This window comes from Corvus cornix, chromosome 6 (genome assembly GCF_000738735.6).
Source record: "Corvus cornix cornix isolate S_Up_H32 chromosome 6, ASM73873v5, whole genome shotgun sequence".
NCBI lineage: Eukaryota > Metazoa > Chordata > Aves > Passeriformes > Corvidae > Corvus > Corvus cornix.
Genome location: NC_046336.1, coordinates 15563843 through 15700650, shown reverse-complemented (window position 1 = coordinate 15700650; position 136808 = coordinate 15563843). Strand labels below are relative to the sequence as shown.

The 136808-nt window shown below is 37.8% G+C and overlaps 2 protein-coding genes across 9 annotated transcripts; one reads left to right on the top strand and one right to left on the bottom strand.

Annotated features, from left to right (window-relative positions):
- Window positions 1–18364: 18364 nt before the first annotated feature.
- On the bottom strand, window positions 18365–43634 carry MARCHF5 (membrane associated ring-CH-type finger 5). Its single transcript, XM_039554400.1, has 6 exons — window positions 43260–43634; window positions 27949–28151; window positions 23938–24068; window positions 20522–20705; window positions 19929–20095; window positions 18365–18755 (listed from the first exon to the last, which is right to left on the bottom strand). Exons 1-6 carry the CDS (start codon window positions 43301–43303, stop codon window positions 18639–18641), a joined length of 846 nt encoding a protein of 281 aa, XP_039410334.1. The 5' UTR covers window positions 43304–43634; the 3' UTR covers window positions 18365–18638.
- CPEB3 (cytoplasmic polyadenylation element binding protein 3) lies at window positions 43634–124012 on the top strand. 8 transcript variants are annotated; one of them, XM_039554398.1, is made up of 11 exons: window positions 43634–43802; window positions 51738–52657; window positions 72175–72265; window positions 81031–81087; window positions 90515–90538; window positions 95168–95335; window positions 97116–97205; window positions 111109–111227; window positions 112503–112617; window positions 115261–115442; window positions 118326–124012. In XM_039554398.1, the coding sequence occupies exons 1-11, from the start codon at window positions 43748–43750 to the stop codon at window positions 118551–118553; spliced, it is 2049 nt and encodes a 682-aa protein (XP_039410332.1). In that variant the 5' UTR covers window positions 43634–43747; the 3' UTR covers window positions 118554–124012. The 8 variants fall into 8 exon arrangements, with proteins under 8 accessions (XP_039410332.1, XP_039410330.1, XP_039410333.1 ...); XM_039554396.1 differs by having other exon boundaries at window positions 72175–72334; window positions 118326–124011; XM_010410416.3 differs by lacking the exon at window positions 43634–43802 and adding an exon at window positions 51091–51211 and having other exon boundaries at window positions 72175–72334.
- The last annotated feature ends 12796 nt before the right edge of the window (window positions 124013–136808 follow it).

Genomic DNA, 136808 nt, shown 5'->3' with positions numbered 1-136808 from the left:
ACTCCTAGGGGAGAAAGAAAATGCCAACAGCCCACCTGGAAAATTGTTTGTCCCCAGCATGAGTGCTTTCTCCACTCCCAGTCATTAGGGGTTGGTGTAAATCTTGACTCACTGACTTTACTGTCTTACAAAAAAATCACGTAATCCAAATCTACTTTGACTAATAGTATTAGCTGTAAAAAAAATGCTTGAGCTTTTTCAGATTATTTAAGAGTTTGGATGTGAGCAGCCCTTATTGATAATGTGTTCCACAGTGTAATCATAGCATCTGGAGAAAGCATTACACACCCTTTTAATTTCATTTATTATTATCTAGCTCTTGTTTTAAAACAGGATCGGCAGAATTTTACTCCAGCTTTTCTCTCCTATTTAACTGGTTAGTATGCTTTTACTGTAGGTCTGTTGTAAAATGAAAAATCATTATCTACACTTTCATACATTTTTCCCATGTTTTTCCAGTGTGTGACCATGGAGCTGACATGGTCATCCACAGTGACACCTGGGGCCTTTGCTTGAGCTGTGATATTCAAATCCAGCTCTGAAATATTTTGTTTGCAAGTCAGTTTTTAATACTGTTGCTAATACAAGGCACCTCTGGGTATTTTAAAGGCAAAAGAGATTAGAAAGTCAGGCCCCTTTTGTACCATGTCATTTTAAAAGAAGCCTGGCCTATGTAGATTCTGCTGAGAGGCTTTTATTTGAAAAATTTCTATTTACCATTCAAAGAATATAAGTTACAGTATGTGCTATGGGTGTAATATAATAATAGTGGGTGAAATTTGGAGTTCAAGGGAACAAAGTGTATAAGGCCAAAGGCCCAGCAGAATGTCACAATTAAATCATCTTATTTGAACTCAAACATCTAAACAGAATTTAAGATTGAAAATACTTACAGCTTTCTAAATTAACATTTCTAAGCCCAAGTGCAGCATTAAAGGATGTAGACACCACACTGGTGAGCATTTGCCACTGTTAATTTTTAAGACTCTGTCTTTAGTGGTGCAGTGCAAAATTCCCTATTAAATTCCTTAACTGCGCAATGGATGAGGGAAGATACACAGCTCCAAGTGCAGGGAAATGACCAGGCTTAGCCAATGGGAAGCTCCAGTGAGAGGCATCCAAGTTTAAATCTTACCTCTTTCTGAGGATTTGCCACCACTTACTGGATGTGCTTCCTTCTGTGTCAGATTTCTGTTACAGATTTTCACTGTCTGCTCAGCTTCCTTTTCAAAAAGGGAAGCAAAGAATTGTGGTACTTGTCCAGTGACTACCAAAGGCATGTAGAATTCCACTGGAGCAGCAGCTGGAACTCAGGACCCTTTCCAGCCCTCCTCTCCAGCCATACACAGAACTGGGTGTCCTGTGGTATGTGTGGGCTCAAACACACATCTGCTCTTTTGGGGAACACTTAAAAATCAGCACAAGCTCCACAGAAGGGAATGAGGTGGTCCTCAGCCTACGTTAGTAACCTGGAAAGTGGGAAGAACAGGCTAGGGAAGACTCTAATAGAAAATGGAAATGAGGTTGATGTTTTGGAAACTTAAACTAACCACTGTGTTGTGGCATAGAAAAGCATATTTTTTATATGGAGTCTGTTGTAGAGGACGGACTCATGTGATGGGAGAGAGAGAAGAGCTATTTGTGAATTCCAGGCAGATGTAGGAGACCAATTATAATGCATTTTACATGGTTAAGGCTGAGTCACTTCAGCGCATGTGCAAAAATGGTATTTTGGGGTATGGAATGTAGAAAATCTGAGTGTGCAAAATGTCAGTGAAAACTGAGGCAGCACTTTGAAGATGTAAATTTTAGATGTGATGCCTTTTAGTGAGAGATCTTTAAAATTTCCTCAATAGTATTTAAAAATGGTGCACTTGACAAGGCAATGTTGGAAGTAGGTTAAAAGAAGTGGTTACATTTCACAGTAATAGTGCTCAAAAGTGGCTCACTTGGTCTTTCTTAAACTTTGCAACTGGCTCTGGAATGAAGCAAGGCTAGCAGGACAAGTTTCAACCCAAAGGATTATTTGTGCATCTGTATGAAAGCCAGCGAAGTTCACAAGCTTAGTGCCCATCAGTGCTCTAGAGTCAGTCAGCTGTCAAACAGTTCAACACCTCCTCACTTTGTGCTCTTGTCATTACAGTAACTTTCAGCTTGCTAATACTTGTGCATTCCAAGCCTTCTGCAGGGTCAGAGGAGTAGAAGTGTTTTTTCCAACCCGTTTCTTAAAGCCCATCACTCCAAGTGAAGTTACTTGTTTTGATTGGGAGACACCCATATCATTCACTGGCACATACCGGTTAAGGGGAAAGTTTGAAGAGTCTGAAAAAACCTATGCAAATAATTCTGTTCACAGATTTGATTAATACTTATTTCCAGATAAGATTGTAGGAAGAGAAAGTAGTAGTGACAAAGTGACAATTCTGCAGAATTAAATGTATTTTAGGAACACAGGAATCTGTATGTATAACTGGATCTGTCATCTCCACAAGCTGATTGTTTAGTTCTGCTACTCTGCGTGTCACCTTCAAAGGCAGAGACAGCTGCTGCTCACCTTGCCTTGTGTGATGTCTCCCTGGCCAAGGTGAGGTGACCAGATACTGCCATTGTCACACCAGCCCAAAGTGTCACTGGTGTCCCTTTAGCACTGGCACACACCATGTGCGAGCAGCATGTGTGTGCCCTAGGATATTGTTTCTGTGATTAGAGCTTATCTTCTGATCATAGGAAGCTTTACCCATGAAATTATACAAAGATGGCACCTACAGTATGTCCAAGTCTGGAGAGCCACCCTGGACTGCTGCTGGAGCTCAGAAAAGTGGGAGATTTAAGCGAGTAAAACTATTGCAGAAAAAATTTAAAGGCAGGTGCTACTCAACTGCAGCAGGAGACATCTGCTGATGTATGCACAACATGATTCTATTGCTGTGAATAAGCTAAGAAAAATGTACCTTATGCAGCCTTTTCCTGGCAGTAGGAAGAGTAGAATATTTAAGAGTGGAATAACTTGTAGGCTCTGTGTATCTTGAAGAGTGCATATATAAAGAATGCTTGTAGTTTGGATTGTCCAGTTGAATTTAAATGTCAGTAATGGTTAGTTTAAAGATACTATGAATGTGAAAATGCAAAAGATTGTACTAAGCTCAATGTATACAAAGTGTAAGTGTGAGCTGGGGTGCTGGCCCATACTGTGAGCCACTTCATAATGTTGAAATGGAAGATAATGCATATAAATTGCATGCCATTTTGCACTTCTTGTCTGATAATCATGTCTGTCTGTCACGTCATTGTGTAAAAATTATAAATTCCTGGGAAAAGGGGTCGGTCATGTGTTACTGTTGTGAGCCACCAATGCACAACTGTGGCGCTGTATAGCTAATAATATGTATTAGGCTTTTTAAAATGTTGAATTGAGTAATTTAGCGTGAGGACAAGACCTTAATTTCAGGACAACTTGTAGTGTCTAAACAGTCCTAAGTTTCTTGGGGCCTTGAAAGCAACAGAATAAAATTACCAGAATTTCTCATTGACTTTATTAGCTCTACATTCTCTACTCAAGACACCAAAAAAATGAAGGCAGTTGAGATAATTGATAACTAAATCCTTAAGTTGGCCTGACAGCTGGACTAAATGTGTTGCCTTGTAGTATACTGATAGCCCTAGATTATAAAATATGTATATCTTAACAATGATTTTGGCATAAACTCTTGGCTAGTCATTTAAAATAATCTTAAATACTTTTGGAGTAGCTAATAGTCCTGGAAGTCTTGTAACATTCATGTTTTTGTTTTGATCTGAGATCCACATACAGGGTCTTAGTCTTGGATAGAAATAATCAAGAGTCCCATAGTTGGACTTGAGCTTGTTGGACTGAGCTTTAATTTGTCAACAGTGTCACAGAGATCTGTGACAGAGATGTGTTACAAAGATGCCAGAGGAGCTGCCTCCCTAGTCCCGGGAGCCACCATACCCCATGCAAGCAAAATAATGTCTGTCTACTACTTTGTGAAGTATGCATTTGTAGTGTAATCTGGCACTTTTTCTTAAACTGAAGTAAATAATATACATTCTCAAAATTGTGTGGAAAGATTTAATAGATCTGGTTGTCCAGCAGCTCAGAAGAGGTAATTGTTCAGAAAATAGACTGCAACTCAAAATCAAAGCCAAGTATAGATTTATGTGTATGATAAATAAGACTATAAGGGATAGCACAGTCAGTAAACTTAAACTATTTTACTTAGGCTGGTCTAAGTTCTGGTGCATTGAACATGCTGAGGTGCCCTCAGCAGCCACACCAGAAATGTCCTGGCAACACCATGCACAGTCCTGGTGCTCTGGTATTGCAGGAGAGAGTGCCCAGTTTGGGGAGCTGTAATGAGAATGGAGAGCACTGCAGTACCCACAGACCCACAGCAGCTCAGCAGTATTTGTGATGTTTCTTCCTGGTCCTGAAAGTAAGAATGGCCAAAGCTATCAGGAGAGTGATCCTGCTTTTATTGGCCCCTTGCAATCTTGGATGCTTGGGCAAACTAAGTAAAGTTCTGTTATTGAGCAGCAACTACATGAAATCAAGTCTCCTTACTCAACAGGTCTTTCCTTTGGTTTGATTTAATGTTATATGTTACTACCTTTTCCTTGTCAAAAAGGAAGTTTAATGATATCTCCTCTTTTGCAGTATTTATAGTGCATTAATTAGTGCTATTTCCAACCAGTTACCTGTGCCTGGAGGTAACAGATGTGCATAAGTATTTGAAATTGCCCATCACATTTAGTTCTTCGTCTTTGAAATGAACAACAGAACTGGGTGTTTTATTTATGGTGATGCAAGAGAGTGAAAGACCTGAAGTAGGAATTTTTTGGGTCGCTTGTTGAGTCTTTAGAGCTGGCACTTCCCAAAATATTTTTGAAAGTCAAGTAGTAGTGACTTACTGGACAGTAAATTTTGAACTCTTTAGTGCCATTTTAATAGTAATTAATTAAGGAGCAGGACTGTAGGCTTAAATTTTCAGAGGAATGTTCACGTTCATGATGTAGTCTATATATTCAATAATTACTTCCTGCTGCTTGACCAGGCTAGGGTAAGGGAACACCAGGAAAGGAAGAGTTAATTTTTTGGGGTTGGGGGTTTTTTTGTTTTGGTTTGGTTTTTGTTTTTTTGGGTTTTTTTGTTAGATTGTCTTACCTGTTTCAAATTTTAAAATATGCTATGCAAGAAAATAAATAAAATTTAATATCTTAATTTTTAGAAAGTGTAAAGTTTTTAAACAGGTGTATTTTAATTTTTTAATGAGAAGCTTAATTTTCGTTGCTTGGAAAACAGCATATACTTCAGAGTAAAAACGTCAGCCTAAATTATTTACCATGAAACAAGAAGCTTTTGTGGTACCTTTCTTTCACACTGTAATTAAAATTCTTCTTGGTGCTATACGATACAAAGTTTGCTGTTCTTCCCTGTAACAATGTGAAGAGTTGTGCATCTCACCATTACGCATGAAAATTATTTCCTTCGTTGCGCTGAGGAAAATCGTGTTTGTACGATTCTTCGGATAAAAGTCTAAACCGAACTTTAAATGCTTAATCAGAGAAAATAAATCAGTTTTAAATTGCAGAACTCGTTCCGATGTGTATTTTATAAGGAGCAGGACGGTGTGACGTCCTTATCTTCGCCAGCTCCGGACCTCGCTCGCTGCCCGTGCCTTTCACCCCAGGGCTTTCCAAGGGTTTTCCAGGCCTCCCGGCCCGGGGGGCTGGCCCCGGCTTTGCCTTCCCCTCAGGCCGGGGGGCCCGGCGGGAGCAGCACCGGGGGGCTCCGGGCGGGCAGCGGCGGGGCCGCAGGCTCCATTTCTCAGCCGCCCCTGCTCTCTAGGGGTGCGGGGTGTCCGTGAATTACCGGGGCCCGTGTGAGGCAGCACCGAGCGCAGCCGCGGCTCTGCCCTGCTCCCCACGCATGGCGGGCGCGACGCCGCCGTTCTCTGAGGGCAGAACTGACCCGGGCCGGGACGTGGCGCCGGCAGTGCCATTATCTAAGTGCTCCAGCTTCGCACCCAGCCCCCGAGGAGGCTGTGCTGGGGCACTGCTCGGCACTGCGACAGCTGCCACTGCAGGGACACGCATGAAAACAGCAGCACATTTTGCCTACGGAGCAGGTTTGAGCGAGAGTGGCGCACAGGGGGCTGAGGAAGAGAGTATGGCTCTCGTCTGTGCCGGCATAGTGGGGCCTTGATGGTAAAGTGCTCGTAGCACAGACTGGGAGGTGTAATTGGCAAGTGTTCAAGCCAGAGAAAAGGGAAACCGAAGGGATCGATGCGGGACAGCTTTCGTTCAGTGGTACCTGGTGACCCCACGCGCATTATCTGGCGGGGACAGCCACGGGCCCCGTCACGGCAGGACGAGTGTGGCCGTGCGATAAGCAGCCAGCGCTGCCACTGCCCGCTGCTGGAGAGCAGCAAAGGGCTGAGGCACGCACTCGCTCCAGCCTCGGATGGTGACAGACCACGTGTCTTTTCTTCCCGACCATCCCCTCCCCGTCTCCGATCCACGTCCTGCTCTGGCCAGACTGTCCTTAACTCCTCACCCATTTGTCACCTGCCTGCTTCACCCCATGTGTAATCAACAGCCCCCTACCGCCGACACCCTCCTGCAGCTCCCAGGCTCTCTGTCACAGATAATGCCCACCAGCTCTCACGCACTTTTCTCAATGACTCCTCAGTCCCCAACTTCTTTGTCCTTCCTTCATTACATGTGTTGCTGAAACCACATTTTATCTTTTGCCTTGGAGTAGGACAGGATAAGTAGGGAAGTCACCAAGCGCTCTGGAGGACAGCCTTTTTGCTTTCAGGTCCAGCCATACAGCACTGCAGGTGGCGATAAGGCGCTAAGATCCATCTCTTCTCTTAAAGTGACCCTTAAAAAACCCCAGACCCTTGGGCAATTGTAGTTGTTTCATCCAATCCCACCTAAGCAGCTTCAACATACAAGTCTTTAGGGTGCTTGGAAGATTCCTCATACAATTCACAAAACACCTCAATCAATCAATCTGAAGTCTTCCCTACCACCTAATTTTCAATTTCCTGCTTCAAACTTTAAGACTGTCAGAGACCTGCCACCATTTCCCATTAAGTGTCCAAACTATGACAGAAGAAATCTTCCATAGTTGCTTACTGGGGCCACAGAGCATGGTGTTTGAGGTTCAGTAAGAATCTTAGCAATTGGAAACATGGTCTTATTAAAGGAATTACCAGGCAACCAGGTGGTGGTAGCAGCATTCCTGTGTCAGGTGGAAGTAGAGGAGGAGGAGGAGAACATCTTGCAGAGCTCTGTAACTTAAGGCTGACATACCCTTAAATGGAAAGGATCCTGCACATCTGCCTTCCAAAAGCCTGTACTAACACCCTCCTCTTGGCTCAAGACTTGCTATTGGGGGAGCTGTGAGTATGTGTAGGTACATGCAGGCATGTGAGTGCTGAGGAAAGAGGAGCAGTATGAGCCTTAGGAGAGAGTGCAAGAAGAGAAATTTGCAGCAATATCTCATTAACTGCACACTTTGCACAGTGAATGAAGAACAGAATTACAGAGCCACAGGCCCCTTCCTCTGTGCTTTGCAATGCAGCAGGACCTTCCTTTTTCCCCGGGTCAGACTTTCTGCTGGGCGTGAGCATCCCTGGGCTGCACCTGCTGTGGTGACTCGCTAATACATCTGCTTGGAAGAGATGCCTGGTTTGCACACTGAAAGGATAAACTGCTTATCCTGTTTTCTGTAATTCTGTCACAGAGAGCAAAAGCTCATCTGACTGGTTTAACTTAAGGGTAAATACAAGGCAGTGTGGTTGAAGAAGATAGAAAGTGGAGAAGAGACTCTGAATCAGCTGATTTGTATTTAAGGGCTTTATTCTGCTTGCTCTCTCTTTCTAAAAATATTTTTTCTGGTTTGGAGAAATAATATATAAATGATACCCTGGCAAGAAGTGCATAAAATCTGACAGATGAATAAATTGCACTTTCCAGAGCTGTAAGCTTGAAAAGAACATTGCAGAGATAATGCATGTTCTTGGCTTGAGAGAAATCCTGTCCATTAGAAATACACCTCTCTGAAGATTGATCTGAACTTTTGAGCTTTCAGTTGAATAATTGGTCTTTGAGATTTGAAAAAATTTGAATTATTTAATTTCCCATTCACCAAAACTGAGTAACACTGCAGTTGGTGATTTAAAATGTTGTTGAATCAATTATGACATTTTGTTAAATTCCCTTTTGTCTTTCCTTTGTCCGTTTTTTATTTCAAAGGCCTCAGTAATTCGCAGTGTGTATCATCCCAGTAGAGAGGAGAGATGAGTCAGAGATTTGTCAGCTTGAATGGCCTTAGACCTGCACTTATCCCTGCTGACTACCCAGATGCAAGTCTGAAGTGATGTTACTTGCATCTTAAGGACCAAGACTGAGAAAGCTCAAGCTTCCTTGCTCAGCTTATTCTGACCTTCTGTGCTACAGCCTGTCATGGCAAACAGGTCAGATTCACACATGCAGAGCTGTAATAAATAATCTAAATCTGGCAGCAAAGGAAAAGGTGAAAAGGGGTGAGTCTGAAGGGTGGTTTAATAAGGTGACTGCATCATTCTCATCGCTGTATTGGAAGGATCAGGTGTGTATCTGCATCCTCCTTTCCAGCCACTCACCTCACATTGCTGGGCCCCAGTCAGGAGTTGGTAATGGGCCACTCAAACAGCTCCTGCCAGGAAGGACAGCACAAACCATTATTACACTGGCTCAGTTTAAACCGTGCCCTTGCCTATGCAGATTTATGGGAAATCTAATATGATGTTACACACAGTATGAAAAGAATAGATGAATGTGTTGTTCCAGCATCTTCATTCACTTTCAAATTCAACCTTGTAAATCTAAATTCTCCTTAGATTTTAAAGTAGCAGTTACATAAGTAACAGCATTAGCCGTGAATGTACAGCCCTACTTGCAATCCTGAACACATGACTATGGCACAGATTTCTATGACTTAGCAATAGGAGAGTGAAATCTGTACACAAAGAGCTGCTTTTGAAGCTGGACTAGGCAGCTGCCCGAGTCAGGCCTTTGACAGACAGACTCTGCTGCCAGCCCCTGCCCCTCCCACCCACCACGTGAGCTCCAGTGCAGCAAATTTGGTCAAAGCTGTATCAAATACTAATGCTTCAGACCACAGGCATTGTTCAGACCACACGGACCCTTTCATATGATCTGCCTCATAATCCACGCTGCAAACCAAACATGCTACCCATACTGAAACAAGAAAGGCCTGCAGCTATGACTTAGAGAATACATGGTAGGAAAGGAAACAACGGCTATGCTGGCGAGAGGCCTGTCAAAGCCTTTTAGGATGTGGCACAGTGGTCTGCAACATTTCAAATTTCAACTGAAGACAAATTTCTCTGCTTTTTCTGTATCATATACCTAATTTTTGTGTCATCCCTGCATTTTTATTGTTCTGTGGCATAATTTATAGCAAGCTATTTATGGGACTAAAATAACTGTCAGCTTGGAGAAGGGACACAATTTCTCCTGTATGTCATGGGGGTTAGAAGAATGTTAGAAGGTTCCTGTCCCACAATGGATAGCAGTACATGGATGCCTATACAGGAAAGGTGGGAAGATTTGTTTCTTACTCCAGCTTCTTGCTATCCCCTATTCTTATAATGAATAGTCCAATTTTAATTTCAGGATTCTGTATTATCTTTCTGGTTTAGGTATGCCATGTTGTATACCAACATCATCCATGCACCTAATATTATAGTTGATGCTTATTTTTAGATTATGAGAATTATTGTTGCTGTATGAATTTCCCTGAGATGCCGTTTGTCATTTAAAAGGGCAGGTACATGTTTTGCTACTCCACTCATCTGCACTTTAGTGCACTGGAGCAAAATTTATTTCTGAGAAATGGGCTTTGCATATTTTTATATATCCTTTTAACACTTCATTAATTTGAAGCATCTTTTGATGAGAGAGCATATCAAGAGGCTAAACAGTAATTACCTCCCACAAATCACCTATCCTTGAAAGAATAAGCCCCCAGTGTTTGGTGGCAACCCTTTCATGATGAAACAGAATGCTGGATTTAGGAGGTAGGATCCAAAGATACCTGTTACCAAGATAAGACTTCACCTGATAGGCAAGTTTAAAACAAATTAATTCATATTTTGAGCTTATAGAAAAAGGTGAAGGCTAGAACAAATATCTACTGAAAAATAACCAGTGCCTGCTCATCACCTTATGGCTTGCAGGCAGATTCAAAAAATCTCAGCTCAACAACAGGTGCCCACATAAGGGAAAAAAGAGATCTTCCCTTACGACTCAGTCCTCAGACTAACCACATCCTGCTGCTTTTGAGAGAGGAGTTATCCCTGGAACACTGCATTTGCATTGTGTCTGCTAATGTTGAAGCTTAGCACAGGACAAAAACATCATGAATTTAGCAGAAGTACTAATTCAGATAAGTACAGGCTCAGTTGTTGCTAAATTGGCAATGTAACTAGATAGTCTCTGCTCCCCTGCCATCATCATTGTCGGTGCTGAAGTTTTGTCTCAGTTCAGCGAGTATTCTATTTTCTAAGCTCTCATTTGTCTTCTGTTTGACAGCTTACAGTGATTTTGTTTAGCTGTACTGATGAACTGCTGTCAATGGAAAAAACTCCAACCACCAGAGGCATATAAGGATTAGCCAAAATGTACAATTCCTACACAGTTGGAAAATGGGGAGATTAACTATAAAAGGACTGAACCAGAATATGAGATCAGATCATCTTCTCAGATACTGCATGTGTTCAGGATTGCAAATCCGTATCCAACTATCTTTATCTCTGACCTTTTAAAAATAACTTTTCAGCACAACTGCAGCTACTGGCAGGAGCAGCAGAAGCTGGAAAAAGAAAACAGTGCTGGCAATTTTACCTGCTGGGGACCTAGATCTGCTTTCACCTGGTGCAGAATTTTGAATTCCAGCATCTGCTCTAGGCTTACATTGCTGGGATAAGGAGAGATAATCTTGTTCTAGACATTAAGTGAAATCTGAATCTCTTTTTTCCAAGCAGTTGGTACAGTTCCAGAATCCTGACACAACACTCTGATTTCTATCTTTTGTTACTCTGCAGACTCTGAGGCCAAACCTGGCTTCTGTGAAGTTGTTCTGTGTTCTGTCTGCATTTTGCTGTCAGAGCCTTACAATGCACCACTGGAGGATTTTTTAAAATATTGTACCTTCTGGGAAAAAAGAGGCCATGAAGCTTGTTCCATAGGTCAGATTACTCTTAGCCCCATCCTTATTCCAAGCAAGTAACAGCCAACTCAGCTGTTGGCATTTTGGCCATGGTGTTCCCCTACAGCCATGGCACCCTGTGCCCTTTATGCCTTTGACTCTTGGACAGTCAGGCCACAGGACAGGAGCACTGCTGTGCACTGCAGGTGCTTCCTGGGGAGGCAACTGAGCCCAAAGGCTGGAGCATCAGTGTCGCACCCGAAAGATTCCCAATAACATCCAGCAATCATGTGGAAACTAGCAATGGGCAAGGTGCAGTAGAATTTGAAGCATCTGGTGGCATACGCATCCATGGCTCATACAGTCACAAAATTGCTCTGTCTGCATCTGCTTGTCCAGGAGACACCATCCCTGAGCTGAGTAACTGCACCTTAAACCAGCTGAAATTTAATCTGCAACAACAACATCCAGTTGTGACAGATTTGTCAGAGGTGCTGGAGGAACCCCAGCCTGCCTCTGTGACTGACAGCCTATGTTGACAGGTGGTTGCTTTGTTTCTTTAGATGGAAAAGGGCATTTATAGGACTTCTGGGACTGAGAAACCAGATTATGCAGCTAAAAGTGGCCCTGCAGTCACTGCCTGTAGCACCTTTTTCACTTGAGTCAGCCACAGGCTTTGTCTCAAGTGGTTCTCCACAAACTCCTGCTGTGCAGCAGTGCTGCTTCCTCCAGCCAGCAGGACCTGCACAGGGTGAAGGGAGCAGAGTCTCAAGGGCAGCATGGCCAGAGCACTTGGCTGCCACTCTGGGGTCTCACTTTTGGTTTGGCATCAGCATTGAACAAAAAGGCAGGGTTTGTGTGGGGGTGTGTGTGTGTGAGAGAGAGAATGGGTGTCGTGCTTTATCTCATACTGATTAAATGTTTATTTTTTTAATGCCAATAGATTTAAAAAGACAAAATTAACTATGTGCACCACTCAAGACAGCACCAAATTCACCTGTTAATAGTACTAGAATTTAATTTCATTGATCAGTCTGCCCATCCTTCTGCTTCCTTACCTACTAGACAGGGAATATTAAGTGTTGTTACTGTATTTTGATAGTAATACCGTTCAATTCCTCCATACGTCAATTAGTAAAAAAAGATACTTGACTTTCAAAAAAGGATTCTTATAGAAAAAAATGTATTTTGAAGCCATCTAATTACATGTCAAAAATGCAATCACAAGAAAAGCATTTGCTTTTGGAATACAAGAAATGTTACCATGCAAAAGTACACTTCTGGAGTCTGCCTACCATGAGCCATATAATTGTGATGTATATTTGATTTATTGTAGTTACATTTCAGTATATTTATTTGCTTTTTGACTGGAGCAGAACTGCCACATGCTGATCAGTTCAGCTTGCTTATGCCTTTTGTGTCTCTCCTGGGGTGTGCAATATGACAAGCCTTGTTCTTTTAAAAACAGAATAGCATCAAACCAAAAGTAAAAACCACCATCCAAGCTGTACATCATGGCTAATGTAGAAATACTCCTTTTCTCCTGATCATGTTCATAGGTTTGACAATGTGTTTTAACCTTGGCTCAGTGGATGCCATTCATAAGGTAAAGTATTACTTGGCTTCCCAAATGATGATTATGCAGCTGCCAAAGGGATGAATTCGTATTAAGAACTACTTTTTAAAATGCTTTGTTAATTTGCTTGTGAGAAATATCCAGATGCAACTAATTACCCTATAATGAGGCTCCTAAAGCTGACAGTCTAACAGGCTTTTGAAGGTGTCCACCTTATTATACAGAATGGGTTTATTACTTTTTTTAAGCTCTTCATATGTGGATGCCATAAATGGCATCCTCAATAATGAGACACTCTAAGGGAGGTTTATGGGAGTTAATTAATGGGGTAACAAGGAAGAATTAGGATAACCATGAAAGACGCCTTCTGCCTGTCAGCTGCGGGTTTGCAAATAGTTACTTACTTAGGCAACATCCGAGTGCCAGATGCAATGAATAAGGACTTGGGCCATCAAATTGATATAAGTAGCCAGTAACATTAGTTAATAAATGCATCTCACAGAGTTTTGGGAGGCATCAGCACTCATTCCCCTTTCTAAGAACATTCTGTAATTACATTATCTGCAAGGCAGAGGTTTATCCCCATCTTGGTACTTGGTTGAAAAGACTGAGGCACAGAGAGCTCAGTGCTGCAAGCCACATGATGCTGCCCATTGCAGGGGATGTACTCAAGAGTCATGCTTGGCCAAGAAATGCCCTGTGCTGCTCAGATTTTTGAAGAGACAAGATCATCTCCCTGACTTGTGGGGCAACTTCCACTGTCTGCTGCTGGAATAATCTCTAGAATGTCTCCACAGATGCTACTAGTAAAGCTGGTTTATGTTTTCTTGGTCTCAATCTGTAGATTAGGGCGAAACACTTCTGCAGTTTGTTAATAATTCTACTCTTAAGTGTTACATAAAGGGATTTCAAGACACAGTGTGTGTCATTTAGCTCAGCAAGAAGTGAAATGCTGGAGGAATGCTACAGACTATCTGGGATCACCTACTCTATCCCAAGAGCTTCTGGCTCAAGGCTCAGGAAATACACATAGGTTTTCTGTCATTTGGCATATACTACACAAATGGATGTAATGAGTCTTAGCACTTTTGAGCCCATTTAGAAAGGAAAATAGAAAATCTGTTAATAAGGGATCTAGAGCTGAAAAAAACAAATGGAAGCACCCATACTTTTGAAAATCACTTGTGAATTTACTCTTTAACTAGGCTGCATTTTAATTCATCTTTGAAATGAGATGGGAAAAGAAGCCTAATTACAAGTAAGGTGCTATGTAACATAAATCCACACCGCAATTCTGTGTCTGCAGTAGGAGATGGGGCTTGGTAATGGGGGAAAGTCAGTTCTATTCCACAGTATGGAATTTATGCTAAGTGGAAAGCACTTTATTTTTCACAGTACCTTGAAATTTAAAAACATGCTGGGGTGTTTTAACTGCTGTTAAAAGATGCCATTTGCTTTTTCAAAAGAAACCAACAAGAGAACACACAAAAAAATTTGTTTTGCATTTAAAAGGTACCAAAAAAAATTTTAAAACCTGAAATATTGGTTTAATGAAATTCAAACTGAAGTATTTTTATAGGTTATAGCAACAATTTTCTATGCTCCTCTCAGCAATTCCAAAAGAATTGCTTGTCTTGGTTACAAGAAATCCCACTAGCCTTTCATAGCTTGGTGCTGAGGGAATTGGGTCCAAGTCTCAGATTCTGTATGTCAAAATGGCATTTTCTTCTATCTCTGTTTTTATTCCTACATGCACCCACCCTACCCCGAATGCCTTTCATCATGTAACTTGTGTTCCATAGAGCTACTGCAATGTTTCTGATCCAGAAGCAGTTACTGTAATGTTTTCTAGACTTAACCAACATCTGCCTTGGATTAGTAAAATAAAATACATAAATCCCCTGAACCTGAAGTGCAAATAAACTGGAGAAGCAGGACTTTCCTCCTGCACTGTGCTCTTGTTTGAAACAGAATAAAGCAACAGAAATGCAGCAAACTGTGATTAGTAACAAATTCTGAATTACCCAAGGAAACGATCTAGGTTAACCTAGAACTGTGCAAGAGAGGTAATGTGGTAGAGACTTTCTTCCACCAAATTAGTCAAACAGTTCAGAACCAGCCACTATTTTGCTGCAGAAAAAAGCCCAAAAATCATTCTTGCTTTTCATCAAACTAAAAATGTTTTAAATTCTATTCTTATATATTCTATCTTCTGTGCATGAGAAGTATCTAGAAAATTCAGAAAGGGAGGCCCTGTCAGAGGTAGTTTCTTGTAATGATTCATGTCAGAGAAATGACAACTGCTGACAAAACAGTCCTTAGACATGCAGTAAATACTCAGAGCAGTGTGTTCCTTTATCAGCTCCCATGAGCTGCAGCCAAGTGTTACCGAGTTGTAGTAAGAGCAGAGGAGCAGCTGAAAAACACTGAACACCCCAAACATCAAGCTGTGTATGTTCTACCACAGAGTGGTCTGAATCCAGGAGCTGCACAATTTTATTTTTTATTTAAAAGCACAGGACTTCCTATGGAGGACCACTGCTTAGGCAATTGCTTTTCCATGGCTTAGTCATCCAGCATTACATGAGGTGCCTGCACGATATGTTTTGACAAGTGCTGCTGAGCTGTTTGGTTAAGGCAGTTTCAAGTCATGTCTCCTGTTTGCTTTTAGTGGTTCTGGAATGGAATTTTTCTACTGAACAACTTAGTATAGTACACCAGAAATAACTGCTTTATGCTCACAGTATTCAGAGGAGCAAAAGCAATTAAATATCCAGAGCATGTGAATAACTTAACGGGCAAGAATGAACAAAGTGGCCACAGGTCTTCAAACCTTCTGAAGGCATAGGGGCCATGGTCCAATGGACAGTTCATCCCTGTTTGCAGAGCACATTTTTCACTCACAGCAATACTTCTTCATGGACATGTCCTGGGAGTTGCCCTTTTGGACAGTGAGTTTTATCACTCAAGCTCTTGGGCAAGGCTTGAAATTAATTAACAAAGCCTATCTGGACTTCTGTATCTTAGGAAAGCTAAGGAATGCTGGGCAAATTTTGGCACACATACTTCTTGGTTTTACAGGACAGAACCACACAAGCAAAAAAAAAAAAGTAAAGTAGGGATCTGTCTAAGAGTTTAAGGGAGAAGAAAACAGAGAAGGGGAGAAGCATCTCCTGTGTATTTATATAATCACGGCGCAGGTAATTTGTGCCTTTATGTTGAGGTACTGAAGTCTAAGAGAAACCAAGTTACAGGTAAGTGTATACTGAGAAATGCTAGATAACATTTCATATTCCCTGTCCTGAAAATAATGGGACAAAAATTTGCTATCAGTGAAAAATACAATTCCTTCAGTCAGTCTTATCTTTCTCAATGAAGAGGGATCAATGTATTGTCCAGATCAATGCTGCACATCAGCCAGCCTAAGGATATCTAGTCACTCCCAAGCCCAGTTCTGTTACTGGAAGTTGCCCATATTGCAACAATTCTTTTGATTTAAATGTTTGAGAAACACATTCCCCTACATCCTTTATTGATCACTAGAAAGGAGGGAAAAAAACTCAATGTCAGCTGTAAGTCTTAAAGTAATTCTTTTTTCATCACAAAGATATTTCTTTGGTCTGTCAACTTAAAATTAATTATATAAATCCTTAGGTATGCATTAAAACAAAACACAGTTTCCATTCAGAAGTTTTGCTACAGGCTTTTTGTTTAACTGACAAAATACACTAAGGAGTGTAAAAAATATTTATTCAACCTAATTCAACATAACTATAATTTTCAATACTTAAAAACAAGATTTACAGAGTAATGACCTTTAACCACTCATGTGAAATCATCTTACAGTCCATACAGTATTTTATAATTTTATTTTTACAATAGCTTTAACTTCCAGAGGAGACAATGAACTTTCCCATGAAGCAAGTTTCAAACCCACTAATTTGCATCATTAAATTCTCTCCATGAGACTTTAAAAAACAGTAATAAATTGCTTGGAAATATATACAGTGAAGACCACTGAAAAGCTGTTTTCTTGAAACGAGGCATTCTGTAAGAAATACATATTATATTGTTTCAAGACTATCTTACAGACTGTAGCAACTTTCAGAGGCTGCTACTCAGTTTAAGATGTATATAAAAGTGAGCCCACTAAGACAAATATAATCAGCAGACTTACAAGGTTATAGTAATTCTTCCATTACAGCAAGAGCCTCAAAAGTATTTGATATTGATTGAATGTATAATTCTTAACACCTGTATAGGTTTTTAATATTAACTGGCCTTTATATACACTTTTGTACAGTTTTAAAATATTACATCTTGGTAATTGAGATAAACACACTATAGAAAAGGTACCTTATTTTGAATTTCTCTTAACATACATTATTGCAGTCAAAGAGGAAGTCCTTTCTGCATTTACTTCATGTCTGGTGAAAAGAAATATTTACTTATGAATAATTCCACTAGAAAAAAATTTTAAGCCATTCTCCATGCATTTGACATCCTAATATGAACAAGGAAAAGAAAAAACTGAGAAAAACAAAGAAATTGTTGTTAAGAAAGAACTTCAAATACGAAATCTGGATTAGGTCTGGTATGAATATGCAATGGCCATATTATGTTTGTCAGAATTTAACTTCACAAAACAATCAATTTCTCTTGAAATTAGGTTTATAAATACATCAAATAATGGAAGTGCTAACGTCTCCCTCAGCTGACTACTCTAGACATATTGGAACAGTAAAGCCTACTGTATAAATAAACTTAATTACATATTTAAGATTTATCCTTTAGTCCTTTACAAAATGGAGTCAAGTTACCTTAAGAGCACCTACCCTACTGGCAGGATGCTCAGCTCAGGTAGCCAGAGTGTAGTGTCAGCCCCTTGCAGCCAGCCCTTCCACTAGGGCAGGAGAGCCTAGTCCTAGAGCTGAGTTACACACTCAGGTCTGGATGCTTAGGGGGATGCCCTGCTCTGTCAGTTCAAATGTAGCTTTAGTGTTCAATGCTGTTTTCTCACATTTTTTGTATGGGTATTTACACAATATAAAGGAATATGGAAACTTAACAAGTGCTCTAATACTTAACTACAGAATAAGCAACTGAAATTTGCTTCCCCCTTGTAATTATTTGGAGGAAAAAAAATGCTATCCAGCACCAGTTACAAACCAGTAAAGCCATGAGAAAATGACACTAGGCACTGCAGAAGATACAACAGGACACTGAAAATTACCAGTAATAAAACAGTCACCTGAAAGCCATGCTAATTTTAACACCTAATACTTAGGTGGTTAAAGCTGACATACAAGTCCTGTAGAGAGTGATCTATCTTCTGCTTTCTCTGTCATTTGGGTATTTCACACTCCCTGCAAAACCCAAGGAAAATTACTTCTCCTTGGTAACGACTCACATTCTCTATCTAAACCAATCTCCCTGCATTGTGTGAAATGCTAAACTGAATGACAGTGTGGGTATGAAAACACCTATAGAAAAGGCATTTGGATATAGCCTACATTTAAAATGTTCTGTAGTTGATTATCTTTTTTCCATTCAGTATATTGGCTCAAAGAAAATAATTCAAAAGCTTATTGCCCAACAGAAATACCCAAAAAATAATGAAAGCCAAATCACATTCTTAGGTTCAGTGGTTGCTGAAAGGATTTACCCTGCCACAAGACAGTGCTTTATTGTATTTAAAGAAAAAAAAAAAGAGAGGAGCAGCAACTTATCACAATTTTCCACTACTGTGCAATAACAATGGAACCAATACAACATGGAAACCTGTTAGGTGAGACTCTGTGACATCTGGAGGTTACAGCCTTACGCTCCTTCTTGCTCAGGATAATTTAAAATTTTGCGGTGAGCTTGGCGCAAATATTGCTGCTGCTTGAAGTAAACCTTAAAAGCTCCTTTTATAGCAACAAAAGCAATTCCACCCTGAAATAAAAAGATATTTTGAAAACCTGCACAGTTCAGTGTCATATCATTGCAAATGTTCTTAAAAATTTCCATCAAAGAAGATTTTTTTTCTGAACATGTGGTATTTTCTTCCAAAGATTAACTAATTAGTACAATTCCAAATAAGTATCTCAAAGTTTTCTGTCACAGTGCACCATTACAGAGGTTAATGTTACTTAAAGGGATTACGTACTGAATCTATAAAAGCTTTTATTTCCTTGAAAGTCTCACCAATATCCTAAATATAAAAAAATCAAAATCTTATTTCAAGAACAAAGAAAAGGCAGATGTGTATCTGCTTTCCTCCCTTCTCTGAATATATACTACACACGGCACAAGGAATAACACTGATAACCATTCTATAACTAGATGTGAAAAATGGCACTTGCCAAAAGTGGAGTAAAATAAAAGCTATTTTTGTAAAACAAACTTTTTTCCCCTCTAGAAAGCTTTACAATATGTTTCTCTCAAGTCTTCAAAATGAGACACCAAGAAGCTTTTAGTCTGCATAAACATTTGCAATATCACTGTTTGTTCCATATAGAAAAGAGGGGTGTATAAACATGCAGAAACTGAAAACAGGAGCTGAAGTGACAGTCAGATGACCAGGGATACCATATTATCAAACTCAGTGTGCTTCCCCTTGAGAGGCTGCAACCAGAGAGGTTATTCATAAAGGAAGAGATTGTCATTCCCCCTCCATTTGAATTCTATGGAGAGTTAATTTTCCTCTCCTTATTAAAATAAGAAACGAAGGGTTTCTCTCAAAATCAGTAAACAAAAGCTAATATGGAAAGGTTTATAATATAAACCCCAGTCTTCCCTTACAGAAATTGTTCTTAGAAGATGCTGGCTCCTCATCTTCATTGTCAGCCCTAATTACTGCTAAGGCCTGCCTACTACAGTAGGCAGATGCAAGTTTCAGCCTTGTCATGAACTGAGATTAGTTTCAGTCATAAAGACAGTCTTTCACACACATAATGTTTGTCCACTGCTAAGACAGACAACCTTAAAAAATCCCTTCCTTTAATCAAATGTCACTCTCAAAATTCTGGATCAATTTATGTTCCTTTTTCCTTTGCCTCGCTCCCTCACAACATTTCATATTCCTGTACTATTATAATTTATGAAACAAATAGTACTGAAACTTACCAAGATTGTCCTTTGTAGATTTGAGTTAACACTGCTGAACATAAGCTTGCCAACTATTGTGGCAATAGTAGGGAAAACTAGAGCTCCACACAGAATACGTGTGGCAGAGACGTGATCTGCCAAAGGGTTGGCCTCTGCCGGGATACGAGGAACAGGACATCCAATGCCTAAAGGGATAAGAATGGGGGAAGAAAAGGTTACATAGCCACTGCCTCAAAAAGAACACAAAGTACATTACTGCCCACTCCCCACTCCACTACAAATCTATAGCCCAACCACTTTTTGAGAACTATCCCTCAGTGAATATTCTATTTCCATTAAATGACTGCAGTAATTTCTACTTTCAAGTAAGACCCATGAATTTTAGTAGTTTGTTTTGTTACTAAAGCCTGAACTGAAACCATGTTCCTGCTAGTCCTGCCTCACCTTTCTCAGGACATACCACAGAAACACAATCTAAACAGAATGAACATGAAATAGAGGGACGGTGTTAATCACCTCTACTTAAAAATGGCAAAAACTACTTGCCTATCCCCATCTCCTAGAGGCAGAAATTCAATCTTGGCATTTCCTTTTAAATTTAATCCCATTACCTGGAAATATGCTGTTCAAAATTTGTAGCTTATTAGAGTATTTGCGCCACAGCCTGAGCACATAGTCCTCCCAACGGATCATCTTGCCCAATATTAACATGACTGGGATAGTGGGAAGGCCAATCAAAAGGAATAAAGGATCAGCTCTCTCCATCACATCAAGACCTTCTTTGTGACCCACAACCTGGAAAATATGCATATAGTTGACAAACATAACAAAGGCCACAACAATGTAACGATGTACAAATGAACAAAAATGTAACCTAAAAAGTTGAGTTTGTTTGAAGCTGCCCATACATTTCAAGTTAAAGAAAAAAAGAATAGTGTTTTATTTAATTTACTGTTTTCTCTTTGTATCCTTGGTTGCTTATGGAGCATAAATATGCAGGTGAGCTACTAGCCCTACTTTGCAAATCATTAATCTTGCAGAGAGCTGTAACACAATTCCCTACCATCTCAAGAGAAGTTCCATGTGTTTCTGTGTAAGTAAAAGCCTAAACATCTGAAACACTAATAATATGGCATGCTTTCCAAAATGCTTTTAAGAATTTACAGTTTTACAATGATTAATTCTACACTCAGAAATTGATCAGATACTACAGTTCAAAGGATAAATAGTAAGTAGGTAAGTAGTAGTAGATAGTACGTATCTACGTAAGTAGATAGTAAGTATCTCAGGATGTTTTAATCAAAATTTCATGGGTTTTAGGAATACTGTATATAACAGAGATCACAGTATTTAACTGTTGTTTCTCTGGACAATGCAGGAAGATGTACATTATTTTCAACTGTAGTGGAAATAGCAGCATATCTTCACATGTACCTTATTTTCAAATGTGGTTAGTTCAAGGATTTTAAAGGATCATTATTACTGCTGTGTCTACACTTTCCTACTGGCATATAAAAAAATTAATCAGAATTTTCCATTTATAAAATGCACATATTAAAACTAACAAAACGGTGCCTTATGTCTTCTAAAAAGTACACTGTTTTAATTTTAAATAAATCTAATAGGACTGAGGATAAAAAAAGACATCAGAGTGGTAGATAGCCTCTAGAGCTATCTCAATTTAAGCAGTATAAATGCTAACAAAGTCCTTGAACTGCTTCCAGGAAGAACAGGCTCTTTCATGACTTTTTCCATAAGAATCTGGGAAGACTAAAAACACTAAAATAATAATTACGTTTGTAAAGCACTGGATTTTCTCATGTGTTTTCATTGACTTCTCGTTTTCCCCACAAATGCAATAACTTACCAAGTCTTCAATTCCACAAAAATTAGAATTAGGAGGTAAGAACATGAAACAATAACAAAATTTTAAAAAAAGAAAACAACAAACCCAGTACTTCTGGAATAGGCAGGACACGGAGAAGAAGCTACGGTAATGTACCACAGTACCTTCAAAGTGTACACTTTTGCCTTGCTTTGAAAACTATTCCATGTTATGCCTCTAGAACAGGAAGTTATGTTATATACCACAGCCTCTAAAAATAGGCATAACCAATACTGTTGCTGCCAAAAGATTATTCCTGAAAAAACATTCAACATTTGTCTTCCAGCTTCTTCAGTATCTTTTACCCAAGCTGCGAAGTCTGACACTATCCTTTTTCTCCTTATAGTCATTGCCCGTCAAAAAAAGTCTCAGTATCTTGTCTCTTTCTGCTTTAGATTACTCTATTTCTCTGCTTTCAGTAACCCCATCTGACTTGTTACAGACTTAGCTACCACAATGTCAATCCTGTACTTATTTTTCTGCACCTGAAGTTTAAAATAGCTTTAAAAATAGCTTTTGTGCTTCTCTCTGGCCCTTCAACTAAGAAAAGGAGTCTGAAATGCATCAGGAAACAAGTTGTATTAAACCTAGCAATGCTGTAGTGGCAAAAGGGGTGGAACAGTTTCCCTCTACTACCTGCTAAATCTCCCCCTTTATAAGCAAAAATAAATTACTGTCTTGCCCAGCATGCCATCCATACAATCAAAACATTAAATCATGAAAATAGCTAATTTTTCATACCTGGGATTTGACCAGCTGCCTAAACTAATGTTTAGACAGATCCTCATTTCAAAAGCAAAACAACTTCAGAAAGAAGCATTTATCTTTCCATTTGGCTATGGAGTTCTAGGCCAGCTAAAAAGGTCACAATTTCCTACAGAAAAGGGCTCAGTGTAGCAGTGAGCAAGGAGAAAAGGACTGGTGCACTTCCAAAATCTGGTTGTAGTATTACAGATGGTTGCAATGTTCCTGTTGGAGCCACAAGAACAAAGTATCCAATGAGAAAATATTTAAGTGCACCACTCTGTAATACACAGACTCATCCACTGGAATGGAGGTGGTATTGAAAGCCATTACACATCCCTTATCCAGCTGCTTGACCCTTCGCCACACTGGTACAGAGAGACTGCAACCATTCACTTGGGCTCCATTTCTACTTTCAGAACCAAAACAGCACATGATCTTGAGAGGGAGTGACCTGCAGAACTGCAGGGCAGTACCACACAATGCAAGAACTAGTGCCAAATGACTTACATGGAGAAGGACCAGGTTGTATATTTAAAATCAGAACTGCGTAGAGGAGTATTTATTAACATACAGATTTGTTAATTCTATCTACAGCTGAATTAGCATCAGAAATACTTTTATGCTTTCAGGCGAAACACATGTTATGGACTTGATGTAGAAATCAACAACTAAAATGGTAACGAAGGTGCTTCTGATTGTACAATCTGAAAAATCTGGTCTTGTGGTTGAACTAGAATGGCCATGAAGTCTTTCCATAGTTAATAGTCTACCACCTGTCAACATTACTTTTCTATTTAAATAGCAAGTTCACAAGAACAGAAGCAGGAAAAGTATTTTTCCCCTTTCAACTAATCATACAGGCTGAAGTAATTAAAACACTATTAATTTGCAGTGTTTTGCATTTCTTGTTTATGAATGAATTGCATCATTCAGAGCATGTATTTTCCTTTATACAATTAAAAAAAAAAATCACATTATCCAAAAAATAATCTACTGTGTTCCAATTTTAGCCCTTTGAACATTACTAGCAAAGTTTTTCTCCAGGTAAGAGAGAAGATTAAATCTCATGTCCTTTCTGAATAATTACTCATTACTGCTAGCTAGGTGGTACCTAGCTGGTATCTTTTCTATGAGAACAGAATTGGGTTCACCAGTCTGCCATACAAAGGGCAGCCAGCTTGAGCAGTAGTGCATTTTGTTAATTGCAGACTGAACCACGCCTAGTTCATACGCATACTTGCGTTTATAAACTATGACCAGTTAGAAGTGAAAAACCACCTTGAATTCACTTGTTAACTACACTGAAAGCAGCTAAGCATTTTTTAAGCCAAGGAAAGAGGAGTCGGAATTGACTTTTGCTTTCAAAGACGGCAAGAAGAGAGAATACGTGTGTACCTGCATGACCGTCACAGCTCCGTACGTAACGGCTGTCCAGTATATAGAGCCCACCATTATCCCAGCTGCAGCAAAGGGACATGCCTTTGAGATCAGGCGATCTGCAAGATCCAAAACGTAAACAACTGGACCTGTGATAAAGGAAAAGTAAGGTTTCAAGATAGATATATATAGATACAACATAAAAGCATACTGTAGAAAGGTCAGCATCACCAAGAAGAAAGAACAAACGAGGCAAAATACATGTCTGACATACCACACGTGCTGTTTAAGTGAGAATATATAATTAAAAAGCTATTAAGCTAAACTTCTTTCTACCTACCATTTCATTTACCACATAATCTTTCCAAGAGATTGATATACTGCTTAAAGCACTAATTTACCCACCGATTAGCTTCCTTTGTGTTGAATAAGAATTGTTTTGTAGAAACCACTTCAGGCTTAGTGGCTTTTTTATTTGTTAGATATTTCAGTTTTCTAAAGGAAAAAATACTCATTTGTTGTAATGTACTTCACGTCCTTATCTTTGAGAGCTTCACCTCAAAATTCTGTCACTAAACTATCCTGCTATGCAGTAAAAAGTAGCACAGTTAATACAAGACTCCTTCCACTGGAAGAGGCTGCATTCAGTATGTTTAGAGGATCACCTCTCAAAACACTGGAGGAAAAAATACTCCTATTCAGGTTATTCAGTGCCTTTGAAAACAACACATGAATAGTTTCATTGTTCTATCTATGCACAACGGCACTTTCCAGACCTACACAGGGCAAGACAATAAATACCCTGACTACCTTTGGTGAGGTAAACAAGGGCAATGCCTGCATCTTTTCTTTGAGGGACTGCAAGAGCACGAGTGAAACAAAAGCCAGAACACTGAAATGTATATATGGAACTGAAAAACATCATCACCATAATCCGCATTACTTTTGTATTTGTCAACAAATTCTACATACAGACTGTCCTCCCACAGCTCATATGCATGAACAGCTCCTGTTAGCTCCCTCCTACTTTTTCCTACCAAAATCAGTGACAATTCTCAAAACCAGCCTACAGGCATTCCTCCAGTAACTAATTCTCCATGTCTATCAAAGTTTACCCACAGTGACAAAATTGTGACTCCTGTTTCATGCCTTAGTTACTTCTTCTTTTTCTAGACAACAGCTCTATTGTGAATGATTTCAAAAACCCCAGTTCTACTCAGCTCAAGTCAGCCAGTGAAAAAAAGCAACAGAAACATCCAGTTCAACTCCTGTGTGTTTGACTTTCCAGAACACACTTAAGAAGGTGCTGAGATGTCTATCAATATGCTGGAAGTAGCAACAAGGTCATAACAAGTACTAAATGCACAGTAGTTTACACATCTTGACTGTTTCCCAGAGTCACTGAAAAAGTTGTTTGGCTGTACCATTTTGAAAACTTAGGTTTGAAGACAGGAGACTCAAATGACACTGAAGGTTGCCTTGTAACACTACAAGTACTAACAAATTGCACCTACTGATACTAATGATTAAGAGAAGCCTGGCTAAAGAATCGGGTGTAAAATCTTGAGACAATACTAGAAAAAAATTATTAAAACAATCTTTTAATTAGCCCTTAGGAAGGAAGTGAGAAAGGAGGACAAAACTGGTTTGTTTTTTAAGATGGTATTGAGGAAGAAACAGGAAAAAAATATCACTGATACCCAAATTAAATAAGGAAATATGAAAAAAAATATTTTTCATTTTGAAAAATATATCATGCTTTGAAGAGTTTTTCTCTGCCAAACTGTTTTCTGTTTATTAAACTGAAATAATTATCTAAGAGATACTTTGGTTACTTTCAAAGTGGTAATAATGTTTTTCTATTTAGTGAAAGTTCCCAGAAGAGCAGAATACAGTTCACAGGAACATAATTACCACCAATCACCAAAACTGATAGGCACTATCAAATCTGAAATGGAATTATGATATATAAATGAGATATATCATGAGAGGTTGTTTTTGAACTAGTAAACACATAGAAAGACACCAACTGTTACTTATAAAGATATTCACTGATGTCTCCTCAAGTTGATATCACTTCTAAACTATAATTATAAATTAGAATTTGAGTTGGGGGTGTCCTTTCACAGAATTTTTAGAAAAAGGTTTCCAGCAGTACATTAGGGAAGTCTTAATGTAAATAAGCTTCTGTACTGTGATCCCTCAGGGAAGCTTTACTCGTTACTTCTTCCCTGCTCAAGTAATTTTAGATTCTTGAAGGGTACAACTAGTACTGTCTTCAAAAGACACCTGCTGCAGAAGAAACAGGGCCACTAGCAAGGCCTCTTGGAAAATTCTTACTGTCCTAACTCTGCCTAGTGTGACCTTGATTGACTTGTAGTTGAATTGTGCTGTAACAGCTTTGGGTTACTAGAAAGAGCTACAAAAGGGCAAGACTGTTTAAGGCACTTCAAGGTCATGATTGATGTTCCATGGACCCAGATTCATTTCCCTGCTCTACTACCGATGTCTTGTGTACTCTTACACAAGTCTGAATTTTTATGCCCTTATCTTTAAAAATGGAAAAAGATGGTATTGTGAGGGAAAATATATCAAAATACATGAAGGCAGTCTCACACATCTGCATGTAAGAGCTGAACAACCTCATGCAAGAATTTTAGGCCAGCTTCAGAATCCAGGAAAGTTGTAATCTAAGCTTTCAAACTACAGGAACAAATTAAAATGCTTGCTATGTTAATGTATCCTATTCAAATTACAGTTGCTTCCCCTTTTGCCCATTGTCAAAAAAAAATGCAAATGCAGCTCACATTACAATTTCATCAGTCAAGACACAAATAAGAATTTTAAACAGTGTCAAGTTTTGTGGTGCATTCTAGGCCCAGACAGAAACCCAGCTTTCTTCCCAAAGCCAATGCTAAATGTTATCATTTGATGCCTTCTTTATGATGGAGATTTACCTTATTTGGCAAAGCCAAATTGTGGTTGTTGTATGAATAACTTGCAGTAAGTTTCATACTGGTTTATGTCTTTTTTAATATCAACAATACAGTATTGTTTATATTTTCTTTCCCATTACTCACTGTTCTATCATGGAAATAAATGTCACCACTCAAAATTCCCTTGACACCTTAATTTTGTAAGCCCTTAAACTAATAAGAAAGGGGTCCTGTCCCAAAGAACTGGAAGTAAGTTATTTTCAGCTCTTTCATTACAGAAATTAGATACTTAAAAAATCTTCTTAAAAATCCTCTAAAAGCCTGCACTCGCTACATCACCATTTCTTCAATAAGCAGTTTTACTTTTAAACAAAATTTAAGTTTCCATGGCAACATTTCATTTTCTTGATTTGCTTAATATATCCCATAGAACACATGGGCAAATGAGGGCTGAAATAACAGCAAGCACTGCTAATTTAAATACATGCAACATACCATGCATTATCCTACTTGGATACTCAAGTAAGAAGTAAGAGTACTTGGCTAATCTGGGAGACCATGTCCAATTTTTTTTTCACCTTGACAAACAGAGCAAGAGCAGGACCCAGCAATCATAAATATTCTGCCTCTTGATTACAGGGCAATATTGACTCAGAAACACCTCCTGACCAAAGTGAAAGTATGTTTTTCCAGTAATACCACATGCTGCTTAGGAAATTCTCCTCTGAATTTCCTCTGATAAGTGCCTCTGCAAGCTGAGTCAAAAAAAGGATGTGTTTATGTGCTGTGTGGCAATTGCTGAAAGAAGTCACCTTCTGCTCAACAAGAAAAATAATCCCATTAGCCCGGAAAAAATTACAGGTCAATCACAAGATTTATCTATATACCTAAGTGGAATACATCCAAAAGTTTTAGAAGGTATTTAACTAAGCCACCAAATTGGATGCAAGCAGAATATAAAGTTATTTCTTTCTGTCTGGAAAAGGGAATAGACAAGTTTTCAACAGAAATGGTGCTCCAAGCACAAGAAAGGAAAAAAACAAGAAAGCAAGAACAAATAAAGAAAGAACAATTTAAATGATCCATATCTTACCTAGCTTTGGAAATACTATTAAATATTCTGCATTGCACTGAGGACAAGCAACTCTAGCAGTACTGTTTCCTCTTTGCTTTTCATCCACCCAGCGCTGCAGACAAGTCTGATGCACCCATTTGGTAGAGCCCCTGCACCTACAGGGTCTCACCCACTCTGCTGTCCGATCATCCTCATCGGTAGCAAAACAAACCCAGCAGCTTCTGTAATCACAGGAAGGAAAAAAAAAGATATTTTCTGCTACTTTTACATGCTTAAAATAAACATTCACATGTGCAAGCATGCAGTTTTAGAAAATGTGCACCTAGAGGAGATGATGGTTGTTACTTCCTTCTTAATCACCAGAAGTTAAGTATTTTGTACCACGGTTTTGCCATAAAATCAACATAATAAACATAATTTTACAGATAGCTAAACAACTACTTTATACAGTCTGAATTATTAATTAAACTTTTAGATAATTTATGATTAAAAAGCATTGAGACTGTAGTCCAACCTTTGAATAATACATATGAAAAATCCATGTTTTTTTAATGTTTTATCATCTCCTTCTACAACAGACATTTTGGTAAGTTTTTTTTTAATTTTAAAAATATAAGATCAATACTGTAGTCTGCTACTTGGGAAACTAAATCCAATCCATTTAAATGATAAAACAACACAAATGATACAATATATCACAAAAAACTCTAAACAATTATATCAAATTCATTCCCTCTCTTTGAAAAGGTAAAGACTTTAGTTCAAACAAGTTGACTCTGTATAATAAAAATTAAGTTACAAAGTACTTCAAGAATACTATTGTACCAGTAGAGGAGGGAATTTCTGCCTTAGGGAATTATGTGGACTTGAAAATTCAAATATATTAATTCTGTAAGGAGAAAACACAAGACTGACAGTCTATAGTACCTGATCTGAAGTGAGCACAGAACCTAGGAACTCCCAGATATCTGGTCTGATGATTAGGTCAGACTTTCGGCCAACTTACAAGAGAAAGCAAAATATGGATCTGAACTAGGAAAATATCAGATATGTTCAGCCAATAATTTTTACTGTGAAACTATTTGCTAATTCCCATACTGAAGATATGGAAGCTTACGTAATAAAACAGAATTTATCAAAATAAGGATCTTACTATAAATATTTATATAATGGTTTCATTTTTAAAAAATATTTTATGCAAGCCACTGCAATCATAGTTAAACCCTTATAAAGGAGCACAGCAACAGCATCCCTATAATTTAGCTACCAAGACACAATCTAATTAGACATTGTGACCTAACCGAAGTTTTGCATCACTATTTCAATGAAGAAGTTTTGTTCTCTTAACAACTTGAGTAACATCATTAAGACAAAACACTAGAAGGTTTCTTATATGTAACCAGTAGCAGACGGTAATTGAGAGAAGAAGAAACTGAGAAATGCTCTGGCGCTAGTAAACAAAGCAACTTTATTATCTGAGAATCATGATTGCGGACTCTATGCCAGGATGTTACAGTGGTTCATCACTTGTTTTTGTTTGTTTTTTCCTCTCACTTTGTTTTTGTTTGTTTTTAACTTCTCTTTAAGGAAAAAGAAGGGGGAATCTGCAATGGGAAACAATTTTGTCGGGCTCCAACTTCAAGAAATGAAAAATATTGTTGTCTAACAGCTTTGCTTTTCAGATCTCACTATCTTGGGTAGTATTCTATTTGTAAATTCCAAGTGTTTCTTTACAGAAGATAGCCATGTTTTTTTAATAGAAATAACAGTGCCTATAAAATACTTGCAAGACATTCTTTAAAGCACTGAATCTTTTTAACATCTATAGTAGTAGAAGTATATTGAAAAAGTTGCAAGTGTGTCAGAGCAGAAGGCAACCTGTAGCAATTTATTACTGGCATACTTGTAAAAGGGTAAATTTGAGATTCAGATTCCAGGGAAGACTGGAGAAATAGCCATTTAACAACACTGAACAATTCATAAAATGAACCTGTAATGTCCACACGTCCAGTTTTAAGTACAGAACACATTTTGGTAGGTACAGATGTAAATTTAAACTGTGATGGCCTAAAACTAGAGCTGCCTCAGCATTTGAGAAGACTTTTCAGTTGATGACTGACATATGGAATCAGAACTGTGGTTTCTTCCATTCACCTTAATGGGAAGATAAAATCAGAGTTTGACTTGGCTTCTTTCTGTCCTTCCCCACATTGGTTTGTATCAAAATTGTCATGCTATTCACTCCTGCACCACCACCCTTCTTTTTGCCTTCATACTCCCAATGTGCACCTACTGCAGTCCCAAATGAAAGGACACATTAACCTTCCTAAGCAGGAGGAGGAAAGACAGACAAGCCACAAGTCAGTAAGAATCTTGATGAAAATGATGAGACCACAACGAAGATTTGTAAGGATTACAAAGCACGAGTGACATTTTGGTTCATTGCACTCAATATCAAGGAGTTCTTACAGAATACAAGTTCTTGCACTGTTTATTGATTTTTATTTACATTAAGAATCCCCAAATTTACTTTAAGAACAAATTATACCATACAGTACTACTGATCATTGTTCCTCTTCAGCAGTTTTTGCCTGCATTACAGGTAAATATTCACTCATTCATTCCACATCCTATTTAAGTCTACAACTGCTCTAAATTTGTAATTCAGATTTTTATTTATAAATTAAAGGCTTCACAACAGAGCTAGTTAGGTCTGAGGATATCATCACAAAATGCAAGTCTAGAGTTTATTCAAATAATGACAGATTTAAGCATGAACATAATCTTGCTACAGTGCAATTTTAACTAGTGAATTTGTCCATGACAATGGTTGTAGATTAAATTGTGTTCTCAAGTTCTCTGTCAAGGTTAGTAAAAGTAAGTAAAAAAAAAAAAAAAAAAAGGCATCTTTTCTTTAATTGCTTCATCCAATTTCTTGCCAGCCAGTCATACCTGAAAACCTGAAAGACCTATGAAAGGAATAACAAAATCCTTTACAGACTTAAACCTTTAGCAAGTCATGAATAATGAACAGTAAATTCCCTCTATACTGTCATCAGCTTTATCTCTCTCCATTGACAGCAGCTGTAGCCGAAAGGACTAAATAAAACCATTTCAAAACAGGTATCTAGGCTCTTGCCAGGTTTTCCATTTTCTTGTACTGAATAAAATATGACCTTGATTCTTACCACTGAATCAGGTTGCTACTCAGATAACCTGAAATAGAAAGGGCTGAAAGGGTGGAACAAAGCATTGTTTCTGATAGAAACTCAAACCTTTTTTCTTGATGACTTTCTACATAGCCAAATCAATAACACTAATGTATTTTTCCACACTTCCTTGGCTTAAAAAAAAAAAAAATAATCAAAACAAAACATACAAAACCCAAGACCAATATCACTATTGCAGCTCTGAATATAAGGTTACAAATGCCTTTTATATTCAGCTCCCCAGCAGATGCAGGTTTCCAGTCTCAAAAATTGTATTCTGACTCTGAGAATAATGCGGTTTTTGCATCTGGCTTTTTCTCTAGCAAAGACAAACTCTTTTCAGGGCACTGCTTGTGTTAAGACCAAAACAGATGGGGAGAAAGTTGTATTGAAGATTAGAGATCCTATACTCCAAATGTTACATGACTAATCTAAGAAACCAAGGCCTGCCTAAAACCAGGTTCCTCCAAATCACAAGTTTCTTACTGGTAAGGAACCCACTCTCTGGTACTCAGTTGGAGCTACAGCTCCAACAAATCTGTAAGATCTCCAGTATCAGACATTCCTGGACTGCTCTCCTTTTTATTAAGCTATAACCCTTCGAAAGGTTACTTTTTTCCAAAACCAGTCTTAGACAGGAGGGAAGACAGTATCTTATTCAGGTTGTTTAAATCAAATCTGACTTAATTTGTGAAGGCTGAATTCATAATGAAACAGCTTTGTTTTCAAGCAGGCATGACTGTGTAAAGCAATACAAAAAAGTAATTTAAAAGCAGTATGTTGATTATATATACACAACAGTAAAAGATTTTCAAAAATTTGTAAAGCCCCATAAGCCCAGCAGATATCCTTGTATCCGCAACACTTAATGGAAGATGACCTGCTAGACTGGGACAGCACAGCTGTTTTATGGTCTGGTTTCAAATATTCAGTACTGCAAGTAGGAATGGAAACATCTTGGAATTTTCCCATTTGTGTTCAGTGGCATACAAATATGAATGGCCAGCAAAACCAGAAAACTTCTCAGACAACAAAGTTCTACTAGACTTTTAGACCTAACTCTTACCATGGAAAATGCAAATTTGAACATGCATGACATGCTCTAGAATCATGAGCTAAAAATGCATTTTCCCTCTCATTACAGTTCTTTCGTAAAATAAGAAATTTTCTGCATTTCTCCCACATCATAAAGCACACCTCTTTTCCTTAAAGTGGCAGGATATCTTGCTGTAAGAGTAAAGCATCCTTGTCCTGCTAAGCACCAAGGGTCTCAGCAGCTTATTGCAATTAAATTTCACATCCAAAAAGAAGAAACTGAAAAGGCTGAAACATAACTGATAGCAATGATAGCACAGAGAGCGAAGTCAGTGAGGCGTGAAAATGTACCTTGGAAGAAATGACTGAAAGCATTCCAATAACTAGCCATAAAAAGGCACTGTTCTAAAGGATGAGCCACAAGTCTGCTGTTTGGAAGAGGCAATTTTTCATGAGCTTCTACAACAACATTTTATGTATAGTCTATGTCGACAGATAAAGTACCTTTGATGATGAATAGTGATAAGCTTTACACTAAACTTGCCAACTACACTCTAAGTACTACACGATCATGTTTAAGTTCGAAGACTAGGATGTCAGAAAAATGGAGTTACCTAGTAGCATTTGGCTGCTGTAGAGCTGCCTGGAATTTTAGTACGGGTACAGCAAACTGTTCTCTCAAAAAGCAAGAGAAACACCATATTGCAAATGCTAGCACTAAGCATTTCCTTTTCCTGAGAGTGAAGAACCAGCAGCAGTAAGATCTTGTGCTAGAGGGCCACTGCCTGGTCACAAGAGAATGCAAGCCTAGCCTACAAACCCCTGATAAAGGCTACAAAGAGAGGAATATCGTTAACCCGAGAAATGTTAGCTTATGTCATGCTTCACAGAGGAGATTAAGTGCCAGAAGAGATGAACTCATGTGCAGGATTACAGATGGAACACCACTCTTTCCCCAGTATTTTCCTGGGCATCAAACACAATGGAAAATACTTTTATCTTCAATCCAAGACCCACCTATCAAACTCAAAAAACCCTTACACTATCCTAAGGGGAAAAACACACAAGGGAAATACACTGAGTGAAGAACAGAGATAGCAGTGCAAAAATAGCAGTCTTAGATGCTCCGTCGTGACTTCAGCGGATGCTTTTAAGGTAGCATGGCATAGCAGCCATATGCTAGCCTGTATCACTCAGCTAGAAAACAAGTTGTCACCTTGAAACAAAGTCTAAAATTCTCAAAGGCAGTCCTGAAAGTCAATTGACCTTATACCCAATTCTGCTCTGCCTAGTCATTCAGGATAGGGTGTAATGCTGTGTAAAGGAGACATTGATAAGAATCTAGACATAACAGTAACTACACTTTACTACAAAAGCAGTGCATTCAATAGAAACAGCTTAAGTAGAGAATATCAAGCTAATGTTGGTGTGAACATATGCTCACACAAGTGGTATTCACATATAGGTTCTGACTTCCTCTAACCTCAGGATGACATTGTATAAACTAGATTTTAGAAAGCTTTTAATAAAAGCATATGGATAACTAAAATCCAGTAAACAAAGACATTAAAACCCCATAGAATAATTAACTAGAAAGTACACCAGAAAGATCAACTGATTATCTAAAGTTCAATTCAAGCTTTATTATATTCTCAATTATAGCTTAAACCAAGGGGAAATATTTTACACTTGCGTTCATTGCACTATGTAAAGGCAGAGATTCAAGTAAAGGACAGTTCACTGAATCCTGCTGGCTGCTTTCTAGCTTGTGGATAAAATTAAACCTCTGACTGCCAAGCATCACCTATTGTGCTTACATTGGGCCTTACAAGGTTTTTATGGTCTGTTTCTAGCCATCTTAGAATAAGGAATCCCTCCCCAGATCTACCTATCTTGTCAGGTTTTAGTCTCTAGTTTGCCAAATCTAGACTGTCAGAAAAAAAAATTAGCTTTCATTCTGGATAATTTAAACTTTTGCAACCAGTTATTCAGACACATTCCTTTTGCAAAGTCTTCAAAATTCAGTTATCTTAAAGGCTTTAGTACTACCATACTCTCGGTTTTTCAAAAGGAAAAGCTGAGAAGTCACCAAAGCTCAGTGGCCTTGCTGTCAGCCTTTAAATATACAATTAATTTTTATGTTAGAAGCATTTGTTTTATTTCTCTTTATTTATTATTAAGTGAAGGAGGGAGAACAGGGCCCTTATAGACATGTACAAAGAACAAATCAGGAAAAACTATTACTCATACAATAAGCACTTTATTACTAACATTATACATTTTGCTAACTAAACTCTTACTATTGTGTATTAGTAGCTTGGCCTACAACTAACAATTTAAGCTACTGAGTGCCTGCTGGGGGGGGGGGGAGGGGGGGAGGTAACACTGATTCTTACCATCTTAGGAGGAAAAACAAAAGTGACTAAAACTAAGTGGCAACAGAAAAACCAACCAAACAAAACCTAAACGAAGAACCCCATACACACACACACAAAAATAATTTACTTCCAAAACTGACACATGCTTTGAACAGCATGATTTGAACAGAAAGCTGACACGTAGTCAAGTACATACATACATAGCAAACAGTGAAGAATTCTAATAGCATTACGTTAATGCTTTAAAAATTTAATGGATTTTTTTATAATGCAGATAGCACATGATACTATATATAGGGAAAACATTTTCTCATGCATTGTTTGACAAATCTGTCAATAATCACAGAGGAAGTAACAGAGATGTGAAGCAACTAGGAAATTACATTTTAGAGGCTATTTAAAGTTACTTCCTTGAATGTGACTTTAAACATCTTAATTACTTATTAATTACCTCTAAGATGACCAGACTCCAAATGAAGACAAAAATACGTAGTTTCTACTAACCAACATTAAACAATGCCATTTTGCACTGGGTGAAAGGGGGAGTTGCATAAGAAAAATACCAAAACTAGTTTTTATGGTGCATGTACAGAGTAGATGACAGATGCTACAAATATCAGGAGCGACCTACATACAGAATAGACCAAGTCTGACCTGCCTAAAACTGTAACCAACTTGACATTAAGCTGTTGCTGTGATAAGCAAATGACAGAAATGCAAAGTTATTCAGAGTCTCTATCATGTGAGCTCAATCTCCTGCAGCCATTTTCCAGTGTCACACAGTTAATGCAGAAGTACAAATGAATCTTTAAGCACAGTAGCTTTAGTTACAAAGGCAAATACATTAGCATAGACATCTGTTAGAAACCAAACATGGCTCCTTGCTTTACATTCAATTTTTAGGGAAAGTATTTGTGAAATACAAGTTTGATTTTTTTATGTATTCCTAGAGAGTTTCATGGGTAAACTGACCATACAGGGTAAGCAATCTTCCTGTTGTGTTCTTCCAAAGAAAAGAGAAGAAAAAAAAATGGAAGTGTAGTCCTACAATTGCAAAAAGTGGAAGACTCCAAAGAAAGCAAATTGCTTTGAACTCAAGAGTTTACGACAGACACTGTTACTCAAGTTATTCTCAGTTTATAATTTCTATTTTTTACCAGATAATTTACAATATAACAGAAAAACCAAAAAGCTCTACTTAAGTCAGTCGTCTTATATAATCCTAATAATAAAAATTGGAACCATTTCTGACCTAAAAATTACCAAAAAACTTTAAACGCCAACAAGATAAATTCTTGGTATGTTAATACCTCAAGAACAACAAAAAAACACCTATCAAATGTGGCAGACACTGAAAATTTGGAAATGCCTTTACTCTAAATAAATGTGAACAAAATTGCAAGGTGTCTGATCATAACATTAAGTAACTCTCCTCAACAGGCTGTGGAACTGACTGCATGACTCACCAGCAGAACAGTCACAAGCACCCTGCACATGGTCTTCTGTAATTATATCCCTCACAGAAAGCTAACTTATGTTGGCACATTTTAGTCCAATAAAAAATATCCACTTCTAAACAAAAATATTCACATTCCAGGAGGAGGCACTTGGAATAAACAAATGGGAAGAGATCTGGAAGGTAGATAATGACCACACTGCAGATTTAAAATAGAGGGATAGAGGGTCTTGTCTTTTTTCTAGAAAGATTGTGAAGAAATAATAAATCACATCAAAATGGCTTTAAAAAAGAAATACCACTGAATGCCAGCCCCTCTTGTCCATGACGACTCTATTATTTACCACCTTCCCACTGTGTTAGTAGTTTCTTTTAATTTGTACACATTGAAGAAGAGCTGCATGGCCATAGGGGGAAACAGGCAGAGATACATAAACTGAGAACACTAGATAGTCCATACTTCTCATCAGCAATCACCTGAAGACCTAGAAGCACTAATAACACTTATCCAAAAAGTTTGTTTCTGTGAGTTGTTTCCAAACATAAGCGCATACAAAAATTCCCTGGTTAGTCCTTAAATCAACGGGTATTTACTTGTTATAGGGGAAACTATTATATAGCAGGCCAGTTTAATTTTTATCTTAACTTAGAAACAAATGAACAGCTAGTCCCTGATTTAATACAACTTCAGTGCATTTTTTTTAAAGCAGCATTTGGAAGTGAATATTGTGATTGTAAATTTTCTTATCCTACAGTAGTGTTAGGCAGGACATGTCTAATCCTTCCTCCAGAATCAATGACACAAAAATCCTGAGCATAAGCACTTCCACTGAGTTTTAGAAATTTTTGACAAAAAGCACTCACATTAGCATTAACGTGACAGGAGCAAAAATTCTTAAGAGAAAAAAAAGCAAGATCCCAGTCCCACTAGACAGGAAGTTATCTTAACTTTTAGGTACAAATTCAGAGCCGCTGCTAAAAAAGGCCAAGTGCAGATTTGCTAGAAGGTGTCAGTGGACTGTACCTCCCTATTGGCACCTCCAGCATAGTATGCTTAAGTTATGCAGTGCAAATGATACTGTGCTGTTTTCCCACGTAAACTGGGATTGCATCTAGACCTGGTATCACAAAATTACAGGTTGGAAGGGACCACAGGTGATCTTGTCAGACCTCCTACCCAAGACAGAAGCAATACTGAATTCAGACCAGACAGCAGAGCTGGGTCCCAGAAAAGCCCCATGGGCAGAGGTCTGCATCTGCACTGGGCAACCTGTTCCCAAGCTCAACTGCATCATCCCCATCCTCACATGCTGAACACTTCTCTGTTCAAATTTACAGTTGATTCTCATCATCCTGCCAGGAACCTCCACAGTCAGTCTTCTAAACAGCCTCCTTTGTAGGTAGAGGGTTATCAGATCTCCCAAGCCATCCCTCCTTCAGGCAGGCTTAGTTCCTTCTAGCTTTTTCTAGTAAGCCAAGTGCTCCAGCCCCTTGACCAATTTATGCAACCTCAACAGTTTCATTTAGAAACATCAGCCAGAAGCAGTTTGCTTTAACCACTTCAGATTGAGTCCTCTTATTCTTTTGCACTGACAATGAATTTGCTACTTGTGGTAAACTACAAATGCCAGTAAAAGCATGAGCAAGTCATGCACTCTTTTGATAAAGGTAGATATTACATCCTATAAAAATCTAGTACTTGGCCCATTCTGCTGCTGAGATGAAAAGGTGCATCAGAAAGCACTTATTTTCACACCAGGAATTTTCCAATCTCTGTGCAGTGCAGAAAGACCATAAGCAGGTTAAGATGTCAAAAGCACCAAATTAGCCTAAAACAGCTGTTATATTCCTTACCACTTTAAGTATTACTTTAAAAAAAAGTTCTGAAATTGATACCCGAACCTTTTGATATTTGTCTGTAAATTATTATACATATATTTATTCAACACATTTGCATTAATTGTCAGAAGTTTCAACTTCAGTGAGCACTTTAAGACACCATGGCAAAGGAAACCGTTAGCGCATTAAGCACTATTACAGAGTCTGAACACTTTTATATGGAAGAGATCCATATAATAAACAGGGGTTTGTATAGCCTTTTCAGATATAGTGAATACAACATATGGAAATATTATTTGAATGCCTTCATAATACATGGGATACCATGAGATTTTGAGTATAAAAAATTTTGTTGTCTCTTAGGAGTTTCCCTACACTTAAATAGGAAGAATAATTACCTACTGTATGCAGGTAGAAGTTAATTGTAAAGCAGCAATTAAAACGTGTACATTTGTTCCTAAGCATATCAAAGCAGACATCAAAGATAGAAAAATAATATACGTAAGAAGACAGTGAAAAGACTAAGATAGTTTATAAATAACATGCTGACACCTGTATATTTCACACGGGCAAAAGGCAGTGTACAGGTCTGCATTAAGTCTCCACTAATCATCTTTACTGATAAGACACAGGAAAAAGTCAATCCACATAGAAGCATAAAGTGAAGCAAAATAGTAAAGGATGTACCTGGCATGAAGCAGTAAGGAGAAAGCCAAGCTATTACAAAGTTATTATTGTTTCAAACTTTCTTTCTTGAAACCCACCCTCCAAGATATGCGTGATTTTGCTTTTTCCATCCTGTATCAACATCAACTTCCAAATAGTTGGGGTAAGGACAGGGAAAAACAAACCCCTTGTTTCTGTTCAGGTAGATATTAACCCAGCATGGTGCATTCTTTACTCTTACACAGCCTTTCCTTCTAAGCATGAATAACCTACTCTCAAGGAACAACAGAAAGCCAGGTACTTCTAGATACTGAAAGATTTTGATCAGAAGTTAGGAAGACCTCTCTCAAAAGAGTTTAACTCTGTTGTGAAGAAAGAAAATAATTACTTCAGATAGGACAAGAGAGACATGCTTAATCAGTACAAGTAGAACAAACAGACTGAGTAACTGCAGAGATGGCATTCTGTGAAAAATAAAGATAACACATAAATCCTTTATTGTGTTTTATGTTGCTTATTACTCTGCATATCTTATCTGGTTGAACTCCACTTGTACAAATAGTTACTTGTGTGTCAACTTCTGTCAGTGAGAGAAATCAGAGCACAACATCCAGTACAAGTTTAAGACGTTCAGAATAAACGTCTTCAATCAAGGACCACACTGCACTAATTACAGTGTCTAGGTTGTAGCATTAGGGTCTTAATCCAAAACCATGTATTAGGTTACTAAAGTATCAACAGTTAATTGTGCAAATAAAACTAAATCACTGCCTGCACTTTCAAAGAAGGAAGGAAAAGACTGATCTGAACACAAATACCACCACAAATGGTGACTGGAATGGAAAGAGAAACTGAAGATTATGTACAAAGCCACTGCATATTCTTTCTTCTTGGGAAAAAAGAAAGAAAATTACAATAGAATCAGATGACAGTTCAAAAAACTGCAGTAGAAAACCCAACACTATTTTGCAATTTTTGACCTACAATTGCTAGCTTTTTTTCAACAAATCAATGATCTGGCAAAGAGAAAAATTAGTTGCAACAGTACTCCTCTCTTGATAGCATTAGTAATTTCTTAAGCAAATTTATTTAATTTAATACAATTTATTGTTTAATTGCTTTGAAAGTCTACCTGCAATTTTAGCTCTCTTGTCTCCTTTCAATACGGAATGGCAAGGGTAGAGTTAAAGTCACATCACGTTGCTCTAGTTTTTATCAAGGATATTGACTATAACTGAGCAACTACCATCCAGTCAGAAAATGAAGAATGCTAATTCAAAACTTAAACCATGCTAAAATTACCACTATGTTGATTCTTCAGCATGTACCTGCACAAGCCTTCAGCAGATTATCCATCAAATTTTGACTAACATCTTTGAAGACTGAAGTAACAGAAAGCAATGATGAGCATGTTCTGACCAAGTGGCAAATATATGGAAAGAAGGGAACAGTTGTCTTTAATTTGGATAGCATATGAAATACCACAAATTGCTACCACAGGACATGCTACAAAAAACAAAACCCCAGCATTCTGAACCCTTGATATAACCTTGATATAATTACATGTGGATTGCAAGAGCAATCCACATGTAATTCAACTGAAGTAAAGAGAATAAAGCTTAAAAATATGAGTATGTTTTAGCATTATAGCTCACATTAACAGCACATTAAAAACTCATTGCCACGTAACTTCAAGTTTTAATGAAGATTACTATAATTCTGTAATTTATGCATTAAACTATCACAAACAAATGGATTTAAAATAATTAAATAATAATAAAATCTCACCATTTAGACAGATTACTAATCCCTGCCTCCAACTGTACACATTAGTCCAGAAATACAGCTTTTTAACATAGATTGAAAAGATTTCTGCTTGCAGAAAAGGATGGTATTTTAAGACTTATCTGGAACTTTTATTTGAACATGAACGAGAAGAAAAAAATTACAAGGGGCATGGAAATTCCAATGTTAAGGCTAGAAAAGATCATGTCAATCATATGGATTAGTCTCCTAAATGCTGCAGATGAGACAACTCCACAATGTAGTGTCACTTCACAGTCATGCTTCTTGTACTTATGCTATAGCCAATCCTTCAGGTAAGTATAAAATCCTTAGCTAGAAATTTTGAGTAACTAACTCCTTACATCTTAACAGCTATTTACCTTCTTTGTTATAAATCCATGGGTTGCTTCTAGACTGAAATTATGCAAGGAAAATAAAGGATGGAGCAAAAATACATTAAAGAAAGATGAATCCTCAGCAACAATGTGGAGATGCTATCAAGTCAGTCCTTGCACTGGAGAAATCCAACTTGCTTTATGAAGGAGAAAAACCCGTAATCATACCGGTATAGAATCTAAGAGTCAAGAGAAGAATCCAACTATTCCCTCTCACAAATAGAGAGCTAAAGAATTTGCTCTGAGAGCTCTGACCCTTGTATACAAAGCAGTGCATGCATTCAGATCTACGGCAACACCTAAATTGCTGATACAACAGCACATCACCACTCTCGGTGGTCATCTAGGTACTGGAAACAGAAGAAAACCCTTCTTTTTCTGCTCTTCAACTATTACAATCCAAATGAAAGTCATCTTCACTGGAAAGCTGTTTTCTGCATCCTTCACTAAAAGATCTGTGTTTTATTTAAAAGTATGCACTTTGTGTTAAGCTATAATGTATTAGCAATTACTCTTAAGATTTTACATATCTAATTTTTTTTCTCACTGAGGAAAACAAGTATCTGTCATGAGCAAAAAAGATAACAGGACAGAAGAAGTATTTCCATTCCTCAGAATCCCCACAGATAATTTAACCATGGCGTATGTTGCTCAAGATGAAATACTGAAGGTTTATCTTGATCACCACTACAAACAACGTGACAACAGTTATGTACAACCTTCAGAAACATCAGATGAATAAAAATCTGTTTATTCAAATGTAGCCCTGCTCCATAAACCCAATATAAACCAGAAAGATTATTTACACCAACTGCATTTTGAGGTCCTGGTTAGTCCAAAATCCTTCTATTGATGTTGTGCTACACTCTGAATTAAATTAAAATCCCAAATACTTGGTTCCTTCTTACTACTACATTCACCACTTGTCAAACTCCTGTTTCTAAAGTTTCCTATACTGAGCCAAATGAATTCTTATATGGAAGCTACAGCCTCTCTTCATACCTCCTCTTATGCTACTTAGGTATTTCAAATTCTTTCTCTGCTGTCCCTGTTATTAAGGAAATCAGAGACATTTTCCAATTTTTTTAGATTTGAAGCTACTTCAAGTATACTAGAAAAAGTCTTTGAAAAGAGCCAGAGACACAAATTATAATTTCACAGACTTGAAAGGATACAAGAATATTAAATGTACATCAAAACCCACATCTCTGTTACAGGCAACAACTGAAGAACAGTAGACTGATTTGGCAACCGGGTAACTAATTTCCCTTTTTTTTTTTTTTTTTAATTAACTGTTTAATTTAACAGTTGGTCACAACAAAGATTATAAACGCCACCTTACAGCCATTTCCCAACAGGGTGAACTAGGACTTCAGAGTGTGACACAATAGCCATGGGCAGCAGGGGATCCACTCAGAGTCTTATGGGTCCCTAGAACTCCAAAACACAAAATACTATATATTACTGGACTACAAAATTCAGGATGAAGATGAAATTTTGTTGGTTTATTTTTGTTTTTTTTAGTTTAAGAGGAGTTGATTCTGCAATACTCTTATAACCTAAACCATCCCTTTGTCATCTCCCACTTTTTGAGTTTTTCTAAAACACAAACTTTTCCTCCCCAAATCACTTTTATCTTCTTTCTGTATCAAACTGGAACTTCTTATCCTCACCTTCCAGGCTACACAAGTTCAACCCCTGTCTCATATAGTTTGTATTTCCATCACCTGCCTGATGACAGGCTGTATTTCACTAAATACTCTTTCCTTAGAGGCAACCTGGAAAGGAGAAAACCACCAGGGTTCTTTTTGCTTCCTTATGAAGAAAACTTGACAGGTTCATAAACAGAAGCCTGATTGCCTCTGGGTCCCCACCTTCTGAGATACCAGTCTATTACAACTCCTGCAATAACAGGCTGTAAATGTGGTTTACTGTTTGTAGGGACAGTCTGCAAGGGCTTCCTCGATGAGTCAAAATGACAGTTAAGGAATCTTAAGTGCTCAGTGGAACAGGGTGAAAGTGCTACATATTTAAATAAAAGCATAAAGAGAAAACAAGTATAATAAACAGAATTTACAAGTTAATAATTATATAAGAGGAAAGATACTTAAGTCAAAATACTCCTAAGGTTGTAATTTTCAAGAACGCTCCAGAAAGCAATTCTAGGCTTTCTTCCGATCATAAAACCAGCAACAAAACACACAGGGCCGGCTAAGCTTAGGTCATCTTTTGGTGCCTCACTTTACGTGCACGTCAGTGCGTTCCATACCCAGAGGCTCTCCCAGACCCCGGGACAGGGCCAGGCTCCTGCAGCCCCCCATCTGCCCCAGAGCCCGTCCCAGCTCAGGGACACACACACCTCCTGCTGCCCGAGGGCTACGGGAGCGGTCCCTCCACACCCCTCAGCTGCTCACGGTACCTTGCGCTACTTTACGACAGCGCTCACACAACTTCTCCCAGACCACCAGGGATTTTAGAAGGCAAAAAATGAAACCGGACTCGCGACACCGACCCCAAACCCACCGCGGGAGGCTCACAGGCCCAGCCCGAACGTTCCCTCCCGTACCTGTCCATGGTCTGTGGCAGCGCCAAGCCCGTCTGCTCGGCCATGGCCCCGGGCGGAGGAGCGGGCCCAGCCGAGGGCCCGGAGCCTGACAAAGGCGTCACGCGTGCGGCGGCGGAGAAAGGGGAGCGAACGGGAAGGCGGCAAATCCGCCCTACCGCGGGACGGCCGGGGCGGCCCCTCCTTGGGCAGGCGGGACGCGGCACGGGGCCGGCCGGTGGCCGGGGCAGGACGGAGCTCCCGGACCGCCGCGGGGAGAGGCAGCGAGCGCTGAGCGCAGCCGCGCCGCCCGTCACCGCCGCCCGACCTCGCAGCGCGCCTGCGCCAAGGGCGGAGCGCGAGCCCGTGCCCGGAGCGCTGGGAGCGCCGGGAGCTGTAGTCCTGTCCTAGTCCCGCCGCGATCCCACCGCAGTCCTGCCGCCGCTGGGAGCTGTAGTCCCGCCGCCGGCGCGGGTTTAAAGGTCCGGCGGGGCGCTCCCCCTGCCCTGCCCATGTCTCTCCTCGCCGCCGTCGCGCAGTCGCTGCCCGGCTCCGCGCGCGGGGCAGGTACGGGAGCGCGGCGGGGTGGCCGAGCGGGTCTGCGGGGGGAAGGTCCGCGCCCGGCGCCTGCCGCCCCTCCCCCCCCGCCGGCCGGGACCCCTCACGGGTGGAGGGAGGGAGGGAAGGAAAGAGGGAGGGAGAGAGAGAGAGGGAGCGAGCCTGGGCCGCCTGTTCTGCCCCCTCCCGCTCCCGCAGGGATCCCCTCGGGCAGGAGCATCCCTCATTCCCTGCCCTGCCGAACAGGTGCAGGCGGCCCCCGGCTCTGCTTGGCCGCCGGGCCCCAGGACCTGCCCCCAGGGCGGAGGGGACCCTGCCAGGTGCCAGCCCTGACCGGGCTGCCCAGAAGGGCGGTGGCTAGAACGGCGGAAGGGAAATTAATCCGTTTCAGTGGTGGTGTTGTCAATGACAAGGACAAGCACCCGGCGCCCTTGTAAGTGGCACTTGGTGCTAGATGGAGGCCCGGTGACCGCTGGCTTCTGTGTGCAAGTGGGGTGAGGGATGGCACGGCCGGTGGTAATGGCAACACTCTCTTTTGGGTTTGTTGGTGTGCTTCCAAGTGGGAAAAAGTCCTTCTAAGGTGCTTTTAAAGTTTGTTGTATGTTCAGAAGTCAACTTAGAGCATCATAATCTGAAAAACTGGAAATTTAGACGCTGAAGAGCCTTAATAGAGCAAAGAGGTGGATAGCACCTGGAAAGAAGTTGCCTTTCCAATTATCTCCACCATGGGTGTCTGTCTCCCGCCCTCACGTCATGCTCCCCGAGCAAAGTCAATAGCCTGTTTTTCAGAGGCAGTTCTGACACGACAGATTCTTGGAAAAATTAGTTAGTAAATATCAACTTCTAATTTTCCTTTTCAGGTTATATTTTTAAAGAACAGCTCTTGTAATAAATTTTGCTATATGAAACTAGTCCCTGTACCTCGTGTAAATTACACTGCAGTTGCTGTTCAAGGTTGTAATTTACAGGGCCAAGCCCAGAGTGCAACTGTGCAGCTGCATCAACCTACAGCTGTTCTTGGTTGAGATCAAGTATTTGTATGTATGTGATAATAGACATCAGGTGGAATAGGAAGTCAAGTTTAGGGAATATACTGGATTCTTTGACTGTGCTGTCTTAGCTAGGGACTATACGGTCTGGTTTTGAGAGTCTTTGGGGAGAGAAAAGTGTCAAAGTGTGTATAAAACACCTGGACTTGGACTTGTAAGCAGTATTATGTGCATAATAGTATGGGCATGTATAAAAGTTGGAAGGGTGTTGTTTATTTTCTAATTGCTACAAATATCATAAAGAGGCATGCTGAAGTATTTACAGAGATGCAAATGTTTCTTACAGGAGGAATGTATAGAAACAGGTAGGAAGAAGGTACCGACATCGTGTCTCAGAAAACTTATTTTGTACTTATTCTTGGGACCATAAAATTCAGTGTTGCTGCCGCTGTTGAGGAGTGTTGGTTGTACAGTAGCCTGAGTAAACCACATGGGCATGACCTCCTGGAAGAGATCCTAATACACAGTGTCCCAATTACAGCTGTCCATGGCATGTAAGAACAGTATTAGATATCAAGGGTTTCTGGTTCCTATTTGTGGTCTGGACTAAGCTCATTGTCTATTGGCCAGAACATTGAGCAGCTAGGCTAGCCTAGCTTAGGTTTTTTATATTTATTCTCAAGTGTTACAAATAGAAATAGGGAAGCTGGTTTTATTTCTAGGACTATGTGGTTTGTGCAATTTCTGTATTTTTGCTTTTGAGTTGAAAGGATATGCTAGTTGCCTGCCATTTATGATAAAGGTCATAGTGACTAATAATGGCTGTGAAGAATATTTACATGAAGAAAATATTCTAATTTTTTTTCCAATCATGAAAAATAAAAACGTAATAGGATACATAAAAGCATAATTGGACAAGCTTTAGTGGTTTTAAACTAAGAGGGTAGATTTAGATTGAACGTAAGGAAGAAATCTTTTACGATGAGGGTGGTAAAGCACCCTGATGGTGGCATAGGTTGTCCAGAGAGAAGGTGGATTCCCATCCCTGGAAGCATTTAAGGTCAGGTTAAGCAACCTGATCTGGTTGAAGATGTCCCTACTCATTGCAGGGAGGTTGGACTAGAGGAGCTTTAAAGGTCCCTTACAACCCAAAGCATTATATAATGGCAGACCCCTTAACATCCCATGAATAGCTTAAAGATTCTGAAATGCAAAAACCCATTTGTGGAAACTACTGGACAGCTTGGGGTATATGTTCTTCATCTGCTCTTTCCAGAATCAAAGCGTGATCCTAAAATACATATATAACCAACTGCTTTTAAATTTGAAAAAAACCACTTCCTTATTCCCAGACAGAGCAAGAGTTGTCATTCCATCCTTCTCTATTCTCCTTAACAAGACTGGAAATGCAGCTGCTCTATTCAAATGCTTGTTTTATTCTCCCCTACAGTCTCTTCCTTCACTCTCCCTCATCCCCCTTTTCTCTTCATTTTCTTTCCACTTTTTGTTCTTTATGCTTCCTTCTTTGCATTGGCAATTTCCACTATAAATCTCAGATTGCCTCTTGCATTTTTTTCATTTTTAAACTATTGCTTTCTATGTCATCCCTTAATAGATCCTTCTTTGTTTCTTCCTTCTGTTTCTCTGATGTTCACTGCACTCTGCCTCACTCTGTCATCTCTTACCTGCACCTGGTAGTAAGTAGCTACATGTGAGCTGAGAGAGAACTCTCCTGGGAGCAGGCTCGGTTTGGCCAGTGCAAAGTGAGGGAAAGTGGCTGCCTGCTCTTCCTGGAGGTTTGCCAGAGCTCAGCTCCCGGACACTGACTGGAGGTAGCAGCCATTTTGAATTAAGTAAAACTGCACATTTGAAGGCAAGTACAGAAATTAATGAAAATCACCAAAAGCAATATAAGCTATTTAGGGCTTAAAACTGAGCCCTAAAATTGGCTATCAGATTTACTGCAAAATATCAACTTTTAAAATACTAAATGGTTTGATAAAAAATTTATACAGATTTAAGCTTAATAAAGAAGTTGACAAGCAATTACTGAAAGAATTACATGAGGTAGATTAAATATACATATATGACTATTTCAGTGAGGCCTGAAAAAGAGGAAAAGAAGACAAATAATAAAGGAGCTGTAGAAATAATGAAGGAACTGTACCTTAATACAGTTCCTCTGACCTGACAGTATTAAAACTGTTGAAATTATTCACTGTTTTCAACAAAGCTAACTAACCCAGCAATATAGGAGTACTCTATTTTGGCAAATCTAAATGCTAACGGTTATGATAGTAATATGTAAAATTAAATTATAAAATCAGGCATTTTTCATCTACTTGGTTCCATTTTTTTAAAAGATAAGTAGCCCTCAATTAGGCTAAAATGAAACTAATTAAGCTGAAAAACATGTTTCTACAATAAAACTTGGGGTTTTTTCAGTAGCGTAACACTTCATTTTAACCTTCAAGCTAGTTGGAATAGTCACTTTCTTTCAAAAAGACTAGTATGGTTTGTTAGTCATATGAGGCTTAAAGAGGCGAAAATTGCTTCATAATGAATTTCTTAAAATAAAAATACACTTAATAGAATGTTAATGGAATTAACTTGGCTTATTTGGGCCTTTCTTACATTTGTTTCTTTGGAACTGGCCCAGGTCAAGCAATTCATATATCAGATTGCATTAAGCTCGTGTGTTCTGATTCAGCTGTTGTTACTATCTTTTAATTTCCAGTTACAAGAAAGTTGGTTGCTAGAAACAAAAAATAATTGTTTTCTGCTAGTGGCTAGTTGATCAAAAACTGCCTTTACATCTTGATTTTCTTTGGTTCTGGAGTGCTTTTCCTTATCCTAATGATTGATCTACCAAGTGAAACTGTCCCCTGGGAAGAACTGACAGAAACAGTGTGGTCCCTTGCATGTGAATCCTCAAATCATCTGAAAAGCAATAACCCACAAGTAAATAGGGACATAAAGGAGGAGCATAGAATGCCTAGAGCCAGCCCTGTGATAGATGGGATAGTTCATAAAATTAAGTGTTTTCAATTGCTGTAAGAAGGCAGTTTTGCTGCCTTTAATGATTCAGAGTAGCACAAACAGGTTAGAGCAAGTGTTGAGAAACTCTTAATTACAGCGTTGATTTAGGGCAGGCAGACCATACAGTCCAACATAAACAGAGTGCAGAAAGCAGAGACGTAAGTGTTAGAACAACTCTGTTTCAGCTGCCCTAATTTATCTTTCTCAGCTTTAGTCATCTCTCTTTCGTGCACAAAGCTATGCATATTTCATCCTTGGAAAATCAGCCTGCACTTTTATAAAACACTGTTATTTTCACACTTCTGATTTCAACTATGTATTTCCATATGAGCATTACTATTTGGTCTGAATAATTAGTATTATGAATTACCCAGAATAAATATGCAGAATAATTCATGGACTAGTGCAAAACAGAACACCAAGTGCCAGTGAATGAAATTCTGAAAACTTTACCTGACCTATATTAATGATCACAATATTAATATCTTATGAGAGGAACTTGTGTCAGGCTGTATATTGATGTGGAGGCTGGAGAGATATAGATGGTGGGTAGTGAAAGGGAGGGAGGTGAAGTGTGACACCACGGTGTACAGAATAGATGTTAAATGGGATGTTAAATAGTAACATTCACACCTTTTTTTTCTGATTTTTTTCTGAACAGCTTATTTTTTTGGTAGAACTTTCAGTGTAGTAACAGCATAGTAATGAAAAAGTTGTAACTTGAAAATTGGAAACTGTTCAGATAGTACAACTTTTCACCTGTGTGCTGATTCTGATTTGTTTTTAAATTTTCATACCCGACCTATTTGTGTTTGAGTTTCAGAATATATTTAGAGATTATATTATGACACGTGATTAGTTACTATATTCTTCAGCTAAGCAGAGTGACACAATTTCCTTTGTATTAACTGTAAATTTTATAGCTAGTGTGAGCTTATAATTAATTTCTTATGCTAAGAGTTTGTAAGGGAAGTTTGGAAGTACTGTAACTATTTCTTTGTCTAGCAGTTGTTCTGAATAGGTGGCTCTTTGATCTGGGCTTCTAAATTAAACTGTTTGAAAGCTCGTATTTAGTTAGTCACTTTCAGCTCAGTCTGACAGATATTTTCTCAGAGCTGATGATTCAGATTGCAGCAGTTTTCTCTGGGAAGAGGGAGTGTGCACTTTTTTTTTTTCCCTTTCGAGCTCTCCTCCTTTCAGAAAGCGGCAGTGAAATGCTATCTATAGCTAAGACTTCAAACCCCATGATTCCTTGGGAGAGCATGCGCTGAAAGCTTCCACTTGTCAAAGTGCTCTTGCCAGACTGGTCGACTATTTGTCATATACCAAACCTGAAAGAAGAAAATAAATATACTGTCCTTTTGTTGATCTTTAAATACAGAAAATCCAAAGGTAACTGTTCCTTGAACATTTCTGTGTTGGCTGCGTGGGTTTCTGCATGCAAATGGAGCTGGTATTGCTATGGGGTTATAGATTTCCTGTACTGGATTGTAAATTGGTAAAAATACTTACACCAGCAAATAACCAAAGAGTACTGCATACTAGTCCAACATTAGACATTGGCTGGCCCGTCTTTCAAAGTCATTTATTAACCAGTATTTTTTCATTTGGACTGGCTTCATTCATTAAAGGAAGGTCTTGACCTTGACAGAAGGGTTGAGCTGTGCAGTGATTTTTGCCTTTAAGAAACAATATGGAAGGGAATGTGAATCACAGTCCTTAGGATAAAGTTCAAAACCAGCTAGCCTAAGTCAAGGTACATATTTGAAGCAACTGCTGTGCTAGCCACTATAGATAACTGGGTGACTAACTAATTTAAATATAACTTTATTGACGACAGAATTTTAACATTTCAGCTGCTATGTTTTTCTCTCTAAAAGTATTTTTATACTGATAGCTCAGAACCAGGGGAGAGGGATACACATGATCCTTTTCTCCCTCTGATGTGGAGTCATCAGTAGTTTTATGTAGCCTTAGGAGTAATAGCGATGCGGATAGAAGTGAAGCTAATGGAAAGTTACACTGACAGAGCTTGGTATATTGTGGTTTACTGCAGTATTGCTTTCAAATGCCTTGCAAGATTTTCTGCACTCCCAGCAGCAGCAGCAGCGCTGCCTGGAACAGATGCAATGGTTTACCCCGTCCTTAGGAGCTTAATGTTGTCTCACAGCATGGTCTGCTCAGGAAGCCTTGCTGCTCGCTTTACATGTTGAACTGGAAAATAAGGGGGAGCATAAGCAGTAACTTACTTGACAGCAGAAACCTCTCCTGACATACATTTTAACTAAAATGTGTGTGCATGTCTCAGAAGATATTTAAAAGAACAAAAAACGTAAGATACACCTGGACCCTCTGATGTCGGAAAGGACAGTGTTGACAGTTTCACACTTTGCCACCTTTCCTAAACAGTTAATTGATTGGCTTTACATTGTTACATTACAAAAACAATCCTAAAAAAATGCAGTCTTAGGCATGTAAATGTCATACGATTAACTGAATAGAAATGCAGTTAGGTATTCAGCGATGGCCATCTTTGACATAGTTAATTAATGTAAGTGATTTGGGGCTCATTTAAAATACTTTTGAGATTTAGAATGATCTCTTCAATTGACTAAAAGCCTACAAAATGTGGAGGTTCCTGTTGTGATTTCATACAATTGCTGTTCATTGATGTTTGTATTGTATTACTACTATTGAGTCTCAAAATAATAAAAAAATCATATGATCTGCCCTGTTTCATATGAAGCACCTTTTCTAGCAGATATAAGCCTCAACCATTCCACATACATTTCCTTTCTAAAGTTTAAACTTATGTATTGATTTAGGAAATAATTTGCATCACTAGTCTTTGTCTCGTGCATATAAATATGTTTTTTAACATGCAGCATGTCTATATTGTAAGTATTTCGACTTCCTCTGGTTTTATATTTCATTTGAAAGCATCAGAAAGATCATAGTCTAGTAATACCTCCCCGGTCTGCTGATTTTGACCTTATGTTTTTCTAATGAACAAATTACCGATGATTTCATATGCATGTGTATAAATAGAGCGGGTATGTATATAAATAGAGCGAGTAGATAGCTGTACCTTCAAGTAAAGGACTGCTTTGATGTAAAATAGCATTTTACGCGGAGAGATCGTAAGGTCACCGAAGGCAAATCTAACACCCATCGGTGGCTTTGTACACGAAGTGTCTCCGCCCCCCCGGCCCCCCTTCCCGGCTGTGCCATCGCCTCCGCTGCCCGGAGCCGGCGCGAGCTGGGCGCAGGGACGGGCAGGAAACGATTGTGAGCGAGGAGCCGCTCCCGTGTCGGTGCGAGCGTCCGTGTGCGCTTTCTCCCTGATAAACCTCCATCGCTGGAAGCTTGCTTGTTAATTAAGGAAAATCGGTACCCGGCTCCTTTAAAGGTCCCCTAATAGAAAAGGGGGTGGAGAAGAGCGAAGACTGGTGTCTTTTTAACCTTGCTGAAGGACGCAGCAGTATTTATTGACGTATGCAAATAACCAGGGGGAGGAGGTGGAGGAGGAGGGTGCTTGGAAAAACAGGAACCAGAATCAGTTTCTCATTGCAGGGTGAGAGCTCTGAGTTCCGGTGTAAGAGAAAAGAGACGTGGCGAAATTGCTGTATATCTCTGCCCTATAAGCACATCTCTCATTTAGACTGAAGGGAAACAAGGCATCAAAAAGGGTGAAGCATCTTAAAAAATATTTTAAAGGCAATCTAGCACGATCAAAGGTTACATATTCCTAAATGGGGGAGGGGGAAGATTACGGCTTTGCCTTGCAATATGCTGTAGCATAGTACTAGCAATAGGACGAGATTTTTGGCTGGCAAGTGATTAAAACAGACTGGTTTGTGGTATGAATGACAATGTTAATAATCTGTCTTTGTGGTTTTTTCCCCTACTGTTTCAGCTGCGCAAACCATGCAGGATGATTTACTGATGGACAAAAGCAAAGCCCAGCCCCAGCAGCAGCGGCAGCAGCAGCAGCAGCAGCAAGATCCAAACTCAGCAGAAGCCCCCTCTACACCCATCTCGTCGGAGACACCCAAACCAGAAGACAACAGTTCAGTGACTAGTATCGGCACATCGGCTCCTTCCCAAAATAGCAAGGAGAAGATGCAGATGGAGTCTCCCATTTTGCCTGGCTTGAGCTTTCACCAGCCTCAACAAGAACCTGCAGCCGGCACCTCCTTGTCTCCCTCGTTTGGCAGCACCTGGTCTACAGGGACCACAAACACGGTGGATGATAGCTTTTTCCAAGGGATTACTCCAGTCAATGGGACAATGCTTTTCCAGAATTTTCCACACCATGTCAACCCTGTATTTGGTGGCACTTTCTCACCTCAGATTGGCCTAGCTCAGACTCAACACCACCAACATCAGCAGCAGCAGCAGCAAGCTCAGCAGCAGCAGCAGCAGCAGCAGCGGAGGTCACCTGTAAGTCCTAATCAGGCACCTTTCGCCCAGAGAAATGCTGCTTACAGCCATCAGCCCATCATGACCAGCAAACCGTCTTCCTCCTCTGCCTCCTCTTCTTCCTCCTCCAGCTGGAATAACCATCAAAACGCGGCTTGGAGTACACCTTCCAACCCTTGGGGTGGGCTGCAGGCTGGTAGGGACCCTCGAAGGGCAGTTGGAGTGGGGGTTGGCGTGGGAGTGGGAGTCGGCGTACCCTCCCCCCTCAACCCCATTTCACCCCTTAAAAAACCCTTCTCCAGCAATGTCATTGCCCCTCCGAAGTTCCCACGGGCTGCACCCTTAACCCCCAAATCCTGGATGGAAGACAACGCGTTCAGGACGGACAATGGCAACAATCTGTTGCCTTTTCAGGTAAATGACTACATGCACCTTCTGCGTGGTGACAGCTATCACAAATTTGTATTTTTTGTAGGGCTGTGTTTCATGTTACTGTTCTGAGTGGCATCTCCATAATTCATATTTGCATCAAATAGTCACCTTATATGAAAACAAGTGGGGTTGAACCTAGGGAGTGCATACACAGAGATTTCCAATTCTAGCTTAAGGTTTAAAATCCCATTTTTCTTGTAAGTTACTGTTAAGTGTAGCATATGGGGCTTTTTTGTTGTTGTTTTTTGCTCTTTTTTTAGCATCTGAAAGGTAGTAGCCTTCATGAAAAACAGGTTCGGCAGACTACGTTCCCTTGGTGCTGTGTTAGAATTTTTTTTGTATTCTCCCATATGTGAGAAAGCTGAGATGTTGAAATTGCTGGCTTCAGTTTTCTAACTGGGCTGTTAATTTTAACCAAAGATGCTTCTTGACCTGAAATTCAGTTAATTATTTTATCACCATTGCAATAACTAATTGTCCTTATGTTGTGGTGGGATTTAACGGGGAGTCTGTTCGCATAAGGTATCCGTATGAAAAGCTGTGTACATCTAATACGTACACCCTGCTGTTAAATTCACAGTGGACGTTTTGAATACATCTCGAAGCAGCGTGGGTGTGTATGGAAAGAGTGGCGTATCTGTCCTTTCCAGTAAGGAAATGCCTAATACAATTGACATGATTTAGAAATGGCAGGGAGGTATTGTATAAAATGAACCATTTTATGCTGTTCAGAATATTTGCAGAGAAAAGAGACAATAGGACACGACCTTCAGAGCCATATTGCAATGGAGTCTATTTACTAGCTACATAGCTCTGAAATATTTAAAGCTGCAGTGCCCTTCACTGTTTTTTTTTTTTTAATCTATGACGACAAAGCAGATCAATTGCAGCTGAAACTGGGCCAAATGGAAGATTTGCAATTTTAATGCAGAATGAAACCTGTCATGGTGTGAAATCCATTTTAAGTTGAAAAAAAGCAGTGCTTGCACTTGCAGTTATATCTATACTAGGTGAAGTGAATCTCAGACTTTTTCTAGGTTAGCTGTTTTGGTGTCAGACAAGTCAAAATTTTCTCCTTTGAAATACAGTTAAATCATTCATATATGCTTGCTCTTTAGGTAGCTGTTTCCTCAAGGAAGTATGATCTCTCAAACATTTTTAACTTATCAGTTTGGTAAGAGTAACATTTAGATTGACAGTTTTAGAAACACAGTAAAAAAAAAAAAATCAAATGCACCCCCACCCCCATAATTTTAGGAGACTGTTGAAGTAAAATATATGCACTTTCCAGTCCCATTCAAAGAGGACATCTTATAGTCAGCCCTGAAATTTCATTTTGCTGCTTCATTCTGTTTAAAGGGAGAGTTACAATTTTTTTATTGGTTGCCCTAAATGAAGGTGGAGTGGCTTCTGTTGAGCTGCTGGTTAATGTCTCTGAAGCACTGAAGGCTGGAGGAAGATTACACTTTAGACACAATATGCCTGCTGTAAATACTGTGTTGCACAGAGCACAGCACCACAAAAGCTAATAGCTCCCAGTCATTTTTTGGGAGTGGGAAATGTGTTTCAATTTACAAGTATTCTTAATGGTCTACATGTAAGACATTACAAATTTTGGTATATTTGAATTAGTAGTGAAAACAACAGTAAATGGTCTTATTTCTGTGGTTTGCTTAGTGAGATACATCTTTAGTGAATACAGAACTTTATTATTGTGACTGTAAATTCTTGCAAATTAAACTGGCAGATAATTACTCATCACTAGGAAAAAAAGTAGCTAACTGCTCTTGAAGAAAAGTTCTTTTGATTTTGAAATTAAGCTTTCAAAAAGCTTAAGTATTAGCCAATATGTGAATTTGGAAACTTGTTTTCTTTTCTGTGAATTTAACCTGGTATCTTCACGTTCAACTGAAAGCAAATGCTTAGGCTGTTCTCAGCACCAGCTGGTATAGCAGTCTGATTTCAGAGACACAGAAAACTTTTTTTTTTTTCTATTAGGCTCCTTTTTTTTTGTACAAGCTGCTGAATTTTGCTTATTAAAAATTGTAATCTAGGTTAATGTTGATTGCTGCTATACTTAACAAAATGCCAAAGACATCTTGAAACCATACTATTGGTAGAAGGCAACTGTTTCGTTTCACTGATAAAAATGAAATTCAAATTAGTCTAAGAGTTTAATATTTGCTGCCAAGGTTCTGGTAGTCTTTTTTCTTTTTCCCCCCACCCCGAAATTGGGCAATATGTTAAGTTCTGCTTGTCAGCACTACCAAGTAGTTCTGGCAGGTTTATCCATGTGCATCTGCCACCCTCCATAACTGCGTGGTTTTGAGCTACTTTAGAAATACCTTCCAGTAAACTTTCTAGCAACACACTTAGGCACATTAGCAAGTTCTTCATGTTAACCAATTTTTTTATGTTAAGATTATGAGGCTTTGTAAGAAAAAAGAAAACTATTAACATGTTCACTGTTTGAAATAACATTAGGCAGAGCTATTTTTACAGGTCTTTGCAGTGATCACAAATTTTAATCAGAAAAGATCTATAACCAAGATCTGTATTCTGAGTTATAGTATTTGAAGACAGGTGATACTCAGCTATTGATATTATCTTGTTCTAGGAAAAAATGTTCAGCTTGAAAATGTTTCTCTTAAGAACATGGATATAAAGCAATATGCTAGGTATTTTCATCCCTTAATTTGAGTAATACTTTAGTGCATCTTGTATGTCAAAACCAATTGGCGTCTGTCCCAAGAAACTGTGCTGCAGAACACATCAGAAGGTTTAAAATACCACTTGGTAGGAATTCTGCTGGTGTTTGCCTTGTGATTGGTGTTGAAAAGCAGCAAAAATGCTTTGAAGGAAACCACACTCATATACTTACTGGGGAAAATTGATTGCAATGTAAAAAAATCTATGGAGATACAAAGCTGATAGTTGAAAGGAAAAAGAGAAGTGTTCAGTCTGGAATGGAATGTAATGTAGCAAGTAAGAGTTGAAGACAAGATCATGGGAAAAGATGTGGAACTAGGCCAGATTGGAAATACAAAAACATGGCTAGTTTGTTCTTCTGAATATTCTTTGGCTTCTGAGTGGTTCAGGTGGAGGGTCTCTGACTGTCATGTGGCAAGCAGTCGTGTTGTGCTAGTATGTTAGGTGATCCTCAGCTCTGGCGTTTGAGGCTGACATGAACTGATTGTTCCTGGGACACCGTTCTCGCGGCAGCGGCTCAGTTCCATTTTCCAGCAGAGTCGTGAGGCTTGTAGAGAGCTGTTGTCATCTTTTGCTTCTGAGCTGCTCCCACTATTCTCTTTCCCTTCACTTCTCTCAGGTAAATACTGTATTTCTTTTGGCCATGTGAAGATAGTGGGACACAGCTTGTGGGTTAGGAGGATTGTTCGTGCCTGAAATAGACCCTTGGAGGCAAGGATAAGAAATTCTCTTTGCAGGGAAGATGGAGAAGGAATTAAATGTTTGCAGACCAGTATTCTAATTAAGTATGTCTACCTTGTGGATTTTTAATTATAGCAACACTGTAACAGTTTTCCAGAAACTGTGCTGAGTTTTGATGTTTTCCCAAGTAATGTTCTTTGGAAACAAAAAATGCATTGCAGTTTGTGCTCTGAAGATTCTGGCATGCATCAAATCGTTCTTGGCAGCTTTACTGATAAATATTTTTATAGCAGAAATAAATAAGGTGGTGTTTATTGTGTATAAAGATAGTTTTAACATGCTATCTTTTGCAGGGAGACTGAGAAAGAATTTTTTTGGGGGAAGTGTTTTGGTGTGGCCTTTTTTTCCTCATTGTTTTCAATTGGAATTAGTCTGGACCAGATAAAATTATAAGCTAAATATAGAAATTTTATAAAACTTCAATATTTCATATTTAAACAAAATGCCAATTCTAACATGCAGTGAGTTTGTGTTTAAATATAAGTGTGAATATATGTATAAATACAGAGTTCAAGTATTGGAACACTCACTAGTGTAACAAAGTTTTGTATTTATGAGTAAAGGAGTTTTACTGGCTAATAACACTCTGGTGACCAATTTTAAAAACTTTTTTTAAATCTAGAGGGGTTTTTTAAAGTCAGAAATAGTTGCATGCAGTAAGTCTATTTAAAGATTAATTTTTAAAACACTGTATTTCTTTAGTATAAATCTGGCATTCTGGGCTCTAGCTTCTTGTCAGTTTAATAGGTAGCCCCACTTAGTAATGTTACTGTTACCTTAAAAACTATTTCTTTGCATGTAGTCCAATCTTAATTTTTCGTGTGTGCTGATGCACATGTCCTGACAACCTGCAACTTTGTGGACAGAAAAAAAAAAAAAAGGAAAGTACCTAGGTCTGCTTTTTTCCCCCCCCTCCACCTTTCTTACATGCTTCTGTTGGTACTAGCACTATTTGTAGCTGGATTCTGAATACTAAAATGTGGGAGCACATATTGTGGTATCTCAGTAGTCTTCCAGTGTAACAGATACAAGTAACACATGATGTTCTAGTTTATTAGTTGTGAGGTATTTTACAATTTTTTGTTCGATTTTAAATTTGATTGAATTCTAAATGTCTGCATTTTCAAATTAACTAAAACATAGTAACAGTACAGGAAAAAAAGCACATGGCTGTTTCATATTCAAAGTATGATGATTGAACACTAATTGCTTATGGATTAGAGTTTTGATTTTAAGTAACCAATCATCGTTTAGCTGTCAGAGTTAGTGAAGGCAGAGCGAAGGTCTGAGTTCAGTAGGCAGCTGATACTCTGATCAACTCCGTACATAGACAGGACTTCCTTAAAAACATTAAAGGTATTAATATCAAACGATGAATCAATAATTCCATCTTAAAGATTTGATAGAGGATTTATCTGTCTTTGGAGGAATGGTAGAAGGGAAGGTGAAGGGCATGGCAGTTCATTTTGCTATTTCCCTTCTAGGATCATCTCTCCTAGTTTTCATCATTTTGCCTAGGCTGCTTTTGTGAATGGAATGTAAGAGGAAGAGAGACCTGGAAAAGCAGTGTTTTCAGGTTCCAGTGGTTTTCAAGGGGAAAAAAAGAGTTTACTGAGTGAATGATGAATATTTCCATTTGTTAGCAGTTGGTAAAATAGCTCTCCTTTCATTAAGGTCACTCGTGAGTAATTCCTAGCAGACCTATACTAAGGGGAAGCTAAAATATAGCACTGTTTAGTTCAAAGTTTGAAAGTGATCTTAAGCAGTACACACCTGAATTTTGCTTCTGTTCTATACTTTGCAGGTTTTAGTCTATTGTGATATTTTATACGTTCTGTACCTAAATTTAGGGTACCATTGCCATGTTTTGTTTCATTATTTTTTTAAATTTAGTTTTTCCATGTTTCACAAAAGCATTGCTTTTAAGCAATTGTTAGAATGCTGCACATACTGATACTAAGCAGTTGTCTCAGTAGTTAGAAGAAGGTAAATTTTTTGTATATAGAATTAGATCTTAATTTGTGTAATCTTTTTATTATTACATGCAAATTTTAGAATTTTAAAAATGCAAATTGTGAAAGATCACAGAAACTTTGCTTGTGTTTGTTCAGACTTGGTCAACATTTTCATTTTCATAAGTTTCAGTTATATGATGCTGTCTTTTCCTACAAGCTATGAGTAGCATTTGTAAATCACAATTCATTGATGCCTTCCTTTTCCTCCTTGTTGTGGACAAATGGCTCTGTCCCTTTCCTGTATGTTTCTCAAGCTCATTCCAGAGATAAAATCGTCAATTTTTCTAAGATCTTACAGGAGAGAAGCACTGTGCCAATCAGGATAGATATTGATCTGCTTTGTCACAACAGTGTTAGAAGGGGTGATGTGAACTCCATTCTACAGAGGTAAACAAGAGGCGCAGAGTTTGGGAAATTAATTTTCTTCTCAATGCTATCTGAGAAAACGAAACATTTGTAGTTTTTTTCTGAAATACTTAGAAAACAGGTCTTTGAAAACAGAACATCCACTGCAGTCTCTTAAGTTTGCTGTTTGTGTGAACCTCAAATTAGGCATGAAAAAGTGAAGAAAACAAATTGTTTCCTGTGAAAACTTTTAGTTTGCGTTACATACCAATTACTCAGAATTAAGAAATTTTCATCAGAGAAGAGAAAAGAAGCAAAATATTTAATTTCTTTAATTGATACCCATTTTTTCTTCAACTGTGTATGTTGTTCTCTGTACATCTTCCAGGTTCTGGAGAAGTCTTACTCCTGCTTTTCCTAATTCTTTTTTTCTAGATGGCTTTGCAAAATTTGCAAGAATTTGCAGCAGTTTTCTTTTAAGTTCCTAGAGTCTAAATAAACTAGTTAAGCAAAACTACAGATTCTGTTCCATGTTAGGGTGATAAACTTCACATGATTCATCACCCAAGTGAAGAGGCTTTTGATCAAGTCAACAGTTCTTTGTTCTTGGTTAACAAAGTTAATGAAAGTTGTGTACAGAGCACCAACTGTCAATGGGTTTCAGTGGGCATGGCCCCTTTTCTTTGTTTTATCCACCCTTGAACCGTTCAACTGCTTTCAAACATCCCTTCTATTTCTTCCTGTTCCTGATTTTTGATATTTTTTTTTTTCAATGAGGCTTTTCGTTTGAGTTGGCCTCCCCTATTCCACATTCTGTGTCAAAGCTTCAGGTTACAGAGGAAGGCCCAATAAATCTCTTTAGTCATAAGCTGAATCATGTTCACTTAGTCCTGTGCAAAATTAATAGCATGAGGGGTTTTAAATAGGTTGAAACAAATTCAGGGAGAATGGAATTTCCAGAAATACTGGCTAGAAGTTCTAAATTCTAGAAATTTAGACATTTTAACTAAGTGATAACTTAGTGTGAACATGCAGAACTGGTTTTCTTTCCCCATGCCCAAACCAAGCTTCCAGAATGTGTGACTTGGGGTGGATTTTCACACAAATTGACAAAAAACCACTTCTGACGTAAATGAGGAAAGCATTATGGCTTAATTTAATATGGTTTTGTTTTATGTCATAATCATAAGTGGATGTTCTGGTGAAATTCATCTTTCCTACATAGAAGAATTGTTGTGAAGGTGCTCATCTTAAAAAGATTCATCCCAAAAAGTTATTTTTGGCAATGCTGTAGTTAACTTAAAGCTGATCTTTTAATGAGAAATACCAGACAACAAAGAAATTCACCCACCAAAGCTCTCTGGGTTTTATTCTCTGAGTGGTAAAGGCTCTTTTTTGCAGGTAAGACTCATTTCCTACAGAAAGTCTTTGGAATTGTACCTTCTTACGGAAATTGCTGAAATAAAACAGAACAAACATTTTGTTTTAAAACACTTGAACAGTTAAATATTGCTTCGGATTAAATGAAAATTCCTAATTCCTTGTTGAAAGTTGCTGCTTTGTTCTGCTGAAGTATCTTGCTTTGTGAAAGAGATTGTGTTAAAAGCATTAATGAATTAACATGGAGGTAGCTAGTGTTACACCCATTTACTGTGTGACCTCTAAATTTGTAAAGGGTTACCAAATTACTAATGTATTAACTGATTGTTAGCATGTTAACAGATGGCTTATAACCAAATCTAATATGATCTATTGGTGCCCTTAGTAAGCATTAAGGTGTGTAATAATCAAGTGTGTAAAATGTTTATAGCACACTTTGTGGGTTTGAAATTTTTTTAAACTACTTCTAAAGATACCTTTTAGTTTTAAATCATGATGCCCACAACAGTTTGACCTAATTATTTCACCTCACTAAATAATTATCTTGCTCATGTATTCTCTCCAGGATCGTATTGTTTCTTCCTGTGACAATTGGGGAAAAAAAAAAAGAGAACAGAGAGACCTCTCAGAGTAACTGAAAGGGTTTTTCTTAAAACTCACAAAGCCTGAAGTAGCAGCTGACTGTGCAGCAGGAAGACTAAGACAGAACAAGAGAGTAGAGGAAACAAAAATCAGGAACAAGAAAAAGTAGGACTTTTATAGTACAGAATGAAGGGGAAGCTGTGGCATTTTCAAATGTGGCAATCCAACATGACAATATACTCATTCACTTTCTGTGGATGAGAATTTCTGCAAATAAAATCTTGCAAAGTTTGGACCAGATTCAACTTTTAGTGGAAAGGGTCCTCAGGTGGGTGGCTCCTGCTACTTTTGGCTGCTGCTAAGTGAAGCTATACCTGTGACTTCTGAGTAAGAAAATCAGCCATAATTGCCAGCAGATTTTACGAGTGATGTTTTGATGCAAGTTTCTGCACACAGTCTTACCTCCCTTGTCTAAACAGGAGCACACTCTTCTGACATGGTTTTACAAAGTAGTAGATTACTTATATAAGAGGTTTTTTTCTTGCTAGGCAAGGGAGAAGTACCCGATGTTGTGTATGCCATTCAAAACGAATTGAAAATTGATTGTAGTAAATTTTAGAGGTTTTTTGAAAGGCTTCACTTTGTATAGAAACTGGAAAGTTTTTATGCTATTTCACTTGCACAGTGGCCTTGTTTGAATATAAACTTGAACTGGTGAATGTCTTAAAATATAGCTCAGTCCTTGGCTCCACTAGACATGTAGAGCAAGGAGAATTAATTTAAAAGAACAAATACAGTGAAAATAGCTTTTTTTATGAATACAGGTGTGCACAGATGCATGTGGCAACCATATGAGATGCATGGTTTTTCATACAACCTATAATTTTGTTACCTTTTCACACATAACATTTGTAATTGTCTAGAAATCGACTAAAAAACTGGTATTTCTCCTTTCTGTGTTATTCTTTCTGGTTGATGAGGTTCCAGTTTATAGGGAAGATTGACTCCTTGAGGTCATGACCTTGTATTTAGTGCTATTAAATATCAGTCTGCTTTGCTGCAGTTTTTCAGTTCTTTTTGTGTGATGAGCTTATCTCCTCTGGGTTGATGATATCTTTTAAGTATTATTATTGTTTTTACTTTAATAACCAACATTACTCATTTCAAGTATCTCAAGTGATCTCAACAAAACTGGTCTCAAGATTTGCCTTTAAGAAACTGCATTATTCACTTTCCTTTAGCAGATTCTGTTGAACACTAGCAGTTCTTTCCCATTTTACAATTTTCTTTCTTACCTCAATTACACTGATTAGGTTTTTTCCCCCATTTACGTGGTTACTTTGCCTGTAGCACCATGTGAAACGCTCTGTGGAAGTCCTCATTAGAACAGCATATCCTAATCTTTCAAGACCCAGGAATCATCTTTTCCAGGGTATTGCATCAGTAAAGCATAATGCTACATTATTTCTGCACTGTATTTCAAAAGAGAAGAAATCCTTGAATTTCAGTCATAAAAACTAGAAACAGTGTTTGTTATCTATAGTTTCATATCCTGCTTCAGCTATTGCTGAAGTTATTTCATTTTTATTTTGCTGGTCAGATACATACAGTACTGACATTGTTAGTTGGACTAGCTTTGGTGGTTCCACTGACTGCCTTTCTGACTCTGGCTCCTTTTGATTACAATGTTGCCATGCACCTCATCTGTTAGTGAGTTGGATAGATGATGCTGCTTTCTCTTACTATTTATCTGTCTTCTCTGTTTACCCTTGTTTACCTGATATTTTCTGTGAATGTGAGGACCAATTATGGAGGCTACATTATTTTCTTCTGACTTCTTTGGGTGTTTTATAACTTTTTTATCAGTCTTGCTAGAATTTTTTCTAGACATTTGTTGTCCAAGGTATTCATGCTGACCTTCTTACAGTTTCCCTGAATATACATAAGTGACTGAACATCCTGGTTCTTTCCTTGTAGCAGCATTTTCTTAAGATGCCTGTCAGTTTTTATTACCTTGTGGGGAAAAAAAAAGGAGAATTCTGCAAATCAGGCAGGCTTTTATCTCAAGACATTTTTCCTGTCTGGAGCAATCTTTACTGAATTTGCCACGTGCTAATCAGTTTAGCTCTTATGATGTACAAGGAGAGTGCTTTTCTTGCTCCCATGAATATGGTTTTCAATTTCTGCATAAAGGTTTCCTTTTGGTTAATTGGCTGTTCACACTTGTGTATCTTGTAAGTGATTTCTGAATTATTTTAATTAAATGCAAATGTGCAGCAGTAATTTGAATGCATAACACCTACCTGACAACACAACTGCTTATGGCCTCTTCTTATCTAAGGGGAAGATTTTTTTATTCTGGTTATTTTAAAGAATTTCACATAAGTATTCAGGCACTTTATACACGATACAGTTAGTTATTCTTTTCCTCATATCCTGTATGCCTTTAAGCCCCTTATGTAATAAAAGATGGAAGTATGCCCAGTGTGATTCCATTACTATTTTAATATATTATCACATGAAGTAATATATTTAATAAATTAATTCTGAATTTATTATTAAATTGAGGTTTTTTTCATACATGGGATGATTCAGTATTTGCAACTGGAAAAATTCCTTTGTTTATAAAATGTAATCTGAAATGAAATTGCTTGCATATAATTGATCTGAAGAGTTGCTTCTAATTTAAACATAATTTTGGATTGGGATTTTGGTAATTTTGCAGATGATCAAATACTTAATAGCAAATATTTTTAAATTAGGGTTTCTAACATAATGACACTTTAGGAAAAGGTTTGCCTGATACCTCACTGGCTGTACAGGAGTCTTCAACTCATGTTTAGAAGTAGGCACACAGCTTGAGAAAGCCTGTAGTTCTGTTTCCCTTACAAGAAGGTGCCTGAGACAGCTTGGAATTCTGTGATCGATTATGTCCTTGATAATGTCCCAGGACGGACAACATTTGCTGCCTAACTATTCTCAATCCCGTTGGGAAGAAGGTGACAGAGTGGATTGTTGTGTGCCTCAATTTGTCATGCATATTAATCATGCTGTAATAGCACAAAGTTAGGACTTGGGTAGTTCACATGAATTGGTAATTAATTAGTAATTAAAAGTATATTGCACCTAATAGGTTAAACTTTTTCTTTAAATCCTGCTGGCTGCAAAGTGACATCACACTGCAAAGGTCACCTCCTTGTTTTTCATTGTGAGTGTTTCTGGCCTGGTTCGGGCCTCTGAGTAAATACTGGTGAATGACCCCAGTTCCCCCCAGCCCTTACGAACAATGATCCCCACTATACTGTTTCATGTTCTGAAATGGAACATGACTGTCCTCTCTAAGGGTACTTCTCCAAACCTGTAGGTAAGGATCTTGTCCTGTGTGAACAGATGAAACGTGGTACTTCTCTTTTGTTGAAATAGCTGCTGGAGTTCTGACACGTACAAGATTTTTGTCAGGAGGCACTCTTTCCTGAGCACGAGAGAAACAGAACAGGAGTGTGACTTGAAATGTGCCAGTTAGATATTATTTTAGTCACATTTTTCTTAAAAGCACAATGAGTTGGGGTGAGAGACAATATTTTATTTGTCATCAGGCTTAAACATTTCAGTGACACTTTTTTTCCCCTCTTACCAATATATTCCTTGTCACTGATGATCAGTAACTGTAGACAAAACCACTGTTTCAGAGAAATCCTTGAGTCTCCTTTGCTTGGTGGCCACAGTAAATGAAGCTACTGGGCAATGGTGCTCAGACATCTGTTTGACAGTGATTACTTGTGTTCTTTTCTATCTCCCATTTTGTCTCATTATGCTGTCATACCATGAGACAGTCTGTAAATCTTTGAGGCAGTAGCTTCCTTACACAGTATGTCTCTACTCTCTTTTACATACTGTGGTCCAGCCTGAGAAGTTTGATTATTCAGATCCTTTCACATTGTAGCATCCCCAGTACTCCCTCCTCCCTTGCATCTCTGTAGTGCTTTCATTTTGTGATTTGAGGTTTGCACTTGTGCTGATTTGTCTGGCAAGGAGTTCTTAGGTCAATGTTAGTTTTTCCTTGCTATGGGACACAGGCAATGTTCTACTGAACAGAGCAGTAGAAGCCCAAAGGTAGCTTATCAGTGCTGAACTCTTGCACAGCCAGCCAATGAACCAGTTAAATTATGTCATTTTAATAGCTCAAGGGTATAATGAATGGGCTTGTAAATTCTACTGCTGACATCTTTTTTTTTCCACTTGCTTGTTTTAGTGAATTGATGGTCATCTTGGGTGTAACTACTTTAATCCTATATTTTACAAGTGTTAGAACCATTTGTTACTGGAATCAGTAACTATAATAGAAAGTGGATACATCAGCTTTCTGAGATGCATTCAGCAGCAGGACTGATGAGCAGATTTTTATCTAAAGCATCACATTGAACAAAATATGACTAAACATAAATCCTGTCACTGAGTGCTCAGTCAGTTGTACTGTCTGCAGATCATTCCCTACAGTAGTGTATTGGCTGAAAAAATAATGGATGTTTTGTTGATCCTTCTGATTTTTTTTTTTTTGGTGGGGTTTTTGTTTGGGTTTTTAAAATACATTGTTGAATTGTTTTCATGGCAAAAGATGATGTTTGAAATATTAATTGTATTATATTATCATATTTCTGTTTGCTGAGATGGTAGCAAGGCAAAAGATGGTGTTCCCCATTGGAACATATGACTCTTCATGCTTTACTGTCCTTGAATGGAGAAATAACACTAGTGATCATGAAAATAGTATGCTTGGCATATTATAAAAATCTGTATTGGAAGAATAACTTAATCAGTTATCACCTCTATTTAGGAAAATGCAGGGCAAATTCAATTACTTTCTTCCCCCTACTTGGCAAGCAAATATTGAATATTCTGGAACTTGACAGGATATTTTGTTTAGTCAGAACAATGCCAAGTTGTATAGCAATAAAGACTGAACTTTCTTATATATATTTTGAACATGTATTAAGGGTGTACAAAAAGGGAATCTCAACTGCAAAGTAAAGGGACATTAGACGCAAATAACGTAATTTTTATTAGTTTTTGTAATTCTATATAGTGCTGCTTGTATCTCTTCCTATTTCTGTGCTTTTTAGTTAATCTGAAAATAAAAAGTACAAACATTTCACTAAAAATTTTTAGAAGTCAGAATTTGTAAGGGGTTAAAGTTTGAATACAACTTTACCTTTCTTTGTGGAAAAATTGCTTGAGTAGGTCAAGTTTTCAAGGCTTTTGGATTCAGTCCGAGTTCTTGCATGTTAACTATAAACGTTTATGTAACATAGACAAGGTGACTAAATATTAACTAGAGTTTTGAAATGTTATTTTTCAAATGACATGGAAATGTTTCCATAATCTATATACAGTTAGATATTGTTTTATATTTGTATTAAACTTCCTTATTTTTCTTAGAAGCCTTCTAAATAAGCTTAAAAAAATTCGCCTTTTGCCCAGTGAACTTCCGAACACCTATGAAAATAAAATGTGCTACAGTTGGTAATGTTGAGAAAAGACAAATGTATGAGAAGTTGATGTGTTCTCTGCACATTCCAAAAGCAACAGTAACATAAGAAATCATTCCCCAATTTGTTCCAGTAAAGGGACACAATAAATCCAGCTTAGTTTACTACTACCCAAAATTAACTGGAAAGATAAGAAAGAAAGTGGAATTCAAATAAAATTCCATTAAGACTTGATGTTAGTAGCTATGCTTCATTATGGGCATAGACAAATTTACCCTATTGTTCCATCCTACCTACATTTTATGTCTTCTTATTTGTTTTGGTTTATTCCATATTTTTATTAAATCCAGTATAAGGAAGAACTACTGACATTTCTGGTTGTTCCAGTTCTGTGTGCATCTGGGTTGTCAGTCATGTTGTTGTTGGCAGCATTCCAACACCAATCTGCAAAGGAAGTAACACTTGCTATTTACAAGTTTTTTTCTTTTGTACAGTGATAATTTTACTTTACCATGTGACCATATTCCTCAGATTTCCTGTATTTTGAAAGACTTTTGAAAGTGGGATTGCATCCCAGCTGAAGCTGTGAGAAGTGAAGGGCTGCCCAGCGAGCATTTAGAGCATGCTGTATGTGATTATTCATGTGCACCATCATGGTATGTTGGGCATGTCCCAAGCTAAACTTCAGAATACTTTTTCTTTGCAGTTGTTGGTTTTGCTGTTTTGAATTGAGATACTGAAACAAGACAAACTTGTTTTCCTTGTGTTCTTAGTAATAACCTGTGCTGCAAGTGCTAGAACAGAGTGAGCGAGCCCTGTTTGAAACAGTGCTGGCATTTTACCCTGTATTTATTCAAAGCTCTGCTTCCATTGACTTCAGCTTTAGTTGGCAATGCTTAGCAATTCTGTCCAGCCAAATCCAGGTTTATGTTGGGCACAGAACAAAACACAGCAGTGACCCCTGTGAAGAAGTTTGCATTGATAGGAAAGTTGTTTAAGCCGTAAGAGTTGTAGCTGTTCCCTAGATCTCATTCTTCTGATCAAAACACTATGTGTAATGTCGTAGGCTCTGATGGCTCCTGTGAGACTCACTGGAGTTGTGGTATTCTGTAAACAGTTAATATTTCAGTGAATTGAAGCCATCTTGTTGCTCAGCAGAGTTGGGTTGTGCCACATACTGGTGCAGAAAGCTGGAAAATCTAGGGCAGCATGAAAATGTAGAACACTGAAATAAATTACTGAAACTGAGATAGTGTTAAGAATATAGGAAGCTTGGAAGCTTAGTAGAAAGTCAGTGAACTGAAATCTGTAGACCCAGGGAAATGTATCTTTGGAAGGGTCTAGATACCTGGGGATTTGTTGCTTGCACAGTAGAAAAAATGCAGATGAGAGGGATCTCTCAACTCCGTGTGTATTTTATGCTATAGATGTAGATGACCATGCCAAACAGAACTTAACACATGCAGCTGTGTGTTCCATGGTTAAGGATTCTGAGTATGGATGATAGCTAGGCCTGGGCAACGTGTTAGATTGCTGACATGCGTTCTCAGGGTGAAACCTGCCACTTTTTAACTGTACTTTAATAATTAATGGTCAGGTGTATTTTCTGCCATTATCCTCATCAGAGACAAAAGAAAATTATACATCTTCAGGTTTTGGAGCAAGATGCATGTTCTCCATGTCTCTGCCATGGGATAGGTCAGTAATTTCCTTTTTTAGTTCATTAGTTCCAATTACTTTGGGCTACCTTTTCAAGCTGAGAGAGTTAGTGAGGAAATCAGGCTATATTAAGATCCACTTCTCACCTGTTATGATCCTAGCTATAGATTTGGTCTTGACATTGTCATCCATGATGTAGTCATGTATTTTTTTCTCATTCTTTATCTTTCACTCTCAGCAGTAAAGACATGGTTTGTGTGTCTACTGGGAGGGAACTGAAGTAGTGCTTGTTATGCCCTGCCCTTACCACGCCCATGCTGTGAATCTGAAGGGGGCAGAATAAAGGCTACCACATTACAGGGTACAAAAAATGGGAAGAAGTTCTTTTTATTTCAAGTGTTACAAATGTGTCAGTAGTTCAGGTACTGCTCAGTAATATTTGTTTCATAATTAAGATAACTTTCAAAGTTACTTTCGCCTCCTGGAATTTGCTGACGCACTTATTACAACTCAGCCATGTCCTGGAATAAGCGACACAGGCATCTGTCCTAGAGATAAACAGACCTCTTGAAAGCACTGTTTTGATTCATTCCTAGAGCTTGTTCATTATGTGTGTTGGATGGAGACTGGAGACCTCTGAATAGTTATCATGGTTGTGTAATTAAAGACTAGCATAATACATATGCACAAAAGTGTAAGATTCAGATAAAATGCACATCGTTGTATTTTCTCATTTTATTTTAGTGTATTGACTCTACAGTTATTTTTGGCAGTTACTCTTTGGTTTTGACTTTTTAAAAATTAAAATATTATAGACACTGTATTATGTGACATTTTTAATCAGCCTTACAAGTAAGATCTTTAGAGGTAGAAAGTTGAGACCCAACTCCAACTAAAGGTCCATTTCACTTTGTGATCCTTCAAAAATCTGATCCTGATATGCATTTGTAATTTTTCGCTATGCTTAACATGTCCACTTTGAGGAAGTCTATGGCATGGATGAATGAATAGATAATAGCCATGAAGGGCTGGGATTTAAAGTTTTGGGATGCATCTCTTCTCTAAGAGCTCTTATTACTAAACTGTTTTTCTTTCAAGACTAGAGAATTCTAAGAACTGAAATATGCTGCCATATACACCGGTAGCTAACAAGGAAGGAGCTGCTGTCTGCACACAGCAGAAGTACAATCCAACGTGGGCAGGCTGGACTTAATCTTTTGCTGACTTAATGATTTTTCTGTAGCCAGAGGCAGTGCCTGGTAGCTGGAGATTTCTCTTTTATCCATAATGCAGTTTACCTAAGTAGGTCTTAGGAGCTTTGTCTTCTTTAGGAAGATATCCTTGTGAATTTTCCAGACTTGCTGGATTTTCAAATTTCTTTTCCAAGTTATTTATTATGCTTTTTCACTCTGTATTTTGTATATATTTTGTTTTTAGTTCACGGTCCTAGTCCCAGAACTTTCTTGCAAAGTTCTTGTGCACCGCTAAGGACCTTTATGAGTTTTTTATGTTGTTGGGATTGTTTGGCAATAGACTGGTGGCCTGTGGAAACAATGCAAAAGGCAAATCCAGGAGATGGAACAGTATCAGCTCACAAAACCAGGAGAACCTGTTCATGCTGGGAAATGAGGAAAGATAAGTGTGTGTGTGTGGAGAAGCACCAGTCATCTTGGAAGAAATTGCTGAATTTAGAAAACAGTTTTCAAATCTGCTGAGTACAAATGAATTATTACTGAATTGAAAGCTACTGAGAAAAATTGTAATAGCCCTTTTATTTAGGAGCTAGAATGTTAGCCCTTACTTGTGTTTTATCACCCACACTGCAAAGTCTGTAGTCAGCATGCGTTATACTTATGCACTGCCACAACATACTCGTAAAATCTGTTGCATCTAAAATTTCCTTTACTAGATTTATCTTGCTCAAGTACTATAATGGGAAGTGTTGTAATTGCCTGGTAAAGGGTTTTGATTAAATTGATTTTCCTGTGTCTAATGTAGGTCTGTGTTAATCTTGAAAAGATATTGCAGGTTTGTATGCCCCTTAAAAGGTTATGAAGATGCAGCATTCTAACAAGCCTGCCCTGCATAACCTTGCCGCGACACTTCGATTTCTTTCTCCCTTTTTCCACTTTTATCCGTGTGCACAGCTTCTTGGCAGGTTACAGAACAAAGTAGGACCTCCCAGGGATTTGCTGCTATAGTAGCATAGTTAAAATATAACATACATATGTTAATAAAGGACAATTAAATTCAATTTGTAGGCTGTGTCCTCTTCTGAACTCACGCCTTCCGACCTCTAAGACTGTAATCTCAGGAATGTTTAAAGTTGGAATAAGCTATCATTGTGGCAAAAGCAGCAGTCCTGCCCTTTTACTCTCCTGCCACTGTTGGTTTTGCCAGCTCAGCTCTGCTATGGCTGTATAGTAAACCCAATCAGGGCACACATCTGACTAAAAAATACTTCCTTACTCCTATTTAGGATATAAGCTGTATCTTTGCATTCATATTTTCTCTTCAAAAAGATGTTATAGTTGGGTATTGAAGCATCTGACCTCTTTACTTACATGCAGTACATGTATCTAAAAGAGGCAAATAGAGAAAGACAACAAAAATTCTTGCTTTGAAGGAATGATATAGATTCTATTGAATCAATTTACTAATATATCACTAGAAAGGATTTTTTTTCACATCAAAGTTAATGCTTTTTCTTTTCAATTTAGACTTGCATTTTTTTTTTAAGGAAGTGAATATGAAATAAAACAAACTCTTCTCTCTGACCACATATTACTAAGGAGTGGGTTGTTTTAACCAAAATAAAGTTTTCTTTTTGGAAAAAACCCCCCACCTCAGTGAACCTCAGTGTTTTGGATGTTTTTGTTTGGTTTGAGGTTATTTTTCCCCCTAGGATCTATTTTAGATTTCCTGGACATACATTTTATTTTATATTCCAATGTATTGATCCAGTTGGATAGATCAACAAGTCCTCTTTTAAATACAGTATACAAACGTTGGCATTCTAAGCAGCTGTAGAAGACACAAAAATCATCAACAATGAGAACTGAAAATCAGTGAGCTCACTTGAACTTCAGTACTTAGTATAGCTTCTAACAGAAATCATGTATTATTCTTTGAACATCGTGTTTGACTGCCAAAAAATGCTCAATAGATGAAATAAAGGTGTATAGAAAATAATGGTAGTCCACTTATAAAAAGTACAGTATTAGCACAGTATTAGAAATTGGGTCTTCAGTTTACAGAGTAGGCACTGTGGGAACGTGAAATTTTTGACAGTAAGATTATCTGTATTTCAGAGTTTTCTGTAACAGCAAGCTTTTAATGATGTGTATTTATTTTAATTCCAGAACAGGAATATTAAAAGAAAGCTTAATTTATACCAGTGAACTCAGTTCTCTCCTTTACTTTTATTTAAAGACAACCTAAGAACAAGAGGGTTCAAGAGAAATAATATTTATTAAGACAAAACTTTTATTACCTCTTCTATGGCTACTTCTGCTTTTTCTCTGAGGATTTTAAATTTTAGTTTTTCTATCAAGAATATCCTCTAGTAACTAGCATGTGAAAAACATTGTTCCAGGAATTGTGGGAGCATATTACAATGAAGGTTTCAGTTTGCAGAGTAGACTGTTGCACCACTCTTCATCAACTGTAGCATAATATAGTATACAACCTCCCCCCCTTTTTTTTGTAATGATAGTGATGAGAATAGGAAAACAAATGTTTTTTTAGCGACAGGATGACTACAAGGGGCCATTCCGTTACGCTGTCTTACGGCGTACGGTACTCCAGATACATTGGTAGATTGTCCCCTCCATGTGATCGTTCCTGAGCTTTGAAACTGGTTGTTCTAGTCGGCCTTCTAAAGAGTGATTCTGGTTTTTGTTTTTCTTTTCTTTTTCCCTTCTACTTACCAAAAGCAGAAGCAGAACTACAGTGAATTAAAATGAGAAATTCAAACAATACAAACCAACCCTTTCTCAGGTTTTTGAGTGCCCTACAGTGGAAGTGTTATCCTAGCTTCCTTTATTTTTTTTTGCACCTAGTGTACTTTCCTTAAACCTGTCAGATTAATGTGAGACATTTGAAGAATTAATTGGTACTTTCTGGAGCAAAGGTGCCTGCTGGTGTCTTGAGCATTGCTTGCTTCTGCTCTGGTATTAAGATAGCACAGTGACAGAAGGCAGATGTTGAAGCTGTAAACCAAAAATCTCTGAAACAATTTCACTTCTCCAGTGTAAGCATTAATATTGCTTTATTTCTAAGTTGTTATTTAAATGATAATGTTTAGAATTAGCTATTGCTTGTATGTGTATTTTTAGAAGTATTTAAAAGCCTCTTTGCATAGCTGTACTGGTGAAAACAGCAGTTGCAAAATGAAGGGTATAATTTTAAACAACTGTAGACATATTTATAAATTTTTATTTTTTTCTTATAAAGAGTTCTTGCGAGAAGAAATGTAGAATTGGATGCTGGAATTCATGTAACAAGAAATGAGCCTATGTTAGAAAATTAAGTTTTTCAATAACTCTTGTTGTTTTCTTCTTTTTTTTTTTTTTTCTTCTAGGACCGGAATAGGCCCTATGACACTTTTAACTTGCACTCTTTGGAAAATTCCTTAATGGATATGATAAGGACTGATCATGAGCCTCTGAAAGGTAAACACTACCCTCCCAGTGGCCCACCAATGAGTTTCGCTGATATAATGTGGAGGAATCATTTTACAGGTTAGGAATATTCATATGTCCATGCTTGCTTGGTGTTTAAACAAAAAATCAGCTTTTCAGTATTTCTATAAACTTTTTGTTAATGAATGAGTTTCCAGTTATGTGAAATTTCTGTTCTCCCATTTTAAGATCAACTTCTCTACTAGGAAGATGAGGTGAAATGTGTATACATTTATTGTAAGTGTACAATCATAGTATTATCTAACTGGCATATCTGAAACATGGGATTTTGTATCAGCAAATTGTAGAATGAGATCTCTTGCTGCAGTCACTTCAAAAAATGTTTCATGCAGCTGGAGTCCAATTGTTGTGTTCAACATCTTTTTCAAAGGTTATACTTCACTTATGTGTGGATTATCAGCTACGATACCGTGGTCCCAAACCAACCACTGTATCGAGGTTACTCTCTATATTTATTTCAGGTTTCTTTTAAACAAATTTATCTTAATTTGGATTTCAAATTGTTAGGAGGAGTCAAAAGATGTTAGATGTTGTTAAGTGCTGGGAAAGTTTTGATTATTTATGCTGTTAAACTGTGTTTGTTCTACCAGGTGTTGCATTAGACATGAAACCATTTCTAATACTTCACTGGTAGTGTATAACGAAAGGTGTGGCAGCATTTCATTGAATTCCTGATCAACCTGCACCCTCCTTTGTCTTAAGTTTGAAACTTTGCTTGGAACATCACCCTTCTTGGTATATGTGCCCCCTCATGTCCCAGTAGATACTTGGAACAAAAAATAATTCTCTTAGGATGGAACAAGATTAGAATGTGGTTAGGAGGATTAAGCATACAAGATTCTGATGGGAAGACCAAATTGAAATGCTTCTGGGATATTTTCCTCTTGTTTTGGGGTCTGAGTTTCTCGTGCTCTGTTTGGTTCAGAGGAGGTAGTGGAGGAGCTCTAGGTGAGAAAGGGAGAGTCTATCCTCTTGTCTGTGGTAGCTGAAGCTCCAAACCCTTCTCTCAATCTGAGGTATGGTCAGACTTTGTCCTGTAGGCCATGGAAATTGAATTTATTTCAAGGTCACCAAAGCACTTCTTCTAAAGCATGATCCACTTGGCCTTGAGAGGGCGTGTGATTAAGTGACTTTTTTGGGGAGGCATTTTTTTTTTTTCTTTCAAGCATGGAACAGAGCAAGTCTGACAGATTGTTAGTGCAGCAGAAACTACCTGATCCTCACTCTTGAAATATTGAGTTACTTATATTGAGTGAGTGCTGACCTAGTCTGATTGGCAGGCTGGCTTGGTGCTTTCCAGCAAGGAGAGCCAGGGTCACTCAGTCAGTTCTTTTTACTCAGTGTATTTCTTGCTGTGAAAGAGATTTGAAATCTAGCTCTGAGATTTCTGGACTTAAATTACCAGCATATCCATCTAATTTGCATTTTATCATAAGCCCAGTCTTGGGAGAAGGTGCTCGGTATCAGCTCTTGTTTTGTTTCTAAAACCAATTTCTTTTTCTCAGCCTTTCCTGCCAGATAGGGGAAACCTTCTGTATGTTCCTGTCTTTCTGTCCTCATAGTCTGAGAACTGTGTAGCTTTACAAATCATTTGCCATTTTTGTGCTTTGAGATAGATTTAAGGAATGTAAATTAATTGAAAAGGAATTCTCATTTTCATTTGTCCTAAGACACTTTGACAGACTTCCCTACCTGCTTTCTTTGCCATCATGACCAGCTTCAACATTTTTCTTTTCTTTCAGTCAATACTCATAAATACTTTCCCTCTTTCAAAAGGAGGGGAAAAAAAGAGGAAAAAAATCCAGTTAAGGAACTGTTAAGCTTCGCCTGGTTAATGACAAATTCCAGTGTATGGCCCAGGGTATCTGGCTGCTCCCCATGTCAGTCATAACAAGGCCTCTGTAACAGAAGTGTGCAGTATCTCCTAAGATGTTTTCCTGAATGGTCTTATTTATTTTCTGAGTTGCCAGTAAAATATATTATACACTACAAAAATATGAGGGACAGTTTTGCTTTAATAAGGAAAGGTTGTATTTGCAGTATTTTATAAGCTTTTTAATTTACATTCTGCTTTGACCTGAAGCTGTAGGGCAAAAGTGAATTATCGGAATAGCTATGGGTAGATGCTGCTTATCACTGACCAGAATATTTCTTTCCTACATAAAAGTGTCTCCTGTCTGTGGTGTAATATGTCACTGTTGCAATATGTTTATCCATGTCAAACTATTGCATTACAACACAAACAGATGCATTCTGATCTATAAAAAATATTTTGATCGGTAGTAACTAGCAGCTGCCTTTGTTCTATTTTTAAATAATTAAATAAAATATTTCAGCTGTGTTAGATCATATACTGTGCACATGTGCTACTGACAGGTCATGAAACTAAGTATGAAATTGAGGAGAGAAATCATGTCCTTCAAAGTATTTCTTTTAAATTTACTGTTACACTGGATAACAGTAATATTTGGGTTTTATTCTAAATCAGAACAGAAACAAGCTTTGTGATTTACAAATCCCCACCTAACAAAAATTCTGATTTTTTTCAGAGTATTAGTGTGACACAACTTCAAATATAAGTAATTGGAGACAACACAAGTACAAGGAGATTTCAAGAGTTGGCTCTATTGTACCTACTTTTAACAGAGATCATATTGTAGAAAGATACATAAAGCATGTGTTGATTATGTCATAATATTTCAGTAGAGATCAAGATGTTGAATATATATGTACAACATTCAGAGGCAGAAACAGCATCTGTGAGGAAACTTTTTCTCTTGGTTTTCAGTACTTATTTGTGTAATACAAAACTGAAGTTGCTGGGTTACTTCATAACTATTGTAAAGACTATCAGGTCATATGAAAACTAAGCAAAATTTAAGATTTCTTGTTTGCATTTAAATTAACTACATTTTGACAGCCAGTTGTTTGAAGATTACATGCAACTTAGTGTTGTAATAAATATAGAATGGACCTTTACATTTCCACTTGGATTTGGATTAATTTCAATACGTTCCACCTGATTTTGTTCAGCTCTAAGTGTTCCTAAGCTTTTTGTAAGCAAAGCACTAAGTTTGCCACATGACCTAAGAAAAGTGAAGATGAATGGATCGTATTTGTGTTTGCAGTCAGCAACTGAACACAAAGGTCATGTAAATAGAAGAAATGTTGTCATCTCAGTCCTAGAAATGGTGCTACCCTGTTAGAGCTTTTTGCAACACTTTCATTAGAAAAAAGTGCAGTGTACTAGCATTTCCCAAAATCTCGATGCTCATCAGACCCCTTTCTGTAAATGCTCATGAAAAACAGTGTGCAGACAGATGTGTTTGCACGTGTATTTGTGTTTAAAATTAGGCCCCTCATGCTAATCCTTTTAAAGGACAGTATGTTGCCTTTCCATTTAAAACTCCTCTTATTTAAGAAAATCCTCTTTAGTATTTTTTTTCAGGACAGAATATGGTCATTAAATGGTTCATATTTCTTAAATAAGTGCCTTTTCCAACGATCCTGTAGTGTGATCATACTTCCTAATTTGCTGCTGGCAACCACTATGTCCTTGTCTTTGACCTGCTGAATCTGTTTGGTCAGGAATGGTGGGGATTTTTTGTTTGATTTTAGTTTAAGAAGTGGTTATAGAGATAGCAAATTTTCCTTCTCTTTATTTCCATTTTTTCATTGTGTTGTTGAAGACTGACCTTACAAAGAGCTAAAGGTGTTTTGCTTTTTTTCTTTCTTGCTTTGCTACTGTTTTGAGGGGTTTGTATATTTTAGTATAGATTGCTAATGGAAAAGTCTGCTTTGATATTGTTTTATTTTAGTCCCCCCTCCCCCCACGCCAGTGAAAAATATCAATATTACTCTTTTGAATACAGTTCTAGAACTTCATGTAGAATGATCATATGTGTACAAATACTTGTCTACCACTTACAAGTAATGCCAAATTTAACTTTATGTTCAAGTCTTGCTTTCAAAGTACTATTATTTTGAAAATATAGCTGTTTTCAAGCTAAAAATGTTTGCCCTACTTAAATATATGCAAGACTGTTGTGTTTTATTGGAGCAATGTAATTTACTTATAAAGTCTGCATTTCATTGTAATATATATGCTGTTTTATTTATAGGTTGGTTTCCCTACTGATAGGCTATATATGCTTACTCAGTGATAGGAAGAAGTTTTATTACTGATATTCATAGCTGATAATTATACACTTTTCTTCACATTGCCACAATATGTTTTTGCACAGTTAAAGTATATGTGTGTGATCACAATAATAGTTCTTCATATTTCCCTTCTGGAAAACAATAGTACTTTTGTTCTGCTCAGTATTTTAGTTTTTTTAAAGATCTGTAAGTGTAGGTGTTTAAATTATGGGTGTGAGCAAATGGCAGATATACATTAAAAACAGGGGAGAGAATAAAGTTAATAAACTTCTTCAGAGAGTTACCTTTTATTTTTATAATTTTTTATGCAGACCCTTGCTTACAACATTCTTGGTGTTGAAATTGTCTTGGGCCTATATGTTGAGTTAGTGTAGCATAGTTTCAGATGTCTGTAATTTTGGGGGGAAAAGAGAGAGAATGGTCTAAGGTCTTCTCAGGTAAAAATTATTAAAATTCTTTTATATGCACACGTGCTTCATGCTTTGTGGCCATTTGTGAATCCTGGAGCACACACTCATGGCTGAGCTGGGGGGATGGGAGGGGTGTGTGTGGAGTTGTAGCTTGTGCTGTAAACCAGGCTTCCGAATACATGCGAGTCAGATGAATAATCTTGTTTCACATGTTTGGGGTAATGTTCAGGTCTTGCTTTGATTTTTGCACTCTCCTGTGTCTAAACTTTACCCTACCCCGCTTGCTAGCTATCCATCCAAATAAATATTGCTGTTTTTCAGTGCCTTTTGTTGGCACCATCTTGGAAATCATAGAAAAGATAAGATTGATAAAGGAGGTATTATTACTAAAGAAACAGAGCAGACATAGTCCCGTTGCCCATTTCATTTGACCTTGCCACAGGATTATGTAGTCATAAATTGTAATTGATATCAACAGTGATCTTAAGAATTATGTGAGAGAAAGTTCTCATTTCCAGTAAGTTCTCATTCCCAGTAAGTTCAGGACAGGTCAATAGCAGGCCAGCTATTTTCTAGCAAATCTTATGCCAAATACTAATTGCTGAATTGGTATAAGGGGTCAGTCTTGGTGCAAATCATGAAATATAGTAGTGCAAGAAGTTTTATTCAATACACAAGCAATGAACATTGTTTCTTGGAATGTTGATTGTAACATGAAAATGATGAGAATAGGTAACTCTAATCTTAAAAGTCCTTCACTATGCGAGTATTCATAGCCGGGGGCTGATTAGGGCTACACAAGTTCAAAAAACCATAAAGCACTTAGGAAGAGAAAATTAATAAAAGAAGAAATGCAATAGTGGTAAAACTGTCTCTGATACTCATGTTTGCTATTTCCAGAACAATATTATTTCTCAAAACCGATCATGTAACTCAAAATTATCTACACAATTTAAAAAAATTTATTTGCAAAAGAATCAATAAAGGTTCATATGTGGGAAGGGTATACTTCCTTAAGTTGTTAGAAAGATTTCAGAATTCATTCAAGATCATTACTCTCTTTTACAAAGATCAAGGTAAAGTCAAATTCTATTTAGCATCTCATTTCCAGTATAATACAGAAGAGAAGATGCACAGCCTTGATGTGCTCCAAAAAGGAATTGGGCTCTCTGCCATGGCAAGTATGATATTGCACATGCAGCAGGGCACTCAGGCAGTCCAGCCAGAAAAGTCTCTCCAAATATTGTTAGGAGAGAGAACGTAAGAAATTTAATGATGTGAGATAAGCAACAGTGCAGCCTGGGCTGTACAAGAGTCATTAAGCCTTCATTTATGCTCTGAAGTGTTTGAAGAGCAAGAAGTATACAAACTAGATTTTTTTCTTTCTAAACTAGGAATTGAAAAGATGTAAAAGAGTGATAATTGTTGCAGCCTAACTGCAGTACTCTTGAGTGCATGTTATAAAAGCATATAATTGAAAATATACTCACTAAATAGTTATGAAACCAAGACAGGCAAACTGAAAATGGCAGATGTACACTGAATACAAGTACTGGGGATGATGTTACTGGAAGGGTTGCTATTTATGATTTCAGTGAACTGCTGGAATCCATAACTTCTGTGCTCTTAACTTCTCTATGTTTCTGTTTAATGTGCTTAATATTCTTGAAAAGTAATACTTTTATCTAGAGGTTTTGTTTTAAAACTGTAATTAGAATATGTGCTTATATAGATTTCATAAAGGTTCAGGTAACATACATATGATTTTCATAAAATTGATTGTTTTCCTGTAGTCATTTATGTGTTTCACCTAAATAGGTCTTTGAAAGTACATATTCTTAATTATACTTCACAGTTCTGCATTGCACCTTTAAATTAAAAAATTATAATTTCCTTTCTGTGCTCCCTTGTTGTTCCTTAGATAATTATGCAGTTTTGTAATCTGCAGATGGCCTCTTTTTTCAATTGAATAATTTGCTTCAAGCAACAAAATATTAAAACACTATAGCCAATATGAAAGGCTGTATAATTATTCATAATTAATTAATTGTTTTGTGATTGGTGTCTTGCCAGTCTCTTTTGAATGCTTTTAATAGAGGTGTGTTTTGGAAGGATTCCATTAATGTGTTTCTGTAGAGTTGCACGAGGGACCTCTGAAGATGTACAGAATTATCCTGCACGCTGGCTTAGCTCAGTGTGAGAACATGTCCTTCTGCTTGTGCTGCTCTGTATTTTCTGCTCCTCTTAAAAGATAGCTGACAAGAACAGTTTAAAAATAGCAGGCCAAGGGCAGGTGACAAAATGTCACACAAGCAGCACCTGGTCCGGTGACAGCCTGGAGGGAGGAAAAAACTAAACCCAGATGTCACAGATAGGATTCTATTTCTGAAGCTGGTCAAACAGCAGAATTTCTGGTTCAGCAAAGGAAAAGAGAAGGGCCCATCCAAACATTATACATTAAAATTTACTCTTTTTTTTTCATAGCAGATACTTTTTCTCTTTTTTTCTATTCAAAGTAATAATTTTGAAGTACAAATTAGTACAGACACCTTTTCTTTTTACAAGTAATACCTGTAACTTCACACTCATTAGTACACTGTTAAAGAAAAGGGAATTAATGTCCATCTGGAGAGATGTCTGAAGTATTTTAGCAAAGGTTATACTAACTGAAATAATAGCAGCTTTAATGTTTCTGCAGTGCCAGATTAATGTGAAAATATGTATAGGAGAATTATGTCTGTAATTAGGAAATGTGAAGTGGTTAATGAAGATCAGCTCTTTAAGAAGCTTTACTCAAGGAGTTGGAAAGTAAAAATGGAGATTCTATTTACCTTCTCTCCCCACTTCTTTCTGGAGGTGCTCTTTGCTTCATAGCCTTATTGTGGTGGCATTTTGTTCTAAAAGGAGAAAACTTCAATGTGAAGAAAAGATTTATTTACTTTTCTTAACCTGCTTATGACTTAGTTTCAGAAGTATATTGAAACTTCATGCTGCATCTGTTCAGAAAGAATATTCATTACAGCACAGCAGTTTCAGTGACTGGAAATAGAAGGCTTTGACTATCAATAGGAACTAAAAATGTTGGAGAGGATTGGCTTCAGTTCTGCTTTGCCAGAGTTTGTTTGTTAAAACTTGGGTTTGCAGAAGTACAGGAACATCACAATTTTATTGGTATTTCAGTGCAGTGAGTGGGTCCTGAACTCCCATATTTGAGTGTCCCTGTAGTGAAGAAATGTAAAGTGACCTCTTCCTTACTTCCCAAACTTAACCACAGACCTAGAGACAGGAAGAGCCTATGAAATGGAATTACATTATATACATAAAGTTACTTAGGTTACTTAGTTGAAATAAATTTTTGCATGGCTGTAATTATCCTTTTGTATCTTTTTCAAGGAAAGGACTAATACAAATTAAAGCTTGCAGATTGTCTTGGGTAGTTTAATTTAAAAACTCCTATGACAAGGTTTCTTCAGGATAACATCTAATACTTCATCTCAGTTAAATAGTATCCAGTACTAATCTGAAGTGCTGTTGTTGGCTCATTTCTTGCTTTAACAGTAAAAGTAGGTTTCTGTGGACTAAGTCTCCTTTGGGTCAAGAATATTTAATTTTCAAAGTACATATGAATGTACTGCTTGAGAATGATACTCCTTCTAACCTAGTGTCTTATCTCAAATGGTAGAGGATGGAAGATTCTTAGGGAAGAATGCAAAACCAGGGTAAGAACTCTCTCTCCAGCTATCTGTTAACTTGAGAGCTTCTGGTGCTTCATGTAGTATGAAAAATAGTGATTTATTTTTACCAATTAAATGGAGTTTTGCAATGCTGTACTCGTTATTGAAAACCGACTATAAATGGTGTAACTGCAGCAAGGTTGAACTCGAGGCCTTGTTTTGAAAGGGTAAGCATAATGCTTTCTTAGTGAAAAGTAAAGGAAATGTATTAAAAATAATGTTTATTTTGTGATTTTCAGTGTTTTAAGTACATAATACTGAAGGTACTGTGGTGTTAAATATTTTAAATGTGTATTCTTGGGAAGTTGTCTTCAACAGGTGGAAGATTCAGCTACCCTGACTGTTCATCCCCTTTAGAAATTTTTCATATTAATGAATTTAATTCAGTTTGAAATAAACCCATTGAAAATAACTTTTGCTTACATTGCAGGGCGTATGGGAATAAACTTCCATCATCCAGGAACAGACAATATTATGGCTCTTAATAGTAAGTAGTTAATGTCTAGTGATTTATATTGCCATGTTGAATATTATTTCTTATTGTGTGTGTAGCTGCACAATCAGACATAAATGTGTGTAATGTTTGCACAGAAATTCATGTTCTCTCTCTGAAAATGTTTTCCATAAATCAATCACCTCTGATTCTTTATATTAGCTTTGTAATGGCTTTATGTGTTTCACTGGAAGCTTCACAATGCCTGCTATAGATAGTATTACAGAACAGTCTCTCTTGTTCCCTCTTTTGTGGGTGTGTATGTGTGTTAAAGCTGTAACTTTAATTTCTGATACCTCTCCAGACATATTTCTTCCTGTTGGGATGAGCTGTTACAAGTTTTGCATATAATTACATGGACTGATGGTGTTTGCTTTGTTGGTTTCCATTATGTAGACAGGAATGGAGAGAATGTTTAGACATCTAAATAATGAGGGAAAACTCCGCTGAGAGATTATTGCATTTTTTGTGTCAGGAAATAAAAGTAAAATTAAAATTCCAGTCATGAACATATGGATTCAAAAAAACTTGGCAGAATGGACCTGGAAGACAGTTCCTATATGGGGAGGGTGGGGGACAGGGTGTGAGGCACCACCAGCATAATGCTGAACTGAATTGTGCAAAGCAGAGTATTTGTCGGTCTAATCCTGAGAAATGCTGACTATTTTGAAATGTCCATTTTTGTTTACAATGTTGTATTAGACATGTTAGGGTTATTTACAAACTTCTCTAAAATTTTTTGCCTTTCAAAAAACCCCACTTCAACCCACTACACACTATGTAAGTTAGACTGAGTATAGCTGAAAACTGCAGGGGTTTTTTGTGTAGTACCAAGCAAAGAATAATTTACAGATGTGAAGAACTGAAAATTTGTCATAGGCAAGATGCAAGGTGTTTAACACTTGGCTTTAAAGGCCAGCTTTTGGAACCTTTATGACTTAGCTCGTGCTCTTCTTAGTTTTATACTGTTAGTGGTGAGGTGATACTTTGGGGAGATTTTGTTGTCGTAGTTAGCATGTAAGCCCGATTTTCTTATGGCACATGAAATTTTGGGAAATCAAGTTATTAACTAGGAGAAATGTTTTGTTTTATTAAAGACTTTATTAAAAGAGGAAGCTGTTCATGCCTCTGTGTGTGTGTAAATAAGTTCTACACAGTACAGTTGTCAGGTGTTTGACATGAGTTCTGGTCTCAGAATGTATTTGTTGTTCTAAAGTGGGCATTTCAACAAGCTAACTGCAACAGAAATACATTTGTGAAGATGGGTTATTATGATTGAATTTTGAGTTACCTTTAAAAATTGACAGTTATGATGAAATACATAGTAGTATTTCCTCCAAAGTCTAATAGTGATTTTTGAAAGATGGGGATGAAAAACTGAAATGAAAAGTTACACTATTTTGGGACAACTTGCTTTTATCTTAAATTAATGATGTGCTTTATTCTGGTTTCTTTCTAATGAAAATAATGAAAAAAACTTTTTCCTAATTTCTTTGAAATTTTTACAGCAGACAGATACTCTAATAGTTTATAAAACCAATGATCTTTTGAAGCTAGAGTCCTGGTACATGGTTAAAATATCAACATAGCTAACTGAGGGACTGAAATGAAATATATTTAGGCATTTGCACTACTTAAAATATTATGGGTTTATTGAAGTATTGACTGTTTAAAGACTTAAATAAGCCCAGAATCATAAACATGCAATTTATGAAAAATGAAATTAATCACAAATCAAAAGTCTGAATAAGTTCCCATATATTTTTCCTCTTCTGCAACTCTTCTCCCTTTATTTCTTTACTAGGCAAGGCCATACCATTTCTGGCCATCAATAAGAGCCCTAAGCTAGAATTATTGAAACCTGTTGGGTTTTGCTTTTAGATCTTTCAAGAGCTAAGAATAAAAGCAAATATTCAAGTACAAAAGCTTAAAAATTACTTTCTGTGATTGAAATTCTTTTTTGTATGCAGCTCAACTTGAAAAATTTAGAACTAGGTAATTCCCATGTCATCCATTACCTTTGTTGTGGGGAAATATAGCAAAGAAAATTAGTTCAAGAAGAAGTATTCTTTTCTGTGCTGGAATGGCTATGATTTGGGTTAAAAGATACAAAATAAGTAAAATAAAAATTCCCAAAAGATACTTCATCACAGTATTTTTTGGAATAATTTTGAGAACTTATGTAATATCTTTAAATCATAATACTTGCCATATCTGTGTTTAATTTCTGTGAAACTAAACATAGTCTGCTGAGTCTGCAAATCCAACCTTCACATTCTATTTATAGTCATTGCTTCATAAGCATTTTTCTCTTTTCCTGTGAAGACATAGTAATAATCTTTAAGATTTATTACTCAAAGCTCAATTTCACACTGACAATGTAGGCAATCTTTTGAAGTTGGAAGACAACATATGCTCATGCCAACAGCAATGCAAAACTTCACATGTTGTAGGGAGAGGGGAAGTTTTCTGGGGGATGTTTGTCTCTATCTCCTTCTTATCCTCTGTGGCAGCACTTTCAACTGTACTTCAGCTGTTATTCCTGCTTACTCATTACAGCCTTTTGAAACCGGGGATTTTCCTGCCTGCCTGTCTTGAGCTGCTGTCTCTTTAATGTTGGAGGGCATTGTTTGGTCTGAGGGAAGGTGTTGCTTAGCTGGCAGCATGGGGGGAGCATGCTGTCACCATTTTGTTCATCATTGTGCAAGGCTAAATCATCACCATCTTAAAAAACTGATTTCTGAAATAATTAAATTCATGGGATAAAAGAGATTTCTTTAAAGTGCGTAATTATTGTGAATCTCTGTGTCATTAGTGGCATTATGCTTGTGTTCATACAGTTTGCACATGTGCGTAAACATGTTTATATAATAAGTGCTCTTGAAATTCAGAATTAGGCTTCTGTTGAGGAATGCAGTGCTCAAATATTCAGAGAGATCTGAGCATAATCCTAAAGAACATCTAAACAAAAGGAAGATGCAAATATTAGCTTGGAAGCATTTTTAAAGGGGAGATGGTATAGCTTTTGTCTGTGCTAGATCTAAATGAAATTCCTCTAATTGAAATGGTGTTTTAATCAATTAGTGACATTAAGTAATTTTTTAGTAGTATCATTCATACTGAGCTAAACAGAAGAATTTTTATAAACTTCCATCTACAGCACCTTATTAAAATAATTGATACTGTAATTTGTAGGGGAAATGTGGCATAAATTTAACTCTGAGGTGTCCTCCATCCCTTCTCTTGCTAATATTCAATACCATTTGTAGCCATACATTTCTGCAGGCATTGCTTTGTCTGAATATGTGCTCCTTTCTAATTAGCTGAGTAACTAGGAGTGAATGATCAGCATGAATACAGAGTCACCTACGTGGTAGGTGGTGAGCTGTCTTTAATGCTTCTTGGGAACTCCAGAAAGCCACAATAACTTCAGTGGGAGAGAAGTGTGGCAGGTGAAAAAGGAAGATGGGAAAAAATGAGGGTGTGTGATCTCTATAAGGAAGTACTGAAGTGTTGTGCCAGAATCCCAAACAATCTTCCATAAAATAAATGTGGTCTAAAGGTGGTTAAATGAAAAAAATGAGAAAAAACCCTTTGTGAAATGCTGGAATTTTGTTTTTCCTAAAGCTCTTCTGTACAGTGACTTTGCAGTCCTGTTGGGCTTCAAATGTTCCATCTGCTTCCACTGTTCATTCTTGTCTCATACAAAAATGCATCATCTGTAAGGTCTGGTACTATTTGCTCTCCATGTGACTGTCTTTTCTTCTTTTCATTAGTGTAATTTAGTTATATTTATTCAGAGTAAAATAATTTGAAAAATACATTAAGGAAAGGATTTGGGTCACCTTTTTAGATGTCTGTGTTGAGATTTTGGTTTTGTTCTATTAATCCCATTTATGTGGGGAAGTTGTCATGCCATGACAGGAAGTGTAATGACAACAAAATTATCTCATTTTTTTATTTTCATTCTTCTGTTGTTTTTAAAATTGCTTTGACTCCTTAAGAGCTATTGTACTTGGCGCTCCCTCTATTCTGATGTGTTGTTTCCAAACACATATAGTGTTTAGATATAAAAAAAGTTGCTGAAGTAGCATTTTAGATTTAAAATTTTTGCCAATGCTACTGTTATACCTTGAAATAAACTGCTCCAAATAGAAAGCTTATTGGATTACTTTCGTCTTGCAAGATCTTGGGCTGGCAGTTTAATAGCTAATAAAAGCTTTTTTTTGGTAGTGATAATATTCTGGGCAAATGTGTGACTAAATTCCAAGAGGCATCAATCTCTTCTAATAGATTAGTTCTTGCCTATAGGAATTTGCTGAACACTTCAGCCCAGTTGCCAGGTTGGGCTACTAATGTGTCACCAGCTTAAGAGCATATATAGAATAACAGAAAGGAATAAAAAACACTGAGAGAAATTATAAGGTTTGCAAAACTAGACCTGATTTAGTTGTGAAGAGATCTGAGTTAATATAACTGGAGGGGAAAAAAATGACTGTGAAGTGTGGCATAGCAGAGGCAGCGGGGTTCGGAGGAGTGTGGGAACTGTTGCTTTACACATCACCTTGTTAACGTTTTTCAGAACCAGCTGTGTGAGCAGTTGGTATTGATGCCTTGGAGGCTGTGAGGTGGGTTTGCTGATACCTTAAAGTCCCTTCTGTACCTATTTAAATTTTAAAAAAGGGTGAAGGGGGAAGCAGGGGAGCAATAGTAGGTATGTGCCTTTTCTTCTTTCTTCCTTTCAGTTTTTTATATTGGCATCTGCACTTCCAGAGATCTGATTTGGCTGTTACTGAAGGCAATATCTCTAATCAGTGGCTGCTAAAGGCTTTTTCTAGCAAAGGAAGATTTCCTAAATTGTCTTCCTCTTAATCCAACTTGGTAGCTCTTTAATAACTTCTTGTTTGTTTGTTTTCCCCACCATTTTTCCTGCCTCGCAAGCTCACCAATGTGCTTTCCTTTCATCTTCGTGAACCTCTCTATTGTGGGTTAGTGCCATCTGTTTCCTCTGAATTTTAAGATTTGCCAGGCTACTCCATGAGCATTATATATGATGCTAGAAGAGATGAAGCAGCCTGGCTGTTAAAAATGTGAGTTTTATTGTTAACAGATTTTTTTTTTTAACTAAAACAAAGAGATAAAAATACATAAACCTTCCCTATTGCACAGTTGCTTGGCTGCTTGTATGCCTCAGGAAGGGACACCTAAGCTGGTTTGGGGTATTGAATGCAGTTCATGTGTTTGATCAAGTGTTTGAGGCTTATGTGTGGGACTTAACTGCATACAGCTTTCATGTAGATTGTGTTTTTCTGATTATGGGATTCAGTTTTATATGTATGTGAGCATATGTTAGCAGGGAGATTGCTGTAACACTTGCATTGTTAGTATTGGAGAAGAATCAACCGAAAGGGACTGCTGAGGTTCATGTAACCAAATTATTGTACTGCCCATCTGCACATCCAGCTCATCTATCTGCAGAAATTGAGAACCACTTTCTGAACCACTTGTAGATGAGTGTCCATCATCTTTGCAATTCTTCTATATGATCCCTCTGTTGTGGAAAAACACATTGCATAATTATACTCAATTCTACCACCTTCCCTCAGTTCATGAATGCATTTTCACTGGTATTTTAATTCACTTGTAAACTTCCAGATCCCTAAGAACTTCAGAGACCCTCTGTTCAAAAGCAAAAGCTTGACATATTTTCCTTTCTGATCTCAGAAAATCATTGCATAACTCATAATGTCCTAAAGCAAGTATTGTTCTGAACTGCTGACTGCTTCAAGAATACAAATGAGTGTTCCAAGCTAGAACTAAGATTCTGGTACCCTGTAAATCAAGGAGGTTCCCAGTCTTGTCAAATAAACTTTCCTTTAGCCAGTATAGATCCAAAATTTCTAGTCTGGGAACATTGATTTCTTTTTTTTCATAGAGGTAATGCTACTTTAAGTCAATTTAAGATGTGTCTTTAAGATTTCCTTGAAGTGTGCATCTTTGATATTGTGGACACATAATTGCATGAACAAAATAAATACCAGAAGTGAAGAAAGAATGTTCTTTAAAATCTCAAAATACTTTCTATAAAGTCTTCCATAAAATGTGATAATACAAATAAATGTTGTCACCTATTTCTAAATTTGAAATTACCTTATCAGATTCATTTTTAGTTATGTTATGGAAAGCACGTAGATCTAGTCCTTTTGAGTTAATGTTTTACGGATTCACAAATTTGTTTTTTCCTAGGACTGCTAATTTTTGATACAAATACAAGGTGCAGTTTCAATCCCATATTATAATAAAACAATGAAAAAACCCCAGAAAAGTTCTTTTTCATCAGTTTCATGTAGCCTTGAGATGCAGTTAAAATCTGAGCAGTTCATTTGAGTGGGTTTTGATTTATTTCAACAATGGGTAATCTTAGCTGCAGGCTTTGGGGAATTCCAAAGCATTAACACTAAGTTTACTTGATTGCATTGCAAGATTTGAGGTTTGGAGAGTTTGTTCTGCTTGTTTGTTAAAAGTGTAAAGTTCTGTCCTTCATTATACAGTTTCATGTTCATAAAAATACACTCAGCTTCTGGGATGAGGTGAGTTAATAGTTTCAGGAGAGTTATCAGTGGGCGAAAAAGAATCTGTTGTTCCTTTGCATTTGAGGACAGGCAATTTGGGACACAGCAGTTATGTAACTTTGTACCTGACAGTTACAGAACGTTGCTACGGATGGACAAACACCAATGCAGGGATGATCCTGCTGTGAGCTGCACAATCCATCAGTGCACTTTTTACATGGGAAAATGTGCTCATCATCATGTGTTTTCCTTAATACTGTAATGATCTAGGAGGTACCTAGGAAAGAATCACTTGTGTTGAATTCAGAAACATTTCAGGAGATGGTTTCTGTGCAAAAGGACATTTATATGTGGCACCAAAACCAGTATATGGGGAGCAGATGCATTGGTGTGGGTACAATTTTAGGAGCTCCCAGTCTTTTTTTGTCTTCTGTTGGAATTGCCCAAGAGAGAAAGTAACTTCAGATATGTAGCTCTGGTAATTTCATTGTAATAGTGCAGTAATCTTCTTATTTGCTCCCAAATATCTTCATTCAAGAATAATTTCTAAATTGTTTACTTTCTAAAATATTTACTCAAAGTGGAGGCATTATGAAATTTACCTGATGAACCATTCCTGCTGCTTAATCTGTTGTGCTCTGAATTTTGACTTGTGAACAAGATGGGTATTTTTTAATTAACTTGTTTCAAATGACACATTCAAATTTCACATTTGCATTCTGTGTAAGCAACACAATGAAGTGTGCATTGGCATTCTGAAGTTGTCGTGCTGAATAACTCTCAGCCTTTTGGGAAAAAAGTAACATTTTAATATAAATACCAGTTGAAACTGAGATAATTTTATATATATATAAATATGTGTATTTTTTATATATATATGTATCATATACAAAATATAAATAACAATGGTGAAACTTCACTTTCTTTGAGTATTTAAATGTAATGCAATGTTTTTAAATCAGCAAAAACTGACTTGCCTGTCTTCCTGTTTAAGTGAATTGCCCCTGGAATTTACAAGGCAAATATACCTTCAGTGACTTTCAGTAACTTTTATAGACATAAAGATTGTGTGTGGATGCAAATATAGGATAAAAGTATTATTCTGCAGTGAAGTATTGCATTTAAGTGTTATTATACATGAATAGCAATAGGGTATTCTAGAATTTACAGAAGTCTGTGGTAGATTTCTGCCCTTATGTACTAATCTTGATCAGAGCCTGAAAGTTTACATTAAGCATTTAAAGCTTTGTTTTCTTCAGAAGAAACACATGAGTCTCTTCCATCTCATACTGCAATAATTCTCCTTTATTTAATTTTTAGATTGGTAACATTCTGAAAAACCTCTTTCAGATAAATTGCTTTCAGAATGTGTGCATAACTATACCTTGATACATGCTTTTTTTGGGAATGTGGGCATTCATCAAGACAAGGACTTGCTACAAGAGATCTGACAATGATTGTTTGCCATCATAATAACTAATAAAATATGGCAGTAACTAGAAAGAAGGAGGACTAATTTTATTCTTGCTGCAAAGCCAACTCTAGTGTTAATTCTCACCATTGCCTGCTATGCAAGAAGCAGAGTCTCTCTCAGGGCTTACCAAACACCTCACTGTGGCTGAGTACCTGTTCACACAAACCACTCCTGCTGTCTTCATGCTAAACATGAAGGGCAGTTCATCATAGCCCTTGAAATTTTTTAATCCCCCTAATGACATACTCATGTAGTTGCCTTTTTGTGACCTCATGGATAGTGGAAGAAAAAAGATGTAGGTGTATGGTGTTTCTTCAGGGCTTGAGGAAGAAGCTGCTTGGGTAGAAGAGAGGTGCCTGTGCTGAAGGAGGGTGAGCATTGCTCTGGGTAGCCCTGGGGCCCCTCAGTCAAAAGAAAAGTAGACAGGGAATACTGAGGGGTCTGGTGGGACACCTGGGTGTGTAGGACAGGACCAGAAGGCACTGTGTTAGTTTGGGAGATAAGAGATGGGGTTGGGAAGGAGTAGGAACACTGAGAGTGTTACAATGAAGAGAGAAAGAAACAAAACAAAGCTCTGTTACCCCTTAGGTGAGCTCACTTGTGTTGAAAAACCCTGCTTGATCCCTAGCCTTCCACATTTGATTACCTTGGAAGGACAGATGTCTTTTGTGATAGATCAGAGATCCTGTGTAGAAGACACATGTTTTCCAGGCTATTTTCCATCTTTCTAAAATTTCAGCTCAAAAATACTGGTTTTTGCATTTCCCATTACATCATGAAATACGGTTCTGAAGTTGTCCAACATTGTGGATTTGCCATTGATGCATGTCTCATTGAAATGCTGTGTTAATTCTGGTAGTTATGAAGGCATTTTGTCAATCTAGTTTTATTCATCTAAACATGCTGGCTATTGAGTTCATATTGTTTTAGTAGGATTTTAATACTTACATATGGTTAATTAGTTAAACTGAAACATAATTGGAAAACGTTCTCCACAACTATTTAGTAAAATGCAAAATGAGTTCTTTTAATTAGGATTACTGTTGGTGATGTTTATTACCTCTTAAAACCATAATCCTAAATTATTATTTTATAATACTGTCTGATATGCCTGATTTTTTTAATACCTTTGCTATATAGAAAATTTGCACAGCAGGTATGTTGGGTTTTGTTTTGTTTTTTCCCTGGCTGTATCATCTTCACCTTTTTTTCTCGTCTTGGGTTGTTTGAATTTCATCTTGCACTTTTTAAATGTCTTTTCCTTCTTTATGGTGGGAGGGGGAAAAGAGAAGAGGTAGAAGCTACATTTTCATTGCTTTTGGAGCTAAATCTAATGACAGCTGTACCGACAATTTTCTTCTGTGTTTACATGCAGCCAGGAGCTATGGGCGGAGAAGAGGTAAAAGTATTTACTAAATGTTTTGTTTGCTGAATAGTGGGAGAAATAAATCTAGTTTTCTTGTGATAAGATGATGTTACCAATTTTTACATTATTTAATTGATCAATTGCTTCATATAAATCAATCTCATATTCTTCCCTTGCAAAACAGCTCCCTTTTAACAGCATCTTAAAGCAAAGATGATTCTGAGCTGATAACTTCAAGTGTGTTGCTATTACGAGAGACCTGGAGGATGACTGAATGTAAAGATTCTCGTGACACCTGTTTGTGACTTGATGTGTGTAGAGTTCCAAAAAAAGATTGGTTTTGGGTTTATGTTTGGTGTTTGTTTGTTTTGTAGAAGTGCAATGTTTAACTGTTGCATTGAACATTTGAAAATTACTTTTTTTCTTACCCGTAACAGCTTTTGCTGAATATTACACTTTATTACATTGAATTGCCTCAGGTAGGACATGTGTGCATACCAATACTAGTAACTGTCCTCAACAGTGAATATTGATAATAATTTTGAAAAGATACATTATTTGAGCACATTTTAACTGTATTTCATCATAGACAACCCTTACAACATAAAAGCAAACTGAAAATATTTTATAAATGTACAGTGCTGCATATCAGTTTATTCTGAGAGATGAATGAACAAGGACAATAGCAAGTCCAATAGCTGACTACTGAGCGAGCAACTAATGCAGCTTATATTTATGTACTGTGCTGTAGTTTACACAGACTGGTTGTTACTGAGAAAATAACAGTGAAAATAGCAGCTTTTAACAATTATTTAGGCAGTGTCACCTGCGTGGGGTACTTTAGCATTAAACTTAATTTTATCTTCCTTTCCATGAAGTTCTCTGGCAACTCTGCAGGTGACATTGCTTCCTTTTCCAAATGTAGAATTTGCACCATGTTTGTGAAGAACTTTGGAGACAGATGTATCCATCACACAGGCCAATAGTGTCTTAAGGGCTTGTAATTTGCATATGTGTATGTATTGAGGTGGTAGGCTGTACAGGCTGTATTAACACAGTTTGTAATAAAGAATTTGAGCCTCGTTTTAGTGTTTGATAACTTGAATCTTTTGTTTCAGCTTTAGTTTTCTTCACAAACTGACCTTCCAATTTTTCACCACCTCCAGAGCTCAGGCTACTGTTAACAGACATTGAAAGCATTCTAATACTTACACTTTTTCAGTGCTTTCATGGTACTGAAACAAATTGGGAAGTATGTGGAGTATACAGTAAGGTATACTCTCTGAGCATGTAAACACTGATTAATTTTATTTTAAGATTGTGGCAAGTGTGTCCAGATTAATCAAATGGTACCAAAGTAGGAAAGGAGGTAGGAATCAGTAGGACACTATCAACTACTTGCAACTCATGTTTACTTGTAGAAGCAAAATACAATAATGTGGAAGTAATTGTGATGAATATAGTTTAGGCTGTTTTATACAAACTTTAGTGAAGGCAAAACAGGGCAAACGAGTTCTGAATATGCTGGCTTTTCAGACTTTTTTTCTCACTACCAAAAAGCATGCTTCACTACACAAGACTCGTTTCCTGTATGAAATTCAGGCTTTTCCATACTAACAAGTAGATTTGTGTGTGTCTTATAATTTATGTTAGGGATTTTGACTTGCCTCATTCGTATTAAAGTCTGTGATGTTCATGCTTTATGATTACCTTGACTTTTATAATGTTAGTTTTGAGCTTTCTTAACCTTAAGAACCATGAGCCCTACAACAGTGTGTTTAAAAAAATGTGTTGGTTATCTAATATTCTCATATATCCCTCTCTATTATTGTTTTTACCATTTGCATCGGGATAATATGCAGAGTAACCAGAGACCAGCCTGTGCAAGGACTCATTTCATGTTTGTTACAGTTGGATATTTTAATTAGTGTTTGATTCTGTTACTGTGACTAAGCATCTTCAGTGAGAAGAGGTTTTCTCAGACATTTCTTGAGGCTTGCCGTGAACTCTCAGTTCTCTACTTGATTCTCTGTTTCCTTTGAGAAAAGAGATGAGCATTTCTTTGTATGTATCATGTTTAGAGCTGTTGAGTCATGTTCTTGGTACCTTGGTTTTTAACTTTTACAACCAGTTTTTCAGGTACAGATGTAAGCACCGCTGTGGGAAATCAGCCCAAACTATTTTGCTACACTGACAACTCAGAGATGCCCAGGGAGGGGTACAGGAGTATGTTACAAAAAAAGTGCATTAAGTGATGCCTTTCCATAATGTTCTCCCAGAAATTTGCCCCTGGGGTTTTTTTGAGGTGATGTTTCAATATTTATTGCTTTAGATTGCATTTTTTTCTTGTTTCTACTCATTCCCTTTTCTAAGCCTACATAAATTTTTCAACATCCCAAAAAGTCTTGTAGCAAGGGTTTCCAGAGTTTGCCTTGCTTTTTTCAGCCTTGGCATGTACTGATTATGTTCAATGCAGTTTATTTTTCCCTTAGTGGAGAAGACCATGAACAGTCATTGCCTATTCCCTTGTCTGTATGCTTTCCATTATTTTAAATGGATACTTTATACATTTAGCTCTATACTTAACTATAAAATTATAGAACATTGTTTGCATTTATTTAAGGTGAGTGCAGTGCCTGTAGACCGCCAAGCATCTGGCATGGTGCTTAGAGGTGACCTTGCTTTCTAAGCTGCTCTGAGTTTTTATTATTTCCTTCAGACCTCAGTCTCTTCTGCAGATCTGTATTTTCATTGGACACCTTGTTATTAATTTGATATGTCATCTTCCACTAATGGCTCATGTTTGTTGTTTGTTTACTTTTTTACAAGAAAGTAGGTTGATGGGCAGGAATTGGAAGATGATTTAGCTCTTCAGTAATGTCAATCTCTTACAGATATTTTCAGATTTCCTGCTTTTCAATGTGTTCTGATTTGGTATTTTTACACAGTTGTACTATTCTTAATTATTTTTTCTCTCATGCAAATGTTCTCTATTATGTTGAAATGCATATGTTTATACATATTTGTCCATTAATGGAATATTCATCAAAAGTCTTTCCTGTTTTATGCTCTAAACCCACCATTTCTGACAAGCCTTTGAAAGGCAGCATCTCTACATCCTTCTCTGATTGTGGCGTTTACCCTGTCTTTTATGTTGATGTGTAAAAGCACAGAAGGATTTTTGCTTCAGTGGATTTTTGTGTCTGTGATCTCTGTCAGTGTTTAACATGCAATATATTCTTTTTAATCAACACTTTTCTAGTACCTGATGTTCGTAAAAAAATCAGGCTGGTGGTGTGTGTCAGTGAGAGCATCTTTCCTGATTTTGTTAACTTGTTTTCCATATACAGGATTACTGCTTCTTTTTGTAATTTGTCCTTTACTACCGGAGACAATTACTGATATTTTCAGTGTGTATGTTTTTCTGACTGCTGTCCCTCTGTCTTGATTTTTCTCCTCACTTCTGGTTTTTTGTCCTTCACTTCCCTGTGCTGTTAATGCCAGTATGGTATTAATCCTTAGGTCTTGCTAAGTCAGTTTCATGTGATTTATTACCTTTGAATTTAATTCTGTGCACTTAGAAAAGTATAAATACATTTATATTTGTAATCAACCCCCATATAAACTGTTTGTATCAATTAATTAATTTCCATCCCTGGGATCAATCCTCCATGATATGAGTGGACAAGTAGCCTTTTCAGAGTTGAGGTGTGGTTCCCATTTATACCTCTCTTTATATTGCAGGACTTATTTTTCAGCTCAGGTATAGGGAAGTGTTAAACTCTAAAGTTGGCATGTTCTACAGTGTTGCTTATTTGCAGTCTTTGAATATTTTTATCTTCTTTGTTAATAAATCTCTTCTTAAGATAATGTGTGTATACTTTGGTAGTAGTAGCGACAAGTTAATTGTATCAGATGGTTACAAATAAATTCTTTACTTTTCATTAGAAAACTCAGTAGTAGCCATTTATGTTGATTTTGCTCATTCATTACTGAGAGGATGTTTTAACTCTGAGGAACAAACAGTCTGACAGGCTGTTCTAGCTAACAATGTTTTCCTTCAAGTGCAAGTTCTTTTATTTAACAAGATTTTTTTTCTTGTTTGCTAAGTTTCTTCACTACCTGTTTAATATCCACAAGCCAACGCTTTTTCATGTTTATTTTGCTGCTTGCCCCGCTGCTCAGCGTGGGCCTGTGTTCTGTGGAGGTGGAAGTGCTGCAGCCCTTGTTGTCAGGATCCTGTAGAGCACTCAAAGGACTGTCCTGCTCTGCAGTGCAGTGGCTTGAGGGATCTTAAAATCATTCCTTCAAGATCTGTTATGGAAGGTGTAAATCTCTAATACTTGGTTTGAAATGTAAATCTTGAAAAGGTTTTTCTATAGCTATGACATGTAATTTCATCAGATAATTTGTTTTTCATCGTTATCCATTTGCAAGGGTTTGTTTTAAAGCTAAATTAGTTTTATTGTCTTGTAAGGGTAATACACTCTTGGAAAAATAGAAATGATACTAATGAACATGAATTGGACAACTAGACCACCTAGCTGGGTCCTTTAATGCAAATTCTGTTGAAGTAAAAGAGTAAAAGGAAAAGTTTTTTACTGAAATATTTCATTCTCCAGGAAATAACATTAACTCTAGATCCTACAAAATCTGTTCCAGGTCGGTCTTCACTCTTTCCTTTTGAAGATGGCTTCCTAGATGACAGCCATGGTGATCAGTCACTATCCTCGGGTCTCAGCTCTCCAACACGCTGTCAGAATGGGGAAAGAGTGGAACGTTATTCTAGAAAGGTGTTTGTTGGAGGTCTTCCTCCTGACATTGATGAAGGTACTGTGAATCACTTGTATTCCTGAGATGTGGGAATTGGCTTTCATATAATTATAAAAAAGGTCAGTTTCATAGAAGCAAATGTATTTTCCCAGGTGTGTCTCTTGTAGTGCTTGTGGCATTATTTAGAACAAACACAAACTACCACCCCCCTGCAACACCTGAGAATTTACTTGACATTCTTTTGTACTGTAGATCAGAAGAGATGGAGACAGAAGTGGCTGCATAGCAGGTCTTCTGATCTGCATGTCTTCCCACGACTGTAAAGTGGGAAAGCTGAAAAAGGGAACTTAGTGGGTACTGTCCCTCCTCCATAGTCTTTTCCTATTCTTGGATGTGGTTGACTTTAAAGACTTTCTTAATGCAGTTGTTACCAAAATATGGTGGGCTTGAATAATCAGCTCTTTTATCCAGCACATATGCAGGGTTCAGATGATAAATACAGGGTAATAATATGGTTACAAAATAATAACCAGCTTAGTAGGGATGGTCAGGATTTTTCCTCAATCATTAATCTGCTCTGCTTGTGTGTGCCCCCACAAACCCTTACTCCCAAACTAAAATCATGACAGTTTTTGGTGTATATTTCATATTAGAGCTGGAATCCACCACTATCCTAGCTTCAATGGGCATACACAGAGAATCTGAGGATGCCTTATATTGAAAAGAGAGGGATCTCTAATCTACTGATCTGAAGCCTAAACCATGTAGAATTTTAATGAAGAAAGAGTATGAGTTGCTAGTCTTATGTTTGCAAACACCTCAAATGCAGTTCCCATATCATACCAAGAGTTGCAGGACTGTTGTACAGGGTCTGGTGGATAATCTGGATTTGCAGCTGTAAGAAGCAGCAGCCCAACAGGTACAACTGATGTGAACATTGCTGGGCCACTCAGAATCAAAGTACATGCCCAGTCTGTCCTGTGAGGAAGTCATACAGCGACCTGGGAGCTGTCACCCTCTTTCCTGAGGGGTCTCCTTCAGTAACCCTTTCTCCTTCAGCTCCTCAGGTACACAACATGTGTGCTGTGTCTCCAGGTGCTTGAAAAACCTGGCGTGCAATTCATGGGGTCAGAGAAACTGGACACATCTCAAACAGCAGTCCAGAAATTGAAAAACCCCACTGCCTTTTCTCCTGATGGCTTGTTGCTCTGATCTATCTAACACCACATTAGATACAATTTTAAACTAATTCTTTATTTAAAGTACATTTTAAAATGTATTGAGAAAAAAATGGTTTTTAAAAAAACAATTTAAAATACTTTTTCTGAAGCATTTACATGTAAAACAAAATTGTCCTGTAGGATAGCTCATGATGTATGTTACATCGTGGTTCCAAATTGATGCTTAAAAAGTGAAGAAAAAACTTGGTAATTCAAGGTAGATTTCCTGAGGGGCCTGAGGAAGGTGCAATGCCCACAGTAGCATGACCTGCTGCAGCCTCTTTCTAGGGCAGGCTGCAAGGAGCAGCCGTGCTGACATGGAGCTCCTCCGTCAGTCCCATGTGGCTGCATCTGACCCTGCTTTGAGGCTATAATTAGAAATAGACCACAGCTGAAGCATATTCACTTCTGATAGATCATGTTTGCATTTAATCCTGCTGCAGACTTCCACTAGTGAAATGTAAAATTACCTTTTTAAGCAGCCATGTGCAGCATAAGAGATGAAAGAATATTTAGCCATCTTCTATGGACATTATTTTTTTTTTAAGTAAGACCTTTTTACCTTGCCACTGTCAGTTTTTACATTCTCTCTAAGGTGCCTCATTTGTTTTCTGTAGATGAGATCACTGCCAGCTTTCGTAGGTTTGGACCTCTTGTGGTGGACTGGCCTCACAAAGCTGAAAGCAAGTCATATTTTCCGCCTAAAGGTAATGAGTTTAAAATACATTTAAGAAGGCTGGTCTGGTAAAAGAAAATTACATCCCCAGTGTGGAAATCCATTACAAAGCAAAGTTTTGACTCTTCATGGTGAATTTTCTATCTTTCATCAAGCATATTTTCAGCCGTTGTCATGATGGGAAAAAAATGCACAATCTGGTAACTGAACGGTGCTCCTCTGTGTGTACTTCTTCTGCACACCTTGAACCCTTGCATTATGCTTTAATTTGTACCAGGAGTAGGTAGAATTCAAGTTGCTGAAATTTCCTAGTTGATTCTGTTGCACTTTGGACATTGCAAAACCCATGGGAATAAGAGCTGGAAGTCACTTGGATTGGACCGTTGGATTGGGTCCCCAGTGTTTCGCAGGGAAGCACCTCCAGTGTGTGCTGTGACCTGAGGGGCCGTGATCCTGCTCGGAAGCACGAACTCTGTGTCAGGGCTCCCTGGGCGAGCTCTGCTCAGAGGGCACCACAGACAGCCCAGGGGTGGGCTAGAGTGTGTGCAGGTGGGGCAACCTCCTATCTGTCAGCATAACATTATGCAGACCTGTTCTGGTTGAGAAAGAACCGTTTACGGGAAACCTGTTTGGGAGCATTACTTGGCTAAATCAAACTGCTCTTACTGTACCCTGGTCTCTGTGATTTTGTACAATACATTCTACTCTCTTTCACATGTGCCTCTTGCATGTAGCTCCTGAGTTCACTCATGATCTGAAACAGTAGCAGGAAGTTGTACACAAAATTTCTGGTCTATATGTAAAGATTTTCAGTTCTCATTGACCCTAGGAGCTCTTAATTGCTCATTAAGGCCACTGATTATTTTGGCAGAACGATGGGCTGTTCAGTTAGTGAAACAGCTAATCCTACAATATTTTGATAGATGTATTTTGACTGCAAAAACATACAAATAAAAGCCAACTTAATTTATTTGGAAGCTTAGTTGCTGGAGGCAAGATAACACCATGACAAATACTTGCCCTGTGAACAGTATTTGGGACACTTAAAATCAGAAGAGAAACCCATACATGCTTCCCCTTTCCTGTTCTGTTGTCACCAATTTGCCTTGCTGTCAGCAGTTATGCAACATCTGTTCTTGAATTTAAAAACAAATCAAACAGCCCCAAAACCAGCAACAAAATACCCCAAACCTGAACCCCCCCTGCAATATTCCTAAGGACAGTGGGTAAAATATATGTGTTTCCCTTTTTATGTTATTTTTAAAGATCTTTAGGGTCTTTCTGGTTAGTGAATTCTATTTGTTCCTTCACTCAAAAGTTTGGTTGTTTTTTTTAAAAAAGTTGAAAAGCCAGCTTCTCCTTGTCCTTATTACCTCTTAGTACTCTCTACTTGTTTCCCTTTTTTTATTTTTTTGCTCTTATTAATTCAATAAGTAATTATTTGTAGTAGATCAACATGGGACTTCCAATTTTGATTTTGTGCTGTATCTGACTGTGGACTAGTTATGCCTCGACAAACTTGTAAAATGTTTTTGAGTAAGATCTATTTTAGCAGAAGACAAGGGAATGCTGCCTCACTTCTATTTTTGTCATGATTCTAATATAGGAAACAGCTTTCAAAGCCCCTGCCAGTTGCCCTGAACGTCTGTCTGAAAGTGCTAAACAACAGTCAATCCCAACTGTTCCAGATTTATTTATATCTGACTTCTTAGTTATCAGTCAGGGCTGCAGCATCAGACATCCTGCATGCCTGGCTCTGAGATTCACTTACAGTCATGGTAAGCTCCGTAGGTCAAATGTACTTGATTTACTATGATCCCATATAGGCAGCACCTACATAGAAGACAGAGTATTATTTCCAGGAGTCACAGGGTAAAGATTGAATGTCTCTTGTAATTTTTTCACAGCTTTTTTGTCTTCTTTTGTTTGTTTGTTTTTAAATAAAGAGTACTTTTTCGAAGTTATTATGGAATCATTTTCAGGAGTACCACAATAAAACTTCTCCAGTGCTGGTTTTAATCAGAAGTTCCTTTAGACCTAAAACTTTAGTTGGTGGGCTTTGGTTTTGGTTTTATTTGTTTGTTTTACTTTTTTATTTTAAGCTGTTTTGGTGCATTATTGGACATTTCCTGAAAACAGTGAAACAAAAAGAGATATTTGAAATTATCCTTGGTGCAAAATTCAGTGAGACTCAGCTGTCGAGTACTCATGAATTCAAATGTTTTCTCCCTTCATTTTTCTAGATGTCTTGTTTTCCATGTTGCATTGCTAGTCTGTAAATTCTCTGACATTTTGAATATGAGTCTTTCAAATTGAAAACATGTCCAAAAAAAAAAAAACAAAGGACAAATGAAATTATAGAGGAGAGAATAAGCTGGGTTTTGTATGCTAGCAATCTTGAAAGAAATCAAGAAAAATGAATTGTTGGAATGAAGTGGGGATGATGCAGAGGCTAATCTTTATTCACACATTGATAAAGCCTCACCTTCAAGGCTTCTCCCACCTACTTGAATGTGCCCCACAGGCAGTAAAATTGAGCCTTGCTCTTGATCTGAACATATGTCATCACCTCCAGATGGATTTCAGTGTCCTTTTGATGGATAGCCTTTTCCATTACTGGAGGGTCAGACCATTGGGCAGTGTCTGGTCTTTCAGCAAGGTTCAGGATTTTTTGTCTGTTTGCTTTGATAAGTGTTCACTTAGAGGTTTGGGGCAGACAACATCAGTAGGTGATGCTGTGGGTCAGCACAGTCAGTGAAGTTTTATGCTGGAGCTGCTCCACATCGTGATTTTCTGTCTTCAGTTACATCCAGGTGATGCAACATCCCCTGCAGTCCTGAGTAAATCAATACAGATTTCCAGTATCTACTTGTTGGTATAATTTATTGCATTTTGCAATGTTTGCTGTGTTGGTGCCATACATGAATTCCCTGTAGTCACCCTGCATTAGGGGCACTCTGTTGATATTCTTAGGGCTAGGAAGAGAAGGCTGCAGAAACCATTAGCCATGGCTAATCTGATCAAGCATGAAATCTGAAAGATTAAAATATTGCTTACAGTCTAGTGACCTCCACCACCACCCACCAACCCCCCAAGGGCTTTATCTGGTTCGTTTAGTGAGCAAGTCAGGCCATAGATGCGTAGTCAGTTCCAGCAAGCCTTATTAGCTAATTTATTCGTTGGTGTGGTTGCTTAGCTTAGCTGTAGTGGCATGTAAGCTATCATTGGGACTAGTTGGAGTCCAGAAGTATTCCTGCAGCACTGAGCTTGAACAAAGAAGGTTTTCCTGGATATGGCATCCGGAGCAGGATGGTGCCACCACAGGTCTGCTTAGGCACATTACCTCAGATTTAGTGCTGGGCCTGACAGACATAAATGTTTGTGTGTGAAATAATGCTGAGCTGGGATCTCCAGCATGGTGAGTTACACCAGGCTTAGCTTAGTGTGGTGTCAACAGTGCCATTTTGGACCTTGGGGGATGGCACAGCAACACAGATTTATCTGCAACACGTTCCTCAGGCACATCATTGCTGTCTGTATTATCCAGGTTTTCCTGTTTTCCCAGCTATTCTAGGGGTTTGTTACTCTTACTGAATCTTGCCTGACATCACAGAATACACTGATCATGTGTTTGTGAAAGCAGTCTGGCTTTGTCAGTGTTTGAGTTTTGAGCATTGTAACAGCAAAACCAAAATCATTCTGTAGATCAAGCACACCTTACCTTACCTTGGTTGCCAGTGAGTTCAGTATTTAGGTTGCTGAGAGAAGAGGGACAGTCGTCACTGAAAGTGAATATGGTGCACTTGGGTAGGAGAAACTGCCAACAGCTGACAATGTGTGTAAGAGCTCCTATTTCTAGTTCTAAGCGTCTGTATTGTTGTCTTAACATTTCTTTTTACCCCTCCTATGCATTGTAAAGCTTAGCACCATGTTTTTATGTTTGTGTCATGCATGAGGGGATTTTTAATGCTTTGCCTCTGAATAAGGCTAATTCATTCCCATTGCCTGAGAAGTCTTTGGATTACTTCCTTTGGCATCTGTTTGGATATGTTACTAATGGAACTGGCAAAATTATAAATGCCATGTGTTGGTCTTGGGTAAGCAGATGCCCAGTTCATAATGTGTTTACTTGGCTTTCACCCCAGAGTTTGGGAATTAAATGTGGTTTGTGGTTAAGTATTTTTTGAGTACCTATGAGACATTGAGAAATAAAGAAATATGTATTAAAGGATGCTATGCACATTACCATGTCACAGTCTATTTATCTCTGGCAAAATCCAGATAATTCATGTTTTATTTAAATAGAAATTGATGGGGTTTTCACTTATTTGCTGGTGTGCTGAGTTAAGCAATGCTTATGCTAACTACAGTAAATTTTTTTCTTTCCTTTTTTTTTTTTATTAAACAGATGGTGCCAACTGTTTCAAAAACTTTTTTTTCAGTTTGTTTTTTTTAACAGATTGCTATCTTTAAAACGACTTTTAAAATACTCTTTACTGCTTTTTCCTTGTGATAACTATGATTTTTCTAGTAATCACTAAAAATTGCATAAGGTGTTTTAAAATGCCAAAAATTATGCAAAAGTTTTCCTCTCTTTTTTTTTTTTTTTTTCCATTTAAAAAGATTGATGTTTGGATAGAGATGAGAATTAGAGTTTGAAAATGAAGCATGGCAGAGCTTGGAGATAGGATGGGTTTGGAATGGGAGGAATGCTTTGGCTTTACAGTTGATTTAAATGTGTGATGCAGCAGTCTGATCCTTTTGTGTTTTCCCTGTTCTTCAGTTCGTTATCCTGTTATCTGATAAAATTAAGTACATTTGTCCCTACTGCTCCATATGGGACACTAGGGGTGAGGGAGATCTCATGAAAAACAAAACAGTGTAAGCAAAGTTGCACAAAGTAACATGAAATGATTCTCATGCTCTAATTTAAAACAATTGGTGGGACAGACAGTGTGAGCCTTTCTGATTCTCTCTAAAGTACTGTTTAGATGGAAGCACTGTTGTTGTAGTCTTTTGACTGATCTTGATTTCATGGATGAAGACCATTTCCATGGTTAATTCCATTGCCACTGCAGTGGCAGTTGTCGTTTCTGCCAGAGGAACAAGCATGAACAGTTGCAAGGAGAAAGTATGGAGTCATAATTCCAATTTCATTAGTTATATTCACAAGAAGGTATCTGGTTTGTCCAAATACAGCAGTCTGTTCTAGGAAACTGCCTGCTTTGGCTTAACTGATCAAATACAGTACCACCACAATCCAGTGTGAAATGCTGAGCCAATTTTTGTCTTTTAAAAACTGAAGTCAGAGATCGTAATATGTTAGAATGGAAACTGACATTCCCTATCCAGAATTACATTGTGGGGCAAATAGTGATTCTGGGAGGGTTTTTAGGTGTTGTTTATCTATGTTCCAATACATGTGTGCAGTGTCAGTCGTTTACCCACTGACATCTGAGGCCATGTCTGTGATTTGTAGTCCCTGTGTCTTCCCACAGCAGGGCAGCATAATCCCAAATCAGTGCAATTCACAAAATGTGTGGTGGCAAAATGCAGTACACACTAATGTGCTCTTCTGTAGCTGTGTGACTTTAGGTTGATTTTGCAGAGAATTTTCTTTGAGGTTTTTGATGACTCTTGTTTGAGCCTCTCTTTTTTAACCTCTTAACACTTTTTCCTGTCTTGTCCTAAACATTTGAGGATTCTTGGTGGTGTACTGATAATGATGATTTTTAAATGTCTATCTTAGATACCTGGCACAGCAGTCTCAAAGAGCATTCAAGGAGATTGCTTCATATAAGGGAATTTCTGTCTCTATGTAATTTGCAACTTCTTATTCTAGGGGAAAACAAGAATCTGGTGAGGTAAAACACAAAAGTATTTTTGAGCTATCCAAGCCTAGGCAGAGCAAATCTGATTCTGAAGTAGCGTTGCAGGATTACTCTCCCAGGTTTCGTGTTGCTTTCAACAGATCCTACTTATTTTCAGAATTGCTAGGTTGCTATAGAAGAAACCACAATTTTTAGCAAGCATTTGGCCCTTTTTCAATAATTTGAACATATCTAAGTACCTAAAATCTTTCCATGTTTATCTGTAGAGGCAGCCAGACCACTTCTGTCAAATGGAAGGAGTTAAATATTTGCCTTATTCTCATTAACCTCTTCTAAAGCCCAAGTAGATTTTACTGTGGGTTGTACACCCCATCCCTCCCCAATACTATTTTTGTTAAATGTCACCTTTTGTTTTGTAAATGGAAGTACATTAATTGATCTGTAAGTATTATGGGCTTCAGGATAAAAGCTGTCCTTTGAATTGGCAATATGAGTATTTCAGATGCTGGATATGCTGCGGGTACCTCTGCCCAAGGCAGTACATCCATACATTTAGGCCTCTCTCTGATCTCAAAAGCTTGGAGCAGCTCAGAACTGGTGTCTCCCTCAGCTGTCTCAGTGCTGTGCTTGGCAGATTTTGTCTGCTCAATACCATGCAAATTCTACCTGGTTTTGGGACCTCCGATGTATCTGACTACTGATTATGCCAAGAGAGTGTAACCAGTAGTCAGCTGTATGCCAGGGGAGGCTGGGCAGTTATATTAATAAAGTGAAACACTTAATTTTTTAGAGGATTTGGTAAGTCCAGTATTTTTATTTTTTTTAACACACTATTCTGATCTCCCAGGGAAATGCATACTCATACTCACTAAAAGCAGTTTTGGGTTTTGAGAGGAATTTGTTGTTCAACATAATCCAATTTTGGAAGAAAACCCTTGTATTATTAAGGAGGGTTTTTCAAGCTGCATCTTTTCCTTATAATCAACAAACACAAGAAACTTGAACAAACCAGAACCTGAAAACAATCCACATGTGAGTGAACATTCAAACCAGTTATTAGCAGCACCACAGCAGCAAATGACAAATTGATTACTTGATTAAAAGAAGGGAAGTCAAAGCTTAGTGCTGAAGCTCTGCATTCTGCCTTTAAAAATGTCTTACAGCTCACAGGAGAGTTAGCATCATACAAAAATCAGAAAAAATGTTACTAGCTTGGTCTCTGCAAATGACATGGGGTGTCTTTTCTTTTTGATTGAAGTATTTTACTTTGAAGCTCTTGACAACAGTCCCAAATATTTTGTGTATCACAACATTTAGTAAGTGCTGCTTGCTTTCTTCTTTAAGAATAAATTTTTAGAAAAACATATAATTTAAAGTGAAAACTATTTTTATTGTAAAACACAATATCAAATTTAATTTAAAATAACTGACTTCAGCTAAAAGGTAGCCTGGATTTTTGGACCGGTGCTTTCTTCCTCTGAAAATTTATTTTACCTCATGCTGATAACTGTGCTTGAAATAGAAGCTGAAATCAAGCAGAGCATTTATATTTCTGCAGAATTTTTCCATGTTAATTTTGGTTGGAGTAGGACTGGAAAATAGCTTTTTTGCAAAGGAGAGTAACAGGTTTTGTTCAAACTTGAAAACTGATCTCTCTTGAGCCATCTGTTCAGAGTAAAAGCAGCAGCAGCAGATCTGACCCCCTCCAGATGATGACCATGAGCTGCTCTGCCCAGAGCAGTCACCATTGCATATTGCCCTTGAAAATAAAAATTTAAAAAATTCAATTCTGAATTTAGTTGGGTTTTTATATTTAGGAATGTGAATGCTTTTTTTTTTTCATGATGCTGACTCAGTAAACTTCACAAAGATAACTTCCATCTCATCAAATATTTAGTCTTTGTCATATGAAATTCATGTGACTCCTCTTATAACTACAGTAACCAAATTGTATGTTAGAGCCTTTCTTTTGCATTTTTATACCCTTTAATTCTGATTTATAGCTGCTATAGATCACATTGCAGTCTGAAGTCTGATGTTGAAAATGGCTGTGACCTTTGAAAGAGGAGACAACCCTATAAATTTGCTGTTGCAATGTTTTATACGAGTTTAAAGTAAATGCCAGATAAAGAGAGGCTTTAGTATGCCTGTAGAATATTCTTTTGCTTAAAAAACCACAAAAACCCACAAGTAATTTATTTCAGGCTTTTCTTTTTTAATACAGGTGGGTGGGAGTATTTTTACTACAGGACAAACTGAGATGGCATATGCATACTGTTCTTTTGGGGCTTTTTTACCCATAACTGGTGAAAGTAAAGTAAAGTAATGATGGCTAGAAAATTGTTTTTGCTTCTTGACATGTTTTGGAACTGAAAAGGCTTTGTAAATCTTTGTATGTATTTACTACAGCACTATAGAAATGTTGTCCTTTCTACTGAGGAAACACTGGGGCACCTCTCCCATGTCCCACAAATAATGCATGTCCAGAAAGCAGAGGTTCTGTGGGTACGTTGGGTTTCTTCTTCCACTTAAATTGAAGATGTGGAGAAAAACGCTCCCTAATGTTTATGCCAAAATAGAAGGTTTCTATTTTCCCTGTTATTTGTGATATGGTAAGATCATTATTGGTAAGGACTAAGTGTTAACTTTCAATTCTTTTGGTGATCTCATGATGTGGGCTATTTACTGGTATGACTGAGATTATGAAGACATGCAATTTATTTTACAGAAGCTACTGATACAGAACCTCAGTTTTCATTCAGCTCTTCTCTGTGATCCACTCCATTGCTGACTTTTCTTGTTATGTCTCCTGTCTTCCATTTGACACGTATGCTTCATTTTGTTGCTATTAAGATTCAGGATCCAATTATTTTTCAATGTAATGGAGGACATGGGCACAATCCTTTAATTAAAATCAAACAAACCCTTCCCAGTACCTGTCTGATATGTGGCATATGAGGAATTTCTTACATATCACACCAGCCAGGCTTAGTCTGGTATTCATGAAAAACATGTAAAAATGTAAATGTGTATAAATAGAAGAGTCACTGTAAGATGTTAGACTGTTCCTATTTCTTATACACTTTTGTTTTTTGGAGAAAAGAATCAGCTGACAGGGTCAAACACTGTCATATAAAATTAGACCATCTAAAAGAAATTAATCTTTGCAGCCCTGACTAATACATAATTTTACTCTTCTGCAGTAGCTGAGATTACAGCCTTTTCTATTTTGAGGTTTCTTAAGTATTTAAAGCCTTTGAAGTTTTTTGAAAATGCAGTCATGTCACTGCAATGTTTAAAGGAAAAGTCTGCAGTTTTTTTAACACCTCAGATTTTTATTTTTCAAAAATGAGTTTAATTTTTAATAGTCGTTTCATCTTTGGATTTAGAAATGTGTTTTATTCATGTTCAAAGCATCTTCTAATAAGATTACTAAGGTGACTTTGAGCAATGACCCTTGTCATCACATTAACTGATTCAGAAATTTGGTTCACACTGTTTCTAAATGTTCCTTTCCTGTGGGCTTTAAAAACAACTTTATTTTAAAAGTTCTAGTAAATACAACCATAATTCCGTTCAAAACTATTTTTTAAAATCCAGGAAAAAGAAAAAAAGAAAGTGAAATACATATTTCATGAAAAAGTTAAATCTATTTAAATCTACTTCTTTGAGACAGCCATCTCAACCATCTAAAAATAACCCTAAAGAAATGAGACTAGAACATTAATTTTCTTTGCCATTTTAACTCCATCTTATTTTTTACATAATAATATGAGGTAGATTTATATACTGAAATACTTTTATAAGAAATCTGAGGTTGATGCTAGATTTTGTTGTAATCCTGAAGCTTATAAAAACATCAGAAAAGACACTGTCTAAATGAATGAAAGAAGATGTGCTTCGAAGGTGGTTAAACTTTTTTCAAGCATAAGTCCTTCCCTTCCACAGATGAAATCAATGCATGGGACTACCCCAAAGGCTCTTCTGACTTGCTGTGCAGAATGTAAAGAGGAAATTCTTCTCTTCATTCTCTTAATTCTGCCAGCCAACCTCAGCATTATAAAGCTGAAAACACATAACCCTTAGATTATGATTCCTGTATCTGATTTTGCAAGTGGGCTGAATTTTGGGAATGACGGATTTCAGATCAATGATGTATGAAATGAATAGATGACATGCAGACTCCCATCATGGAGATTCAAATACTCTCTGACCTTATATATAATTCTTCATTACAGTGTTTCACTTTGTTTGAAAAGAGCCCAGATTCTAAGAACTAGAAATAGGTTAATCCTTCCCTGTTGGCTATATAGCATTTGCATGCCAAAATGCTGGCTTTCTACCAGAAGATTCAGCTCATGGTTGATGTATTTGAACAACAAATTATGTATTGTTGTTCTCAAATGCAAGAACTTAAATTATTAATTACATTGAGTATTCACAAGTTGAGCACATAATGGTACCCTTCTGTTATTATAATAAAATTGAACTAATTCACAATTAATTGAAATTTCTAAGAAAAACTCTTGATTAAATCCAGTCCACTCTGGACTTCATTAAGTGAGAGATCTGTGCTGTTACTCCATTAGTTCCGTTCTGAAATATTCCTGTATCACTAAATAACTAGAGACTGTCCAGACAACCTTTAGTCTCAAAATGTTAGTAATTAATCACTTAAACTGAAACAGAGTATAAAACTTCTAATATAACAAACTTCATTCCTACCTTCTCCCATGAGTTAGAAAGCACAGTCAGTGATTTCCTTTTATTCCACCAAACGATGGAGCTGTAAAAGAAAGGTGTTACCAGATTTAGAAGAATAAAAGAGAGCCTTTTCTATTTAAAACATGCTTTTTTCACAAATGCTGTGAAATGCAGTCAGTCTTTTCCTGGTGAGTCATGACAGGCATGAAGCTGGATAATCTTTAACTCTTGAGAAATATTTTACTTTAGACAAGATAATACTCTTTTCTGATAAACTCTACCAGCTGTGGCTTGCTAAACTGAATGGTGTCCACAGGGCCTGTAAGGTTATTTTCTCTCACATGCCTAATACATATAATGCACATTCTGCCCTAATAAAGGTACATGAATAGTTCTTTTCAATTAATTACATTGAGGAAGGATGGGCAGAATACATGCATAATGCACTACTAGCTAAAACTCCAATATGATTGCCTGTAATTTGTACCAACATGCCAGTTTTTAACATAAAAGTATGAATATCAAGGTATTAGAAAGGCAGATTGGGCACCTTTCCATCTAGCATGTTGTTTTGAAGAGGTCACTGAAGCCTTATTACAAAATGTGCTTTCAGTAATTCAGAAAGGTTCCCATCATTAGACAAGATATGCCAATGTTGGTATTAATTGAAATAGAGTTTTTGGGGTTTTTTTCCAGGCTGTTTAGGCTGGCAAAAATGCTTTTGGCAGACTGTAACTACTTTTTTTAGTTCCAAGTGTATCTTGCATTTCAAGTGGCAACCTTGTTTCAAGCTTGTGGGACACAGTGTATATGCCAGATTTTCCAGTTTATTCTCAGCAAGGTTAACTGAAATTAGACCAACTGGACTAAATTACCCTTTCATATGGAGATTGTGTCACTGTTTAGCTGTCAGAATAGGACATGTACAAAGGAGCTTAGTTCTGACACTGCTTTTCATAAAATAATGAATCTTGGAGCTCAGGGTTGAGGATCTCCTAGGATGGCTTCAGAAACTAAGGAAATTCATTTTCTCCTCATCCTCCCTCTGCTGTACCCTTTGAAAAGTTGTAATGACTTCTCTCACCCCAAAATATGTTGTTGCCTTCTCCTGAGAATTGTTTATTGTCAGCACTGCAGTGATGTGTTGCACCAACAGCAGAGGAGGAGCTGGGTTGCTTCTGCTCAGCCAAGAATCCAAATATCTGTGGATAGAGAATATTCAGCTGTAGTCAGGTTGCTGTTTTTTGAAGCCTCAAATATCTCGCCTGTTTTACTTTGTGGAATTTGAGTCAAGGGCAGTCCCTTGAGCCCTCAAACCTTTAGAGTGTCTGGTCAGGTAAGAAAGGAGCACTGCCGAAGTTTGACTGCAACCTACTACCACAGTGTGCTACCAAAATTCTGCCACAGAGCATTAAAATTTCGAGGTTTATCAAATCTTTTACTTCTTGGGGAAAAAATGGATGATTTTTTAAGTGATACAATATTCATGAAGCACAGATAGGAGAATGTGCTGAAGCACATGATGCTGGGGAGTTTGAAGCAACTTTCAGCATCTGCTAAATTGAACTTAGAGTGAGATAATTCTTTATGCAATGCCAATTTTGGCACAGGTATTTTCCAGTTTAATTTTTTTATACTGGAATCTGAGTTCAAAGTGCATCTTCTGCTATAGAGTTCCAGTGAAATGAAGTGCATCCATGGAAGCACATGTTTTCCTGGATGAACAAGTAGATGCAGCTCTAAACTGTGGCATTGTGATGAAGAGGGTAAGTCTTCAGTAGCGGCAATGCCTAGAATTGCTCATGGGAAAAAGCTGCACCCTTCTGAATTTAAGGTTTTTGCATCTCTATGTGCTTCTAGAAAATAAGCAAAAATACCATTAACTTCAGCAGGTGTCTTTCTTGACCATATCAGCTTCTATGATCCTATTATCTGAAGTTCTGTTCTTTATTTATTTTTCATTTTCATGTAATCTTTGTTAATCTTCAGTACCAGGAGTCCTTGAATGATTGGAATAGATGTGCAGTCACCAGGTTTTGAAGTAGTGCTGGACATCATGTCATGCTAGTGCAGCCTCCTCCTTTTCTGGATTAGCACAAGGCTGCTCTGTAAACAGCCTCCGTGTCTTCAGCGGATCCTTGTGGATCCCGCAGCAGGAGAACGGTTTATTCACGGAGGTCTAGAGAAGTGAGGAGCTTGTACCTCTCTGAACTTCATGGCAGGCACTAGCTCCAGGTCAGAAAACTGAAACCTCACCAACTTGGACTAATAGTGTAATCTAGCAACCAGAGAAAAATAACAAGTATCTGTTTGGTTCATTTTAACTGTTTGGGGAAATTATGATCATACCATTTACTGTACCCCCAAAGGGTGGTCAACTCCCAACTACAACAGATGTAACCTCTCACTATGACCTAGAACCCCCCCCCAAAAAAAGACATACAAGTGGCAAATTACGAAGGGCACACCCAACATGTTCACTTGGAGTGAGAAAACTCTGCTGTAGTGATTGTGGAGCAGGGGAGCAGTGCCTGCTCCGTGGGAGTCCTCTCAACCAGGCAGCTCCAGTGATTCAGCAGCCTGTTGTTACCTGGCTTTGTTGAGTGCAGGGGGTGCTGTATTCGTTTCATTTCTGAGGTAGCAAAAGCATGGGCTGCTTGGGTCAAATCTTCATGCAGATTTAACAACATTAAATAAAACTCAAAGTTTTCTTGGCATCTGCATTCAGCAGAACACTGAGTGCTACACACTTAGTTTTACTGGCTAATTTAAAGTCTTAAAATTCTGAATTACATGAAACAATTTTAGTAGACTTTCTTCTTTCTTTTGAACTGCTTTATTTAAATGTAAGTAACAACAGCAGGTCTTTTATTCACAATAAAATACAAAGCATGTTGTTCTTTTTCACTGGGCTTATTGTTTTATTGAACATTTTTTCATTTTTGTGTGTATGCATAGAAGTCTGTTTTTCTGTTTACCTGTCCACTTTCTTATCCCTCTCTTCTAGAATTTATTAATTGAATATAGTAAGTAGATATTTTGTGCCTCCATTGTAAGATGTTAATCACTGATACCAGCAGATGCCACTGGTAAATAGCTCCAATACAGTTGTTGGATAATAGAAAACCTTATTCACCAGCCTATATTCTTACTGCTCAGAATCATTAATTAATCAAATAGACATCCTCAGATGCAGCAAATACTCTTGTCTCTAGTCTGAAATCCGTACTGTATGAGGGTATGATCTGTTCAGTGAATTTAATTTATGAAAACAAACTACCAATCTTAACAGTTATTTGTAATTTGTTTATCTTGCCCACTTCTTGGGCTTGTTTGTTTAAAAAATGCTCTCTAAATTAATCTGTTACTTTTCTTTCTTGTGCCCTTACCCTTTCCAAGGTTACGCCTTTCTGCTGTTCCAGGAAGAAAGCTCTGTACAAGCTCTGATAGATGCCTGTCTGGAAGAAGATGGAAAACTTTACCTATGTGTGTCAAGTCCCACAATCAAGGATAAGCCAGTAAGTAGCTCATGCCATGACACTTATGCTGGTCGCTAACCCATTTGCTGTTACTCTTTCAGTTAATAAATAAATAAAAAATACTTACAATTAATTACTTGTCATTTCCTGTTTCTGTCCTTGCTGTTACTTTGAATTGACTTTCTGTATCAGCATAACATGGCTTTAACATTTGCTTTTTTCTGATAAATGCCATGTTCAATTAACTTTTATATTTGCTACTCCTGGTATGCATCAGGAGTGTGCATCCTTTTACAGTATTAACTGTAAAACAATGGAGTGGTAACTTTTCATCTATATGATTTGAGAGAAAAGAAAGCCTAATGTGGTGAAATGAAGAAACTTGCCCAGGCACATTAAGATCCAGATAGCATCAAATATCCCCTGTATTTCATTAGGTTTTTTTAAATATTATTTTTTATGTATTCAATAGCTAATCCATTTATAATTTAGGCCTCACCTTATAGAAACTATAGGGTAAAATCAACTACTGCAGACAGCTATAGCAGAATAAAAGACATACAGTAACCAGTTTTTATTCACATCTCTAACATTGTTTATTGCTGGTCTTTTTTGTGCCTATGAAGATATACAGATAAGGTGAAAACTACAGACAAATAAGAGCCTTTTGAAAGTACTATTAAAAATCTTGCACAGATGAATGAACAACCCAGGACTGCAGCACAATGAGCGGGCTTGTGTGATTCCTAGGATCAAAAAAATGGATTGATGAACAGCTTTATCTAAATAATTTGAGCAGTTTTTTCTGTGTAATCTAAAGACTTATCAGCTGTGTTGCTTGCTGCTCAATAGAAATAGGCATTCACATATTATACAAATTCCTTTTGTATCCAAGCACAGAAATGAATTTTATCAGCTCACATCAGTGCTTTTAAATTTGTGGATCACTGTATGTGATTTCAAGAAATCCAGAAGCCCAAACTGCAACTGTAATTGGACATATATGGTAAAATGTTCTGAAAGTCCTTTCACAGCTTTCTCCCTGTGATGGCGATTAGGGGCAGGGAATTAATGAGCGTAGGAGTTTGTGATGAGGAGATTTAACTCAAGCCTGGCCTCTAGAGGTGATAAATGAGTTGTCCCCCTTCTTTTGGACACTTAGATAAGCTATGTTCTCAAATTGTCTTGGTGCTTATACCACCAATTTACTGCTTTTGAAAAATTAAAATTTTGTTTTCAAATATAGAAAGATTTGGCCTTTTTTCTCTTAATTAAGTGGCCAAGTTCCTCTACTAAAAATGATCCTTAATACAGGTGCAAATTCGACCTTGGAACCTAAGTGACAGTGACTTTGTGATGGATGGGTCTCAGCCTTTGGATCCAAGAAAAACAATCTTTGTTGGAGGAGTTCCACGGCCTCTCCGAGCTGGTGAGTAGAAGGAAAATGTAGGACATGTAGCAGATAAAGTAGAAAAGATGAGAAAAGATATATAGTATCTGTAAAAGAACAGAAAATGGACCCTGTGTTTTCCAATGATCACATCTTGCTTTCTAAGACAAGGAGTATCTTCCTGTTTACAAAATACAGTGAACACTTTTTTAGCTTTTAAATAGGTTACTTATTAGGATTGCCAATAAAAAACAGTTTTCCTCAGCTTTGCAAAATATCCTAGAACTTGGCTGATTTTTTGTAATGTAGACCATCTTAATCCTAACCCTGATTTGTTTGCTGAGGTGCAGACAAGTTTCTCTTTCCTTTGACTAGAAGACCAGACCCTTTCCATACCAATTCCAACCTCAGCTCTATGATTTATGTTTCCCTTTTATTGAACCCTTACCTTAATTTTTCCATGGAGCTATGGACATAGCCTCTCAGCTATTGTCCAGAAGTAAAATTTTTCCCAGGCCCGGTCTCTTGGTGGCCTCACATGGAAGACCATTTTCCAGACTCACTCCTAATGTAGCGTCTTTCCCTCCATTTTTTTTCTTCACCCTTAGCTCTTTCTCTTCACTTTTATTTGCAGAGCCATAGACTAGAGTCCTTTGCTTTTGTCCAGAGGGAAGATTTATCCCAGCCCAGGACTCCTGGCAGTCCCCATTTTGTTTTGAAGGTCCCATTTGAGCACTGCTCCCAATTGTAGCTCATTTCTTTCTTCTAATCCTGACAATTTTGGTCAGCCAGTGACAAAGTGCTGAAGCAAGTTAAAACATTTCTCCTGGCCAGATCTTTCAGCAACCCTCACTTCTGTCTATACTCCCTTTTCATCTTCACTCCGAGGCAGCTGCATGGTTTGTCTTTCTCATCCTCTCAACCCTAATCCTAATCCTGGGAAACTGTAGTAGCCAAGGCCTCTCAGTCACCGTCTGGAAGACTTTCTTTGTAGCCTGCCTGCAGTTTTCCTTCAGCAGCCACTTTCCAGCCCACAGGAAGTTCAGCTTCTCACTTTATCTTTTGCCTAATCCTAAATCTTTTGGGAAGCTGTACCAACGTCCCCCAGCCATTGCTGACAGTAAGATTTCTCTTATTCCACGTTTCTTGGCAGCTTTCACTTTCCTCACCATCTTAAAATAAGGCCCAATTGTAAGGTGGTAATTATGTAAATAGTAACAATTAAACATTAGTTAATTTCTAATGATGGCCTTTATAAAACTGGATGTAATTTTGCCTGTCATAGATCACTTTTGAAAACTGATGCCTTTAAATAGGTAACATCTCCAAAGTAGATAGTTGCCATTTTTTCTTGTTTGTAGCTTTAAAGATCTGATACAGAAGTTCTTCCTAAGATATCTGAACACTGCATGGATTCCTTGCCCTGGAATCCTGGATATTCTTTCTGTATTGGCAAGAGTAGCTTAGTGGAACTACTACTGTAAACGTGTTCCTGATGTTTGTTCTGAACTGTCATCTTTTGAGATCACCACCCAAATGATGATTCCAATTCATTAGAAAGCAGAAGAATCTATTTATCTATTAATCACATTATGCTGGTAGTTTTTCCTTACTTCTTTGAGCAAAAGTATTATCTGGTTTGGTAGAATGAGTCAGACATTTGTTTGCTTGTTGCAAAAGGACAAATTAGCATATAGTCTTCCCTGCACATAGATTTATACAAACACATATACCTATTCAATTTACTAATGAGAATTTTGTGAGAACTATGAGAATTTAAATATTTAGTATTTGGGGGGGGTTAATTTTATTTTGGGTACTTAAATTGTAACTTGCTACAGAAAGTGTTTTCACACGTTAGCACTAGAAAACGGCTGACTTGGCAGGGCCTGTACAGTTCTTGCATTGTCCATCGGACAAATGTGTTGCCTATGAGTTTTTACAGAGAGCTTGGCTCAGTGGCCATACAGCCTTGCACAGTTTACATGGCCCTTCCTGCTTTCTTCAGCCTCTTTACTACTTCATTCCATTCTTTTCCTTAACTTTTCTTCTTTATGTGTCCTCAGCCATGCATTCAACCTGTCTTATTTTATGTATGATATTTATAACTTCTTTAGAGTTATTCTTAATATCATAAAAAGCAACAAAGCCTTTTAAAATATCCACAACCAAGAAAATACCAAAGTATTAATTTAAGTCGCACCTAAAATGTAGGCTTGCCTTAGCTGCAGGAACTTCAGATGTTTCACAGGTTTTTGTTTCAAATGTGAAACACATCTTTGATATTTTTTGAACCTTAGTACTTAGGGCAAAATATTAGATTCTAAACCAGGAATATCGCTAAGTGATCTTACATGTAAAGTAGCCTTAAAAGGCCTACCAAGTGCCAGTGTTTTAATATGCAATATTGTAAATTCTTGTTCATCTGATACCTACTTTAACAGTGTAAGGCTGCATTTTTTTCACACTTCTGTAAAAAGTTGGTGTGACTGATTCTGGTTTTTGCCTTTATATTTTACTATAATTCATGTAAGGTTGATTCACTCTGTGTTTCAGTTTGCAATTTCAGACTTTGGAAGACAAGTCTGATAAGGCAAATAGTGCTTTTTTAAATACAACAATCCAAGTGCAACACCATTATTTGTGTTAAATCTATTATATTTAACAATTGACTTCTTGCAGTTGAATTGGCAATGATTATGGACCGTTTATATGGAGGTGTCTGCTATGCTGGCATTGATACAGACCCAGAGCTGAAGTACCCAAAAGGTGCTGGCAGAGTGGCTTTCTCCAATCAGCAGAGCTATATTGCTGCTATCAGTGCTCGCTTTGTCCAGCTCCAACACAATGACATTGATAAACGGGTAAGTAAAATAGCATGGAGCAGAATGGTTGTTACCAAACTGAACAGGTACTTAAAAAATCGTTATTAGCATTGTGTCGGAGAACACTGTAAGTTCTGTTATTCAGATGACATTTGTCAATTTTTTTAAAGCTTATTTAAGCATCTAAAGCAGAGTGAAAAAATACTTTAAATATCTTAAATAACTGTTCAGCGCTAAACCCAGAAAATAATTGATTGTGAGATCATTTTTCCTCGGTTCTCTTTTGAATTCCATAGCATTTCCCAGCTTCTTTCTCCTTCTTTAGATGTTTGCTCATTGTGCATCAATGGCTTTTAGTTTAGTGACTACTTGTGTAGCTTCTGACAGTTTTGCTATTATTAGGCACCATTTTCTGTCAGTAGTGTAGGTCTAGACTTGAAGTCCCTAAAGCACAGGTTTATTTTAAGTAAAATAGGTGATGCTCGCCTCAAAAGTCCTGAGAATTATTTAACTAAAACCAAATGCCAAGAGATGCTTGATAGGCAGAAGGGGGGAAATGAGATGGTTTTGTTCAGTCCATATGAAATCCCTAAAGGGCTTTTCAAATATTGAGTGAAGTTACAGGATTCACTGAAATTTGACTTGAATGCATTTAAAGAAAATACTACTTACTTTCCAAATTTTTTTTTTCTTTAGACCTTCTGCCTTCACCTCTTGATTACACATACAAACAACATCCATGGCTCTGCTTTTAGAATTATTCAAAAGAACATCCACTGCTGCTATGTATTTTTCTGATAGGGATGGTTTGTTTTTTCCTTAATCTGGCATAAATTGTTTCTCCAGAAGTCAGTTTAACAGGTATTGCTTGTGTCTATTATGTGCTGTATGCATATAAATCCACACAGCTGCAAAGTTCAAACTATTTTGACTTTGTCTTTAGAAATCTGAACTGTACTTTTTGTCAGATTCGAGGAGGTCGTGGAGTTATAAGTCCTCAAACAAGTTTTGTATGGTGCTTACACCGTATTACATTAACTAAGACAAGGCTATCCCTAAACATTTCTTGTCCATTGGATTCTGAAAAATCTTACAGACAGATTGAGGATTACTTTTGGAGTCTTAATGACACGTTGAACCCTTTGAGATTTATATATCAAACATGCTTGCTAGGGGTTTCTTTTTAAGCTTTAGGGTAAAGCCACAAAAGGTGACTAGCTAGTAATTTTTTTCATTAATCTGTTCTTTCTTCACTTGGTGGACTGATAATTTAAGTTTATTTAATTATCTTATATCTGTTTTTAAAATAGATTTATGTGTGAGTTTGAAGAAGTATGAAATCTCTTAATGAGTCCTTAAATCTTAGTTTTTAAATCTAATAGATTGAAATCCCTGACCAATACAGCAAACATTCTTAAAATCATTTCACTAGTAACCAATGCAATAAAAGATGAGGGAGAGAGAGAGAGAAAGAGACTCTATTTGAGACCTTCACAATTCATGCTTGGGAAATTTGAGTAGGTGGGGATCTAGAGCTGTGCTGGACATCGGACCTGCTTTCTTCCAATTTTATTTGAGACAGCGCTGTTTTATTTTACATGATGCTGCTAGTTTTAGTGATATGGCATCTGATATGCAAAATGGCAGTTACTCAGACTTGTTCCATGCAATACTAGTAGCAGGGTGTAATTAAAAAATAGATTGGCAGCCCTAGCTGTTCCTTAGGCGAGAAATACAACTCACTTTATAAGATTTACTTCAAAGGAGTAACATTTGTTGACATGTGATCAGGATAAGCTGAAGTAAATTCAGCATAAAGCTTTTTTGTAGAATGTTTCTTGTCTATATTTCTATATGTTTCTTTAAATATCTATGTACTTCAGTGTTGTTACTAGAGTAAGGTTTTCCTTGCAATATACAAATTGTGCCAGACTGGCACTTGTCCAGTTACAGCAACATTATGTATAAGAAATGTATACTTCGATTTTTTTCTATGTTTTCTAGTGCAGTTGATTGTACTTAAGCCACTTTATAAATAGCATCAGAGAGCCGTAAGAATTAGACATGCATGAACTCATGATTTCCCTGGAATGAATGAACACTCAATTTAAATGTGTAGGCACAATTCATAGGAACAGACTCAACTTCTGTAATAGCATTATTGCAAGTGCCTAGTCATGCATCAGTCCTGCTGTGTTTGGCACAAATGCTTTAAAAACAAAAAGCATTCCAGCCCCAAGTTGTTTACAACTGAGTGTAGGACAAAAGTCAGCAGCTCTCCAGCTTATTTGTAATTGATGGCAAGGCCTCAGTTGTAACTACAATGAAACTTTATTGCACCTCAAGAGTTAAACATCTTTAGATAGTGATTTTTGCCAACCAAATGAGGAGTACTTAATACAAGTACATTTAATTTTATTTAATTTGAATCTCTTACTAGTCTGGTCCTACATTTTGCAAATCACAAAAATACCAAAGAGACAAAAAAAAATCTTCTGTGGGAAAAAACCTCTGAAACTCATCAGACCTCTGAAGTTTCAAAATACAATTTTGTTCTTTATAATTTTTTCTTCCTAAATGCTGCTCTCATGGCCTGCCCCCCCTAACTATTCACATTCCTGGAGTTCTCTTAGTGGAAAAATCCTCAGAGATGCTATTTTTACTGTACTTCCATCTTAGTGCTTTCCCACACCTAACTTTTCCAAGGAATGTTGAATAGTTACGAAAGCACGACCTTCTTTCTTGAGATTTTTCTGACAGGTAAAGTGCTTCATATGAAAATTTAACTACCAACCTCGGGTTAATCCTGCATCAGTTGAAAACCTTCAGTAGAGCCAGAAAGAATTAAAATACTGGGGTTTGCGTTCATGCTTAGCAAAACTATGAGATGTTCTTACAGTTGTTTTCTTGTCCCTGGTGCAGGTGGAAGTGAAGCCATATGTGCTGGATGATCAGATGTGTGATGAATGCCAGGGCACTCGCTGTGGTGGAAAATTTGCTCCATTCTTTTGTGCCAATGTTACCTGTTTGCAGTATTACTGTGAATACTGCTGGGCCAGCATACACTCTCGTGCTGGGCGGGAGTTCCACAAACCACTGGTAAAGGAGGGAGGTGACCGGCCCCGCCACGTCCCGTTCCGCTGGAGCTGAACCCCGGCCGCACCCAGCAACAAGTACTGGAGTAAATAAAATTGAGTGAAGAGAGAGCGCTGCCTCAGGGCTTAGTGTTCTGGAAATCTGTGCATTCGTCCTCGACTTTAATGAAGATATGGGTCTTTTTATTACTATTATTATTATTTACAGTCACATTACTGAACTCAGTGTCCAGTATAATACAAACCGGCAGAGTGTAACTGTACTGATTTTGCACTTTGATTCACACAAACATCTGCTTGGTACCTTAATTTCCTACACAAGACTTGTCACTAGTGACATTATGTAGACTGCCATTCTCATCAGTCTTCACTGGGCTGATGTGTATGTGATGAAGATTTTTTTATTGTAATTATAATTATTTTTATTTTTAAACTGGAGCATGCACTTATTTTCAGAAATTTAGACTTGCCCCTAGCAGATGACTTACCAAAGGTAATATTCACAAGTAGGTGGCAGATGTAGCAAAAACTTAAACAGATATTCAGCAATCATTAGTTTGGGTCATTTAGAATAGTAATAACCCTTAAAGAAAATAAGCCTTTAGTTGCTCTCCATTTTGACTTGTAAGGATGATACCTCATAAGCTGGATCAGACTTTTTTCTTTTGTTTTGCTGAGGGTTTTTTTTTGTTTGTTTGTTTGTTTTGTTGGGTTTGTTTTGTTTTGTTAGGTCTTCTAGTGTTATGTAAATGTATGCTGCAATAGCTTTTGCTGCTATTAAAATGGTATTACTAATACCATAATACTCTATTCAGGCTAGGGTATCAATTAAAAATGAGTATGTGATTAAAATAGTGATGGCTGCTGAAAGGAGATCAGTATAGCATACAGAAAAGCTTCCAAGGAAGGTCAATATTTTTTGACTGCATGTTTACTTAATCAGGTTGCTGCATGCAATAAATTTTATATATGTCTAATATAAAACCTGCCCACAATGCACAAATTATGATCTACGTAGGCTACAAAATGCTCAGTAACAAAAAAAAGTTGATTACTGACTGGAGGAAGGCATGCCTCAGTAAATGTAATGCTTCTGAAATTAGGATCAGCCCATTACAGAATGACCTATATTACAACAAATATAAAAACTAGCTGTAGGATATTCTTAAAAAAAAATTTGTGGATGGTAGATGAAGTACTTTGCGGTGCTCTGTTATATATCGTGCAATTTATTTTATATAGTAAAGTGATTATGTCTAGTACTGTGATCAAACTTAACTGTTAAAGCCTCTGTATCTGACATTAACACATTTTTGACAGTTCATAACAGGTACATAAACAGAAATGAGCTCTTAGTTACAATCTCTCTCCTAATGCTTGCATCATTTACGTAGCTGCAGACGTTGTCCAGAAAACCAAAGAGCTCATGCTGGCGTACATACACTACCGATTAGATAGTCTGTCAAACTAATAACCTAGGCACATTTAAGGAAGTTAGGAAACAAAGTGGTGCTAAAGAAATGTCTGCATATAAAAGTAACATGAGATGTCTGCTCTGTGGATGTGGCGTTATCTCTCTAATCCCTGGATGTATCCTGTGAAGCTTGAATACAATTAAGACCTGCTAACACAGTGGACATTTTTTTAGCATGAACTATGGGGCTGCAGATAGCATATAAATATAAACACACTTGGTATACTAATGATTGTGAGAATGTGTACACTATTTTTTTTTCTTTTTCCTCCTTTGTTTTTGCAGTTCTGGGGACAATCTGACTGGATATGACACCGCATAGTAGATTTAAATGTTCTGGGTTTTGTTTGTTGTGATGTCCTTCTTTGTGTCTAATTTAGTAAGTTGGTTTTCCCAATGTTTAGTTGCAAGTATTGGCTTTGAAAGGATTTTTTCTGTTTTTGGAGAAAAAAAAAAAGAAAAAATAGTTTTTTACTGGTTTAAAATGCTTATTATTATTATCCCTTTTGAAGTTACTTCTGGGCGGTTTTGTGATATTGCTTTTCCCAGCCCAGGTGTCTTTTCTGTTTTTTTTCATCTGTACAAGACATTTTGTTATGCACTACTTTTTGTATCTAGACAGTTTTCAACAGTCGGCTGATGATTTTTTTTAAAGAAAAAGGCATGCTTTCTGACTGACATGATCTTTTGCAATACCTCAATTTTGAAATATAGGAAAGAAAATGATATTTTCTAAGTAAGTTTATTCAGAAAAATATATATTAATTTAATTCTGCAAGAAAAATGATTTAACAGATGGGTAACTTTATTTTTTTCATGCTTATTTGAGTTTTTTTGAAAATGAAGAAGTTAGAGCTTTATAACTGTAATATTAAAGATCATAGCTAACCTACAGAAGTCTACCTAATTATGTGAAAGAAGTAAACCTTTTTGAAGAAATACCCCTCTTTCATGTAGAAAAATACCCCCAGAGAGAAAGAGAGCGAGAGAGAGAGAAGCTGGAAAATGTACAATATAGCATAATGTTGGATTAAATCTGAAACAAAATCATCATAAAGAACAGGTGTAAACACAAACTCCATTTGGTGCTGAAAGTTGTGAATAGAAGGTGAAAAAATATTTTCCCTTAATTTGTATATTTATAATCAAGTGTGATTATGCACGACTGACCAGAATTGTGAGAGTTCTTCTGTTTGTATTTTTTTAAAGAGAACTTTTTTTAGTTTATTAAATTATGACATGCTCCCTTTTGTTTTGTAAATGAATGTGCCCCTGAGTTGTTAATATGTTATATTAAAAGAGGGTCCTTCAAAAAAAATTATTTTTTAAAATATGGAGTTCTGAACTGCAACTTGACTAAGAAGCCCCTGGGTACAACAGGTCCTATTGTGGCCTTTTCTGATGTGAGACTTGAACTAGTCGATTTTTTTGAAGGCTAACCTAACCTCGACTATTTGTTGTTATGTGCAATACTGTTTGTACTGTTTGTATAAAAAAAAAGAAAAATGAAAAGAAAAAAGGCATAAATCTTTATTGCAGATTTATTTTCATTGCAGACTTTAGACATTGTGATTCACTAAAATCATTTTTCTACTGTCAAATATGTACCTTTTCTTCATGCTGGTATTTTTTCAATAGTAATGTAGCCTTTGTACTGAGACAAATTTTCATTGTTATTTTTAGAAAGATTTTTTGCTAAGAAAAAAATTAAACATATTTACATATTTTTCATTTTTATTTCGTATTTTCTTTAAGGAGTGCTTTCTCAACCATTAATATAGTTGTTTCTGGGAGAGACTTTCATATCTGGTCAATGTCATTAATATTATTTTGTATTTTTACTTGGAATAAATTAATTTTATGATGCTGATTCTTTAAAAGTTTATTTTTTTCATTTTCAGTTATTTTTGAAGCTAAAATCTTTGTAATATTGTTACTAAAGTGTCTAGTTTTTTGAAATGCAAAGCTTTATGTATTAACTTGCTGATGTGGTTTACAATAGTGTGGCAATGATGAAAATGGTTGGTTATGTAAAGTGATTGGAAAATTGTAACAAAGAATTGGGCAATAAAATGACAGAATGAAGCAGAAAAAACGTGATATTTTGAAAAGCCTTTTCCTTTATCAAAATGATTTAGGGAGATAATAGGGATGTCACAGTACCAGTTCGCTGTCTAGATTTATACACCACCAGTGTTGATGAAATACTATTGCCGTTATAAGGAACTAAATCTATTGAACAATGGGTTTTTGACCCTGCCCATTCAGCATAATTCTTCATTACTTTTCTTGTCATGAACTCAGTAACCTCTCTTTTCAATAGCCTTAGATTGAACCTCCTAAAATATATATTCTTCATTGTATTTTGCCACCGTGTTTATTTAATGAAATTGCCCCTTTCCTGCACAAGTCCCTCTCTGCATGCGTTTCTCAGTGGCAGCGTGGAGCAGACTGTTGGTGCCCACACCATTTTCTAACCCAGCCACCCCACATGGGTGGGAGCTGCCAAGTTAATGCAAAATACTCTCTGTCCATCCCCTGGTAGCAATGCAGTAACTCATATTGCCACCACGTCTGAACATCCGTTCAGCTTCTTTGTCTTTCTCCGTTCTTCTCGGCCTCTCTTGTGTCTTTGTCCTTTTTTTCTTTTGTATTGGCAATACCAAGGGCCAGTATCAAAACACTTTTCACCTCCATTTACATCACCTTTGTTTCCCTATGCAGCCAGAAGAAACCCCTTCCTGAAGCCAGTGACTGTTCTGGCACCTGAAACAATCCAGACTAAAACTGGTGTTGCGTAAACAGGGCATACAATGACTTTCTCTAGACAAAACTCTCGCTTCCACAAGTTGCTGATGACCTTTTAGACTTAACTTCTGCTCGAGTGTTAGAGTGACTCGTCCGTGACTTGTGGGAAGAAATGTGCCCAGAGTTGGTCTATTGTGTATCCTCTGTGTGTTCAGTTCTGTAAGTAATGTATAGACTAGATCAAATAGTGAAGTAAAATTTAGACTCAAATTAGGTACTACTGGTTGGAATGTACACAAATTGCAAACAAAGGAGATTAAGGAATGAAGAGGGAATAAAAAATTCCTGCTAAGTGGTACAAAGTTTATGCTTATATTTCTGCCGACATGCTTGTATTTTATAGCCTGCTAGCAAGGCATGGGCTAAAACAAATTGTATTGCAAATATGCAGTTAGCAAATAACTTTGCTGATTTCACTATCTGTTAGAGTAGTAAAAAAAAAAAAAAAAGAAAAAAGAAAAAAAAAGGCGCTTAACTGGGAAAAGCTCCCATGTTAATATTTCAGTATTGTGACATCTCTACTTGCAAGGTATGAGTGAAAGATTAGTCACAGATTTGTAGAAGTGTCTCTTTTGTTTAATCTGGCTTGTATGTAGTTGCTTTTATGCTAGTTTGTATGATGTCAGCTAAACCCTTTTTCTTTTCCTTCCTTTCTTTCTTTTTTTTTAAACAGACAAACTTCTTAATCTCTGCTGCTATAGTGTTCTATCATACCACAGAGTATTTTATATTCATGTTAGTGACTACTCTATACCCCAAATGGGTAGCTGGTCAGAAATCACATTGGTCACATAATTCTGACACACTCAAATTTACATGACAAAAAGTTCACCAGTAAGTAGAAAACCAGGGTGCTAACAAGAGATAACTTTTGCTCTTTTTTCTTTCCTGGATGTAGTTCTGTTGGGGTATAAAGTATTAGATATTTGTAATTTTACTGTCAAACTAATGGACATTAACTTTTAGAGCATTCACAGCTAAGATCTCTGTACTTGTTTTTCAACTAATTTTAAATGTACTGTATCTTTTATTACATGTTCTCTTAGATTGTTTTTGCTAGTAATTCTAACAAGGCTTCTTCCTTTTTGGCTTGGACTAATGCTTGTATGGAACTGCAGTACTGTGACTAAACATGGAGCTCAATGCTGCTATTGCTTACAACTGCTTAAACTTTGTAGTTTGGACTTTATTTTTTTCTGTAATAACTTATTAAATATAGTTGTATGAAGTACTGATATTTGTCATCCTTTGCAAATGCTAAGGAAATCTTGGGATATACTTTATGGGAATGTAAACTAGATACAAAACCCCCAAATCTTGTACTGGGAAACTCTTTACACTAGATGAAGTTAAGCAAAGACACACCTTACATGCACACAAACTGTCTTTCCTAGTTATTTTATAATGCAAATATATGATCCACTTATATATTCTCTCTAAAATGGAAAAGCCACCTTAAAGAGGTATTTATTATGCTAAACTGAAGGTAAATACAAAAATATATATGATGGAAATATTTCTGGGAATGTAGAATCAAGTGCCTTGAGGAAAGGAACTGTTCAATTATTTTCTCTGAGCTAAAGAAAAGTTGCTGGCTAACATACTGCACACTTTTATTAGCAGTTTAGCAATGGTTGCAGGCAGAGATTAGACTGATCAGTTAAAAAAATAAAAAAGCTCTGCAACAGAAGTTTGTAAAGGCTTATTTTTTAAGAATAGGAGACAACTAAAGCTCAGCAGTACAGCTGTTTGGAATGCCATAGAACACTTCCTTGAAAAAAATGTGAATTCTTCTATATCAGGGCAAGTGAAGACCCCAAGAACAGTACGTAGTCTCACTGCTTGCTTTCAATGTCTACATAAATGCAGCTCAAGAACCCTGCTGGAGCTATCAGCACTAGAAATTACAGGCTGACTTGTTTTCAAACTGATAGTGAATAACCTAACTTTCAGGGGAATGGTCTGCTGACTGCTCTGCCAGGAGAAGTGCTTTTACAAGGCAGTGATCTGTAGTATTCATTCTAGGAGTGAATGAATGTATGAGAAGCTGTAGGCTTCTCCTTACTTCAGACCTAAATTTGGGGAGGGAGTTCTTAAAAACACCTCCCAATTAATTGCTTAGTGTAGCTTCTCACTGTACAATGTTCCAAGTCCATCTGGACAAAAGTCAGTGTGAGTTTATCCCCTCCCCAGTTAAAGAGAACAGTTGTGGGAAGAAGTGCAGCCCCTCTGAACCTTCTAATCCCCAATTCTTCCCTTCCTGATAAAGTCAGCCATGCTGCTGGCAAGGTACGCTGATACTGACAACTCCCTTCTCCCGCTGATAACAGCGTTTACCTCAGCCTTTGCCTGCAGTAAAAAAAGGTTGCAGTAACTTAATTTAAACCAGTGCACTTAAGTACAAAAGTCTGCATGTCCTCCTTTGCTTCTGGTTGGTATATTTTATTTTGGCAAACTTAACTAAAATAGTCACCTGTGACTATTGAAGTGCATTAAGCCTATTTAGACATGCTCCCAAACTAAACATTTTTGCACTCAAGGCACCAAAGCAACGTGTCCCCCCTCACACAGACCTGCAGAAATGCCAAAGCTTAGCTCTTAAAAACCATAATCTGCTTTCCTCTGTTTAGCAAAAGATAAACAGCATGAGCACAGGAGGAGAATTGCTGCATTCTCTCCCAGGGATGAATCAGGAAATGGGTTTTAAAACAAGAAACCTATGTAACCTGTTTTCATAAAAATGTTACAAGCTACTTGCAAAACCCTTATAGCACACAATTCCATTATGAATGCAGGGCAAAGTTGCATGTACCAGCTGCACACCGGACAATGCCTGTTCAAATGAATCTTCTCTCTCCCCTCAGGCAAACAAGTTTTTGCAGTTTATTTTGGGGTGACAAACAGCACATACAGCAATTAGAGAAGGAAACATGATAAAGGTCCAGAAATCTCCCCCTTTTTCCTGTTTTTGAAGGAGAAGTAAACTATCAGCAAATATAAAGTCATATGGCAGGCCCTTGGCAACAGCTGGGACAGAATTTGTGCTGTTCCATTCAGAGCACAGCAGCTTCCCATGGTACATTACTTGAGTACGATGGGAGGCACCTGGGGCTAAATCAGTAAAACCAGGCATCCATTTAGGAGCTTAAGTGATGTTTATTTGCTACCAACTTCTTAAAATTCCCTTTGAGCTGCTGCCCTAGCATTGCTTGGGCCTATGTTTTTGTGAACAGGAATATATAAAACTGCTTGTGTCATAATACTTCTCAATTGTTCAATAACCCAAGATCTACTTAGATTCTCAGGGTATTCCCCTGTATTGTTTTCCATCTGCAGGCCTAAATACAGAAAGCACTTGCAAACTTATTTATCAGCCCATGTTTCACATACTGGACAACAAAGGTGTATTCCTCCTTCTCTATCCAATAGCCTGAGTAGTCAAAACACTTGGGGATATCTATATTTTTTACTATTATCTTTTTCAAAATTTCCTGCACTATGGAGCTAGAACTAAACCTATTTACTCATGGTTGTGGCAACTACTCTTAACTATTTTGTGATATGTGTTTTGGCCTTTACCAAGTGAAGAAGAATGGTCTCTGGAAGAGCATAAGCATCACCATTAAGGTAAATAATCAAAATGGTTGTTCATAAAATTATATGTAACATGATCGTTCCCTCTGATACATCTTCTTGACTTCCTTGCCAGCTTCAACATGCACCCATTGACATGAAAGTCTGAAAGAGAGATAGAGCTGGTACTATTCATATGCAAAATAATTCTCCAAAATAACTGCCAAAAGTCATGCAAAGATACATGATCTCAACTCATCTGTCCTCCAAAATCTTTGCCTTTCAGAGTTACATCAAAAGCCTCTAATCTCATTGTCAGACTACAGAACATGGTCAGAGTCAAATAACAAACATGAAATTCTAGGAGATGGGCAAAATCTTGTTCACAATGTGCCTAATTCCTCCAACTGCCTTGTGCATATTGTACTCAGGGCCCACAGAATCACAGCATAGACACATGTGCCAGAAATGTCCTGCTGGGCAATCTAACTGTATCTTTCTTACTTCTGACTGGACCTGCATGCTATCATTTGTAAATGGGCAAATTTCGGTCACTGGCAGAAATAAGCAAGAGTATTTGATTATTACATTGAACTCAGAAACAGGCCAAAAACCAAAACCAACATCTCCTCCTTCCCAAGTGGGTGTCCAAGCCTTTCAGTTAATAAGTCATTCCTATGCTCCACCCTCTCAGTCCAGAGAATCTTAATTTGTTTTACACAGAAGTGGAACAACAGAAAGCAAAAGCCTTAGTCCAGTCACAGGCAGCATAATGCAAGTAAACGCTACTGTTTTGAGTGTGTGACACTCTGTGTGATAAACCACCCTGAAAAGCAACTAAATTAGCCCATGCTAAAGCACCTTAAGTATCTCTGCATCACATTTACTTACAGGTGCCTAACTCAAGGACTGGGATTATGCTGTGGCCACCACAGGCTAAACAATTAGACATGGTAATGCTCAAATTCAACATCACTGGCATAACGTTGTAGGTTCAGCTTTGAGACCTTGACTTGTTTTTCCTTTTCTCAGTTCAGATTTTTTTAAAAATACATACATTAGGTGCTTATGTTGTTCTGTTCAAAGATGCTAAATATCAGTGCCAGACAACAGCAGAAAATATATACTCCTATAAGCACTGAAAATAAATTACCTGCCATACAGAGGAAAATGACTCTCAAGTCTTGAAGAGCTGAAGAACCTGCACCCTATGAGGCAAAGCATAATGCAATCACACCCCCTCGCACCCCTCCATGCCCCTCACCCCAATCCTACAAAGGACAAAAAAAGCAAATCCAGAAATAGAATGTTTTAGCACTTTTCTGTGAAGAGAGTTTAGAGGCAGAGAAACACCATTACTTTATGGCCATGCAACGAAAGCACTACCCTCAGAGCAGGATAGGATATAAATGTGACAAACTGTAACGGTCTCTTGCTAATGTTTTCTTCTGGAAAAATCCATCAGATACCAGGAAACTTCAGTGCTAAAATTCCTTCAGTAAAACTACTTCAATCACTGCCCTGAAAAATGTTTAGTATAGACTATATGGCCAGAAGGCAAGAAAAAAAACTGGTCATGAGGAGATATAACTTACTGAGTCTGGAAATCTTTACACCATTATATAATCCAGTAACTTCTGTAATTAACTCCCTGCTGTGTAATGGCTGCTGACATCTAATCCTCAATGAAACTGGGGGTTGTATGAAACAAAGGAAAACAAATGCTAAGATACATGATACCCTCTGCATTTGTCAGACTATTCTTACACAACATATTAAAAAAAACCCTTAAATCTTAAATTTACCTCCATCCTGTGAGTCTTAGCTCCATTGAACAGAGCCTATAGAGTGTAGAGTACATGTATAAAGTAAAAGGAAAAGCAGCAAAGTGTGGGGGAGGATGAACCTCTTCTGCAGCTTAGACTTTTATTAACACGGTATCTGTGACACACAAAAGGACTCCTCACACACACATAGCTCAGTCTGCCTTTAACAGAGCATTTGCAGCCCTGAGCTGAACATGCCTGCCACTGCCCTAAAGTAGGACAACCACTTTTGTTTGGAAAAGGATCGTAAGGACCATCATTTCTGTCTTGTGTTTGATTTCTTGTTTCTGAATGACATATGAGGGCAGATAGGTGACAATGGCTTTTCCACTAAGGAGTGATGCCAGAAATAGGACAACACTACATGGCATTCTCCTTTTACTCTTTTAAATACTACCCAAGATCATGCTCTCCTAACCTAGTTTGAGTAGAATTTAGAACTATATTTATAGCAGTTTTCCACTCTGGAAACTGCCTGCACTTGCAGAAAGGATGTTCTCTAGTAATTAAGTTGTGTATTATAAGCTGCAATATTGCCCCTGAGAAAAAACAGTTTGGGCTAAGCCTGCCTGCTTTTGATCCCAATTTCCTAATTATTATGGATCACCCTCTTCACTTGTGTTTCTGTCAAGTGTGAAGAGTTCACGGGGATTGGTTGTATTGGTTCTTTTCACAGGGGAATTATGCTGCATTCAAAATGCTGCAGGAGGTAACGCAGAGTCAGCAAGTGCCCTTCTCTCAGACAGCCCTCTTAAATCATGCTCTGAAGGAGGGATGTAACAGAAATAGCATTAGCCAGAAGTGAACACTTCATATCAAATACTCAAGCTGAATCTTTGCCCAATTTCCAAACCAATTCCAAATGCACTATCAGATTAGAAATTCTGGGAGTTTTGTCATTCATTTTGTGGTTCTTGCAGAAACAGGACTTTGAGAACAACTCACTGGCCCCAGGAAATGGAGTCAGTGGAGTCACTCAGCTGCAGTATGCAAATTCTGAAAACTTGGTTCTCTCAGCTTCCTAAAGCTCAGGCTGTACAGCTGAGCCAGAGCCATGTGACCGTGAGTCTGCCCAGCTCTTGCTAAAATGGGTTCTCCCTGGCTATCTCCAGCACACATACTGTTCCCACAGACTGTGCCTGTCATCACCAGCTGTACCACCTGCTTGGGCTCCTGAGGCCCTTCTGCAGCTCCTCCTATTACCGAGCCATTTACTCATAATAGCCTCACCCTGGCAGTGGGACAAGGCAATCAGGGAAGATGCTGGTTCTCGCTGGATCTGAAGAACATGATATCCCTTCTGAGGCTTTAGAAGGTGCTGATATCACCCTTCTGTCAGTTCCACCTCTCCCCACAAGCACAGTCCCAGACATGCTCTAGACCCTTACACATACCTCAGATCATCCTTGCTCTGAAGTATGAACAGAAGCCTCAAGTGCACAGCTGAGGAAGAGACAGAGCAATACCTCACTGGGCTGTCTGATGCAACCCACTGAGCGACATGCTCCTATTAATTCTACAGAAGCCAGGAAAATGTGTCATAAACTGAACCCCACTTCTTGCTGCTTTGCTTGGAGATATTTGGTGTGCACCTGGGAACAGCTGTGGATTTGCTGACAGAGAAGACAGTAGTTCTGTCAGTACAGCTGACAGAAGTCTCCAGCTACTTGTGGCTTTTCCAGCTGGAGGAAGAGCTGAAGATGAGGAAGTCATCTAGGATGTAGTGGGGAGAGAGGTATCCAAGGTGCTCATTTAGCCAGACCAGCTCTGATGTGAAGTTACACACTTAGCTGTGAATGGAAAAAAACAGCTTCCCAGGAAAATCTACTTTTGCCATTCTTCCATTTTGACCTGAGCCAGGCTGGACAGTCTCTGCTCTTCAATGGAAAGATATGGTTAAAAAGGAAGAGAAAGGACTACACTGTAGGGCAGTACTCTCTTCCTATTACAGGCTCATTCTTCCACAGCCAACGTGGAAATGGCTGATGGCCAGCAGACATTTCCTAGTACAAGTGAATAAAAAAAAAAGATAAAACAAATCACTGCCCAGAGAAAAGAAGAAACTCCTTCACTTGTACAGGTTATGGTACAATACAGTGAAGGATCCATTAAAAAAAAAAAAAAAATCAGGACAAGGAATAGCACCTTATATTTAAATATATTTCCCTTACTTACAAATGTCCCAAACAGTCCTTCCTCTCCCTCAAGATTTAAGCTGCTATATCTTCTCCACACTGCCCTGAACAATATTTATCTCATGTATAGCATGGAGCTGATGTAGCTTCATGTTCCAGTTCAAAGGAGCTTACGCATTTCTCTCCCAATACTGGTGAAAAAGCAATTCCATTTCCAATACCTCTCCTGGCTCTTACTCTGTACTGCCCTACTTAAGCTCTGCAAAACTTCCAAACTTTGTGGAACAAGCACCCAACTTTGTGAAAGTGTGTGTAAGATTTTTGCCAATTGTCTGGGCTGCATTTCCATGCAACCTGAATAACGAGTCTCAGCTTTAGCAGCCCACATTGCATGGCCTCTCAAGTAAACCATCCCATGTTTATTCCCATCAAGGTATCTGTCCAATGCATAAATGACAGATCCTCACAGGATGGAAGCTAAAGCAGATTTGCTGTCTGTGCTGACAGAGCAAAGCAGGCTACCAGTTTTCTACCACAAGAGAGTAAAGCAGAAATGTTGTTAAATTTGGAGGAAGATTCCTGGGAGCCAAGATTTGAACAGCTATAGAAGCCAGAAATTCCCCAGCCAGCAACACACTTTTAAACACAAGCCTGACTGACTGGAATTACTTATGTGCTTAAAATTACATGGATACTGAAGTAATTGCCAAATTGGGGCCAACAGCTATATCTGGCACGGTGAGCCAAAACATTCCCTACCCCAGTATGTACCAATGTTCCTGCTCTTGAACCTGCACAAAGATCTGCGCCATTAATATGTAACTGAAGCCCTTGACTGAAAGGCTATGAAGGACCTATTGCTAAACATTAAACTAGACATTTTGTCCACCTGGACAAAGATCATATGCATGTATGTGCAGCTCATCAAAGCCAGATGTAACCTGTAAAGACAAATGAGCTGGCCAGCAATCCTCTCAGATTTTCTGGACAGTTGTGTGCGTGCTTTCAAAACATACTCTGATGACACCCAGGACAAGCAGATTCCAAATCCAACTTCTGAATGAGGACACAAACCTCGGGCTGAAGGAAATTCCTCTGGTTTGTTATCTGTTGAGCCTTTCATCTGCATTTGCTCCAATCAAAATGGTTTCTAAGAATATCAAATGCAGCACTCAGAGCGCCTGCCACATAATTCAGAGCTGAGCGCCACAGCACAGGGAATTAGCCCTTCATTTCCATTTGTGGCCCTTAGATGAGAGAGTTGCTAATTCAGCAGTTCATTTCACAGAAAAATCTAGTATCTGCCCCTTTTCGAATCAGGTGGGGAGATGAAAATTTAGGGTTGGCAGATCAAGCAGACAGACTGCAGGCAGAGAGATTGCACACAGAGTCAGGATGTTCTCTGCCATGATCCTATTTATGAACAGTGAACATGAATTCCTCCTTCTGTCAGTAGAGGAGAAATACAGGAAACAGTGACAATATCTGAGGTCACAGCTGCAAATGCCTTTGAAGGTGAAATTGTTGGTGTGGAAAAACCTTTAGTACTGTCTTAATCAAATTTCACTGTAGGGCCAAACTGAAAAAATAAAAAAGGATGTAATTAAAAATTAAAGTCCAAAACTGTTCCTGAAAACTCCTACTCACCTTCTGCATAACCTTGAGGCTGTCTGAACTCTCTGGCGGACTAAGTTGCCTAAAGGTGCCTCTGCACAGACCCACGACTACCTTCCCTGGCAAAGCAGAGTAGGTCACTATAGAGTAGCTGCCTGAAGAGTACCAAAATCTAAAGAGCAAGTGCTTTTGTAGACCTGCATTGCACACTTTCGTTTCCCACCAGCAAGCCACCACCTTTACTCACAGTTCATAAGAAGAGCTTCAGTTACAATGACATATTAAAGGAAAAAGAAAAAAAAAAATTAGATGACTGCAAGGACACAGAGGTGTGAATTCCACGTGACATTCCCACATGCTAAAGAAGGGCAAGATCTCAGGTGTGCTGCTGTCCACACCACTTCCTCCTAGATAGTCCTGGTGAAGTTGCATTGCCAAATATAAAAGCATTAACTGCCCTCGACACTGGGCAGGTTCAGAATTCCCCAACCACCCAACAGGTACCCAACAGCCTATAAAGATGCACCTGACCTACTGGGTTTAAGAGATATTATTAGCTGCCCCTATGTGTACTACAGGTAAGTGAATGATGAGCCTGCCTTGAGGATCAGGAGGTCTAGTGACCTGCTGTTATTTCTCAAAAACTTGCAATTACTAGGAATGCTTGGTAGTGAACTAGAAGGCAAATTAGAATAGTCTACCATGATGATACCAACAGAGTATCTAAACCTGCACCACTCCCATGACAGAAGTATTTTCACTGATTACAGAGGACATTCTCACAGTCCCAAATCTTCTGAGGGAAAACACACAGACCACAATTTTTGTGTTGCACCTGTGGAATAATTAGTGACACTTCCTATGTTTAAAGCGCCTTGTACAGGAGAATGGGGTGAAACAAATTGTATATACTCTACCCATACTTAAATGTGCCCTCCTATGATTACATCAGGTCACTCTGTTTATTAAAACATTGGGGGGGGGGGGGGGGGGGGGGGCCGATGTCCTTTAGCTTTTAAAACAAAGAAATTAAAGGCCAGTGTAATTGCAACAGTGACTGTCTTTGCAGGTCACAGCCTGGCACCAATCAGTGAGAAGAAATTTCTGACTGCACTTATTTCCCACACCTGTGCCACCAGGGCTGACTTAATCTAATAAGTGCATGTCCAGTTGCTTGTCTTCTGCTGCTGATCATGGTTAAGAAGTTTCCACTCCACAGATACTTAATCCTATGTCTCTGCCAGAGTTCCACCTATCTCAGCTCTTATCTGTCTAATTACTACAGAATGCAATCTGACTCTACAAAAAACTCAAGCTGGAAAAAAAAATTAATAAAGTAGATTAGCTGGTAGAACTGACATGACAAGAACTTCTGGAGAAATAAAGGTCATAAAATGCAGTTACTCTGCATTTTAAGTTCTCTCAAGCAACTTAATTTGCCCCTCTCACTGTGCCCTAAGACCAACGGCGCTTCAGAAGAAGAGCAGAATTTTATGGCAGGGTTTGTATGTTGCCCTGCTCTTTATGCTGACTGGACTCTCAGGTGCTGCTGTGATAAAAATAATAGCAAACAAAATTAAAAAAAGGAATGGAAAATTTATATAATTCTTCAAAGGAAAGCCTATTTTGATCTGTTTGCTTTACAGCCTAAATATTACCACACTGTCAAGCTTGTCTCCCTCAAGGCACTTGATGGTTAAGTTTTGTAAGTAATCACAAGTATTTGCTTAGGACAGGGAGTTCTTTAATTTTTACTAAACCTCTTCTAGGCTTTAGGTGCTAGTGAGACATGCAGGTATCAAGCTAATTTGATTTCCAGCCAAACAATTTGACCACTCACACTGCAGGTTCTTCAGACTCAGCCACAATTCTGAAAGCATCTTGAACATTTAGAATGTTTGCAAAAATTTCCAGTCTCCTCCCTTCCAAGAGAATATTCATCAGCAGATAGGGAAGAGCAGTAAAGATTCCTCTTTCTCAGGCCAGACTATAACTTCCCATTCAAAGTCCATGCTGCTAATTGTCTTTGAAAGTATTTATGTTTCATCAGTGTCTAAAGGCCCCAAAGCAAAGCAGAGCTTTGTTAGGCCTGGCATTATATAGGGCAGAGAGTGCGAGATTCTGTCCTGAAGTGCTTTCAGTCTAAGCACGAAAAACAAAATGAGCACATAAAAATAACAGGAGGACTGAAAATAAATTACTTGTCTGAGATCTTACAGCCAGTCAGGAATGCACTGGTCTTACTTATAATTCTCAATACAGTCAGTCTTTTTTTCAAAAGAAAAAACTAATTAATGTGATGATCTCTTTCTGCCTCCATCTCCATTGTAGAAAACACATATTGGTATCATGTAATTTCTATACTTGACAACTACAAGCATATAAGGAGCTTTAATTGCTGGTTCTTTCTCACTGTGTAAAGAACTGAGGTTGAAAGTCTGACCCCTGCTTGAAAGGATTGTGTTGGGTAGAGAGGTTATGAAGATTGCACATTTAACTGTCTCTCTATCCCCAGGACTGGATTTTATTAGGTCAGTGTTTCAAAGACATGTCTGTGATGTCCAATAAGGACTATGGCAGCATTCAAACAAAACTTGTAGTCAGAAGAGCATAATACAAGAGGCTTCTTCTCAGAAATATCCCACTACATACACACTCATTTCCAACTGAGACTGAATTAGTCAAACCCCATTCAATGCCCTTAGGTTAACTCTACAAACGCCTTTGGATTGCAAATCAGATTGGCAGAAGCTGGAAGAAAAGGTTTGCTCAGATATAAGAACAACTCGGGCATCCAAGTTCACAACAGTTATGACTCAGTCTGGCTCAGTTTCTGTTAGGCAGGTTAAAATGCATTGTTTGTACCAAATAAAGCATAAATAACAGCACTGTCTCTTGCACCTCACTGCTGCTGGAGCTGTAGGACACAATGACCCCACCCCTGACACTCACACAAACTTCACCTTCAGCTTCCTGCTCGTAGATTTTTTCATGGGACAAGGCTGGGCTCACCCTCAGTGATGCAGGGGACTCTTCAGGCAGCTCTGAGTCTCTTTATCTTGCCAAGTCCTAGAGTCAATACGGTGAGATTGTTTCTACTCTTCAAGTTGGTCTGATCCAAGCACTCATTTTCAGAAATGATAACAAAGTGGTGCTCTCATTAACACATTTGATGAATTACTTTAAAGGATTCAACCCCGACCCTTGCATTAACCTTTTTGCTCAGCTTTATTCTTGGAAGAAGAGCTAACAAGGCTGAATTCTTCATGTTCTAAGAGCGCATTATCATTCCTTTGGCCCACTGGGCAGGATGCTGTCATCTTTTTGAAACAACAGGGATATTCTTGATTTACACTGAAAAGAAGATTAATAGAAAATTGTGTGATGCGATGTAATTTGGGGGAAACAAAATCCCTTCTCTTTGTTTTTTTTCTGTATCCCCTAGAGAATCAAGAGAATGTTTTCCAAGTAGCTGTAGGTAAGTAGCAATTACATTACCAGGACGTTTTTTGCACTTTAGCCAAAGGTAGTTTTGCTTTAACGTGCATAAAATGAACAGTCTGTGATGCAGAGACACAACTATAGTCTCTCTTCACAGGGAAGCACATAAAATCCAGACTACAGTGAGCAGCCTGATATCCTTACACACTCACATTCTTTACTCCCTATGATACTTCAGATTGCGCTGCATCGTGGAAAAGTTTCAGGGTGAAAGGAATTCCACACAAATCCACTGATATCCTAGTGGGCTGCAGGCTTTTACACTAACATCACTGAACAACCACTCTAGTCCATAAAATGGAAATAGGACTGGCACTGCCATTTCCCCCTGGTGTTCCAGCTGTGCTCTAAAAGAAAAGGAGAGCAGCTGGTATTTGTGCTCTGTTATGCAACTAGGATGAGGAACACTTATTTTGGAATCCAGCTTTTGTTTAGGCATGACAAAAATACCAAACTGCTCAGGAGTTGCAGGCATATGAGAAAGCTGAAATTAAATGCATAGAAACACCAAACTTGTCATAGTGAGGAACCTCTGCTGGCACTTCCTAAGGTGAGGTCACAGGTTTGGACCTTTGGCCTCATTTCTAGCCAAAGGGCAAGACACAGACCTGGGAGTCTTGAACGTCATTGCTCCTGAGCATGTGTTCTCACTACCACAGTTAAATGAGAAGTATCTTGAATTAGAACTGAGTAACTCGGTTACCCACTTTAACTCCCAATGAACTCAAGTTTCTTTACTGTGGTTCCTTTCAGTTCAAGAAGCTGTGGACTTCAGGTACCACGGTGCTCCTGCACTGTGGGGTGTGTCCCACTGCCTGTGTGACTGTTCCTGGCACTAGAGTAGGTAACTGGACTGTTGCTGCAGCGCTGCAGACCTGCCCTCCACTCCCCAGCCATACAGCAAGATGGCTGTTGTACCATCTAACACTGCAAAAAACTGCTTCAACTGCACCTCACCACACCTCCTCCCAGGACGTAAAGCCTCAGACTTTCTAGCTTCCAAAGTTTTGCTTTAACAGTATCCACCTACTTCATCTTTTTTTCCCCTACTTATGTTTCAGAAACTCAGGCGGCAAGAACACACCACTTACCATTACAGGATGTCTCCAGCAGTAACAAATGGACTACTTGGAAAACATAATTGCTAGGTTGGGGTTTTCAATACATCTCTGAAAACATAATCTCTTATAATTCGAGTCCTGACTATGCTACCACCTACTAACACACAGAAAGACTCACCAAAGTGGAACAGCTCTTTAGTCTCACCATGATTAACACCTGCCACAGGAGATGTAAATTCCCTAGCAGCTGTGAGCTAGAATTAGAACAAGGTTGAGGTTTTTGTGTTTAGGTTGTTTTTTTCTTCAAATGATGAGGAA

Coding starts and splice junctions, on each gene's coding strand:
- MARCHF5 (XM_039554400.1), bottom strand. CDS start 43,303: ATGGCCGAGCAGACGGGCTTGGCGCTGCCACAGACCATGGACAG. Junction 28,152..43,259: donor CTGCCACAGACCATGGACAG/GTACGGGAGGGA, acceptor CTGTGATTACAG/AAGCTGCTGGGTTTGTTTTG. Junction 20,706..23,937: donor GAGCTGTGACGGTCATGCAG/GTACACACGTAT, acceptor CATATTTTCCAG/GTTGTGGGTCACAAAGAAGG.
- CPEB3 (XM_039554396.1), top strand. CDS start 43,748: ATGTCTCTCCTCGCCGCCGTCGCGCAGTCGCTGCCCGGCTCCGCGCGC. Junction 52,658..72,174: donor ACAATCTGTTGCCTTTTCAG/GTAAATGACTAC, acceptor TTTTTCTTCTAG/GACCGGAATAGGCCCTATGA. Junction 111,228..112,502: donor CCACAATCAAGGATAAGCCA/GTAAGTAGCTCA, acceptor TCCTTAATACAG/GTGCAAATTCGACCTTGGAA.